This window comes from Equus asinus, chromosome 7 (genome assembly GCF_041296235.1).
Source record: "Equus asinus isolate D_3611 breed Donkey chromosome 7, EquAss-T2T_v2, whole genome shotgun sequence".
NCBI classification, from domain to species: domain Eukaryota; kingdom Metazoa; phylum Chordata; class Mammalia; order Perissodactyla; family Equidae; genus Equus; species Equus asinus.
In genome coordinates this window covers 85,132,492-85,272,731 of record NC_091796.1, presented here as the reverse complement: position 1 = coordinate 85,272,731, position 140,240 = coordinate 85,132,492, and the positions used below count along the sequence as shown (strand labels likewise).

The following is a 140,240-nucleotide window of genomic DNA, read 5'->3' as shown; positions in this document are numbered from 1 at the left end:
CAAGATAGGTGCTGATTTCTGAACTTTCAGAAAAGGGCTGAAATGAACTATATTGGTTAGAAAAAGGGTGTGGGGGACCCTTGACCATAGTTCATGAATTAAAAACAGCTCCTCTTTATTGAGTCCAAAGAGTTCGCGTAGCACCTCGCAAGTTGTCCTGAGAGGGAAGCACGTTATCACATCCTCCATGTGGGCTGTGGGGGCCCCAGCTGAGGAGCCGGACACTGAATTCGCTGCTGTGTCACTCGTGTTTGTGTGTGTGAACACTGCTCCTCTCTCTACACACCTTAGGGACTAATAAAAACTACTCGAGAAAAATATTTATACAAATCAAAACGGCTAATTTCTCACCTAACTCGCCCCACCTGGCCTACCCTCAGGTACATCCCAAAGCTGATCCCTTCTCCCCAACTTTCCCATCGCCCTGCTCCCAGCCTCCACCCCCTTGCCTGCATCTCTCCCATAGCCTGGTCCTCCTGCTCTCCCATCCGCACCCCCAGCAGAATGATCCTGCTCAAATGCAGGACAGAGGCTGTCACTTGTCTGCTCAGTGCCCTGCAATGGCTTCCATCTCATTCAGAGGAAACACCAATATCCTTCCAATGGCCCTGAGAGCCCGCCACTACCTGCCCACCGGTTCCCTCTCTGACGGCACGTCCTATTCCTTTTCCTTGTTCTCTCCAGCACAGCCTCTCTGTCATCAGGCATGGTCCTGCCCCAGGGCCTTGGCATCTGCCATTTCCTCTGCCTGGAACTCTCTTCTACCAAAGAACTGCATGACTCACTCTCTCACCTCATTTAGGTCTTTATTTAAATGCCACCTTCTTAATAAGACCTTCCCTGACTGCTTCATTTAAAATTGTCCCCTATCCTGGGGTGCTGAAACCCCCTTTCTGCTTTGGCTTTCTCCATAGCACATATGACCATCAAACATCATGTTTAGGCCACTTGCTTATTTATTTTCTATCTCGTGTCCACACACACACACACACACACACACACACACAGAGTGTGAGATGATACTACAGACATCCTCAAAAAATAAACTAGACCCAACTTGGGTTGTGCTTTGATACGGGTGTTAAAGCATTCCTCCAGCATAGGGGTCTCCAACCCTCACCTCTGCTTTGTGTACACATGCACGCGTACGCCTGCGCAGTAAAGGCCCCTGGGAGGGGACACTTGTTGATTGTGGTAGTGACGGTGGATGTTAATAAAAATGCATTGAGAACATATCGCCCTATCCTCCTCAAGGCCTCAAAGCCACACCGAGTGAGACAGGATTCGCACAGGGGTCCGGGAGAACAGGTAGCCGACAAGACAAACAGCCCCCCAGGCTCACACCGTGAGAGGGAGCAGTCCAGTGAATTCAAGGAGAACTATGCAGGTGTGGCCTGGAACAGGCAGCGTGGGGACCCGCAGCGAGGACTGTCCTGGCACCACCCAAGGAGCTCTTCCTTTCTGCAGGATCCTCTCACATCCACTCTGATGGCCTCTCCCTAGAAGTTAGGGCTCCATCACTACCCTGGAGCAGAAGGGCCCAGGGCCAGAGGCTGCCAGGGTACCTGGTGGGTAGGAGGACCTGGGGAGCCTGGCCTGGCACCAACGAACCAAACGAGTGACAGCCCAGGTTCAATGGGCTGAGGTCACCCATGGGAAGACATGACTGCATGATGACTTTCAACTCCCCCCAAATGACAGAGTCCTTGAGCTCCACACCTAGGGTCTCTACCCTCTGGTCTGGGGGGGGAGGGGTAGAGAAGACTTCTGGGTGACAGATGAGGAAACTGAAGCTGCAAGGGATTATGTGCCCTGTGCAAGGTCACTGCACACATTACAAGTCCAAGATGCCCGGAACTCTGCTCGCTGCTGGATCCAACACAGACAGTCTCTGGGGTGGGCTCTGAGCTGGAACCAATGCCTGGTTGACTCCAAAACTAATTGGCACCAAAAACCTAGCTTACCCGTCACTCATTTTGCATCCCTCTCAAAGCCTGGCGCTTTGCCAGGTGAGTGACGCCTGGAGGGTGCTCTGTGAGTATTGGTTCCATTTACTCCGTCCAGCAGGTCGTGCTAACCTGGATCCCCCTGCACCACCTGCTGCGCCTCTGAGCCGGCAGACCTGCATCTTTGCTCCCCACCATCAGGGGGCGCAGACACATTGTTTCTAGCCGGCTTCTCCCCCACATCCCCAGGCGCCCGGCACAGGTGACCCCTCCTGTGATCGAGCGTGGGTTAGACACGTAGGGGCCCCGCGTGCACCAGCCTGTCCCGCCTGGCAGCCCTCTGGCAATGCACAGCATCTAATCTTTGCTGAGTGGTTCCTGCGCCACGCTCCGAGCTCGGCACTGGACAAGCATTATCTCATTTCATCACCCGAGGTACTGCCATGATAATGTTACAAATGAGAATACTAAAGTACTATTTTTACCTCATTTTAAAAATGAGAATACTGATGGGCTGCCCGGTGGCGCAGCGGTTAAGCTTGCCCGCTCTGCTTTGGCGGCCTGGGTTCGCTGGTTCGGATCCCAGATGTGGACCTATGCACCATTCATCAAGCCATGCTGTGGCAGGCATCCCACATATAAAGTAGAGGAAGATGGGCACGGATGTTAGCTCAGGGCCAGTCTTCCTCAGCAAAAAGAGGAGAATTGGCGGTGGATGTTAGCTCAGGGCTAATCTTCCTCAAAAAAAAAAAAAAGGAATACTGAGGTTTGGGGCTAAGTGGCTTGTCACCCCTACCCTCAACCTCCCCTTTCTGCTCCCAGGGGTGGGCAAGGCGGGAGTGGGGGGCTGATGCAGCCCGGGCCTCCAGAGATGGCTGGATTGGAAAGAACACTCTTCAGGAGAGGAATGGTTCCTGCCCCAGTTCTGACCAGGTTCCTGCCTCCTTGTGGTTTGTCACTGTTCCCCAAAGCTCTGGGCGGCCCCTGGAGCAGGCAGCCAGCTCCGTGCTGCTCTCACGGGGCACCCAGGGACACTTCCTCCTGGTGTCAATTCCAGCCACCTGGCACACACTGGGGACTGTCCTGGGTGGTGACGTTGTGGTGGTGGTGGGGAGATGAGGGCCAGCCCCATGGGAGGAGAGAAGGCTCTGCAGCCTGTCACAGTGGCACCCGCTAGCCCACCCCTCTGTCATTTTATTTACATGCAAGGAAACAAACCCAGACAGGGAAGGCAACTAGCCCAGGGTCACTTAGCTGGTAGTGGCAGAGCCAGGGCTGGAACCCAGGACTCTGAGCTGCCAGTCTTTCTTCAGGCTTTGGCTGATCATGTTCTCTGGGGCCTGGAATTGCCTCCTTCACACCACCAACTCCCCCCAACACCCGGCCGTGTGCCATGTCAAATCCTGCCCAGTCTGTTCTAGACCCCGCCTCCCGCCCGTCTTCTGCGGAGGCTTTCTCTCCTGAGTTAGAACCATTTGCTCTCTTTAACAAGCCTGTAGCACATGCATTCAATTCGGGGTTAACTTGCCTCATCTCCCCAGCTGATCTTTGAAACAAGTGCCCAAGGGTAGGGCAGTACAATGGATAGCGCACTGGGCTCAGACGCCTGAATTTGAACCTGGCTGCGCCACTAACTTGCAGTGTGTCTCAGGGAGGTCACTTCACTGCTCTGGGCCTCAGTTTCCCCTCTGGCCTAGATCCGGGCTTTTCAGACCCTGTCCATGGAGTCTGCCTCTGGCCACGGCAGACAGGGCCCTGTGCCTGCCCCGGATTGGACTTTTTTCTTTCTTAAATACTTGGGCTTTGGGGGAGGGGGCTTCTGAGACTGGGAGAAGTTTGAAAACCATTTTGTTGAGGTTCTTTCTACTCTATCTTGCTTTTCTTCGTATCTTCCTCACCCCCAGTCGCGAGCAGGAGTATGGCGTCTTGCATAGAGTATTCAATAACTATTTGGTGGACAGACTTGAACGTCAGTGCTGGGAGCCGGCGACACTGAACCTGGCTGGGCAGGGGAGGGGCGAGTAGGGAGTAAATGGCCAGAAGGGAAAGGGGGCCTGGACCCGGCTTTGATGCTGAAGAGGGCCTTTGAAAGGGGGCTGAAGCTGCCGCTGCCTTGTGACAGTGGCTTCTGCTCCCCACCTCCTCCGGGTTCCCTCCTGGCTTGCCCCTGAAGTGAGCCACCGCCCTTTCCACAATCCTGCTGCGGGGGCCGCAGTGTCCTTGCACAAACCCTGCCCCATCCCCTGCGGCCAGGGCCGCCCACGCGGCTGGGCGGACATGAGTCTGGCAGAGGCTGGTGTGGCTGAGCTCTCCTGGAACGAGGCTCGGAAGGGCCATGGAGCTGGCATGGAGGAAAACTCTGTGGCCTGGTCAGCAGGCCAAATGCCAGGCAGGCCGCCCAGCCCCAGGGCCTCCAAAGGCAGGCCTTCCGGAGCTGCAGAGGCTGACGGCAGGGCTTCTCTGGGCGCTCCTGGAGGGGATGGACGCTGTGAGCCTCTGTCAGTATCAGGCCCCATTTTACGTGGTGTAGACATGTTAGTTCTGCTTCCAAATCTGGGCTCCTCCTGAGCTACAAATTACACTCTAGCCTTCATCCTGTAGCAGGGCTTCCATGCCCCAGGGTAATCGGGGACCACCCCGGCTGCACAAGTGTGGCCACCCACAATGAGAAAAGCCTGTGTCGTGGGGGGGTTTCACTCTGACGGGGGGAGGAAGAGGCCTGAGAAGAACAAAGGAGAGCCATTGTTCCAGCCCAGAGAAGTTCCATCAGACGCTCACTAACATAATGTTTGAATTTCATTGTCGTTCGTCATCTTCATTGTCACTCCAGTGCCCCCCACCTCTGGACTGCTGTAAACTGTATTACCATCTGCCCCGAGATTTGGGCCATTCATCACAGTCACTCATGCATTCACCTCAGAGCGGCTCCAGCAGGAAAGTCTTTAATCTTTGTTAGGAACCTACTGTGTGCCAGGCACTGGGTTAGGGACTTTGCAAACTTTATTTCATCATCACAATAACCTTGTGAAGTTGATCTGTTAGGATGCTTTTGGCTGCAAGTAAGAGCAACCTCACCTCTATTGGATTAAGCCAGTGGTCCCTCATGGAACAATGAAGGAATTGATGCTCTCAGGAAATAGTCCAGAGGTAGGTGGCTCCAGGGCAGGAGAAACCAGCTGCTGAATTGTGCCGCCAGGACCCAAGTTCTTGCCAAGGTTCCATTCTATTATCTTTAGTGTGTTAGTTTGGTTTTCTGAGTAGCTGCCTTCATCATAGCAAGACGGCTGCTGTGGCCCCAGCCATTGTTCCAGACGTAGCATCCAGCTGCAGAAGGACAACTGTTTCTCTCATGTTTTAAGAGTACGCAAGTATTTGCTAGAACAACGCTCCACACACCCCCCAAAACGATCCTTGCCTACACCTCATTAACCAGAACTGGATCACAGATCCATCTCCAAAATGAATCACCAGCAAGAGGAATGTGATACCAAGATGAGTTTAAGACTAACCAGGCGTTCCCCCTCCTACACTCCAGCCATGTGGAGGAGGGGGTGGACTTCTGGAAAAAAATTTAGGGCTCGAACAAAGAAGGGAGGAGAGACTATTGAAGGGCAACCAGCAATGTCTGCCACACGGGTAATTATTGTCATCTTCATTTTACAGATGGGAAAACTGAGGCTAAGAAAGATGAAGTGATGACTTGCACAGCAAGAGGCCAAGTTAGGATGTGAACCCGGAATTGTTTGACTCTAAAGCCCTGGCTCTTTCTACTATAGGATGCCCCCAGCAGTATTTTGGTGACGTTCAGGATAGAAAGGTAAGCCCTAGCCTTGACCCTCAGCGAGTCCCCTGCGGGGGAGTCGTGTGAACAGATAACCGCGACTCTGTGATACACAGAGACTGCCATGAAAGACGGCCGTGGAAGCACAGATCCAGGAAATGCTGGTGACCAGTTTCCCAGGAAAGAAAAAACCAGAGTTGGGTTTTGAAAGATATATAGAAGTTCGCTCAAGGAAGAAAAGGGGGAAACATTTTTTTCCAGGCAGAGAAAACGGGCTCGAAAGTTCAAGGAACAAAGAAGGATTTAATGTGGTCAGAAAGGAATTGAGGGGCAGGAAGAGGCAGAAAGGGGGCTTGGAGGCGCTTTCCCAGGGGCCTCGCTTTCCAAGCTGAGTTTGTCTTGATTTTGCGAGGCGCCTGGAAGATTTTTAAGCAGGAAAGTAAAGTGATCAGATTTGAGTGCTTCTGAAGCCTTGGGACCCCCAGTGACCCCAAGCGAATGTGAGTGGGCAGCATAGAAGGGAGGAGTGTGCTGAGACACACAGGCCTGCTCCAGATGTGGATGCCGGCACAAGTTAAGAGATGTCAGGGAGAAGGAATGAGAAGTTTCTCCCCCCGCCACCAGCAGCTGGGCCAACAGCGCTTGGGGCCGACGTGTCTGTCCATGAACGTGCGGGACTTTGCAAGGGTTCGAGAAGACCCACAAAGACTATGGAAAACTTGATTTATGTATCTATACTGAGCAAACAGGCAGACTCTGAGATTATTGAAAGCCAACATCATTGGAGTGCTTGCTACATTCTAGACACTGCTAAGGCCTCTATATGCATTATCTTATTTAATGCTTAGAATCTTGTAAGGAAAGTTTAGGCTAACTTATGTGAAAGTGCCAATATTTGATGTGTTTAGTTTATGAAACAGTTGAGGAAGGCTGGAGGTTGGCACAGGTCACACAATCACACATAGCAGGCTCAGGATTCAAACCCAGGTCTGTCTGCTAAGGATTCTAGAGTAAGGCAACCCTGAGTCCTAACTGGGGCCACCACTTATTAACTGTGTGTCCTGGGACAAGTTACTTAACCTCTCTGAGCTTCTGTTTCTTCATCTATACAATGGGATAATAACTGAACCCCCTTTATTAGGTGTGGATTAGAAGAGAATACGCATTAAAACACAGCACAACACCAGACACAGAAGAGATGCCTGATGAATATTAGCTGTGCCTATCATTGTTGCTATTAATATTCCAAAGTCTGGACTGTTCAGCGCCTTCCCAACCTGGGAAGATGCCCCTCCCCAGAGGAGATGGCTTCTGGAGTCAGTGTGTCCCCTGGGTGGAAGGAAAGATTTTACTACAGGAACCATGACAGTGTTACTGGTAAACAGTCTTCAAACTCGCGGGGCGAGGAGAGCTGGAAGCTGCGTCCTCTGCTTTCCAGCACTGCAGGCCCCTGCTGGTCCCTTCCTCTCCTGAGGTCTCTGGGTCCTCTAGACCACAGGGGATTGGCCCGGGAGAAAGCACGGTCGCAACAGAGAGTGGCTGGGGCAGCTCTGCCCTCACTCACGGCGGCCTTCCTCTGGAGCGATTTCTGCCTCTTTTTCCCAGGAACCAGCCTGAATGGCGCCTATTTTCAGGAACCCCCAGCTGCCTTTGCTGTCGAGAACCACGTCTTTCAGTGCGGGGTCCTGCAAGGCCCCATCACCCTCAGGCCTCGTGCATGCGCTTTCTCGTTTTGTGGACAGATGTTTCTGATCCGTGCGTGCACGCAGCTGTGTGTGTGTTCCTGGGTCCAAGGGGAGCTGGGCTGGCATGGGCCGGGGGTTGGCAGCATCGGCCTCAGGACACCTTTTGCCCAGGACATTCCATGCCTGGGCGGGGCCCCTGCCAGCTGGGTGAGGATTGACTCCCTGCAGTTCTTCATCTAAATCTTGACATATTCTTTAGGCAGCAATTACCAGGGTGGCTAATTTGAGAATGAAGTTCAAACCCCGGCCCCCAGCTGTTCTCAGCACATCTCCTGGAGACGGGGTGCTTGGGCGCGCAGACTGACACGGAGGCAGCTGCGATAATAGAAGGCTGAGAGGGATCTACAACAGGCAGGCCAGCTAAACCACACCTTCGCTTCAGCACTTTTAGATGTGCACACATCTTTCCGGCACCGTCTGCCCTTTTGCTTGGCTGGACTCTTGCACAAGACCTGGCTGCCCCAGCTCAGTGTCTCTGAAAAACATGTTCAGCCCCCTCCAGAGAAACTCACAACACAGACACTCCTTATGCATTTTCCTGGAAACATTCTATAGCTCCAGCCTGGGAAGGCATCCAAAAGTTTTCCAAACCAAAGATAATAATAATAATAAAAAAAAGAGAGAGAGGGATGGGGGAGGAGAGAAGCCTGGGCCAACACTGCTGCTGATTAACGTTCAAGGGAACAGACTTGGATTGTAGGGAATGGAAAAAGGAAGAGTTTTCCAGGTCAGTTTAAACATTTGTGCTGTTTTCTTTAAAGGCAGTTTCAAAATAGTTGGCCTCCCCAAAGCAATTTTTTGGAATCTACCCAGAGGGCAAAGCTTACCCTTCCTTCCCCCATCTGGAAAGTTTTCACACCAGAGGCCCCACTCATTCCTGAGCTCTGGCTTTAGAATGAAGGACTTTCCCAACCTTCCAAGATCCCCTGCCCTCGCTCACCCTGCTGACCCAGAAAGAGCTTGCCCCACCCCGCAACAGCTGCATTCCAGCTGTGGAGCTCAGAGGAAACCTTCGGGAATGGGAATTCTCTGGCTGGAAAGGTGAATGCAGAATGTATTCTAATGACACCTGAAGGCTGGCAAAAATCTGCAAGCGGAGAAGCACAAGGAGCAGATTCTTGACTCAGGGCTCCCCTTTCAATTCTGCAATGGGGAAGAGCCAGCTGTTGAGGACAGAGAAAGTTTTCAGTGGTCTTAGAGAGCTGAACCCCTGCGGTGAGATGCAAGAAACGCAATTCAGACATCCTTGCGAAGATTCAGAAATAGTTTTACTTACTCATGAGCTCTCATATTTTTAATTAAAGCACAACATCCTGCTGAAAACAAGCCTTTGGAACAACAAAGTCAACAGAATCTTAATTTGGGAATTTGCTAACTGATCTTGATGACTGTGGGCAGGTTACAGCAGCAGTGGACAGGCAGACGACGGGGCGAAGGTCTCCCAGGCGGTTGCCGGTGCTTCCAAAGACGCGTCTTTGCCTGAGGACTCAGGTGGAGAGGGGGGGCCTCAGAGACCAAGGAGGAGCCTTTAAATACGTAGAAGTTGGCCAGACAGGGTAGGCCTGAGCAAATGGCTTTTTCGGCAGCTGAAGCCCTCAGCAGCTGTCAGAACAACTGCCACCAAGCCCTCCTGGTTGCCGGGAGGGCTGCAGCATGAACTGGGGCCTTTCCCCTCAGTCTCTTCGCCATGAGCTGATCTGCTGGGACTGCCTTGTAGACCCTCAGGTTAATGACAGCCCACCTCACTACCTGGTTTTAGCACAGCTGGCAGCAGCTGCCTAGCTACACACTATCTGATCCAAGCCTCTAAATTTCCTGGCTCTTGAGATTCTGCACCTTGTCACCAGCATCACCAGCCACCCAGCCAGAAGCAACAATTAACCGCCACAGGAATGCTTTGAGAAGCCAGTATCCAAGGTGAGGGACTCCATGACGTCCTCCATTAATTCCTGATGCTGAAAGCAGATTTGGAAATTCAGTAGGAGAACTGGTGGCCTGTGTCCCAGGGGGCCACCCAGTTATTGTGAAAGTGTCCCTCACCCCACTTCTTCCTGCTCCTGCTGTCCCACTTCAAACACTCCCCACCATCCACCTTTTAACGTCTTCAGGGCCACTTCACCACCCCCTCCCCGACATGGGCCTCACCACCCGCTTCTCATCCAGGTCCTTTCAGAGTGCAGCCTACATGATTGTCATAGAGAGCTCCCCCCCCCTGCAAGCCCCTGGTACCTTTGGGGGCTTTGAGACCCTAGAAGGAAAGCACCAGGAAACCCCAAAGCATTCTCCCTCCTGAAAACAATGGCTCCCAGGGTCTGTGCCAGACACACTCATAGCACCCGAAATAGACTCATTGTCCTCTTGTGCAATATCCAGGAATTTGGTGAAACATCATTTTTCAGGTTACCGATAATACAAGTTTGGAAACTGAAACAGGAAGGAATGCAGGCTGAAAAAGCTTTTATCCAGCCCACAGCAGTTCTCTCTCCAGATGCAAGATAGGTTTTTTTTTTGTTGCGTTTTGTTTTTTTCCAGCAGTTCTTCAGTGGGGTTAAAATTAGCTGGCAGCATTCTGGTCACATGCTAGACAGCAAAACAAAAGGGAGTTGTTACCCGCCAGCTCCTGAAGCAGCCCCAGCAGACCTTCCTAATCCACGGGCTTCTGGGAAGCCGGCTCCTCAGGTCCTGGTGCAGAGGGGCCGCACCAGCGACGCCCCTCTGTTGTCGTCCTGGTGTAACAGAGCAGAATGTGGGCAGGGTCTAGGCTGTTTGGAATCTTGGGACTTGTCTCCATCTGGGACGGCATTCAAAGGCCCCAAAATGGCTTTTGCAAATCTTCCCATTTGGCTGAAAAAGGAACTTTTTTTTTTTTAAAGCTGGGCACCTGAGCTAACATCTGTTGCCAATCTTTTATTTCAGTTCTTCTCCCCACCCCGCCCCCCACCCTGCCCCCGGTACATAGTTGTGTATTCTAGTTGCAGGTCCTTCTAGTTGTGCTATGTGGGACGCCGCCACAGCGTGGCCTGATGAGCGGTGCCATGTCTGCGCCCAGGATCAAAACCGGTGAAAGCCTGGGCCATGAAGTGGAGCGCGCGAACTTAACCACTCGGCCACAGGGCCGGCGCCAGGAAGAACTTCTGAAGCTAACAAATAAACAAACAGCACAATGACATCAAGAAAGAGAGAAAGAAAGGGTAGTGTCTGAGATGTGAACGTGGGCATTGCCTTCTGGGGGAATGGCCGCTCTTGGCATGGTTAAAATGTAAAACATCCATCCCAGCTATATGATATATATAGATATATATCTATATCTTCAGATAGATTCTTTATCTCTGGACCCTGATGATAGGGGCTCATCGTGATCTGCTTTGTTCTTCCAGCTTAAAACTGTCACCAGGAGCCCCGGATAAAAAATACAGCCTCTGATTCATGCACATAGTCAGGAAACATCCCTTGTGCTCAGTACAGAAACATGTCGGTCAACCTGGGAAAGGAATCACCACCACGAAATATGCTTTTAGCTTGCCAAAGCTTAGCAGCTGCAAGAGCCAAAAACCCAGCTGCCTGGACTGTCTGGGGAAGATGGGGGCCGGGGTAGAGGGTGGGGGAAGAAAGAGAGGCTTTCTAAATCACCTAATTTCTGCCTCCAACTCCTGTTTAATTCCAAGCCAAAACTCACCTCGAAACGTCTCAAGGGCCAACCGCTCCTAAAAAATCGCGTTCAGCGCCACCCCTTCCAGTGCTGTGCCTGCCGGCCAGGTGAAGCAGATGGCTTTTATTGATTAATTTATTTATTTGGAAGGGGCTACTTGAAGTCAGGAAATTCCAGTGAGACAGAGCGCGTCACCCTGGCCAGAATTGCCGTGACAATCATAAGCAGACACCCAGGGAGAGGCGCATTAAAAGCAATCACAGCGAAGTCCCAGGAAGCTGGGGCATTTTCAGTCTCTCCTGTCTGGGCCTCCATGTCAGCCGTGCACTTAGGAAGAAATACTCATTTGGTTCAACATTCTGCTGTATTAAAGGGTTCGTCTGAGCTATGTTGGGCCTGCATTGTCAAAAGGGCTCCACAAATCAAACGTGCCTTGGACTTGGGCCTCCCCTTGAAGCCCTCCTCATACAGACAGACCCAAACAGACATTCCCACTACCTTAGGGCCCAGCACAGAAAGTCCTCTTTAATAAACATACCCCATTTTTCAGTGGAACAGCCTCAAGGTGTCAAAAGTACATAAAGGTCTGAAAGCTGAAACCCTAGATAAACAGTGCGCCGAAATATATTTAGCAGAAAATATTGAAAGCCACAGGAAAAATATGTTCTCTTCCTGGGATGTTAACGAAGGTTTAGGTTCAGGAAACCTCCAGGAAATAGCAAGTTGGGTTGAGAAGGAATGCTGCTCAATGTAAATAAATCGCTAAACCTCTTTGGCCTCCATAGGCCTTGGCTGGAATGGAGTATTTCATTTCTTCCCCATTAACCAGGCCACCCGGAGAGTTGGCATTATAGACCTGAACACGTACCAAATCTGAATGTGCTGTTTTGTTTCTGTACATTGAATCAGACTGTGTTTCAAATGGCAGCTTGTGCAAAACGGGGGGCCGGCCATCCAGACTGGTGCACCTTCACTCTGGGTAAATGACAGACCTGTTTCACCTCGGATCACCCAGTGTCTTGTCTCCCACAGGAACATCCCCTCTGTGGTTGTTACTCAGGGTGATGTCATGCTCACTCGAAAGCCCACGGTTCTGAGGGACTCGGTTGCCTCTGCTGCAAGAAGACGCCTTTAGAAAGACCCAGATTTCCTGCAGGCTCAGGGTAGGGAGAGAGAGAACAAGAAAGGGCAGGCAACCACTCTCCCTAAGATGGAGCCTGCATGACGTAAGTGGCTGGCTAAAATATCTGGCATCCTTGCAGTTTTAAGTTGCCAGCTAAATATTATTAAAAAGATAAAATTCATGCAAACTGTGCAGAATGTAGGGCTGCTGTGTTTACATCCGGGTTTTGATGACTCAAAGGCTTACACTTGGGCTTGCTGAAAAGCTCTATTAAAACATAGCTTTGTGGAAGCCCCCAGGGAGCAGGAAGCAGGGCTGGGGTGGGGGGGGACTGTGATTGTTGCGGGGGTGGGGTATGGTGACCCGCCCAAGGACGATGCTCAGGCCTGTGGCCCTGGCTGGCGCTAGGGCCCGCGAAGTGCTAGGAGGTTAACCTCCTCTGTGCTGCGGAACCAGAGCAGGGAGGGTTAACCTTTTTCCAGAACATTTATTTCACCATCTCACTGACGAGAGGGAGGAGGGGCGGGAGGGAGAGCGAGAGCCTGCCGCGCTGAGAGGCTGCGGATCACAAGGCCATTCTGATAGCCTCCTGTCCCCATGGCAACTGCCACGGCATTTATCAGTTCCTTCTGCGCACAGGCACAGCAAATCTGCATTGCACATGGCAGGCTTCCAGCATTTCAAATGAAAGAGCACTTTGAACGGCTGCCAAGTTTGGAAGGAGCAGAACTGTCAGGGCTGCTTAAAGCTGGCAGTTTATACTGGGGAGGCTTTCGCTTCCCAGAATCCTCTGGGCCTGGCGAGCTGCCAAGTACTTAGCGGAAGCTAAAAAGTAACTCGCTCCCCTCCCCGCCCCTCCTCCTCACCCTGCTCACGCTCCCCCTGCATGCCATTCACCGCAGCGCTCTCAAAATTTTCCACATGTCCTGTGTCACCAGTGCAGACTGTACAATGAAAACCAGAACGCCGGCTGCCCACGACCGGGTTTTTATTAATAATGGGGGGTGGGGGGGAAGGTCGGGATCAGACACTGACAGCCTGGTCTCCGCTCTACCTGCCATAACCACCGGGTGTGAACCGGGGTGTGTGTGTGTGTGTGTGCGTGCGCGCGCGCGCACCCGCGCGCGCCTTTCGGCCTTAAAAATACATTAATAAAAATAAAAGCAGCTTCAGAACTGTAAACACCCTGAGTCCCGGGGGCGAGTGGGGGGTGGTTTCTTTGGTGCTTTGGGGCTTTATTTGGGGTGGGGAACGGAGGTCACGCAGACAGCGTTGTTCAGATCCAGCCTTTCCAAGAGCCCTGGGGAAGAGGGTTGTTAGTGCGAATCGAGCCTGTTTCTGGAGCTTTCCTTGAATCTCTCGGGTGTCATGGTGAAAACTCTGAGGCCACGGATGGGGAGGGAGTTCAGAGATGGTTTTCAATGGAAAGTTTGCCCGGTAACTTCTGACCGACACACACAGCCCAGAGCACAAGGGCTTCTGCTAGCAGAAAGTGGAAATTGGCATAGTGTTCACTGTGCTGAATTTTTTTTTAAAAAAATTATAATCTACACTGAGATCAAGGGCTTGGGCTTTATTTTCCAGCACAAATAAAACGAAAATTGTCTGCCGCTTAGGCGGTTGGATAGAGTTCAGGAAAACTATGTCTGGCATTAATTCCAAAGTGGAGGTTTTGGTTCAAGTGAGGCCCATTAATTTCAGTAAACTGTTTTCACTAGTCCAGACCCTGCTGTGCAAGGACTATTTATTACCTTTTGCTAACCTGATGTCTGCAGAGTTGTAAAGCAAAGGGGAAAAAAAGCCAGGGTGGAGATATCTATATCTTGGATCAAATGGGTTTTGCACCTTCCCTTTGGGGACCATGTTTTATGGGGCGTTTTCTATCCTTGGTTTTTCTTTATCAGCCCCAGTTTTTTAAAAAATCCATCTTGCAATAAATTAGAGGAAAAAATCCTGATGGAGAGGAATCTGGCGAGAGGATACACCTATCTCTGGCCTCTTTTAGGAGGGCACCTCCCAGCCGGAGGGATCTTCTGTGTGCCGCGTCCCTGGCTGCCAGGCTGCAGGTACGGTGCAAAGCCGTGACATGATTCACCCTGACGATCGGGTCTAAAATACACCAAGACAGTCAATTTTGGCATTTGTTCTCCCTTAGGAATTTTACTAGCTGCCTTAGAAAAGCACATAAATTGCTTCCCCCTCCCTCTCTTTTTTCCATGCCTCCTCTCCACAGCCCCCCCCCCAAGTCCATCTTGATGTCATTTCAAAAAGAAGGATGAAAGGGGGGGATTTGTCAGGGAGGCAGGTTTGTGAATGTGTCTTTCCAGCCCCTAACACACACACACAGACCAGCTGAGAATGTTAATCAGAATTAAAAGGCAGTCAGTACTGTGAAAGCATCAAACATGAAGACAGCGAAGGAGGGGGCAATGGGGGGCTAGGGGGAGAGGGAGTGGCAGTGAAATATAGCTCAGTCCTCCACGCTGACTTACGAAAAGAAAGGAGGGGAAAGGTAGCACCAACTTGATCAGCTTGTGTCAAATGTCAAAATTATTGGTCTTCCCTTTTAACTCGCCCCCCTCCGCCCCGCCCCAACACAGTCAAGTTTTCTGCTTTCCCAAGTGTGATTAATCTCTGGCAGAGGCCAGAAACAGGAGTAGGTTTCTTGGCTGCCCGTTCTAATAAACAATCTGTTCTTGAGTAGGTGAAGGGGATGTAAGGGGTGGGGGGTAATCTGTGGGTGTGGAGGGGGATAGGGGGAGGAGGGGGAGAGGAGGGGGCGCCCGAGGCCAGCCCCGCTAACCTGGCAGAGGCCTGCCCTCCCGGAAAATGCAAGTGCCCTTCCTTGGGAGCGCGTGGTTTTGGGGTGGGTCAGGTTTCCTGCCCTTAAGAATGTGCGCAGACAGTGGATCCATTCTTACTGCGAGTTCACAACGTCCAGGAAACGTCGGCGGGCCACCGAGGGCTCCAGGAGGGGGAGGTGCGGGGAGAGGAGCCGAGGCTTCGGACTCGTTTGGAACGCTCTGGTAGTTGCAGACCACGGGGTCGTGTGCACACACTGCTGGTCCGGGAAACCGAGGCAGCCGCGTCGAAGGGTGGGTGGGGCAGTGGTGGTAGGAAGTATCCTAAAGCTGAAGAGAGAGAGCCAGAAGAGGTTCAAAACAAAAGGAGGGACTATTTCGCGGCGTCGGAGGCCGCTGGTATCCAAACTGTAGGCAAGAGAGCTGGATGTGGCCTTTGCAGTGGGTTTATTGTGTGGGCAACCAGGCAGAAAGCGGCAATATGAAAAAGTGGGGAGGAGAGAGCACGGCTGGAGAGAGCTCCATGCCGAGAAGGCTGCGGGGGGCTGGGAAATGTCACCAAGGAGAGTGCAGTGGCATCGAGTAAAAGATGAATAATCGGCTACCTTTTGGAAAAGGAATGTAAAGATACTAATAAAGGCGAGAACCCCGCTTTTTCTCAGCCTGAAAAGCAAACCCGTTTCTCACCTCCTGCCTCTCCTCCCCACCCCAACACACGCACACACACTCCTCTTGTCTACCCTGCATCCAAGAAGCCTTGGCCTAGCTCGCTTGCCTTTGGATTTAATTACATGAAAATGCAGAACAAAACCCTGTAATTACACCCTAAGTCCCTGCCACTCAGGCCCAGCACACTTCCTGCCTAATTTTGTTTTTTAAAGAAGAGGTCATTGCCTCTTTTCTTTCCAAATTGACCAAAACACAAAACTAAAAGCCCTAATAAATCCAACTGCTGCAAGCTTTTGCATCACCAGGAACTGGGGGTGGGAAATCCTGGGCGGGCTAGGACAGATGAGAAGATAGCCTCACCTTGCTATTGTCTCGCTCTAGCTCCTAGATCCGTGGGCAGTTACTGCCTGTTTGTCCATCAGCCCAGATCAGAGATGCTAGGCTGGCCACCCAAGGAGAAACCCCCTAAGGGTGGGATGAGGAGTGTGGACAGGCCTCACTTTCCAGCTATTTCACCTAGAAGAGCTTAGCGCTGCGAAAAGAGATTTGTGACAATGGCTTGCCTTTCTACAGCCCTGGACATTAACATACAGAATTTCACAGTGAGCCCCTGAAGTAGAACAGGTTTTAATATCAACACTTGACAGGTGAGGAAACTGAGGCCCAGAGAGAATAAATAGAATGCTCTAAGTCAGTCAGGTGGCTGGTGGGAGTGTTATACAAGCACCGTGTCTAATGACTTTAGGGCGATTGAATCAGGAAAGTAGGACACCTAGGAGGAAATGGAAGCTTCTAGATTCTGGGCTGGAGCCCATCTGGCTTGGTTTATCATTAGATCCCCAGGACTAAGACAGAAAGTGCTCTCTAAATAAATAGTGGAATAACTGAATGAATAGCAAATGGAAGGGCACAAGTTAAGGAGCCAGGGAATGGAAACCCACCAGGCCATCTGGCAGCCAAGTTCCAGCTTTGAAACAAAATGTAAGAGATGAGAATAGTTTCACACCCACTAGGGACATATCAGGCTTAGATCCTCTGGGTCTGGCCAGAGAAGGAAGTTCAGGTTAAAGCATGGCGGCCCTCTAGATGGGTCAGGGTTGGGGGGCCACCTTGTTCACTCACTTGCTAGCTCCAGTGATGCTAGGCCAGGTCTGGTTGTCAGGGATTTAGGCCTCCCCTAGGCTGGAAGGCCTTTGAGGGCAGCAGCCTGCTGTAGTCATCAAGTGGCCTCCCGCCCAGGGAGAGGATGGTAGATGTTGGGTACCCTCTCCACTTTCCTCCTTTCCCTTGTCTTTCAACCTGGGGTCCTCCTTGGGTATGGACATTGAAATGCAGCTATCCTTAGTAAGCGTGACTCAGTAAGTTCCTAAAATCTTCAGTGTGTGCTAGAGCTTCAGGTTTCCCCCCACCACCTCTGCCTAGGACCAGGGAATGGAAAACCTAGGATGAGAGAGAAAGGTCTCAGGGGACCATGGCTACATAGCTTTGCTCCAAGCTGAATGGTGATTGATTTTACCTCCAAAATAACTGGTACTAATTTATGCCTCATCTTGCATCTATTGGGACAGTAGTGACATTCTTAATATGCAAAATCCTGTGGGGAGAGGCATTTTACTTTCTTGCAGTTTATTAGAGGCATCTGGGACCACCCCACCCCACCCCACCGCCCAGGAAAAGGCTAGCAACCCATGGCGTTGAAGAAGGAATGCTGGGTTTAGAGCCAGAGAACCTGGTTTCCAGTGATTCTGGACCAGCTCTGGACTGGCTTTCCTCACCTGTACGGGAGGGTAATGAAAGTAACACCTACCTCACAGGGATCGTGTGGGGCTTGGTGAGATAATGTCTGGGAATGCACTTCGGAGCCCTAGACAAATGTTGGTCATTCTATTTTTCATAGTCTTACATTTTATTTAGTACGTTATAATACGGTATCTTCCACACAGACCAATGAGACAGGCAAGGGAGGCAGTACAGTTATTCCCATTTTACAGACTAACAAACCAAGTTCAAGTGATTTGCTCAAGGTCACACAGCTATTGAGGGCCAGCCAAGTCCAAGTTGAACAACATAATGTAAATAGGTATTCAATACGAGGCGCCCTCCCCTCCCCCCTCTCGCCTGCGTTTCGGCTTGAACCGTCCAGCTCAGGCAAGTCAAAATATTTGGAGATCCTGGCCCATCCACCCCAACCGGGGACAGTAGTGATGGCTGCCAGTTTGTACCAGACTTGACCGGGGGACCGCGAGGCCGCAGGGAGGGCTTCCCGCTCTGAGGCCCCGCCTTCCGGCGGCCCCGGCAGGAAAGCGCCGGCGGCGACGGGTCTCCGAAGCCCCGCTGTGGAAATCCCCAGTTCTGGTGCGGGCCGGTGGGAACCCGCTGGCGCTCTCGCTCCCGGCTGAGACCCAGGCGCACGCGGGGTAGGCTGGGAGGGTCCGGGGGTATGCGCACCTGTGGCCTTGATGGCCCCCCCGCCAGGCTCTCCACCCTCTCTCGCCCTCCAAGCCCTCCTTCCCCGCTGCCCCCCTTATTGGGGTGTGGGTGTTTGTTTGAACCCGACCGGGTCAGTGAATAGCACCCTTGTCTGGCGCTTCTTTTTTTCTCTAGGCCTGGCCCCCGGGAGGCTCATTCCAGGGTTCCTTTCTTTTGGGACCTTAAAAAACACTCCAGCTTTTGCTGAGGACAGCGCTAGGCTCCCCGGTGCCCTGGCACGCTGGTAAGGAGAGGAAGCGGGGAGGAGGCAGGAACCAGACGCGACTCCCCCCGCCTTTCTTCCCTTCCCTGCTCCCCGCCCCTTCAGGAAGAAAGCAGTCAGAGATCTGATCTCTGCTGCGGCCGCTGTGCCAGCACCAACCACTAGGTCCTCCTTTTCCTCCCACCCAATTTTGCACGGAGCGCCCGGCTGCCCGCGCGCCCCAGGCTGGGCAGGTCCTAGCGGGCGGCGCAGGCTCCCCTCCCCGGGGGTTCTTAGCGAATCACGTTGTTCCTGGGATTTCACGCTCGAGTGGCTCTTGCGTAACCCTACGCCCTGGCCTAAATTAATACTTTTTTTAAAAAAATACCAGAATTAATCCTTTAGGAAAAGGCAAGCACTTCCGCCTCGGAACCGGCCCAAGAGTAATGCGTAAATCACCGCGCTGACTCGATTCCCCTACCCCCACAGCCCCGGGGGGTTCCTGGCGCGGGGATGGGGGCCCTTGGAGAGGCCAGAGGACGACCCAACCCAGACGTTTGTTTTCATCTTCTCTGAGGCGGCTCTAGCGGGCCGAAAAACCGGGTCTTGCTTACCGCGGGGCTGAGTGTTACCAAAAAAGGCCTTTCTCTTGCCGGAGCGCTTGGCCGCGCGCTTCAGCGGGGTGACGCGAGGTTCAGCCGGGGCCTCCTTGAAGGCTGAGCCAGCTGGCTGCAGGGATGCCAGGCCGAAGAGTCCCCCGCCCTACCCATCTCTGCCATAAACCAGCCGGGAGTGGGGGCGGGGGAAGACAGAAGGGAGACTGCAGGGAGCTTCGAAGTGCATGGGCCCGCTGCGAGCTGCTCACCGCTCATGTTGGGCTGTGGCCTCCAGGAAAAGCCAATTGGAGAGCTGACCTTTTGCTCCAGTTTAGAGCGGGGTTCTCTGAGGATGGCAGCTCAGATGGCAAGCTGGGGGGAAGACAGCCACCGTCGGAAGGAACTTTGGGCAGACCGCAGGCGTCTCCCCTTACTCCTGGTTGAGCCTGGCTCTGCTACTCTCCCAGACCCCACCGCCCGCTCCTTGCCTCTCACCACCTGGTTTTAGGGTGAGCCTCCTCCCCACCCCCCGCCCTCCTGCCCCCGTTCCTTTCCACTGTGGACACAGTATTGTAACATGGGATTCTCCTTCAGGGGAAAATCCATCTCCAAAACATTGGTGTTCTTGCCTCTCACAATCCCTGACACATCCCCAAACAGGGCCATCTCAGAGAAGCAGTTAAGACAAAATTTATCACCATAAATGATGGCGATTCTTTGAGGGGGGAAGGGTATCAAGAGAGCTATGCTTTTTAAAGGATTATGAGACTGTAATGGAAGTTTGTTTAAATGCATGTTTATTTCTAACTCAGTGTGTCTGAAGACAGCCGGCATGTATGTGTGTATATATATCTCCTTTAGTAACAGCGAAGACAGAGACAGACAAGAAGATGGGGACATATGTGTGCGCATACCAAACATAACACTCTGACAACGAACCCAACTTGCTTTCTCTAGCAGCCTGGCTAGAGGGTTGGGGCTAAGTTGCTATTCCTCAGTATTTTCGGTTTAATAAAGGGACGGGCTGAATAAATAGTCATATAAAGAAACGGGTTCACCAGCCAAGCCCAAGCTAACGAGCCCCGAGCCCTGGGTTGGTGGGGATGTCGCTCCACTTCCCAACCCTATGTTTTGACTCACTCCAGGGTAGCTGTGGTGTGGGGAGGGCTGAAGTCTGGAAGGGTGAGGCAATGCTCCGGGAGCAGCTCTCTACAGAGGAATCACTGCCGGGAGCCAGCCCGCCAGGAAAGGTTTATTATTGTTGGGGAGGACACAGGGAGCTCACTGTTTTGCAAAAACAGAAATCTGGCTGCTTTGAGATGAAAGAGGGCTCCCTAGGGCTCTTCCTTTCCCCTTTCTCCCTATCCTTAAAAACTCCCCTTCCTTTGCACCTAGGGCCCCAGAATGAGTGTGGGGGTGGGGAGTGCTGGATGGGGGAACAAGCTCTGAAGGTCAAGTGTCAAAATAAAAATAACTACTTCTGGTTGCTTCAACTGAACTTTATTACAATTAGTAGTACAAGTAGTGAGAAGAATAATGATCGTTATATTTTATGCCATTTACAAAGTACTTTCACAGGGTAACTAGCAATAGTACCAACGCCAAAGTCAATGCTAATAATAACCAGTACTTACTGAGGGCTTCCTGTGAGCCCGACACTGTGCTCTCCATACTGTATGGTGTATTGATGTTCCAGTCTGTGGCCGTGGCAGATCCACAACTTCTGTGTACACAAGAACTCAGTGGCACAATCTGTTTGGAAGGGGAGGATGGGAGTTGGTTATGAAGGTGCATTTGCATAGCACTTTACATGAGATTGTATGTCACAAAGAATGGGGGGGCTGATGGAAACTGGGAACACCCCAAACCACTTCTGAGAACCTAAGCTTGTCAAAGCCACCTCTCAGATCAGATTTACTGAATTCAGCTCACAGCTCCATCTCTAATGGCCACGTGACCTTGGGCAAGTTTTAACTTCTTTACTCTTTTCTAGTCTGTAAAACAGAGTTAATAACAGAATCTACTTTGTAGATAATATGGCGAGTTTAATAATGATGCAAGGAATCCACTTTGAGGTGTCTGGCCCACAGCGAGTCACCTCCTACTATGAGAAGAAACAAAATGAAATCTCAAACAGTGGTAATAAGTTGGGAGCTATGATCCCATTTTACAGATGGAAAATAGAGGTGATGCGAGGATAAGGAACTAGCTCAAGGTCACAAAGCCAGTAAGTGATGAAAAGGACATTCCAACCAGGTTTGCCAGACTCCAGAACCTGAATCCCTTTAGGCATATTGCCCCTCCTCTCGCCTTGCCCAGGATTATCTCAATTTTCATGGGAAAAAAAGCAAGAGCCAATACTTAAAAGAATCCCTTGAAATGCCCCAACTAGAGCTATGACCAACATCTCTCTTCTGCAATAAGCAATAATGATGAGCAGTGATCTCGTAAGGTTAAAGAAATCATGACTTTGCTCCGGGGCACTATGGAATGAAATCCCAGCACGTGAGAAAGAACTTTGAAAACTGCGGCTGTGCTTGGCAAGGAGACATCAATCTTACTAAATGCCGCCCCCACCTTGTTTTATCAAACCCGGAAAAATCACTCACCTGTTTGGCCTCTCCAGCACTACCCCCTCCCCTCCCCCAAGTGCAGCTGTGTGCAGCGAGAAGACTGTTTTCCTTAAAGGCCTCCGGGTGCTCGTAGCTTCTTTAGACATTCAGCCAAAATTTTTAAAGTGCGGCTGGGGGGCGGGGGGTGGCTCACCCTGAATGGATTTAGCTGCGTCGTGGAAGCTCAGGTTCCTAGACCAGGGCACAAAAACAAATCGAAAAGGCAGTTTCCGAAAGATTGGAAAACAGCTAATTTTGCAGGTGCTTCGGCGTCAGTGGTAGCAATGAATGTAACATCCACACCGCGGGGGGAAAAGGTTTGATTGCAGATGAAACGGGTAATACACTATAAGAAATCCACAGCGAAATTCTTGAAACAGGACATTTAAATTCACTGCCCGGGTGGGGTGGGGAGCGGGATCGGAAACGACGCTTGTGGTTTTTAAATGCGTTTTTACTTGGGAAAGCCGGGCGGGGAGAGGAAAGGTCATCGTCTGTTTAATTTCCAGCCCCAGCCCTGGACTTCCAGCGTTAGCTCGCCGGGCCTCAGCTGTCGTACACACACGGCGAGGGGGGAGGGGAGGGCGGAGGCGCGGAGGAGGGGCCGACTGGGAGGAATCTGGGCGTCCTGCCGCGCATGCGCCTTTCCCGAGCAACAAGTGGGCTCCACAGACAGAGGAAGTGTAAAGGGGAGGGGGGAGAACTGGTGCAGAGCATGGCGGTGACGTCAGCGCTCCGCCCGGGCGGCATCCCGCGCGGCCAAGCCGGGGACAGCGCGAGCCGCAGCGCGAGCGGGAGCGCCGAGACGCGCCTCCGGAACGTAGAGTAACAATCACAACCCCACATTCCGGGCGAGTGCGAGCGGGAAGGGATGCGACCCGGGCCGAGGCGCCGCGCGAGCGCCCTGCAGCCAACGTGAGCGCCGCCAGCCGCGGCGGCCCGGGCGCCGGCCAGGCCGGGGGGCGGCGGGAGCCTGCGTGCGTGCGTTCCTCTCCTCTGCTCTCGTGCGTCCTGGAAGCGGTGGCCGCGGCGGCTCCCTCCGGCCGTGCAAACCCAGCCGCCGCCAGCAGAACGGCCGACGCTGCGGAGGGGAGAAGCTCCTCTCTCGGCTACCACCCCCTCCCTCCCCCGGCCCTCCACGGAAGCAACGGCTTGAGCAAGATTGGACCCGGGCACCGGGTAGCACTGAACCCTCTAGCCCTCGGCCCAGGGAGCCTGGCGGGGAGAGGACGCCCCTCGTAGGGGGGCCCCCGGGGGAGAGGAAGAGACAACCCCCCTCGAGCTTCCACGCACCAGCCGCTCCGGGGAGGGGGCCAAGAGCCAACGGCGGCCAGCACCGGGCACCCTCGCCCCCTCCCCCCGGGCCCAGAGCTTCCAGCTCGGGTCCGCGGCACCAGGAAGAAGGCGCCTGAGCTCCCCTCTCGACGAGACAACCGCAGTAGGAGGTGGGGGCGACGAGCGGGCTGAACTCGACTGCCGCCCGGGCGGTGGAGCCCCCGCGGAGAGGCGCTGCGCCGGCGGTGGAGACTCGCGCTCCCTCCAGCCCCTGGGGCAGAACTTTCTCGCCCCCCCTCCCTCCCCCGCAGCCGAACTCCCTCCCCAGCCGGCCAGTCCTCCCGGAGGAGAAGGCGCCGCGGAGACAGCCCGGGCGGGGGCCTACCTTCCCCAGGGCCGGCATCATGTCGGCGGCGCAGGTGTCCTCGTCCCGGAGACAGTCTTGCTACCTGTGCGACCTGCCCCGCATGCCCTGGGCCATGATCTGGGACTTCTCGGAACCCGTATGCCGCGGTTGCGTCAACTACGAGGGTGCCGATCGCATCGAGTTCGTGATCGAGACCGCGCGCCAGCTCAAGCGGGCACACGGCTGCTTCCAGGACGGCCGCTCCCCCGGGCCGCCGCCACCCGTCGGGGTCAAGACGGTGGCCCTGTCGGCTAAGGAGGCGGCGGCGGCAGCAGCGGCGGCAGCGGCGGCCGCACAGCAGCAGCAACAGCAGCAGCAGCAACAGCAGCAGCAGCAACAACAGCTCAACCACGTCGATGGTTCCAGCAAGCCCGCGGTGCTGGCGGCCCCGTCCGGTCTGGAGCGCTATGGCCTGAGCGCAGCCGCCGCTGCCGCCGCCGCCGCCGTGGAGCAGCGCAGCCGCTTCGAGTACCCGCCACCGCCGGTGAGCCTGGGAAGCAGCAGCCACGCCGCGCGGCTGCCCAACGGCTTGGGGGGCCCCAACGGCTTCCCCAAGCCGACACCGGAGGAGGGACCCCCGGAGCTGAACCGCCAGAGCCCCAACTCGTCTTCAGCTGCGGCGTCGGTGGCGTCTCGGCGCGGGACGCACGGTGGGCTCGTGACAGGGCTGCCCAACCCGGGGGGTGGCGGAGGCCCCCAGCTCACCGTGCCCCCCAACCTGCTGCCGCAGACGCTGCTTAACGGCCCGGCCAGCGCCGCCGTGCTGCCCCCACCGCCGCCCCACGGCCTGGGCAGCCGTGGGCCCCCGACTCCGGCACCCCCAGGAGCCCCCGGAGGTCCCGCTTGTCTCGGGGGCGCTCCGGGCGTATCGGCCGCGTCGTCCTCGGCGTCGTCTTCGACCTCGTCGTCGGTGGCCGAGGTGGGCGTGGGTGCTAGTGGCAAAAGGCCCGGCTCAGTGTCGAGCACCGACCAGGAGCGCGAGCTGAAGGAGAAACAGCGGAACGCCGAGGCCCTGGCCGAGCTGAGCGAGAGCCTGCGCAACCGCGCCGAGGAGTGGGCCAACAAGCCCAAGATGGTCCGCGACACGCTGCTCACGCTAGCTGGCTGCACGCCCTACGAGGTGCGTTTCAAGAAGGACCACTCGTTGCTGGGCCGCGTCTTCGCCTTCGACGCAGTCTCCAAGCCCGGCATGGACTACGAATTGAAGCTGTTCATTGAGTACCCCACGGGCTCGGGGAACGTGTACTCTAGTGCATCTGGGGTGGCCAAGCAGATGTACCAGGACTGTATGAAGGACTTCGGCCGGGGTCTCTCCTCGGGCTTCAAGTATCTGGAGTACGAGAAGAAGCACGGCTCCGGGGACTGGCGCCTACTTGGAGACCTGCTGCCCGAGGCCGTGCGCTTCTTCAAGGAGGGCGTGCCCGGCGCCGATATGCTGCCCCAGCCCTACCTGGACGCCAGCTGCCCTATGCTGCCCACGGCGCTGGTGAGTCTAAGCCGCGCCCCCAGCGCACCCCCGGGGACCGGGGCCCTGCCGCCCGCCGCCCCCTCGGGCCGGGGCGCCGCCGCCAGCCTGCGCAAGAGGAAGGCGTCTCCCGAGCCCCCAGACTCGGCCGAGGGCGCGCTGAAGCTGGGCGAGGAGCAGCAGAGGCAGCAGTGGATGGCGAACCAGAGCGAGGCACTGAAGCTCACCATGTCAGCAGGGGGCTTTGCGGCGCCGGGGCATGCGGCCGGCGGTCCGCCCCCGCCGCCGCCTCCACCCCTGGGACCCCATTCCAACCGGACCACCCCGCCCGAGTCAGCCCCTCAGAATGGTCCGTCCCCCATGGCCGCCCTCATGTCGGTGGCAGACACTCTGGGCACAGCGCACTCTCCCAAGGACGGCAGTTCCGTGCACTCCACCACTGCGTCCGCGCGGCGCAACAGCAGCAGCCCAGTGTCGCCGGCCTCCGTGCCCGGGCAGCGCCGTTTGGCATCACGGAACGGGGACCTGAATTTACAGGTGGCGCCCCCGCCGCCTAGCACCCACCCGGGTATGGACCAAGTGCACCCCCAAAACATTCCGGATTCCCCCATGGCTAACAGCGGGCCCCTCTGCTGTACCATTTGCCACGAACGTTTGGAGGACACGCATTTCGTTCAGTGCCCATCCGTCCCCAGCCACAAATTCTGCTTCCCTTGCTCTAGAGAGAGCATCAAGGCCCAGGGGGCCACCGGCGAGGTGTATTGCCCCAGCGGAGAGAAATGCCCCCTCGTGGGGTCAAATGTACCTTGGGCCTTCATGCAGGGCGAAATCGCGACGATCTTAGCTGGGGATGTTAAAGTGAAAAAGGAGAGAGACCCTTGAAACCAGGAGACAGTCGCCTCCTTTGCCCCAGACCAGCTCTTCTCCATCCAGAGGGCCCCTCCCCCACCCACATCGGCCTTCCCTTCCCTGCCCCCAAGATGTAGAATTGTGAATATTACAAACTGCAAAAAGTTAGTCTTATGTATAGACATTATTTTCGTCGTATGTTTCTATATTTTGAAACAAAGGTATGTAACTTCTTCATTTGAAGGATAAGCTGGTTTGTGTTAAGCAGTATAATATTGGTTGGGTCATTTGCATCATATTCGTTAGCATCTCTTTGGTGGCAGAGTGTTTGCCTAGGTACAGAATTAATAGCCCTTAGCAACGACTGCTGCTGGTGTGTATTTTTGTAAATGTTATGCACTCTCTGAAAGGAAAAGGACACACACAAAAGAAAATGACTTTTTTGTTTTTGGCCAAGGCCAGTGTTGCTGCCTAAAAAAAAAAAATGATGCTATGAAATGGTGACAGCTTCTTTCTAAACAGCCCCAAGTGTTGAAGTCTTCACTTTATTTTGTTCTGTTCTGTTTTGTTTTGTTTTTCTGTTTTGTTTGCAAAATGGTAAGGGGAGGTGTTGGGGGGGTGGGGTGTTTTCTGTTGCAAGTTTGTGAGGGAAGATGTTTTGGTTTGTTTCTACTGACCTGAATGTGTTGAATCTTCACGTGTTGTTTTGTTTTTGCTTTATCGATGCACGGATGCTTTTGAACAGTAGAGCGAAATGCTAGACATGGAGAATCTGCTCTGTTTGTCCTTTATACATTTCTGTAGTTAACAGAACACTGTAATGTGCCTTGGAGCTTAGTAACTTGTAATAAATTCAATTGATATTAATTCTGCCCTGAGTCGGCAAGTTTGTTTTTCTAGGGCTAATAAGGCCTGACAACTCCAACATGGGACACCCCCCTCCCTCCCCCCACTTCTAACCTAGAACGCAAATGCTGGTTGCCTTTGAAAGCCCTCAGATGGCATCCGTAGAAGGCCCGTGCTGACAGACCGCCCCTCCCCCTCAGTACCAGCTATTTACATTCACCTCTTGGGGCGGGGACAGTTGCTGACTAAGCGCTTTCTGTTTACTCTTCAGCATCTTTATCCACCCCCCCCCCCCACTATGCATAACCCAGCTGCAAATGGCATTGTCAGGAAAGCTTTCTGGTGTCTCGCCTTGTGGCCATGAGTATACACTGATACCCAATGCAGCTGTGACTTGTGCAAGTAGAGGGGGGAAAAAAAAGCTAGGGTGTTTGCCTCTTAGATGTGGCAGAAATCACTGTTATTGTACATTTAAAGCAAAAATGCCACAGAGCTGGGAGCCGTCGGTGGAGGCAGGAGGGGTGTGGGCAACGGAGAAACAAATGCATGTTCTCGGCCAGGAGAGTTCCCAGGAGCTTGCAGCTGATGAATTGCAAAAGCAGTTACACCTCATTCATTACACGTTTTCTTTCTTTCCTCCCTTTTTCGTAAGCATTTTTAAAGGCAGGACACTTAGCCGGTCAGAAGACGTTTGCAGGGAATGGGGGAGAGAGAACACCCAAACCCAGTTCTTGAGGTCACTTGTGACCCCAGATAGAACTCATGCCATCTGGTTAAGAAATGCAGTTATTCATCTAATCAACTTTTTGGCGGCATTTGTGAGGTACAGAAGGGTGGGGAAGGGGACAGGGCATTGGAATGTCCTTTAGAGCTCTAAGCCCCCTTGGCTGAGACCAGAATAGAGCCCTCCTGGAGCTAGGCGGTGGCAGGCAGACCTGGCTGGAACCTTGTACTTTCTGGGAGGGAAATGGAAGGAGAGTAGAAACAGGAGGGAGGAAGCAAAACAAACCCCCAGGTCCTATCTGAAGTTCATTCCTGGCCACACCCCATTCCTGGTTGGGGGCAGGCTGGGCCAGGACTGTCCACACTGAGGCTGGAGGAATAGGCTGGAGGAATAAGCGAATGAGCAAAGAGACCTGGCACCCCCCGACCTGGCTCCCATCAAAGAAGGATCAGGAGGGTGAGGAGGTGGGTATGAGCGTGGGCACGTTTGGGAAAAAACAAATCACAAGTTAGCCCAGAACACCGGTGTAGAGGTTGGGTTGGTGTTGGGACTTGCTGTTAATAACACCCTTTTAGCTTCTGTTCCTGCTTTGCCGCCACCATCATTGGAATAGTGGAAACCATGACTGTGTGTGTGCGTGCGTGTGTATGTGTGTTTGGGGGTGTGGATAAATGGCAATTGATGGATCTGCTGCAGCCTCTTAATCCTGGTGCAGGAGGTGCCTGTGTCACCTCTTTAAGAGTCTCCCCACATATAAATAGATATGCGTGTCAGCTTCCTGCAAATGTGTCCTTGCATTTTCATCTGCTGCCAAGTGTTGTATTGGTGCTTATGAGTCATGAAACCTATTTTCATGCTCGGGGTAATTAACTTGGGGGTGATAATGCATAGCAGACTGTAGGAAGAGTTAATTCTAAAACCCATTCTCGCCTGGCTACCAATCACACATTTCACTTAAAGGTCTGGGTGGCTTTTCTCATAAGCTCATTAATAAAAACCAAGCATGTTTTGCCTCGAAGATCCTCCAAGGTGCTCCCAACCCCCACTCCCAATGCGCACACTCTTCAAATGGGTAAAGCTCAGCAGCCTGAGAATACAGCGATAGAGTGTCATGGGTGTAATTTAATCATCATTGAATGAAGGAGCACTGGATGCAGCCACAGCACTGAACTGCGTGTGTGAACTTTGATGCGTGGCTTACCTGTCCGGGAATGGACCCTCTGAGAAAGGTGGCTCCACGTGGGAGTCAGCCTTCTTACCTGCCTCTGCACATCCGCTCTTGCCCGCCTGCCACCCTCTCTTCATTGCCATGGTATTACAGTTCAGGCACTTTTAGGATTACAAGACCCTTGATTTAGTGCACATGGGTAGGAAAGGGGCCTGTCATTAAGCGCTGAACAGTGTAGTTTGCTCCCCCCTCTTGTTGCTGGGTGCATTATTAGCAGGAGAAGCAGGAGCTGTAATAATGAGGCATCCAGCAAAGGCGGCCAGTTAGGTTTCACTGAGGAAGCCTGCCTTCGTGAGACCTGGGGGAGAGGAGGGAGGGAGTGGGAGCGAGAGAGCAGGTTGGGGTGCAGCTCAGTCTGGAAGTGAATTATAATGGTGCAGTTAATTAAAGTTTACCATAGCCAGGGGCCATGTGTTAAATGGCGGCCCTCCCGTCTCTCTTTTTGGAACCATGTGACCTTCCTCTTTGCTCTGACCCATTCCGCTGCCGGTCTGTTCGCCTTAACCAGTCCTGCTTTGATCCCTCAGCTAGATTCCCCCTTCCCTGAAGCTTTCCACATTGCACGCCTAGGAAGTGTTTTCCTCTCCTGCGGGTGAGCATTCTTGTAGGTTTCAGAGATTCAGACGGAGGTCTCTGGATGAGCTTTCATCTCCAGTTCACCCTGGACCCCATCTCCTCCATTCCCATCCTTCTCACTCCCTTCCCCCTCAGAGCCAAAGTGACCAACATTTTAAAATTCACATTGTGTTTATTTACATGCATTATTTGTACAGCTCCTGTAAGCTGGATGTTTTCCAAGTGGGCACGGGGGTAGGGCAAGGAGGACTTAATTCAATACCTTTGAGAGAATAGGCTGATGGGGGTCAATTTTTGACCTTGATCTCTGAGGGCGACACCACAGGAGATGCACCCTGTCGAGTCCTGCATTCACACAGGAACCCGCTCAGCCCATGTTATTAAATGTAAGGTTCGAGGGTGTGTTTTCATGTGCATCCAGCCCCGGCTGTTACTGTAATGAGCACTGAAATTCACTTTTGTTTTATACTTTATCAAATCAAGGAAATTGGAACTTAAGGTCATGTAGTGAAATGCTTTCTAAACCTTTCTGAGGTCCGAGACACCTTAGAAAAATCTGATAAAAATGATGGATCCTTCCCCAGAAAGTACAGGTGCCCCCGCCCCAACATGGATTTGCATACCTTTTCTTTTCTTTTTAATATAAATTTTATGTATTTATTTTTGAACAGGTAATACATTCCTTTGGGTCTAAATTGAGAAGATGCAAAGGGGTAATACAGTATACCTGTAAGGTCTCCTTTCTACAACTGGCCCCTCTGCCACCTAGTTCCCTTCTGGGATGCAACCAGTGCTACCCAATTTTTAAAGGGGTTCATGCACATCTAAAGCCCATCCATCCAACTTGAGGTTGGAACCTAGGTCTGGTCCATCCACCTCATAAAGACGAGGACCCCAAGGCACAGAGAGGTGAAGTAACTTGCCTAAGGTCACACAGTGGCAGAGCCCGGGCTAGATCCCTATTAGGGAATAGCTCTAATGGACATTAAAAAAAATTTTTTTTTAAGGACACTTGGTTTAATTAGAGCTTTCTATGAGAAAGAGTGATGATACAGTGGGGAAAAGGAGAGTGAGTACCTGGTGGGGTGGGACTCAGGGTTTTCACTAACTCTTGGAGAAGTGGGTACAGCGTTTGTCCCTTGGTCTCTTTTGCAGCTGTACCTTTTGGGGAAGGGGATGTTCAGAAAGCTAGTGGAGTCTTTTCTTAACCTTTGAGCCGTGGACCCTCACACCACCTCCCCCTTTGCTGACTGGAAACTTGTGAAGGTTTAAGGACGGTCAGAGAAGTAACCGTCTGAGCATAGCTAAATGGTCGGGAGACAGGAAGATCTACCTGGACTCCTCCCATCTTCCCTTAAGTCTGAGGCATCTGTCTTCGCTCCCTGTCACCCATCTCTGCCTAGCTTCCTCTCTCCCACTGCTATGGAGGGGACTGAAGGAGACAAGTGTTATGCCAGGTGCTGTGTGAGGTGCCAGGCGGATGCACATTATGCCATCCAAGCTTCAGGCCAGGCTAGCAGAGGGTGGGAGGGCCCATTTTACAGATGTGCCAGCTGAGCTCAGAGAGGTTAAATACCCAAGGCCATCCTTGGTATGCAATTCAAGCCCAGGGCAGCCTGGCCCCTTCCCAGGACTCAGATGTTGCTCCATGCAGAGGGCCTCCGACTTCTGACCCGCAGGGCTCAAGCCTCGTCCCTCAGCCCTCTCCCCATCTCCCGGAGTCTCACTGTGAGCCTGGCCAATGCCAGTGAGCAAGGCTGTCCACAGGAGGGGCGGACAGGAAGCCCCTCAGAGAGGGCATTTCCTAAGCTTGGGGATCTAGGGACAAACAGTGGGTGCTGTTCAAGCAATATGTCCAATCGGGAATTCTGGAACAAGACTATTCTTCTGAAGTCTCCCTCAGCTACCTCCTACCCCCAAACTTTATTAAAGAATGAGCCCACCCCTGTCTCAGCTTTGACTGAACACAGAGGTGGGCACGAAGCAGACGGGGGCTCTCATTTCTAAGGTATATTGCTCCAGTGGGGAACATCAGCCCTACAAGCCAGTGTGTCCCCTGGCAGTCTTGCTTGTTTTAGGGGAAAAGAAGTGGCAATTAGCTCTTGGGCCTGGCTTGGTCACCCTGTCTCTTTTAGGGTCACAGATGGGCATCTACCAGGTACAAGAGTCTGTATGCATGTCTTGGGGTTTGACCCAGGAAAGCTCACCTCTCTGTGGGTACCACATTGCGGGCCCACAAGTGGGAGATCCCTGGCTCAGGCTAGCCTCAAAAGAAGTGTCCCAACCTTCCAACTGGTCTGTGGTCTCCGCCCGCTCCAGGCCATGACTCTGTAGCAGAGTAAGTTCTTTCACGTACCTGAGCAGGTCACATCCTGGCGTAGAAACCTCCCTTGGCTCCCTGTTGCCTGCAGGATAAAGTCCAAATTCCTTAGCACAGCAAGCAAAGCCCTCCACCATTTCTCCATCCCAGTGGTAGGGCATTTTAATTTTTAAAAAGGTATTACACGTACATGGTAAAAAAGAAAAATCTGACAGCGTGAAAAGATACTCAGGGCAAAGGTGGTCAGTCTCCATGTTCCACGTCTTCCTGCCCCTCCGCCGAGGGAGGCACTGTTGGTAGTTATTTTTTGTATTCTTTCCCGTATTAGATGCACAGAGAAGCTTAGATTTCTAATATATATCTCCTGGGGGTAGATCTTGGGAGAAGCCAAAGACAAGAAGGAAGGGCAAGGGCAAGGAATTGGACTTGGGTCCGAGCCCCAGTCTGGGTCTTAGGCGTCCTTTATCCTCACAGCCAGAGATTAGCTATTATTTTTCATAGACTCACGGGCAAGGAGTATGTGTGTGTGTGTCCTTGGCCCACGCCCGCTGCACCTGCATCGCTGTGGTGCATTGGGCTCCCTAAGCAAGCCCCTGTGTGGCTTGCAAGATTCTCTGGAAGGAATGGCGGGGGAGGTGGGACCATGGCCGCAGAGGCCAAATTTCCTGTGCAGTATCCAGCGCCTTCCTCCCCTGGAGCCGCAGTCCTCTCCCTCGCCCACCACCCATGACAGCTTGGTGAAGCTGGCAGAATCGCTTCCCTGGGTGACAGACAGGAAAGAGTGGCTAAAAGAGCAAAGGAGAAACATTATTCACTGTAACCTTCCGACCTGACAATGGGTTAGGCATTGTCATATACTATTTCTCCTTTATTATGGCAAACCTTTGAGGCCGGTTGCTGCTATTATTCTCCTTTGACAGGAAAATAGTCATAGTACGTATTATTATTACTCCATTTTACAGACAAGGCAACCAAGGTACAGAGCAGTCAGTAACTGGCCCCGACAGGCCTCCTTTTCTCGCATCTGAAGGTCCTTCAACCCTCCCCCGACCCCCTCCCCCATACTGCACTCTCCTCCAGCGCAAACCCTTCCCGGGAGGCCTGGGTTTTTGTTGCAAGGAGGAGTGAGCATTTGAAACTGGGAGCCGCCACGGGCAGTGGCTCAGGAGCCGCAGCTCCAGGAGGTCGGGCTGCCTCTGAGAACAGGTTTGGGTCGCTGGGGGCGCCCGGGCGACGCTGCCGGCCAACACCCCGGGAGAGGCAGCTCTGGAATGCCGGGCCACGTGAACACGTAGGAATTAACTCTGCGCCCCTGGGTCTCGGCCCAGACGCTCACGTGACCGCCTCCTACGAGCTCCCCCTTCCCTGCTCCTCTGCCTGGAGCTGTAGGCCCGCGATGCTTTGGCTGGCTGGGACCAGGCCACCGAATCCGGACTCGAGAGTTACCAACAGGCCCCCGCTGGTGGGGGCAAGGGGGCCCAGTGGTCTGGAGAGGGAGCCCTCTGGGCTTAGGGTAGTTTGGGGGGAGGGGGGAAGAGGGCAGCTGGGAGCTTCCCAGGGTAGGACAGAAAGAGGGAGAGCTGAGGGGCCCAGAACAGGAGCTGCTGTGGGGTCCTCCACCTGAGCCGGGGTTAAACTACCTGGCCAGGCCATCTGCCAGGAAGTGGCTTCTCATGCTCCAGGCTCATCCCGCCCCAGAAGGGCCTCCATGCCACCTCCGTGAGTGGGGTAATCCGACTGGGGCTGGGGGAGGCAGGGCCAGCCCTAGTATAGGGAGATGGTACCTATAGCATCTCATGAGCCCCAGGGACACCCCCCTTCCTTGTAACTGACTCCTACCTGTCCTCAGCCTACCCCTCCCCAACGGAGGCAGAAGGGATCAGCAGGTGTCTGCCAGCCTTGCCACTGTTTCAGCACCCCGGGACCAGGAGGGCCTCGGACAGCCTGCACCTCTGTTTCTGAAATCCTGCACGGTTGGGGTCAAGCCCTGTTCCCTGGGAACCCGCTGAGTCAGAGCCTGCGGCCTCCTTATCTCTGCATCTCCTGTCCCACCTGCCAGTGGCATCTACCCAGGGCTCCCTCTCCCCCTGGAGGCCTCGTTCCCGCAGGCTGGTTGCCGGAGAAGCCTAGGGCCAGGGCTATTGCTTCTGTCTGCAGTGTTGCCCCTCCTTCTGTCCTCCTGTCACCCTCTGCTTCCCCTCAAGGTTTGTCAAAGGTCCGTGCTTCTGGGGTTGGCCCGTGGTGTAATGGTTAAGTCTGGCGTGCTCCACTTTGGCGGCCTGGAGTTTGCTGGCTCAGATCCTGGGCACCAACCTACACCACCCATCAAGCCACACTGTGGCAGCGACCCACATACAAAATAGAGGAAGACTGGCACAGATGTTAGCTCAGAGCAAATCTTCCTCAGCAAAAAGAAAAAAACAGAAAGGTCATGCTTCAGTGAAAACTGGTACTCACCCAGCCGACATTGACTGGTTGATGTCTGGGTTCAAATCCTGGCCCTGCTGTTAACTTTGGGCAAGTTGCTTGACCTCTCAGGGCCTCTTTGTCCTCCCTGTGAAATGGGAACACCTTTCAGGAGGTTGTTAGAAGAGTTAAAACAGATAGTGCACGTCACTGTCAGCATCATCCCGGTTTGGCTGTTGGCTCTCAGTGAATGTTGGCTGTTGTTCCCCTTATTCTTGCTTGGCTCAGGTGTCCCCCACCTCCACAACTCTCAGTGCGGGGAGGGGAGGGTGTGGGTAAGTGCTATGACCTTGGGGCCACAGGAGCACAGATTCCCTGTCCTATCTGGGGCACTAGGGAAGACCCCTTTCAGGAGGTGGGCCTGCAGAGGAAGGAGAGAGGGAGGAAATGGGGCTAGGAGGCAGGAGCTCAAGGTTCTGGAGAAGGGAGAAGGGTTAGCTTGGTTTGGCTGCTGTGTGGGGAGAGGCGAGGCAGAACCAGCAAGCAAGACCTCCTGAGCTACACTGAGAGGCTTGGAATCAATCACGAAGGGCCACTGAAGGGTGTTGTGAGCAGAGGGACCACCTGATCTGACATTTGAAAAGCTCTTTCTGGCAGCAGCATGAGGATCAGACTGTCAGGGAAGCAGAAGCAGGGTTGGGAAAAGGAGGCGACTCAGTGATCCAGGCAAGAGGTGATGAAGCCGAATTAAGGAGGGGCTGCGGTGTGGGGAGGGTCTGAGAGCTGTGAGGGGGAGAGATGGCAGACTCCGGTGCCCCGATGCAGGAGGGAGAGGCAGAGGAAGGAAGGAGGCGGGGCTAGCCCTCAGCTGGGTGCCCAGGGGATGCAGCACAGGATGCAGTTTTAGGGGAAGAGGTCCAGTCAGTTTTGGACGCAGGGGTGCCAGGGACCAGCCAGGGGCGGCGAGGGTGGGGAGGGAATGCCCGGCGAGCGGGTGGACAGGCTGGTCTGCGCCCTGCAGACAGGCCTGGGAAGGAGCTGAGAGGTGTAGCCGTCTTTGTGGGTGGTAGTCAGAGGTGTGGGTTTGGCTGCTGTCCTCCAGGGAAAGTGGGCAGAATGAGAAGACAATGGAATACTGGAGCGCTCATCTTCCAGGGCTGTGGGAGGAGGAGCCTGGAGGAGAATAGCGGGAGAGATGGCCGAACAATCACAGGAAGTTGTGTCCAAGATGGGGTCATCCAGACGGTCGGGGGGGCTGGGCTGAGATGGAGGCCGACAAGGCCCGAAAGGTGTCCGTTGAATTTGGCAGCAGGGAGGTCCCTGGAGACCGTGGCCAGAGAAGTCTGTGCAGAATGGAGGAGACAGAGCTAGGACGCAGTGTGGTGAGGGGACAGCAGGTGAAGCGTGGGGACAGCAGAAGGCCCACTTGTCCCAGGGTCATGGCTCTGAAGGGGAGGAGAGAACCTGGCAGCCAGGGGGCAGGTGGGAGGAGTTTCTCTGGTGCAAGTTGATAGAGACATAAGCATGTCTATAGGGAAAGAGCTAGTCGAGGAAGAGAGGTTGAATATACCAGAAAGGGGGTGGTAATTACTGAGTGTGACAGCCTGGAAGCAGGAGGAGGCATTCAGGGGAGGCGGCGTAGGGTACTGAAAAGTCATGTTAATAATAGCTGCCATTTATGTAGCGCTTACCATGTGCCAGGCAGCGTCCCCAGCACTTTACGGATGCTAACCCATCTAGTCCACACAACCACCCTGCGAAGTAGGTGGCGGTGTTATCCACATTTTACAGATGAAGGCCCCAGGCACAGAGAGGTTAAGTAGCTTGCCGAAGGTCCCACAGCTAACACGTGGTGCTGCTGGTGTGTCAGGACTTGAACTCAGGCAGCGTGCCTCTAGAGGAGTGTAGTGGGCAGGAGCATGGATGCTGGGGCCAGACTGCTAGGGTTGAGTCCCAGCTCCTCCACTTATTTGCTTCACCTCTCTGTGCGTTAGTTTCTGCCCCCCGCCCCGCCCAGGAAAATGGGCATGAGAATTGTATCTATTTCATAGGGCTATTGGGTGGATCAAGTGTGTAAATGCCCATAAGACACTCGGAGCAGGGCTGGGTCCATAGAAAGCACAGGCAGAGAGACTCACCTGGGACAGAAGTGGGTGCCTCTTACACTGGGAGCAGAGGGAGGAAGGCAGCACGGGGGCGATGGAGGGCCTTTTGTGTAGCATTTTTCTACTTGTGGGCCCTCTCCTGAGTCAGTCAGGGATCCCTCAGGCAGGTTTAGGAGCAGCTTGTGCTAGAGTTGAAGACGCCCTTGGGACAGACCCCGGGCTCTTCGCCCTACTCAGTGGCTCTGGGACCTTGTGCACCTTACTCTCAGAACCTCAGCCTCATCCCGGGCCCAAAGGGGCAGCGATCCCCACCTGCTGGGCTGCGGGGAGGATTCAATGAGATCATGTGTGTGAGGAGGTGAGCCCAGGGCAATGCTGGCGCCCAGGTGACCCTCATTAGACGGAAGCTGCTTCCAGCACTTCTACAAACATTGACGGAGCAGGGACCAGGCACTGTTGGAGGATGAAATTATTCGTATTATTCTTAGAGCCTCAGCAGAGTGCCTAGATGGTCACTAAATGTTGATCAGATGAGGAAAGAGGGTGTCTCCAGCAAGGATGAAGGAGCAGAGCAAGGAGGAGGCGCCAGGATTAATTAGAGAAGGAAAGTGAGCAGAGCCCCTCTCCACTTTGCTCCATAACCTGCACCAGCAGGTGTCCTGGGGCCACTTGCCTCACCCCAGCTAAGACAGCACTCTGTGGGCTGTTGATTGGTAGACCCCTAGTTACATACAGCTGTGAGGTGGAAGATGTGAGTCAAGGGTCGTGAGCACCTGAGGACAGGTGGCGGTGGGCGGGGGGTGGGGGGGGTGGGGGGGGGGGGGAGTGGGCCCTGGCCAGTGGAGGATTTGCTTCTGGAGGCCTGTGCTCTTGGGGCCCTTGAAATCTGCCCCAGCTGACTTGGCTGTGACTTCCCAGGTGAGGGAGGAGTTTGTTTTGGGGAGAGGGTGGGCTCTGGGCAGGACTGGCTTCATGGGCGTGGATGCCTCCAGTCACACCAGGCCTCACGATCAAAAGGAATAGTGTCATGCTTTGGTGTCAGCATCTTGAAATTCTTAATTTAGAACAAGGAGCCCTACAATTTCATTTGCCTTGGGCCCTGCTAATTGTGTAGCCTGTCCTGGTTCTAGGACCGCGGTGCTTGTCTGTCTTCTTGAGCATAATGAGTATGGGAGGGCCCACCGCTGCACCTGGCCCCACAGAAGTTGAGAGGTACATGGCCGGGCCAGAGAGGGGTGAGGGAGGCAGCTGTGGTTCGATCCCTCCAGAAGCCTGGAGCAGAGCTGAGACCTGTGGTATTGAGTAAAGCCTGCTGGACAGTCAGACAACTGGGTTTGTGTCCTCACCCTGCTTCGAGCGAGCTGTGTGCTCTTCAGCAGGTACTGGACATCTCTGAGTCTGTTTCCCCATGTGTAGAATGGGGATAGAGTGACCACCTGACAGGGCAGTGTGAGGGTTAAATGAGGTAATGGATGGAAAGTGCTTAACAAATGTTTGAGTGTTCGCTGTTGGGTGCTTGGTTGGCCCAGGAAGACAGCTGGGTTGGGTTACCCGCTCCTATGTCGGAGACCATGGGAGAAGAGGCATCGAGTCCTCGCGCTGCCCTGCAGGGGACTCAGGATTGAGTGCCATCCTTGGAACCGCCTTCCAGGAAATGGGCTGCCAGCTCCCCCTCCAAAGTGGCCGCCATCTTTGGCAACTTTTGGCCAAGAGCCTCGCCATTTCCAGAGCGAACAGAGGGAGGACAAATCCCAGCTGTGGTGCAGGGTGGGAATTTCAGGCCGGTGGGCCTGGCTCTGGGGACCTCGCTCCCCTCGCTGTCTCACACTTTAGTGTCCCCAGGTCCTCTCCCCTTGGACGCAGGCCTCACACCGCATGGTGGCGGGCCTCCACCCCCTTGCCTGTGTAATAGTGTAATGCCAGCTTCTCTCTGGAGGCTCCCCTCCAGGGGATGGAGCTGTGGGCCGAGGCCACCTGCTCCCTCTTCCCCAGCACCCTGTTGATCTTTCTGATCCTTGACAGCACCTTTCTGATCCTTGACTTTCCCTGAGCTGGATTAAGACCTTCAGCAGCCCTGAGAACTGAGAGGTTAAAGTACACCTCCCCCCACCATACAAATTCAAAATAAAATCAGTGTGAGGAATCCAGCAAACTTCTGGTTTTTCCCAGGATGACTGCATCCTTGCTATTTTTTAAATCTAGGAATTAGCCCTTTAAAAACCCAAACCAAAACACTTCGTCAAGGCCCTTTAACTGCCAGTGTCCTAAGCACATGCTTAATCTGCCTGTTGGGTAAACCAGCCCCTCCTGCCAGAGCAGGACAGAGCCCTGGCCTGCAAGACACAGATTGGGACACTCTGCCCAGAGGCTCCCCCAGGAGAGGGAAGCCCTGAGCCAATCAGCCTCTGCTGGGGGGGTGACGTCAGGAAAGCCCAGAAGCTTCCACTTCCGCCCCTGCCACGGGTGCATGCTCTCCTCCCCAGCAGAGCTGCCAGGGCCAGCCCGGGCCCCCTTCCAGTCCTCCAGCTGGCTAAGGACAGGCTGCATTAGTCCCCAGGCCTGCCACCCTTCACTCCTCACCTGCCCCGGAGCCACCCCCCTCCTGCTGTGGGGAAGGGAGCGAGCAAGTGCTGGAACTTCTTCTGCAGACTGGCTTTTCCAGATCCTGCTCGTGAACTCTGGTTAAAAATAAACCCTGTGTGTCTGAGAAGGAGAGGGTAGGAGGGTGCGGTGGTGGGAGACGAGGAGGCTATGGACAGACGGGAAGAGCAGGCCTCCTTAGCACAACCAGGGAGTGTCCCCGAGAAAGAAGCTGGTGCTGAACGTCCACAGGGTCACCAGCAAACAAGTGGCCGGTGGAATGGAGTGCTCCTGGCCTTGACTGCCTCCTCCCGTTTCCCTGTGTGAGGCAGGAGGACAGCTCTCCGCTCCTCCCTGAGTGCTCCCTGTGAGGTCAGAAGGCCCCTCGGCATCCCCTAGCCACCGCCCCTGCCCGCGCTCTCACCCAGCTCCCCAGCCCAGCCCGCCCAGCTTGTCTCCTTTCACCTCTCCAAGAGGACGGGCCTTTACTGAGTGCTGGGTATGATGCATACCAAGCTATTTACTCCTCTTGATAATAAACCAAAGCCGGAGGTCGGATGCTTCCTGAAGGTAATTTCACGATCCAGGTCCAGGCGAGAGAGGGAGAGGAATTAGCAGATTCAGAGCACTCACAAGTGCGGGGCATCTCCCCTGCTTGACTTCCAGGCCTGAGAACAGGCTGCAGGGCACAGGGAGCACTTCCATCCTGGAGAGGAGCCCTGGAGCGGGAGAGCTCTCGTGTGTGCCGGCTGGAGGTCTCATTGCAGCCACGCAGGGTGGACCGTCTCCCCGCCCGCTGCTCCGCTCCTGCAGCATCGCAGCCTCACCACCCAGCTCTGAGGACGCAGCGGCCGGCCTGCAGTGAGCCCTCTGCGCGTGAGCTCACTTCATCCTCACAGCACCCATGAGAGAGCCGCTCCTGTCCCTGCTTTTTACAGAAGGAGAACTGAGGCACGGGGTCGTGACCCGCAACTAGGGAGAGGTGGATTGGAACCTGTGCACCTCATCTGGCGTGATCCGAGCCCTCCCCCTCTTCCAGCCCCTCATCCCTCGGCCTGCAGTCTTCGGCACTGGGTCTCCCTGCGGGGGCCGGGACTGTGTGTTCCGGTTCTGAAGCTGACGTCCATCGACAGCCATTCTGGTTAAAGGCTTGGGGAAGGAGGGACTGAGGCCGTGGCCTGAGAGTGGAGTTGAGATCTGTGTCTGTCACTCTCTTGGCCATTTTGGGGTCTTAGCTTTGTGCCCGTTTCTCTGGGGGATCAGGTTGTGTGTCTCCTTCCTCAGCAAGTCCCCCCCCCATGGAAAGGCCATCAAATACAGAGGTGGGGTGTCTGGAGAGAGTTCCTTCAGGCTTTAGCGACTGGACAGAGGGGGTTCAAATTTCTGCACAAGTGATCTCAGAGAAGTCACTCTGAGCCTTGAATTTCTTTTCTGTCAAGTGGAAAGAAGAGCGTCTCCTTTGGAGCGTTATAAAGGGGATCGAGTGAGATAATAGGTCATTGTAAACTGTGAAGTCATCTGTAGTTGTTGATGATGATACCTGGATGCTATTATTTTCCTAAAGGAAAAAGTCAGTTTGAGGTTTAGGGAAGGTAGCTGGGGGGAAGGGGGCGGGGTGTGACAAGCGGGAGGCAGAGAGGCTGTTCGTAAAGTGAATTTTGTCCCAGAGCCCTGAGCCCTCTGATCTTCAGGAGTGGGGCTACAGATGGTCAGGGCTTTGCTGTCTCTGTGCTGTCCCCTGTGCCCTGGGCGGTATCAAGAAACTGGCGCGGGCTGGGCTGCTGGGGTGAGGGAACGGCAGGCCCTCACACTGCCTCCGGGGTGGAATGCACCAGTCGCCCTTCCAGGGTGCAGGGCCCCCAGGGCCTACTGCCAGGCAGGGGCGGTGACAGTCCCTTCCCAGCTGATTCCACCCCAGGGGCCCCCGAAGAGGAGGGTCTCTCTCTGACCTGTCTGCAAAGCCAACAGGCCCACCTGTCAGGGGGTTCTTGTTTCTAATCAGCCCAGGGAGATTGGGGGGGTGGGGGACGACAAGAGGAAGCTTCCCTTAAATGGAGCCAGGGGTCGGTGGCTGGAGGAGGAGGTGTGGCTACAGCCTGACACAGTCTCCCCAGCTTACGTAACCACCCCCCACCCCCCGCAGGGGACGCACAGATAACAATCTGGTTGAGGCAGGTCATCAAAACCTGGAACTGTGCCTGCCTAACAGGAACGTCCTGTCCCCTCAGCTGAGCAGATGCCTGGGTTTGGGGAGGAATGGGAGATGTAATCAGATTCTCAGAGTCAGGAAACCTGGATTGTCCTTGCTTTCTTTGTTGGGTCATCTGGTCAGTTATTTATTCAGCCTTCGGGATGTGGTCATAAATAAGCCCAAGACCTTGTTCTTGATATGCTCACAATCTAGTGCCAAACAGTTCTAGAAACATACAACTTGGTAATGAAGGGGCAACTGCTTTAGCTTGGACAAATTGGCTTGGGTTTTGAGGAGTGAATAGGAGTTCACTGAGCAGGGACGGGAAAATCCTAGGTTTTACTTATCCACTGGTTTAAGAAACTACTCCTGCACAGAATCCATGGGTGCTGGGAGGTGCTCTAAGGTCGCAGGAAAGCATGACTCAGGAATGAAGCCATTCTGGGTCTGATGGTAAATCTCTCTGATAATGTAATTTTGGCCTCTGCCCCACTGGTCAGGCCTCCAGCTCTTCCCTGGGCTCAGCTGGAAGAAAACTTGGCCCAGACCAAATTTCTATCTCTGAGTGAGCCTTCCAGTGCCTCGATAGCTGGGAGCACAGAGGTCAAGGCAGGGCATTTTAGTGGCGCTGCAGAGAGTCAATACACAGACGGGAGGCCCTCCCCCGCTCCCTGCCCCTGCCCCCCGCCCTGCCTGCTCTGACCACACCCACCAGGCACCTTGATCTCTCTTAACCTGCTCTCACCTGGTCCTGAAACAGCCAGCTGAGGCCCAGGCCTGCCATTTTTGAGACCTCTCACTTGGCACTGTGGTTCAGGACGTAGACTCCTACATGGCTATTGCCAGTCATTCCCTAGGTCCTGACCTTGCACAAACTACCTGATTGATTCTGCAGCCCCCTTGGGACTCACAGGTGGGTCCTCCTGCAAAATCCCAGCATCCCAGGCCAGCTGCATGCCCACAGGCAGTCACCCACTCCAACACTGTGAAGCCCGAGTTCACCATCTCCAGGACCAGATGGACCACCAGCAGGGCAGAGCCCGTGGGGCGGGCACCTGGGCTGTTTGTGACCACTGCCCCTCGCTGCTGCCGCAGCCGGGGAGGCAAAGCCGTGCACGGATTTGGTCTCCACGGAACTCACTTGCATCTGTCTTTGGATGAGTCAAAAGCATGTCTGATTTTCATGGATTCTCTCTTTTCAAGTTAGAGTTTCCCCGTGTGGCAAGTGAGAGTGGGGCTTCGTCACCTATTTCACCACAGTCAAGACACTGAAGAGCGATTTGTCCCCAGTTTCTTTATTTAACAGACACTTATGGACCACTCGCTACCTGCCCACCAGGGCTGCAAGGACAGGGGCCTCAGAGGAGGGAAAGAAAAGTCCTGCCCTCAGGCAGCGGACGCTCTGCTGGGGCGGACCAGCCCGGTACGGACGTCACAATGCTAGGGAAGACCAGCCCTGGTACAGACGTTAGAATGCATCAGGTGGTGGTAAGTGCTAAGAAGATGGATAAGGAGGTAGAGGGAGAGTGACTGACAGGAGAGAAGAGTGTTATTATCTCATACAGATGGTTCTAGAAGCCCCTGCAGGTGAGATGACATCAGAGAAGAGACCTGGTATATATATCAGACAAGAGGGATCCGGGCCACTGGACAATATCATCATAATCACACTGCCCCGCACTCACCTCTTGAACCTGTCTGCCTCTGGCTCCCTGCAGCTGGGCCGTGACTCTTTGGAAGAAGAAATGACATTTACTCATCTTGGCGTCTTCCGTTCTGGATATGGTCCATATGCCGTTTCCATGTTTCTGCCTCCCTCTCAAGAAGGTCCTTCATGGCACTGAATGCCCATTTCAGGAATAGTGCCTGGAAGAGAGGAGAACGTTTGTTGACTGACTGCTTTGCAGATAGAATGCAGGATCAGAGGCTTGCAGCTGGAGATGGGGCACAGGCCAGGGGCAGAAGCACATCCTAGGGGGGAGGCAGGAATAAGCTCTAGTTTCAGTTCCTGTGGTGGATTCGGTGGCTTTGTGCTGGTCTTCCACGGAAAAATAATTGCAAACATCTATATTGTGTCAGTCACTGTTCTAAGCACTGTATATACATGAATGCATTTAATCCTCATAAAAGCCCTATGTGACAGGTGCTGTTATCATACCTATCTTACAGGTCAAGGTTCTGAAGCACAGAGAGGTTATGTAATTTAGCTGAGGTCACACAGTTAATAATTGGCAGAGCCAAGATGTAAACCCAAGAGTCCGTGTTCTTATCCTCACCCCATAGATTCATACCCCATAGACCGGTCCCCTAGATCTTTCACTGGGGTGTTTGTGCCCTCAGAATCTCTGGGATGAGCCAGAGGGTTTTTGAGACTCAACTTCCAGGCAGGTCAATGTTAAGCAGAGATTTCAGATAAAATTAAATATTTAATTATAAGTAATTTAAGACATTTTTATACTGTGATGATGACAGATATGTTATAGTGAATAACACCAAAAGCCAGGTGCATTTTTAAGATAAAAAAGGAGAGAGAGATTCAAGAAATGTTACTGTGATAGTGGGTTGCAGGGTTTCTGTCCCCAGGCCCCCTCCCCTGGCCCCCAGCTCAGGGTGAACTGTCATAGTGTAACTTCCCCTCCTCGCAGCACAAGAAGCGTGTGCCTGTGCACACACACACACAGACACACACACAGTCCGCAATCACCAAGACTGTCTGGATGGAAGTGAGTCATGGTCCACGTCAGGCTGGGCTGCAGAAGGAAGTGCCACTTTCTGATTATTCTTCTGTGGGCCCCGGGCAGGCTGGCGGAGGGCCAGCAGGGAGGGGGCTGGGCCGTGGCTCTCTGTGGGAGCTTGCAGGAGGCTCCGGGTTTCTGACTTGTGCCTGGGCGATGGTGTAACACAGGCTGATCCTACCTAACGCCACTGAGACAGTAACACAGGACGCAGAGGCAGGGCCTTCTCATCCTCTGCACCGTTACAATCCCCTGCCGGGGCCTGGCATCCCATTTGCAGAGCGCATCCTTCGATGTCCCCTCCTGTGGGGTGAGAGGCGTGTTCTGTGGCCTGTGATTTCTGTGTGTCCGGGAACCAGTGTCCTCACTGCCACGTGCTGCAGAATGGGTGCCCCTGGGGCGGCAATGCCCACGGGAGTTTTAAAGGCAGAGCAAGATGAAAGTAAGCTGACACTTCCACCCACTATTGACAAGGCGCTGACGTGCCTCGCAGAGGACAGACCTGGTAATTAATGTGCCAGAGTCTTCATTGACAAAGCAAAAAAGCAAACAGGAGCGAAGGGGGTGAGTCAGGCAGGGAGTCAGTGGCGGTGGAAGGGAGAGGGCAGGTATGTTGGAGCATGACTGGGGGCTAGGAAGGGCTCAGGCATGGGGAGCTGAGAGGGAGAGAGAGCAGGATTGTCTGTGCATCTGGGAGGAAATGTATGTGTGAGCGAGAAAGAAAACGTGAGAGAATGTGTCTGAGAGGATGCAGGGTGAGGAGGATGTGCGTGTGACTGACAGGAGGAGGGGGAGACAGGCCGGGTAGGGGCGGCAGCCCCTGCAGCCTCTCACTCCTCCTTCAGCCACAAGGGTTTCTGGAAAGCCCTGCAGTTTGGAGTAAGGGACGTGCAGGAGAGGTGGGATTTCATTACCTTTCCCTTTGTGTGATATTTTCGTGTTAGAAATGTAAGACTGGAGCTATAAATAATCCAGTCACAGCTGCAGCATCCTGGAGATTTATGGTACATGCCAATGCCAGCCCGCTTCAGGCTTGGGGTGGGGGCTGGCTTTACAAAGCCGAGATGAAAGGCTGACTCTCCTGCACTTCGTCCCCCCAGCCCCAGCTGGCCATCCCTCCCTTCTGACCCACGGAGACCAGGGGAGAGGGACGCTCACAGGTGCTCAGACCCCGCCCCCTTGTCCTGGGCAGCCTGCAGCCGGTGAAGGCTGGCAGAGCAGGAGCTGAGTTCTGAATGGGCAGCTTGGGAAGGCTGGGGAGACCAGTGGGGCAGGGGGAGTGGCCTGGGCAGAGGTGCATGCCCTGCCATAGGGGGTCCCACTTTGCTCAGCTGCCTCAGACAAGGGGCAGGCTGGTCATGCCTGGCCCAGACACAGACAGGGCTCGGGCTTCCTGAGGTTCCTGGAGCACGAGGCAACGGCCCCTTGTTCCTTTTCTCCTCTATGGGCAGGGGCCTTGTTCTGTGCATCATCAGCAAAGACCGCCAAGGTGTGCTTGGTGCAAGACTCAATGAGGGGGCGGGGGTTACCCCCATCCTGGGAGGGGTGCATACCCTGTTGGTCTGGGAAGGGACCACTCCCCGGCAACTTGGGGGCTGCTGGCTGGGATGGTGATACCCCAGGGCAGAGACAGCCAGTGTCTCTGGGGCAGTGAAAGGGCAGGAAGGAGGCGTCCCAGTCTCCTCAAATCACCTCCCAGCATCCGTCTCTAGCCCTGTTGCGAGAGCAGACGGAGGAGGCGAGGGGAGACTTTGGGAGCCCAGCATAGGACTGTCCTTGGGACCCACGGGATTCTGGACAAAGAGAGAGTCAGGGGTCTCTGCGAGAGGAGCAGGTTCAAGGTGCCCTGTGACATGCCTGTGCCTCCCTGAGTTTCCCACCGGGACACTTACCGGCTGTGTCCCCCACAAGCCCTAGGCTTCCTGAGGGCAGGGAACACGCGCGGTTGCTCTCACTGCAGCCTGGTGACCCCAGGAGCCCTGGCCCCTGGTTGCAGAGCATCAGTTTGCAGAACCATCTGACTGGGCTGGAGCCCTGGAAGGGCGTGTGTGGAGAGGGAGGGGCCAGAGCCCCCCCACCCCCCACCCCGGGGCCTCAGGCTGCCCCAGGGCCTCAGGCTGTCCTGGCCTCCAGGCCCTCTGCCCCTCCTGCCCTCTCTGGAAACCCCGGGGCTAGTGTGGCCCAGTTACCTCAGGCACCAGCCTGTCACCTCAGTGGTTTCCGCTTTGCTTTGCTTCTAATTCCCTGAGCAAATATTGAACATCCAGAGAGACATCGAATCCTGGGCTCGGGGTCGGCATGGAGTTAGTAACACAGCTGGCTGCTTCTTGGAGCAGCTCAGTCACGGTAAACACACCTCGGCTGCAGGCTTCTGGCGGAGGGAGGCTGCTGAGGGGGTGGGGGTGTCAGCCTAGTGGGCAGGGGGGCCCTCCTCTCAGAGGCTTCCTCCAGGGAGGGGTGTCTGTCGCATGACTGTGGACTTCCAGAACAGCCACACACGGGTTGTGGCAGGGTCTTTCCTTGGGGCTGGGGCAGTCTGTCCTTCTTCAGCCTCCACAAAAAAACCATATCTGGGAGTGGGAAACACACACAGTAGGACTCACTTCCCTGGGGCGTTCCAGAGGCAGCTAAACAGAAGACACAAATGACCTCAGCAGAAGCTTGCCTCATCTCGTGAATGGCAGGGCCATGACATTCAGAAGGGGAACCAGGAGGCTCCGAGGACCTCCCTGACGTGTAGCATAGAGGCAACCTGCCCTGACACAGTCGTCTGCTCCCGTCAGGGGCCACCCACCACTATATGTGTCATCAATCCGGCCTGGGTGGTTGTGCCGGTCAGGGTTCTTCTTGCAAGCAACAGAAACGGACTCTGACACTCTTAAGCAGAGAACAGATCTGTTGGCAGGGTTTGGGGATGCTCGCAGCAGCAGCAGGAAAGCTGGAGACCCAGCTCAGAAAGTGGGCAGGAGGATCCAAGGGATGCTAGGCAGTCAGCATCATTGCCAGGGTCACGCCATAGGGCAGTCTGCTGTCATCAGCCCTCAGCCATCTGGGGTTAGACGATGATTAATTTTATGTGTTGACTCGACTGGGCCACGAGATGCCCAGATATTTGGTCAAACATTATTCTGGGTGTTTCTAGATGAGATTAGCATTTGAATCTACAGACTGAGTAAAGCAGATTGCCCTCCCCAATGTGGGTGGGCCTCATCCAATCAGTTGAGGGCACGAATAGAACAAAAAGGTGGAGGAAGGAAGAATTTTCTTTCTCTCTGCCTGACTGCTTGAGTAGGGACGTCAGTCTTCTCCTTCACTTGGACTGGACTTACATGATCGGCTTTCCTGGTCCTTAGGCCTTTGGATTCAGACTGAAACTTACACCATTGGCCCTTAAATACTCCTCAGGAAAGGAAATTGCCGCCCCCTTCCCCCAGACAGGAAAGGAGCATTCTGGATGGTCTTCTCAGCTTGCTCCTCCAGAGCTCCATCCTTCTGTCCTTCCCCCCAACTCTGAAGTGCAGAGGGCTGACCTGTGTGGGCTGCATCAGCTGAACTGCCGTGCCTTCTGGCTTCCAGCTGGGTTTGTCCAATGGGAGGCAGCCCCGGAGGAGACTGGACTGGGAGAGAGAGGCTGGGCTATTTGTTTCCCTGGCTGCCTTCGTTTTCGGCTATGGCGCTTTTCAGCTTCCACTCATCCCCTCCCTCTCCCATCAGGGTCTTCCCCATTCCTTTTGGTTTCCCTTAGCACTGCCCACCCTTGGTGAGTAGTCCCTTTTTGAAAGGCTCCTCCATTGCCCTGTTTGAGGGTAACACCTGTTTCCTGCTGAGACCTCAGATGATCTAGGGAGTTTGGAAATGGAGAGGCAGCAGGGCCCAACACGTACCCTCACCATGGTGCTACAGGTGCCCAGTGGAGGCAGGCAGCAGGGACTTAGGAGATGGACCTACAGGGTCTCAATTCTCAGCCCAGCTCTTACTACCCGTGTGGACTTGCTCAAGTTCCTTAACCACGCTGACCCTTCTGCGTTCTTCATCTGGGAAATAAAAGTTAATCTTTGTCTCATGGATTTGTTGTGAGAACTGAATGAGATAGATTTATTAAGCACTTGGCACTCAGGAGACCAGTGATGGCAGAAAGAATCCACCTTATGTGCCAGCTCCAATTGATCAGTGATGGCTCCTTGGAGCCCTGCTTTGAGAAGAATTCTGACGACTCATCCTGGCATGGAGGTGATCGGTGTGCTTGTGATTGATTAGTGATGTCTGCCATGGTGAGGGTGGGTAGGGGAGAGTGGCCCTGGGATGTGCTTGCCTCCTCTGTAATAGACGCTCACTAAATGATAGCTATCAGTTTTCATATTTCGTTGCTCCTTGGGAAGGGAAGTCGGGTTCTGCTGGGAACAGAAAGGTCAGGCTCCTGTTTGAGGGGCGTCCGTTCCCACCAGCATTGCCCAGGTCCTGACTCGTGGAGCCACCGCTGGTGGCACAGCACAGACGTCTCAGCAGCTCGGATGCTCTGGCCAGCCCTTTGCTTTCAGCAGCAAGTTGCTTCAGCCCTATCCAGGCTGTGAACGTCTTTCCTCTGGGGACCTTCTCTTGCTCTTTCCAATCCCCAAATGCCGGGCCTGATCCTCCCTGCCAGCGGATACAACACATGCGCACACACTCCCATGTTTATCACCTTCTCCCCATAGTAAGTTCTAGGGAATTATATATATTAACTTGGGTTTTTCCATCTCTTGTCACCCCACTTTCCGAATCTCCCCCATTATCTCCTGCCTCAACTCAGGGGCTGGACATTCTTCCAGCAACACACACCAGAGCTGGCTGAAGGTAGAAGAGAACCATGACCACAGGTATCCTAGGATGTGAGCTGGAGCCTTAGGGATTCTTAGGTAACAAAAAAGGTAGAGGGAGAAAAATATCCTTTCCTCCAAAATTCTCCCTTCTAGTTTCACTGGCACAGAGGAGCAGCCTTCATTTATTCATTTACTCAAGAAATAGTTATCGAGCACCAACTGTGTGCCCGGCAGTGGTGCATAAAGCAGACATGTCCTCTGCCCTGAAGGGGAGACAGACCAGTATAAGCCAGTGGGTGCTGGGCAGTGCGGTAAGTGCTAAAATGGAGCTGAGCACAGGAGGGACCTCTGATTGGAGGGACGTGGTGGGACAATCAGGGAAGACTTTCCTTAGGAGGTGGCTCCGAAGCCGAGTCTGGAAGAATAAGGAAGCTGTTCCAGGGGGCAGCGGGGGCAGCATATGCAAAGATCTGAAGGTGTGTGTTTGAAGAGCTGCTGGTTGCTGGCAGGTCATCGTGTTGGCTGGGGCTCAGAGCTGGAAGGGAGGAAGTGCTGGAGAGGAGCCGGTTAGAGGCTGGGGGAGTTCTGAGGAGTCCAGATTTCCCCAAAGCAGCCCCCACCCCACCCACCTCATCCCCAGCCTGTCCCCTGCCTGCCATGGCACATGAGGTCCTGAAAGGAAACCTCCTCCCCGTTCCTCCCCCTCCCAGGAGGGGAGGGCTTGCCAGACCTTTGGGAGCAGACGCCGGCACTCCCCCTACCCCTGCTCCCCACCACATGCCCTGTCAATCATTAGGAGTGTGGCAGAGCTGATTCATGCTAGGGGTTGGTGGGCAGGTGGGCGGCAGTGGCTGAGTGAGGAGGAACTGCAGAGTTGGGGTGGGGGAGGCCCCAACCTGACAAATGAAGGCTTTAATGCAGTCTTGCTAGTAACTGGCTGACCCAACCATCAGATGCAATTTAGGGTGAAGCCGGCATTCGGGCACTTTCTCTCTCCAATGACTAAGTAGCTTTGCAATGATCGCCTCCTCTCATAAACCCTCTAACACCTTTTCCCCAGCCACCTCCCCTGCTCAGACCTGCTTCTTTGGAAAATGGGAAATGGTGTGTCTGCATAGCTGTGTAGAAATGTGTGTAGCTATATGCGTGTCTGTGCATGAAAGGATCTCACATAGGAGGAAGGAAGTGCATAAATGGGAGTGTGTGCACTTGCGTGTGCATGAAAATCTCTCTGCTGGTGCCCTGTGTGGGAACATATGGGCATGAGACTTGTACGCCTCTATGCATATGGGGAACATGGATGCATGCATGTGCACACATGTCCAGGACAGTCTGTGGGTGTTTCTGAGGGGGGACCAGCAGGTGTGTGTGTGTGTTTGCAGTGAATGTGCTTGGGATTCTATGCAACTGGCCACCGCGACTGTCTGCAGGGGAGAAGTTGTTAGGCTGGGATATTTATATTAACCACAGCAGTAAAATGCCGAACTGGTCTCCCGGCTTCCCCTCTTGCTCCTTTATAATCCATTCTCCACCTAGCAGCCAGTGCAAGCTTTTAAAAATGCAAATCAGATCATGTCCCTTCTAGGCTGAAAACCCTCCCGTGGCTTCCGACTGCATCTGGAATGAATCCAAGCTTCTGGCTATGGCCTGCAGAGTGTGCCTCCACCCCAGCCTTTGAAACTTGTGGCCTCCTCTCCTCCGACTCCTCAGGCACCCCCTGCCTCAGCGAGGGAGGCGTTCTTGCAAACATTTGCTCTTGGCCCGCGTTTGCTCTTGCCCCCTATTCCCTCTCCTGGACCCCGTTGCTGCTGGGTGCTGTCCCAGCTCCAAGTTCCAGCCCAACATGGTGACATTAGCAATGGGGCCTTCCCTGATGGCCCCACTTTAAACTGGTTCCCCCAGTCCCTCCCTGGCCTCTCTCTCCAAACTCCTTCCTTCCCGGCACTCGGTCAGATGGGTCTAACGCGGATACTGAGACGAGTTAGGTGAGCACAGGGGTTAGTGGGAGCAGCCACTAACACAAGAGGAGGGAGCACACTGGATCAGGCAGGATGAGGCCGTCAGACCAAGGTGCAGATCTGACAAGGTCTCTCCCAGCCCCCTGGGGCACCTGGAGCAAAGACTGCCCATTACTGGTCCTAGTCCTGAATTGGGTGGAAACGGCTAGACCTTGTGTCACATCTGGCTCCATCAAGGGCTGGAATCATCAACTCAAAAGCTGAGGTTCAAGAGCATGAGAAGGCAAGCCACAGACTGGGAGAAAATAGTTGCAAAATACAGATGTGACAAAGGACCGTTATCCGAAGTACACAAAGAACTCTTAAAACTCAACGTTAAGAAAATGAACAATTCGATGAAAAAATGGGTCAAAGACCTGAATAGACACCTCACCAGAGAGGATATACAGATGGCAAATAAGCATATGAAGAGATGCTCCATGTCACACGTCATCAGGGAATTGCAAATTAACACAACAGTGAAATACTAATACACACTTATTACAAAGACCAAACTGCAGAACACTGACAACACTAAATGCTGGCGAGCATGTGGAGCAACAGGAACTCTTATTCATTGCTGGTGGGAATGCAAAATGGGGCAGCCGCTTTGGAAGACAGTTTGGTGGTTTCTTACAAAACTAAACATACTCTTCCCATATGATCCAGCAATTGCATTTAGCATTTACCCAAAGGAGTTGAAACTTACGTCCACACAAAAACCTGCACACAGATGTTCATAGCAGCTTTATTCCTAACTGTCAAAACGTGGAAGCAACCAAGTAGGTGAATAGATAAACTGTGGTATATCCAGATAATGGAATATTATTCAACCCTCAAAAGAAATGAGCTATCAAGCCATGAAAAGACATGGAGGAATCTTAAATGCATGTTACTAAGTACAAAAGCCAATCTGAAAAGGCTACATACGGTATGATTCTAACTATATGGCATTCTGGAACAGGCAAAACCAGGGAGACAGTAAAAAGATGAGTGGCTGCCAAGGGTTGGGTCGGGGAAAGGATAAAGAGGTGGAGAACAGAGAATGTTCAGCGCAGTGAATCTATTCTGTAGGAATCTGTAATGGTGGATATATGTCATGATACATTTGTCCAAATCCGTAGAATGCATCAACACTAAGAGTGAACCTTATTGTAAACTGTGGACTTTGGGTGATAATGATGTGTCAACATAAGTTCATTGATTGCACAGATGTACCGTTCTGGTGGGGATGTTGCTGGTGGGGGAGGCTGTGTGTGAGTCAGGGCAGAGGGTATGTAGGAACTCTGTGTACTTTCTACTCAGTTTTACTGTGGACCTAAAAATGCTCTAAAAATTAAAGTCCATTAAGAAAGAAACAAAAGAAATCCTCATCTGTCTCCCTGGGCTCTCTTCTCCTCTCTCCCATCTGCATCCTTTCCTTCTGCTGTCCAAGTGTTTTCTGACTTCCTGACAGGGGATGTGTTTGCTCGACATGTCTATCTGCCTGTCCTTTTCTTCTGTGATTTGGCTGGATCCTTCGTTAAAGGTTTCCCAGCTCAGGGGCCGGCCTGGCTGGGAGCTTCTTCATCTCTGCGGTTCCTCTGCCAACCTTGCAGGCCCCACCCCAGCTTCCTCCCAGGCCACTGACCTTCTAGAAGGAATTTCACCAACAAATGACAGCTACGATCTGCTCTGTAAGCTCTGTCCTGGTATAAATGTGTACCCTGACCCCCAGCCGAGGAGAAGGAAATTCAAGATTGGAGAGAGGAGAAGAAAATCCTGGATAACTCATTAGCAGCACCTCCAACCAAGCTTAATGTCACCTTCTTTGGTGTCAGACAGAAGCAGGAGGAAAACATCTTCCCTCTCTGTCCTCCAGGGACAGACTTGAGGGGACCCCACAGACTGTGAGCCCCACTTCCATTTCTCAGGCCTTGATTAAGCTCCAAAAAGATTAGGCCAGCTCCACCCCCATCGACAGGACAAAATAAAATCCAAACTAAGCCACAAAATAAATGTGAGGAAGCCCTTCAACATTTTGCATTTTCCTATGATGACTACTTTGAAGCTTTCTATTTTTTTAAACGCCAAATATGACACTCTTAAAGGTTTTTCTCCTTCTTCGCTGGTTCCCTAAGTGTGGGTTTGGTCTGCATGCTGCTCTTATCTGTAATCAGCCTAGCTGAACTTCCCTGTCCACACCAGGCCTGCCCTGAGCTGAGGCTGCAGAGGGTGGTTCCAGGGCCGGGCTCGAGGACCTCAGAGGTCCTTTCATGAGAACAGGCCTGGTGGGCAGAGGGGAGGGTCGCATCCTCAAGCTCTTGCTTCATACCTTCAGGGCACACCAGCACCGGGCTGCCGGGGGATGAGATATATGATAAATAGGGCGCAGGGAGGGCAGCGTCCTGGATGGGCTTTTGTAGGGGGGCTTTCTCCTTGGCTAGGGGAGCTCGGCTTAGAAAACCAAACTTGAATCGAATCAACTGAGAGCTGCTGAGGTCCGTACTGTAGGCAAAAAACTGGTCAGGCTGGAGTGGGAGGCCAGGTCTGGGGTCTTATCATGCCTAAGGGAAATGGCCGAGGGCTCTTCTGACCTTGGGTGGCTCAGAGGGTGGAAAGGAATGGTCCTGTGCCCGCTGTGGTGCTCCCATCAGCTCAGGGACATCCCCTCCTGTAAGTGTTGGAGGATCGCCCCCCGCATTACAAACGGGCAGACCGAACGAAGCCGAGCCAAGGTCACACATATGGAGATAGAAGAGCAGGTCTCTAATGGGGTCAGTATTGAGATTTTGCCTCCCGGTGCCCCCAGAGTCCAGAGCCTGGGGCTCCTCATTTGCAAATTTGATCATCACCTGACTCCTTCTGAGGCTGGAGAGGAAGGTGAGCGGCCTACAGGCGTTTGTGTCATAACTGCAGATTTAGCCCTACTATGTGCTGGGTACCCAGGTAAATGCTTCAAATATATCATCTCTTCCACACAGCATCCCTGCAATGTGGGCAATATGGGCCCCATTTTTCAGATGAACTCAGAAAGGGAAAGGGACTTGCCCAAGGTGACACAGAAAGCATGTGGAGGGGCCCTCCGGCCCACTGGAAGGGTAGCTCCATGAGTGCAGAGCCCGTCTGGCTTCCAGGTACAAGCCCAGGTCACGGGAGCTAGTATCGTGGGCAAGCAATAAATGTCTGGTAAAAGAAGGAATAAATCAATGATCAGTTAACTCCTTCTGGCCCCAAATCTGTGTTTTTTCCTGGTTTCCACCTAGTCCAGGGAGCTGGGAGCTGGGACCTAGAAGCAGAAGCCCTGGGTCTTCCTGATGGGAACGACTCTCAGGCCAGTGCTGATGAAGCATCCTGGGTGAGGGGCAGCCCCAGAGCCAGGGCCTCCTGACTTTGCCTACTCAGGGGCCCCTGCCTTCACCCTCACCCTGCACAGCTGCTCCTGGTGGCCACGTGCAGTCCCAGAGGACACTGAAAGGAGTTCACCACAGAATAAACATATGAGCTGTGCATCCAGTGATTCAGAAGATCCTGCTGTGCTGGCCTGCCTCTCCCCACAGCCACGCTGTTGCCACAGCAACTGGCCTCACCAAACCCAGCTAGCCGAGGGCATCGGAATTAACCCCTTCCTGGCGCAGTGGGGCCCTCAGTGACACCCAGCTACCCTGCCACGTGACCCGGATGCCCATAATGCGGATGCCCAGGAGCCCCCAGAAGAGGCAGGGAGGTGCTATGGGCACAAGTGCAGGCTTCAGGGGTCAGAGGGCCTGGGTTGAATCTTTGGGTCATCTGTGTGAATTTGAACACTCCAGTAAACCTTTTAGCCTCAGCTGGCTCTCCTGCAAAATGGATGTAATGGTGTGTGCGCTCACTGCGCTGCTGTAAGGGTCCGATGAGGAAGGCACGGTACAGCCTGGCAGGATTCTTGGCACAGGGTGTGCTACAGTTAATGCCGGTCACAGAGAGAGCTGCTCCGTGCACAGATCCAGTCCGCTCCTGTTTCTGCAGGGCCCTAGGGCATGTCAGGGGGAGGGCACAGCCGCAGACACACAGAGCAGTGATTCATCTGGAAAAAAGGAAGCCCAGAGCCACTCAAACTGTACCAAGCCTGGAGGTTGCCCTGGGAGATCCCATCAAACAGCCCATTCATTCCACCTTGAACTCAAACCTCTCCAGGACTCCCAGACTAGAAACCAAGACAGACAGAAGGAAACTGATGGAGAAGGGGCCCGGTCTGTGTGCACAGAGAGTGATCCGTGTGGGGCGAGGGGAGAAGGCGGGGCTGGGCCTGGATGCTCTGGAAGTCAACTTGGCAGCCTGTAGGTATGGGGCCGCCTGCTGTCAACTCCAATTGAGCAAAAAGGCCCCTAGGGGAAGTGACAGCAGAGAGTGGAGCAGACGAGGCAGTATTAATGGCCAACGTTTATTGAGGGTCAGCCCAGGGCCAGAGTGATAAACGCAAATAAAGCCATATTCCCCCCACCCACTGCTTAAAGCATTTTGATGGCTCCTCCCTGCTGTTATCACCAGGGCCAAACCCTCAATATGACCTACAGCGCCGCCCCCCCCCACCAAGTCCTGGCCACCTCTTAGTTCACTTTGCCTTTGGCCGCTGTCCCCCAACGCTCAGGCATTCTGTGGTTTTTGTTTTTATTTTCAAATGAATTGTGCAAAAGCCTCAGGGTTTTTACACATGCGGGTGCCTCTACCTGCAATACTCATTTGCTATCTTTCCCCAGGCCATTTTCTGTATTTTATCCCTTGTGAAATGTACACTTTAAAAAACCCAACTTTTTACTCTGAAATAATCAGACTACATAAAAGTTGCAAAAAGAAAAAAGGTGCAAATAATTCCCATACTCCAAATAATCCCAAATGTTAGCGTTTGACCATGTTTCTTTTGTGCTGGTGTGCTGGATACTAGAGCCATTTGTGTGTCTCTCTTCTCAACTCCCTATTCAGGGACTTTATGCTCTAGCTTGAACGTGGCCATGCAGGCACAGTGTTTACACCACAGAAATTGGTAATCAGGGCTTTTTTTCCCCTAGAAAATGCTGTTAAACATTTATCACTGTGCCGCCATTTTATCAATCCCTTTTCTCTTTCTTTATGTACATATGTGTGTGCGCACTTTTTTTTTTTCCTGGACTGTTTGAAAGTAGGTGACCGACATGTCCCTTTATCCCTAAATACTTCCGTGTGTATTTCTTAAAACGGACACTCTCTTATAATAACCACAGTACACTTATCAAAATCAGAAAATTAGTATGGCTACAGCTCTATTGTGTGATCTACACACATTATTCCAACATCCCCCGTTGTCCTACTAATGTCCTTTGTTGCACAAGAAGATAAATTTTCTGCTGTCTGTACTATTTAAATATCTTGCTCCTTATCACCCACTAGTTGTAGCATCCATTTATGATTTTTGCCTTAAAACAATTAATATTAGGGTGATTGACAAACGATTTTTTAATTCCATCCTTTTTCCTACATTTGTTCCTTAGCATTCTTTGTTAAGAAAGAGCATTCATGGGCCAGCCCCGTGGCTGAGTGGTTAAGTTCATGCGCTCTGCTTCGGTGACCCAGGGTTTCGCTGGTTCGGATCCTGGGCGCAGACATGACACCGCTCATCAGGCCATGCTGAGGTGGTGTCCCACATGCCACAACTAGAAGGACCCACAACTGAAAATATGCAACTATGTACTGGGGGGATTTGGGAAAGAAAAAGCAGGAAAAAAAAAAAAGAGCATTCCTTTCTTCCCCATTCATTTCTTTATTCAGTTATTTATTTATATCAGGATGGACTCGTGGATTCTTATTTTATTCTTTGGGTTATAATCTATCTCATTATTTATTTCAGTGCTCAATTTTTGCCAGGTTTGTCCAGTAGAAATCTCTTTAAGCTGGCTCCCATTCCTACTGACACATCCCCATTATTATTTTTTTTTCAGCACATCACTTTCTGGCACAACAAGATGTTCCAGGGTCTTGCACTTTCTCCGAGCCAGCCCTGGAATTGGCTGTTTCCCAAAGTGCCCTGGTTCCTTTTAGTGGAGAATGGTATTTAGAAACCAAGATCTGGGAACTGGGGTACTCTGTGCTTCTGGGGAAGATGCATCTTTTAAATCTCTGACAACAGGATGCATTTTATAGACTGTGGTGTCAACAGTCCCCTGATGTGGCATCTGGCTCTTTTCCTTCTAGCCACTTTTTCACTCAACTCAAAGCTGAGTCCAGCAGCCAGCTCTCCGCCAGGACCCCTCCCACCCCTCCTGTCCCTTCCTCTGCCGGGTCCACTCGTCCTCTTGTCCTGTGTCCCCTTTCCACTGAATCGGAGCCTGGGACCCTATCTGCTGCCGACTCAGGGTTTTCCACGAGGCACGCTTGCTGCAGGGCAAGGTGGCTTTCCCTTGGATTTTACCGCATCCTGATCTCTGCCATTACAGACCCTTCTTTGTTTTAAACTGAGTGGGAGATAGGAAACTCCTCTGGGGCTGAATAAAGTCTAAAAGAGTTCTTTCAGGAAGCACAAAATAACATTTCTAAGGGAGAGAAGGCTCTGTGTCACAGTTAATGGGCAGAGTTTTTCTTTCTGAGTGTTATCTAAAATAATAGTGTCAACAATCGTGTTTTAGATTCAATGAAATAGATCACACCTAGTTATCCTTCAAAACGGAGCCCACACGACTTCCTCACAAGTACTTTCCTCTGTAACACTCAACGCAGTTGGTCGCATAGATATTGGGGTCACTATTGGTTGATATCACTCTGAAGGCCCCATGAGCACATGCTGCTGTCTCTCTCTCGTGTATTCATTGCTGTGTCATCGATGTCTGGCACATAGTAGGTGCTCAGGAAAAATGTGTTGAATGAGTGGCTGAATTAATTTAATTTAATAAATAAAATAAATTTAATAAAATAAATTAAGTTAATTTAATCTTCTCAGCAAGACTGCAAAGCAGAGATGACTCTCCCTACTTTACAGATGGGGAAACTGAGGCTCTAAGAGTCAAGGTTTGTTCCATGTTGTTTTTAACAATAAGTAGTGGAATGGGGATTCAAACCTGAATTTCCTGGAATCCAACATCTGTATAAAGCGTTTCAAAAGAAGAAATGGTTTTAGTGGAGAACTGAATTGAGTTTTTATTCTTGGGATGAGTTTGGTCCCTGAAGGAGTTTCTGAATTCTTAGAAATTGGGGCAGCACAAATACGTTCCAAAAGAGGGCACAGAACAGGGGCGGATGCTGCAGAACTGGCCTCCAGGGGCCCTCACAGCCACTCTTCATCATATTCCCTCGGGGTCAGCCTAGGTTGGCCTGCCCCGTTAAGGAAGGGCCAGGCAGAGGTTATGGGTCAGGGCTTGACCCCAGGCATGGGCCCTGCCCCCCAGCTCTGTCTGACTAGCCCTGGGCCCCACCATGGTGCCTTCTACGGCATAAAGGGCTTCACCATCCCACCTTCACTGCCCCTACACATGTCCCGCAGCTGCACGGAACCTCCTAGGGCACCGATTCTCAGTGGATGTGCATCCTCACCAGAGGGTGACACCCTCAATTTCTCCATCTGTACAATGGGGGGCTTGGACTTGGTGATGTCACAGGTTTCTCCAACTCTCCTAGTAGAGGTTTGATGACAAGCGGCCACCTGCCCCGCTGACCCTCCCCCCAACCTCAGGGCTTTCCTGCCCGCTTCCCAGGGGAAACACTGCTTCCTAATGCTTCCCTTTGAACTGGCAGTGTCAAAACACAACCCTCATTGACATTTCAAAGGCCCTGATGGTCTAATCCAGATCAGACATAGGGTCCACCTAGTCTCTGAAAGTCCACGTTGCGGCCAGGCAGCTGAGCTGGCCTTTCATGAGACGAGGAAAGCACCTTTGAGATGATTTCAGAGGGACTAAAAGACATTTCCACCTCTAAACAGATTTCTGTCCTAGAAATAGCACAGATTATAATAACCGTTCACACTTACATACATTAGCTGCCAGGTACTCACTTAATCATCACGGCAACTCTGCAAGGTGGATGCTATTACTTCCCCATTCCACAGATGACACTGAGGCTCAAGCAGGTTAAGGACTTGCCCAAGGTCAAGATCAGTAATTTGAACTTCTTGAGCGCAAGTTCATAACCACTGCACTTACTGCCTAAAATTCCACTCTTGGCCATCCATCCTTGCTTCTGGAATGCAGACACCTCGGGGGATAGCCTTGGAACCCCAGCACCTCAGCGTGCAGGTGGGTGGGGCCAGCCGGGCTGCAGACCCACTTGGACGCTTTTAGGGACTCAGGCCCTACCCAAACCTGCTGAGTCTGAATCTTGGGCAAAAGGTGGGGAGGAGTGGAGGAGCCGGAGGGGTGTCCAAAGGGCTATTCTCCAACGGCGATGGTTCCCTGGCAGGCCCTGTGCAGGGAACTGGGACACCATGGTGATCCGACAGGCAGGGACAGCCCCCTGTGGGAGGGGTGGGTGAGGTGGGATGGGATGGGGGCTTCCAGCAATGAAGCAATGACCATGGCCACTTGTAAGTGTGTCTCAGCCAGGGCCCAGCTTGTCCTCTGGGGCGTATCTGCGGTCTGTGATTAGAGGGTATCTCACTGGTAAGCAGACGGTTAGAAGAGTCAGCAAGAAGAGATCCTGCGAAGTAAAGCTTTCATTAGTCCCCACGCCTGGGGGAGGAGAGATGGGGCGGGGGTGTCCATGGTGGGCAGAATCCGGCCCTGGGCAGGGAGGGGTTAACTCCAGCTTGGCCAGTGGCCAGCTGGATGGCTCCAGGGGCAGTCCTGGGCAACCTCTGGCCAGCACCACCTCTGGCCTGCACCCTCCCCTCTTCTCTGCCCCAGCCTTGAGCTCACGGACAGACCAGACACACAGCTACCAGATCCTCACAGGTGAGAGGGGCGGCAGGTGACAAGAAAACACCTCCCAGTGCTCAGACAGGCCTGGGGTCCCAGGTGGGATGAAATGGCAAGGGCAGTGCTCCAGCCTGCTCTTCCTGGGGGGTCAAGGCCCTTGTTTCCGGTGTGGGGGGGAGTGGGCTCAAGTGCCAGGAATGGCAAGGCTCATGTGCTCATTAAAGACGGCTTTGGGGGGCCGGCCCGGTGGCGCAGCGGTTAAGTTCGCACATTCTGCTTCTCGGTGGCCCGGGGTTCGCTGGTTCGGATTCCGGGTGCGGACATGGCACTGCTTGGCAGCCATGCTGTGGTAGGCGTCCCACGTATAAACTAGAGGAAGATGGGCACGGATGTTAGCTCAGAGCCAGGCTTCCTCAGCAAAAAGAGGAGGACTGGCAGTAGTTAGCTGAGGGCTAATCTTCCTCCAAAACAAACAAACAAACAAAATAAATAAATAAAGACGGCTTTGGGGCTAGCCCCAGTGGCCTAGTGGTTAAGTTCAGTGCACTCTGCTTCAGCGACCTGGGTTCGGTTCCTGGGCGCGGACCTACTCCGCTCTGTTAGCGGCCCTGCTGTGCTGGTGGCCCACATACTAAAAAATAGAGGAAGACTGGCACGGATGTTAGCTCAGGACGAATCTTCCTGAGCAAAAGAAAAAAGAAAAAAAAAGATGACTTTAAAATGAACTCCTGGCCAGAGGGCCTGGTACACCACGCACCCTGCTTAGGACACACAAATACGGCTTAAATAGAGCTTAAATATACTGCCACCTGATGAAGCTGCCTCCAGGCCTGTGCCCACAGGCCCCGCATTCTGGAGGCTGTACCTTCCGTGCCTGTGAGCACACCCAAGCCATGCTCGCATTTGTATTTGTATGCACACGCGTGTGCACGCACACACACACACACACATAACTGAGCCACTAAGCCCACCCAGCTTTCCGCAGCAGGCACCCACAGGCGATAGAATGCGGTCATCTCTTATTGGGGTAGAGACACCAATTGTGGGAAGAGAAATGCCTGCAGAGAGGTGCTTTCCTTTCCCCCCACTGCCTCTCCACACACCCCTCACCCCACTCTGAAGTCACTCCTATAGGGAGTGTGGCAGCTGGAGAGGTGAGTGTGTGCTGGGAGGCAGGGCTGGCTCTGAGCAGGAAAAGATTAACCCGACTGGGTCTGGGTCTCCAGTATCAGAGCCACGTGTCCCCCCCACGCCCACCCCCACACAGACTTACACACAGTTCTCCTCCCTGGAAGGAGGGCCGGGGCACCCAAGGCCAAAGCAGAGTGATGACAACACAATCATAGGTTTGCCTTTGAAATCTCCATCCCTTGCATGGCTGCATCCTAAGGAAATAGATGGGGGAGGGGAGGGGAGGAGGAGGAGGAGGAGAGGGTAGAGGGAGACAGGGTCGGGTGGCTGGATTGGACGCAGCGACTGTGGGAGTCCAGGCCTCGGCTCAGTCTTCAGGCAGGACGGGGGTGTCAGGACTGGGTAAGGGGGAGGTTCAAACCCAGGCCTCCAGCCACATCTGACCCAAAGGGACACCCCCTCTGGGCTCCCTCCTCTCCATATATCACTCTAGGACCAATACTCCTTGTTCCTATCCTATTTGGGGTCAGGGACCTGTCTGAGGAATAGGTAAAAGCTACGGACCCCATCCCAGGAAGATCGTCCTCTACAGTCTTTAGCTGCTGTCACCCAGGCTCAGGTGTGGACCCCTCCAAGGATCCTTCATTAGGAACCTCACCCCGAATGGTGAAGCAGTGTCTCCCAAGAGTCGGTGAGGATGCTTGGGGGGGAAATTCAGATTCCCAGGCCCCACCTCCGCCATCCTGGAGCAGACTCTCTGGAGGATGGGTGTGGACCTGCACAGCAGCCACATTTGGGGAACTCCTGGAGGGTAGTTGTGGAGGGGGTGGAGCTGAAGGGCACTAGATAAAAAAGCAGACTTCCAGGCTCTACCCCCAGACATTCTGATTTGGCAAAGTCGGAATGGGGCTCAGGAATCTGCATTTTAGTCAAGCAGCCCACTGGTTTTGATGCAGAGACCTTGGGGAGAGGAGAGAGGGCTGTGAGAGTTATCAGTCTGGGTGGGGGCACAGGAGGCCTGTTGATGGATTCACATGTTGCTCCAGAAAACTGTTCCAGCAACACACGTGCCAGGCCTGTACCTGGCCCTCCCTCCCCAGGGCTCCAGGTGAAAAGCCCTGAGCAGGGCTGCTACAGGAGCCCTTCTCCAGAAGGCGGGCAGCCAGGTCTGAGCCCCGGTGCTGTACTCACCGACTGCGGGGCCACAGCATCTCTGCCTGTGAAATGAGGGGCCTTTCCAACTCCAACAGTCTGTGACCATGCAGTGGTGGCCCTGGACACAGGTCAGGGTGGCACACAGCCTGGCATGCAGCCAGGTCTCCTCAGCAGCAGGCTGCCCTGACCAGAAAAGGCTCTGGGGCCGAAAGGCTGTCCATGCCAGCGCCTCCTCCACACCAGCAACCCCGTGGATCTTGAGGTGTGCGGCTGGCAGAGCCACCCCTAACGTTGAGTTGTCCTCGTCACCTGAGGTAGCCAGGACCCTCTAGGCAGGATGGGAGTTTGGCTGGGATGTTTGCTGGTGAGTGTGTGTGTGTGTTAGGGATGGTTGGAGGCTGAGGTGTGAATGTAACCGAACTCAATGGGTTCACCTCTCTAAGCACAGCCAAGGCAGAAGTGGGTGGAGAAAAGCTTTATTGCCTGCACAGGCAATGGAGAACACCTGGGATGTTTCCCCAACGCAGTGTCTCTCGGGCTCAGTGCCCACAGAGACTTCATCCACAACAGAGCAGAGGATAACAGGTCTATTGGTAACAGCTGTGTAACAACTGTGCTCGCTCAGGGCGTGTGGGTAGCAGGTAAATATGCCACTTCGTACACCCCCTGATCTGAAAATGGGGGCTGGGACCCTCCCAGAGGAGAAGAATTTAAGATGCTAATGAGCTTAAGGTAACTTTAGGACGCTTGGCGCTGGAACATTTTGCAGGGGTCTCGCTGCAAGCGAGTGTGTTAATTTCTCTGCAAGATAGCAACATCTGCAAAACGGGGACATCGGTTTCTGCAAAACAGCACATATAGTTTCTTCTTGTTCTGGAAAACATTTGACAGGCCGTGTTAGTCCTGGATAAAATCCTCAGTAACCCTTTCTTTGCCTGGTTCCCTGGTCACATGAAAGTCAGGACGTGTGGGAATGTCAGACCCCCTGCAGCTTAGACCAGGCTGACCCTGTGCTCCTGCCACCCGAGGGGTAAGTGTTGCCAGGGCCGAGTGGATGTGCCTGGGGTGGGTCCTGCATGGGTGTGGCACGCAGAGCAGTGGGGCCTTGGGGCCTCTCCACCAAGGCTCTGGAGTAAGATGCCTGAGAGCTCGGGGACCACATGGGGACCTTCCCCAGCCTCGCCTCTTTTTCTCTGGACAGATCAAGCCCTAAAGGGCTGCCAGCAGCCACTGCATGCTCCTAGCACATTCTTCTCTGCTTGCTCCTCTCTCCACTCCCCTCCCTCCTCCAATCTTCTGATTTGGAAGGACAGTTGTAGGCAGTCAACTGCACCCCCTTCCCTTGCATCCAGCTTCCAAAATCCTGAGGAAGCCCAGCTGGTGGAAGGATGGAGAGGGAACCCAACCAAACATCTTTCTTCCTCCATCTTCCCAAAGCTCTCCTCAGCACCACTATTGAACCCCTGTTCTGTACAAGAAACCCACAATGACAGTCCTGGCAGAGGGAAGGGCTGGCATTTAAAGTTCATTCAGTCATTTCATTAACAGATATTTATTGAGCACCTGCTATGTACCAGGCGCTGGGGAGACAGTGAACAAATGAGATCACGTCTTTGCTCTCATGGAGGCACTGACTACAGAAAACAGGAGGCCCTCCTTGGGGGCCTCTGTGTCTTTCTGCCTCGGTTGGTTGGTGGTGAACAGTTGTCCCTGGTCCCACCGCTCGAGACTGAGGAACAGAGGGAGGATTCAGCGCCGCTCACTGAACGTGTGTTTCCTATGGAGCCCGTTCTTGGCTGGGCCTCGTCCTCCACCTGTCCCAGAGCCTCTGGGCTTTTCTCCTGGGCAGCTGTCCCTCCCGGCCCCCTCCCTTCCATGGTGCCTTCCTTCCTCTCTTCCCTACCTTTGGGCACTGGCCACGGTTCTCAGTCCTGGAGGCCATCAGCAGCCCTGGAAAACCCTTCACAAGGCACCGGCCCCATCGGGATGGTCAGAGTCTGCAGGTGTGGGGGTGGGCTCCTGGCCTCTGGATATTTCTGAGCTCTCCAGGTCTTTCTGAGGCAATTCCAGGTTGAGATCTTGGCTCCAAGGGCTTACAGGGAAGGCCCAGCTTTGACCTGGAGCTCTGACCATAGCGGGTGGGCCTTGGGGCTTCGGCAGAAGACTTGCACCTCAGTCTTCTGAGCCCAGCAGATCCAGAGGTGGACACTCAGTTGTGGGGCTGATATTCACTGAGAGGGAGGGCGGTGAGAGGTGGGGACCTTCTGCCTCCTTCCCAGGCTACTCTCAGGTCCTCTGTCCCCTGAAGTCTACAGAGGGTGCCTGAGGCGGAGCCAAATTCTCTGAGGTCAAGGAGGAGAAGATGGAGGAGAAAAGGAATGGGGCAGCTCCATCTTCTTTCTCTTTCTCTCTCAAATCCTGCTCATCTTTTAAAGAACAGTTCAAATTTCACCTCCCCCCGGAAGCCTTCCCTGATTGCTCACATGAAAACCAACCAAACCTCATAGGACTTCCTTTGGATTTACTCTGTACACTTGACTCATCAAACTTAGATTTGGAAATGACCTTGAAGTTGGCCCACTCTCCTCTACTTCAGGCAGGCCCACGTGTATATCTCATACATGTGCACACCTTGCCCTGAGGCTGGAGCCCCAAATACCTGGGGCCACCGCTGGTATCGGAGTGCAGTTCCTTTGGTCACATCATTCCTATGGGAGTGGGGCAGGGCCTGGAGCTCCTGGAGGCCTGGGAACATGGCTCTCTCGGGGCCCCTCTGACCCCAGCCCAGTGCCAGGGCTCTGGCTGCTAAAGACTTGTACCTGGGCAGCCCAGTGAAGCATTGCCCCATCCGTCCCTCAGAGGGACTGGCCGTTTCAACCAGGAAACCGGCTGCACGATTCTGGGCCAACAGCCTTCTTGCAGGGCCCAGACTGCAAAGGCTTGTGGGGATTTTTCCCCCTACATGTCATACAAGAAAAACCACATCAAAAAACAGGTAAAGCTTCTGATTTTCCCCTTTTCATTTTTTAAATATCACATTCTAAAATGTTTTTTCTCTCCCTTTTTTTTTGGGCATCCTGCTTTGTGGGTGACCTCAGCAGCGGTTGTGATTCTGGGTATCGGGAAAGCCAGCTTTGCATGTCCATGCGTGTGTGTATAGGTTTCCATGCATGGGTTATATATGTATGTAGCAAGCATATGTGAGCACGTGTGCACGCACACACCCACATCGTATCAGCTAGCGGTTCTCAGCCATGGCTGCACGCTGGGAACACATAGGGAGTACCAAACTCCCAGCACTCAGGCTGCTCCCCAGTTACGATAAATCAGAGCCACTGGGGTGGGACCCAGGTTTCAGTAGTTTGCATATCTCCCCAGGTGATCCCAATGTGCCCTCATGGCTGAGCAGCACTGACACAGATGGCAGCTGGCCTGATGGAGTTCCTCTGTTGAGCAGTTATCGTGAGTGGGCGTGCAGACTCTGACATTGCTAAGGGACTGCACCTGGAGAGACGCAGGCGGCGAAGGCTTGCCCTGGATGCGGCGTTCTCACCTGCAGCGTGAGACCGTTGGACGAGACCATCCCTGGAGTGCCACCCAATTCTTAGCAAGTGCTTTGACTGCGAGGGGTGTGTCCAGGAAGGAGAGGAAGACATACGTTCTCCAGGGAGAGGCCGGGCCCCCTCTCTAGAGGCTGACGTGTCCTGCAGTCCTGGGCATCCATAGCACCACAGCCGCTTCTCCTTCTGTGGCGGGCATGAGCCACGGGGACTCCTGCCTACCTCCCGCAGGAGCGGACAGCAGCCGGGTGGAGATGCTGGGGAGCTGCGGTTAGGGAGGGCGGAGGGAGTGTGGTTCGGAGGGGGTCTGCAGTCTTGCAGCCAGCTCAGGAGTCTGAGGTCCAAAGATAGCAAGTGGTAGAAGGAGTAGCCTAGACTGGGTGCGGGAGGCACGGGGAGATGAGAGAGAAGGGCCAGCTGGCAAGCTGACGCTTGGGCCGTGAAAAGTTCACTTGTTAATTACCGACATTTTCTAAACTTTAATTACAAAACTAAGATATTCTTATCATAAAAATTTGGGCAATATTGAAGCATACAGATAAAAACAATGGAATGTCTTCCTCTCCTCCCATTTCCTCCTTAATTCTACTTCCCACTATCATCATTTTGCTGTACAGTCCTGTACCACATAACAACGTTCTGGCCAACAGCGGACTGCATGCAGGGTGGGGGTCCTATAAGATTAGCACCATGCAGCCTAGGTGTGTGGTAGGCTGTACCACCTAGGTTTGTGGAAATGATGCGGGGTCGGTGAGCCAAGGAGTCGATGGAAAGATTTCTTGGACTCTCAAGGTCTGGCGGTAGTGCTCTTTTATTCAGAGAATAGTGTGGAATAGCGTGGGGACAGGACCCATGGGCAGTCAGGCTGCTGTGTGGGGACAGGGCCCACGGGCAGGAGGAGCTGCTGCTGCCACGGCTTCTGCTGCCAACATGGGTGGAGAGTAAGGCTAATTTTAAGGCATAGGTATGTGAGCCATCTCTTTACAAGACAAAGGAAAGAACATGTAAAAAAGTTAAAATGGTATCAGTGCAGGTGGGGTCTGGCCATAGGGTGGTCCCACAACTTTTAGATAAGAATCAAATCGGATTAAGTAAAGGCCAGAAGCCACCACCCTAAATCAGTTACATGAGGTTGCCAGACAGTAACCAACTTAAGTTCTTGCCTTTGGCATTGATTAAGAGTTTCTAGAGACAAGGTCATCTCCCTTCCTCCTGGCACAGAGAGGGAGGCATCCCCACAGATGGGGGTTTCCCCCGCAAATGTAAATGCCTCCCAACAAAGGGCAAGCAAACTCTGCTCCTCGGAGCCTGCTTCTCAGCTGCAGTTTTAAAAGTAACCAGCCTAAAAATCCTCGTCATAAGTACACTCTGACGTTTGCACAATGACGAAATCGCCTGACGCTTTTCTCAGAACATATCCCCATGTTAAGTGACACACAACTTTCAGATCATTTTCTATACATGTTTTCTATACACATTGTTTTCTTTTTTTAAAAAAGGGTTATAGTCTACATATTATTTTGCAACTTGTTTTTTAAACAGTATGCCACGAACAACCTCTGTTCTCCTTTAGTCCTTTTGACAGCTGCGTGGTATTCCACAGCCTATCCCAGCCATGTGCATGCTGCAGTCAGCACACTTGCTCAAGCATTTCTGCAGGACACTGTCCTAAAAGTGGGATGGGTAGCTCTAAGAGTATGTGCCTTCCTAAATGGGAGGGATTTTATCCAATTGCCCCACCACCCCCAAGCGCTGCAGTCCCACCAGAGCACACTCTTGCTCGTAACCTCATCGGCACTTGGTATTATTGACCCTTTACGCATTTCCCAATGTAAATGGGGCCTGTGAACAGAGCTTGAACAAAATGCAGTCTGTGGGGCCCCCAGGAGCCTCCACTTTCCTGTTTTCCAGATGAGAGAAAGTGGGGAGGCAGAGAGGAGTGGTCTCTGTCAGCAACGTGCAAGGAGAAAGACAGAGACACAGGCTGGGGCTTCCGCCCTTGCAGTGGTCGTGGGAAGGGGCTCAGTGACAAGAAGGGCAGGAAGGGGCTTTCCCATGCCAGTGCAGTGCCTGGGACCCAGCAGCCCCACCTAGGAAGCCAGAAGGGCTGGATAATGCCGTGGGTAAGGCCTTAAACTGCCTCAGCTCAAATCCCAGCCCCAACGCTCACTAGCTGCTGATTTCCGAGCTGGTGACGGGGCCCCTCTCAGCCTCCATTTCCTTGTCTGTTAAATCGAGGTGATGGAGCTGATCTTCCTCAGCTCCTTGGGGAAGGATGAAATGCACGGGTACTTGTAAAGTTGAGAACAGCGCCTTGCAATAAATGTTAGTGGAGTGAGTTTCCAGTTGGTAAACCATCCCCCGCTGTGCACCCCCCCCAACCCCAGTTCCTTTCCCTTGGGGTAACTGCTATTAACAGTCATTCCAGACCTTCTGTGTGCATGTGACAGTTAGAAATATTCCCGGGTACATACTCTATCATTTAGGAGTCATCTTCTTTTCAAATTTTTTCAGCCAACATGTTTTGAACCGATATCACATACACATAGCTTAAAACTCAAAAAGGAAAAAAGGGATGCAGTGAAAAATAAGTCTCCTTCTCGCCTCAGTTTCCTTGCTAGTCAGGGCCCCACTGTTATCAATTTCTTGAGTATCTTTCAAGAGATATTTCAAGCATCGTTAGAAACATGTAAGTTTATACAGTATTTTGTCCTCACACAAACAGAAGCATACTTTCCCTAATCCTCTGCGTTTCTTATTTTCACTTAACGATATGTCTTGGCCAGATCTTTTCATATCACTACATCTAGTGTATTTTTAAAAAAATTTTGGCTACATTGTATTTCATGGTTAGAAGTACCATCATCGCTTCCTTAACTAATCTTTTTTTAAGGAAACTTAGATTTTGTAATATTTTGCTTATAAATAAAGCTATGATAAAGACCCTTTTAAGGAATCTTCTTTTTAAAGCGAAAGAAAACCTAGCTAAAACGGACTTAAACCAACAAACAACATGGAGTTTGAAGCTCAGTAACAGCACAAGTCTAGATACAATGCCGACTTCAGTTAAGACTTGTTCCAGCTACTCAGTGTCCCCTCAGACCTGGCTCTCTCTCTTTTCTGTCTTTTTGGTTTTTTTAGAGAAAGATTAGCCCTGAGCTAACATCTGCCACAAATCCTCCTCTTTTTGCTGAGGAAGACTGGCCCTGCACTAACATCCGTGCCCATCTTCCTCTACATTATATGTGGGACGCCTGCCACAGCATGGCTTGACAAGTGGTGAAAAGGTCCGCATCTGGGATCTGAATGGGTGAACCTCGGGCCACTGAAGCGGAAAGTGCGAACTTAACCACTGTGCCACCAGGCTGGCCCCTCTTTTCTGTCTTTTGATGTCTATTGCCTTTCTCGATAGACTCCCTTCAGTGTTTGCTCCCCTCCCCCCCTCGGCAGCTCTGGAGTCGTCTCTCCTGGAAAAAGGCTACCACAGTTCCGGACCTCCATCCACAGACCACACCGTCCAAGGTAAGGGCAAATGCGTCACTGGCAGCTTCTCCAGGAGAGGGAGGAAGTGACTTGTTCCTGGAAACCCAGCAAACCCCAGTGTCTTCTACACTCTCCTGCCGCTTGCCTTTTTCATGTTAATGTTGTCTCAGGACGTCGTTCCAGGTCAGTGTCCATACATCTATTTCGTTCTTCTTTTAATGACTTCACGTCCTTAGTTGTACAGAGTTAGTGTGGCTCACTCTCTCTTTGATGGACATTTAGGTGTTTCCATTAAAAGAAACAACCTATGAATAATGTTGAAATGAACATCTGTATTAGTTAGGACACAGTTCAGTTGCTTCAACAAAGACCCACAATAACAGGCGCTTCAATCAGATGGAGGTTATCGCTCAGGTTGCGGTAGGTGTGTAAGCTGTTTGAGGTTGACAGGGAAGCTCTGCTTTGTCAGGAATGCAGATTCCTTTTATCTTGTTGCCCTTGTCTACATGGTTGAAGATGACTCAACCCCATATCCTCTGGGTCCACATTCCAGCCATTGGAACGGGGAGAGGGAACAGAGAATGCTCCTTACCTCGAAGCGCGTGACCCAGGAGTTGCGCATCAGTTTTGCTCACACCCACTGGCCAGAACTTGGTCACGTGGCCACACCTACCTACGAGAGAGGCTAGAAAAGGTAATCTTGATACTGAGCAGAAGGTGCCCCACTAAAAGTTGGGGGTTCTGTTGCCAAAAGAAGAAGGGGAGAAAATATATTACGGGATAATTAGCTATCTCTGATGCAGCATCCTTAAACATTTATCTGTAAACAGCCCTATGTTTTTGTAGGATAGAATTCTTTTGGATACTTTCCAAAACATTCCTAGTGATACACGATCCCACTGACAGCTCTTGGATTGTTGCTTTCCCACACTCTGTCACCACCGCCGCTGTCATCGCAACCACAACTACGTGCTTACCCTGGACCATTGCTGGCCATGCCCGTTGCATTGAATCGTTCATCTGCCAGTCATTAGCTCCGTGGCCTTGGCTGTCCTCAGTTTGTTTATCTGTAAAATGAGCACCTTGAACTCTACTCTAGGTCTTAAAGAATCTCAGGTTCTCTTCCAGTCTTAGAGTTAGTTCTATGATTGTGGGTAGGGTAGCCATGGGAGAGGCAGCCTGAGCAGAAAATGGCATCTAGAAAGAGGGAGGTGATAGTCTCAAGTTGCATGCTGGCTGAACACACCAGGTGGGCAGTGTTCAGATCTGGGCACGTCCCTAAGGGCCGACAAACTGGGCCGCGGTCAGAGGAGAGTCACGGAGGCAGAAATGGGCCTGAGAGTGGAGGAAGAAGGATGGAAAGAAATGGGAGGGTTTAATGTGGGAAGAGGAGACTGAGCGAGGCAGGAGGGAGGCACGAGTGCTCTTGTAAGCCCCTCCTGGTCTGGCTCTTGAGTGGGAGGGGGAGGGACAGTCATGTTCCATGTGGTCTCCAGAAATAGCCCCAGAACAGTGAGTGGAATCTACAGGGTCACAGGTTTGGGCGCAAAATAAGAAATAATCTCTTAAGAAATGTAAATAACACTTTACTGAGAGGTGAAGAGGAGGTTTGGGGCCCACGAGACCCTGTGAGCTGGCCTGGCCTCAGGCCGCTCCTCTCTCGCCCGCTACTCCCCAGGCTCAAAACCAGACTGCTTTTTGTCACTCTCCCTCAGCCACCACCACCGAAACTGCTCTCACTATCACTCTCAAACATCCTCAGTCTTCTAGAAGCTTCTCTGGCCTCATCTTACCTGCCCTCCCAGCAGCACGCCACAGTCACACCGTTGACCACATCCTCCTCCTTGAAGCATCGGTTTCCTCCAACCCACCCTCTGAGTGGTCCTCCCCCCTCTCCTGCTGCCCCTTCTCTGGTCCTTTGCTGGTGTCATCCTCTGCCAGTGGCTTCTCTACTGCAGGCCGTCACATGCTCACATCTTCTCACTCTGCACCTCACCCTGCCTTCTGTTACCTCTGCGTGCAGGTGGTGACTAGTCTAGAAATCTGCCCCAAGCCCCGGTTCAGGGGCCCAGAGCACCGTAACCAAAGGCCTGGTGTCCTGCAGGCACCTAGAATTCCCCCTTGTCATCCCTGCTCCCCACTCTGCACCTCCAACCTCTTCCTCCTGCACAGAGAAGAACAGAGAGGACCACCATTCGTGCAGAAACTGTGGGTCATCCTTCCAGCCTGCTTCCTTTCCCTAACCTCCACATCTCATCGACGCTGCATCTTAAATATGGCACATGTCCATCCACTTCTCATTGCCACTAGCACCTCCTGCCTGATCTCCCACGTCCGGCCTTGCCCTCCAGCTCCATTCTCTGTGCTTGTCACTCTGAGTTAAGACCCATCAATGGCACCCCATCACCCTCAGGACAGAATCCAAATGGCTTAGCAGGCTTTCAAGGTCCTTTTGGATCTGGCCTCTTCCTGCCTTTGGGGACCCCTGCTCCTTGCACCACCCCCTACTCTGTGGGCTCCAGTCAGCCTCGCCAAAAATGGCACCACTCACAGGCTGTTCCCTTGGCCTAAAAAGACTATTTCCTTTCTTATCCTAGCTAATGGCCAACTCCCAGTCATCCCTCAGGCCTCCGTGGAGTCTCTTCTCCCTGCAGAGCGCTCTCCCCGGCTGCCCGGGGCTGGCTTAGCTGCCCCTCTCCATGTGCCTCTCCAGCACCATGCATCAAGCTGTGAAGACTTTGTCCACCGTTTTTAATCGCTTGACTGCCTCTCTGTGTATCACCCAGGCTTCTAGAAGCTGCAATGTGTCAGAACCTTGCTTCCCTTGCTATCACTGCATGCTTGAAACCTGGAACAGAATGTGTTGCATAAATATGTTGACTGTCACTGGATCAAGACCTGACTAATTGGGTGCGGCCCAGGGCTTCAGCAATGCCCGCACCTTGAGGAAGGGCAAGGGCTCTGAGCTTCAGGGTAAGAAGCTGACAGAAGTGAGAGCAACTAGAAAGTGAAAGTAAAGCTGGGGGCGGGGGGGGGGGGGGGGGGCAGGAAAGAACCCCAGAGGGTGCAGTCTGGGGAGGAGAGGCCGGGCCAAGAGTTCATTCAACCCGGTCTAGCAAGGGAGCCGGTGGCTGGTGCAGGACGTTAGGGTAGGCGGGGAGCTGTGGGCAGGGAGAGCGAATGAAAAAGAGAGAAAATGTGTTTTGTAATTAGTCATTGCCCCCTGGGGTGAGGCTGGGAGTTTTCACCGGAGGTGGGTAGACCAGATTTGCAAAATGACAAACAGGGGCTAACCACCGGCTGGGGCCACAGTGGGGCTTCCGGCCCTGGTGGTAGAAGCTGAGCTTTCTAGTTTTTTCTCTGTCCCGCCCCACTGCATTCAAGATTCTGCCAAATAGTGGAAATGGGAGGGGAAGGCCTCTGAGGAAGGCCTTCCCCAGGGGCCAAAGCTGCTTTTCCTGACTTCTCAGCTGGCTTCTGCCTCTCCCTGTGTTCTTAGCATGGGGAATGGGGACACGGTGGCGCTTGCCCCTTGGAAGGCTCAGCAAATGATCTTCTCTCCAAAATTTTGACGGATTTGCCCCGTGGAGGTTTTTGGGAAACATGAAAACATTGCAGAGATGGGGATCTGGACAGAAGTCACCATCCCTGCCCTCCTGCTAAAGAAAGTCGCAAAGGGATTGGAGACATTTCCGTGTCAAGGGGATGCCTCATTCCGCACTCAGGAAAGTGGACATCAACTGTTTCCCCACAGACACTCCTGGAGATACTGGAATCATGTTAGTACAACGAGACCCCTGCCCCACATATACACTTTGGGCTCCACTCCTTTGTTTTCTAGAGCAGTGGCTTTCAAACTTTTAAAACCATGACCCATCTCAACCCATTACTCAGACGAGCGTTTACATACATACACTGAAACAAAAGCTTTACAAAACTCTATGTTCTTTTTTACCGTATATAACCTATGCTTATATTTTCATTCCATTTCTTTTTTTAAAAAAATTCTGGGCACATCCACTAAATTGATTTCATGACCCACTAATGGGTCTCACCCACAATTGGAAAGAACACTGCCCTGGGGGAGTTGATTCTTCACTGCTGGGTCTTCAACTCCTGACAGCTGGAATTTGGCCCCAATTTTCCTGATAATTTCCTCCCTCTACGTTGTCCCTACTAATGTGCCATACACCAGACCTATAGTCCTAAACGTCACCATCATCATCAGGTTAACACATCTGTTCCGATCCGACTTCCTCTGATCCCCCTGGACCCTCGGGGATCTCCGGGACAGGTACAAGGACCCTCTTACCGGCAGACTGTCTGAGAGAAAGACAACATCCCAGGAGGCCCACCAGCTTCATATCCGGTGGCTGCTTTGGACTTTGGGAATACCACAAGAATCAAATACTTAACTGAAGCAACTTAAACAATAAGGGGTTAATAAAATCACACAGCAGGAAGCCCAGAGCTAGGCGGTTCCGGAGTTGGTTAATTAAATGGTCACATGGCCTTCTGTTTATTTCCCGGTTGCCATCCGCCAACCTTTGGAAATGTCTTTCTCTACCTTAGTCTCAGTGTGACAAGAGCGCTATGTGGAGGGGCTCTGTGGGTAGCAGGAGAAGGGAAGGGTGGGGCCCACGTTTCAGCTGGCTGGGTAAGTGAGTGAGTCACTGGGTGGCTGGGCCCCTTCAGCCCCATGTAAGGACAGGCTGCAGCCGCCCACTGCCCGCCCGTATTGCGTCTGGACAGAAATGGGCATGTCTGCTTTGCAGTGGGCCCCACCTCATGCTCGGATAACCCTGTGAATCAGGAAGGCCAGAGATGCTTATCATCCCTTCTCTCCCCAAGAGTCACAGGCCCCAAAACGGGAAATGACTTCTGGCCTCACCTACAGATCCAGGCCCCGGCTGAGCAGAGAAGCCAGCGTCCTGTCTCCAGCTTGGTCCTGGATTCCCTGGAGCTGGAAGGGCCAATCAGGAGTGAAAGAAGCTCTCCAGTTCCGCCTTGTACTTTGGGCTTTTTCTGGGTCCCATCTCCAGACACCCAGACCCCTCCTGCTGGTTCCTTCTGCCCACACTGCCCCGTTGTCTGCTGTTTTCCCAGGGAGAGCTGGGAGGCAGGGCTGGGGCAGGTGCAGCAGTGGTGGAGTTACCCGCCGCCCCCCCCCCGGCGGTGTCTAGGTCTTTGGTAGCATCTGATACCCTAGACCTGGCCATGATGGACGTCTTGTAGCATCTGGGACTGTGTGTGAGCTGGAAGGAACCTGGAAGCAACCTCTGTTTCATGGATGTGGACACTCAGGCCCAGAGACGGGTAGTGACTTGCCCAAGTCCACATAGCTAGTTAGCAGCAGAGGGGTCTCCTGCCCTCCAAGCCCACTCTGGCTGGTTCCACCCCCTACCCTGTGAACCCCGGCCCAGGCCTAGGCAGCAATGCTGCAGTGTGGCACTGTCGGCCCCAGGCTCCCTGCCAGTGGGGGAAGTGCCCTGTGTCCCCACCCCAAGCTGGTCTGCCTGTCTCCTGCTAGACATAGCAAAAGGATGGAGTGGGTATCCACACCGCGGGCCCTAAGATGATAAATACTAACCCTTCGGAAGGAAGTCTTCCCTTCAGCAAAGGGGAGCAGGGCTTGGCTGGCCCTGGGAAGAATTTGCTACAGGAGCTGGTGCTAGGGAGGGTGTCTTGCTGGTGTGTATGGGAGCTCTGCCTGTGACAGGGAGGGAGGGCCCCCTGGGGATGTGCTGGTGCACGTGTGCAGGAAGAGGACGGGTGGTGTAGACATCCAGGGAGTACTGGACTGAGAGTTGGAATACAGGGTTCTCTCTGCCTGTGTCAGCCCTGTGACCTTGGAACTTAACCTCCCAGAGCCTCAGTTTTCCCAGTTACAAAATGGGGATGCTAAGAATCTCCTTCACAGGGTTGTTTAGGAAATCCAAACTAATATGTGTGAGTGTCTCCCAGGATAAAGCAGGAGGGCTGCTCTGGGGTGGGGGAGGGAGGAGGTGTGCTGTCACTGGGAGTGTCAGCAGCGAGGGGTCTGGCAAAGGGCAGGGCTGGCAGAGCCGCTCTGAGCCCCTTACCTGCGACTTCCTTCCTTGTTTCCTTGGTTGCCCAAGGCGGCACTGAATCAGGTCACCACTTGTGTTCCCTTGCAGTAGCTGTCATGCAAACAGCTCCTGCCCGGCTCCCAATCCAGGTCACTGGCTCCCACACCCCCTCCCCCGCCGCCAAGGAGAAGGCCTTGCAGTGCTTTTGCCTTGAGTGCTGTTCCTTAGCCCCTGGCCGCATGCCTGACACTGCGCCGACCGCTTTAAGGAGAAATAACAGGCCGCCTTCGCAGCGTGCAACAGGCAGCCTGCCTCACGAGGTTCTCTCTGTCAGGGAGACACGGTCACTCCCACTTTATAAGTGAGGAAACTGAGGCTCGGAAGAGGCAGGTGTCCTCAATCAAGGTCACTCAGCTGTAGTGCAGAGCCAAGGTGGTGAGCTAGATCTGTCTGATTCCAGAGCCCGTGCTCTCATCCCCGAGGCCCTGGGTTTAGAGGACAGAGGGCGTGGGCGGGAGCTGGGGCTACCAGGGGAGGGAAGGTGAGGGGGAGGGGAGGGGAGGGGCTGCGACTGTGGGAGAGAGGAGGGGAAAGGCCTGCAGTGTGATGGGGAAGCACACGCATACACACAACACATACACAGATAGACACACACCTAGATACACACCTAGGCACACACACACAGATAGAACACAGACACATACAACACACACACAGCACGCACAGAGATATACAACACAAACACAGACAACACACAGATACGCAACACACACAGGGAAAGACAACACACACAGATGTACAACACACACACATAGATAACATTCACACATATATCCAATACCTAGACAAACACACACACAGATAGACAACACCCAGACACACACAGATATACAACACACATGACACAGGCTGACACTGACAGACATATACAGACCCACAGGACAGGTAGACACATAAAAGACACACACACACAAACTCAGCCACACACGAAAGACATACACAGACCCAGTGACACTCAGACTCATATGCACAGACACTCACACGACAGCACTCACTCAGGCACGAACACACACTCAGACACAGAGACACAGATAGATCCCCTTGCCCGCAGACACCCACACAAACATCCTGGAGGGAAGGCAAGGGGAAGCCACGGCTGCCTCATTTCCCGGCCTCCTCCTCTGAGGCGGAGGGAAAAGCCTTCCCCAGAAGTGCTGAGTCAGCAGTGGGTGACAAATGAGCCTCCGGGGCGGCCAGCTCAGGCACGAGCACTTAGCATGCAGAGGGCGTCCCTGCCAGCGCCAGCCCGGCCGCCGGCGAGGGGGCGGGGAGCTGCCAAAGCTGCCCGCTCAGGGGGAGGCCCCGGGGAGGAAGTGACTCACTTTGACTTTGCAAACGCTGGACTTTGTGGCCCAAGGTCACGCAGCAGCCACTGCCAGCCAGCTTCCTGCAGGGAGGAGGGTGGGCTCGGCCATGCTGGGCTAGCGGGCCAGGCCTGGGAGGGGCTGAATGCAGGTGGGACAGAGGCAGGGGGCTGGCCCATCCCACTGTGTCTGGGCTCTGAAAACAGACAGTGGGAACATGAGCTCTGAGGGTCGTCTCAGAAATGCCCGGGCTGGCTGAGTCCAGGTGGGCGGGTGGGGTGATCCTTGAGGTCCTTCATAAACCCTCTCCTCCACTCTTTAACTCCTCCACTGGAATCTAGGGAAAGGGGACATCACAGCACGCCTGGGTGGCCGCAGCCCCCTGGCTTGGCTCTGCTGCCCTCCTGTCCCTCTCAGTTATTCTTCAGGAAGCAGCCAGCGAGATCCTTTCAAGACATCAATCACCATTTCCTCTAATGGCTTCCCGCAGCACTTAGAATAAATTCAGTGCCTTATTGTGTGTCATATCTTCCAAATGGGCCGCTCTTGACCGTGAAAGGAGGAACTATACAAGAATGACACCAGGACAACATGCGTGAGCTGGGGCTGTCCCGGGCACACGGCCCTACTTTGGGCTTGTCCCCACCCCCATCTTTGCATGGCTGCCCTAATATCAGTGTAAATGTCACCTCCTCCGAGAGGGCGTCCCTGAGACCATTCTGCTGCCAGCCATTCTCCATGCAGTTGCTGTGCTTTCATTCCTTCTTGGCATTTACCGCTATCTGGGTTTATCTTTTATATCTGTTTAATTCTTTTTTGTCTGTCCACCCCCTTCCCTCCTTCTTGACAGCAAAGATGTCCTCTGTTGTGTGTGACCCTGCTGTGTCCCCAGTACCTAGGATAGCATCTGAGACCTAGAGGTGCTCAGTTAATGTGTGGGTGCACGGACCAGGGGCAGGCCTGGGGGGGAACACACGGCTTCAAAAACACCTCTCCTCGGGGAGACAGGGGCAAGGAGAGGGACACGCGTGCGTGGCAGTGTTTGTGTGCAGGCCCTTGGACAGCAGCTACAGAAGTGGCCACCGCCCCTGAAACCAGGCGGAAGGCTTTGGAGGAATCCAGACCTGGCCGAGAATTCCCGATCCCTTGGTCGCTAGTTCTGCATCTTTAGGCCAGTGATTTACTGTCTAGAAAATGGGAAGGAACCCAACCTCTCTCCCAGGGTCACTGACAGCTCTGGGTCCCCTCCCAGATGTCTCTTCCTTTCTAGACCAGCTCCTAAGGCACCCTTGCCTCTGCCGGGGAGTCCAGAGGTGCAGAATCCTTTCTCTAGGAGAATCTCGGAGGTGCCAGCCATGTTTCCACTCCAGTCCTGCTAGACCCCGTGCCTCAGTTTCCTGCCAGGTAGAGAGGGATTGAGCCGGGCTTCCCTAGTCCAAAGGTGACCTCTGGGAACATCTGGCAAAATAGAAATACTATAAAGTGTTTGTCTCCTGGCCCTGTGGCTTAGGTGGCCTCTGAGCCTGGAGGACATTTTTTGCTTTTGTTTTTCACTCCTGTGCTGCCCCAGAGTGAGGCCAGCGAGATAACCATCATGATGGTGCTTCGGAAAGTCGCCCTGCCAGAGGAATAAGGGTTTACTTATGGGGCTGTGGGGCACAGAAAGCTGCCCAGTCCCCTTTCTCCCAACGCCCAGAAGCCCCCAGGGGCCAGTCTTTCTGACCACCCAACCCCGCTCCATCTCTGTGAGCTGGTGCTGCAGCCCCTGGCCCGGCTGTTCCTGCTTTGGTGGAGAAAACAGAAAGCGAAAGTGGCCCCATGGAGGAGGCAGCCCTGGGGAGCACGCGGCCTGCTGGCTGCCTGCAGAGGGACCCCGGTAAGGAAGGGCGGCCTCTCACCCGCCAGGCCTCCTGCCCTGAGCTGCCCTGTGCCTGGGGCTCCTTCCTGCCGCAGCCCTGGGCAGAGCCGGCTGACCAGGGAGCGAGAGGGTGACCTGAGGCCACTGTTCCCCAGTCTTCTGTCCTGACTCAACCTCCCGTGTGGGCGAGCGGAGGGGAGGGATGGCCTGGCAGCTAGGGGTTGTCCCTGTGGGCTGGGTCAGAAGCCAGAGTAGCTGGCTCCCAGGTCAAGATGCTCCCTCAGCCAAGGCTTCCCTCTGCGGGCTCTCAGCGGGGCTTCCCAAGGGCGTCACTGGGAGGCCCAAGGTAGGGGTGTGGGCGGAGAAAAGTGAAAGGAACAAGACAATAGCATCATCAACCTCAAGTGCTAACCACGGGCCCGGCCCCATGCCAGGTGCCTCAGCCACTTGGTAGAACTCCGGGTGCCTCAGAATCACAGCCTGTGAAAAATACCCATGTCACTGGCCCGTCCCTATCCATCCATTTATTCAACAAATATTTTCTGAGTGCCCTCTGTGCACCAGGCATTGTTCTACACACAGGGGACGCAGCCACGGAAACAGATCTAAAAACATCCCAGTCCTCGTGGGGCTTGTATTCTAGAGGAGGAAAAGCAGTCAACAACCCAAAGAAATGAGTGAAATAGTTTGTAAAATGGTGTTTTGTGCTATGGGGAAAAATAAAGAAGGCAAGGAGAATGGGGGTGCTGGGGTGGGGATGGGTTTGTAATTTTAAGTAGAGAGGGTGGGGAAAGCCTTGCTAAGAAGGTGGCACTGATTCTGATTAGTAAATGTCTTTAATCCGCACCAAGTCAGCGATGCAGGTACAATTCTTATCATTCCTGTGAAGGACAAGGAAGTCAAGCTCCAAGGACAAGTCCAAGGTCAGACGGCTGGGAGTGCAAGAACTGAAACTTGAGCTCAGGCTCTGTCTGTGCTTGTCACCACCACATGATCTCGGGCAGGGAGAGAAAGAGACGGTAGACTGGAAGGGGAAAAGGAAATAAGGGCGTACGGGGGCCTCACAATGGTGGCCATCTGTTTTCCAAACTGAAAATCAGGACACGATCTGAAAAGATTTTCCTGTTGCTCGTAATGAGAGTGGCTGTCTGGGAGAAGCGGGTTGGACGCTGGCCTGAAGGGTGGGATTTCTGAGACATTCCAGTGGCTTGTGGGGCCCATGAGGCAGTCCAGGGGTAGGGCATTACCATGGCAACCCCAGCCTGGCCTCAGGGCCAAGAGCCTGGTGCAGGGCCACATGGCAGAGAAGCTGTGCTGGACATGGACCCGAGACTCTGCGGGCCAAGGAGGCAGAGGAGACGGTGGAAAGGCAGAGGGGTGTGGCCTGCAGCCCTTGTTCTGGGCCAACTGGGAGGGTGGGCTGGTGGGTCCCAGGAAGCCCCCTGGCAGGAGTCTGAGAGGCGTGTGTGGGTAAGCACCCAGGCTTTCCTGTTAGACAAGTCTGGGTTTGAATCCTCCTGCTCTCTGGCCCTGGGCAAGTCATACGACTGTGAGGAGCTCGTTTCTCCACGTGTGGAACGGGGATAACTCATCTCATAGGACAGTAGCAAAGATGGTCACATACTGACATAACGCATGAATTGGGCTCGGCAGACTGCAGACTCAGTACATCATGACTGCTGTTTCCCTCCACCCAGTAGGGCCTTGGGGGCGTGCCAGGGTGGTGAGCCGGGTGGAATGGGAAGAAGTGGGAAGCCTGGGAAACGGATGACCCAGTCAGCCAGGGCAGTTGCAGGTTCCCAGCCAAGCCCTGCACGTGGGCTGGGGCTTGGTCAGCAACAATAGAACAATACCTTCCCAGACAGCCCAGCCCATGGCGCGAGCCCTTCCCGCGGCTCCCACCGCTCTGCAGCAGCCGGGCCTTTCCACTCACGCACCCCTGCCCTGGCATCCTGGGGGCTCCGGGACCCACAGCACCCTCTGCTTAGATGGGCAGCAAGGTGCCCCCAAGGTGGAACAGAGGTACTCCTATTGCTACCGTCGGGAGACACAGGTCTTTCTGCCTAGCTGCCTGAGCCTTTGAGTCAACTCATCGCTGCCCCCATTGTTGCTTCTGGAAGATTGAACTTAAAGAACGGAAAGAACCAGAAGGAAATTCAAAGGTTTTTGCATCTCCTACTCCCCTCCTTTCATGGGCTGAGCTGCACCCCACTGGCCATGGCCATGGCAGAGTCAAGGACGGCTGGAGTCCACCCAGCTTTTACCCATAGTTCACTGTGTGACCTTAGGCATCCTCTCTGGGCCTCCTTTCCTTCATTTGCACAATGAGGGGTTTCGACTAGATCATCTCTAAAGTCTAGCCATGACGTCTGAATGACTGCCCTCATCGATTCTTTCATCCATGAGTTCATTCATTCTCAGCACCTCTCACTTCCAAACACGGTGCATTTTCTGTCGGGTTGCTCATTGTCCGTCTCCCTCCGCGCCAGCCCCAAGAGGGCAGGGATTTTGTCTGCTTAGTTCACTTCTGTCTCCCTGCCACCTACAAGAGGGCAGGAACTTGCATCTGACTGTGTCGTGGAAGGGAGCAGAAGACTGCACGCTCAGACAGGGCGACGGGGGAGCCCCATGAGAGCACTGTTTCTAAAGATGTAACAAGGTGAGGAGAACTAACCAGGGATGGCGAAGCAGCCCAGGGCTCATGACAGGGGAGGGGTGGGCCTGAGAGAGTGTGGCCGAGCTGAGCTGTAGGAGAGGACGGTAGGACGGGGGCTGTGGCCTTTGGTAGAGGGAAGCAGCCACTGCCAACCCATGGTCCAGCAGGGAAGGGAGTGGAGGATAAAGACCCGCATCAATTTCTCCTCCCACCTCTACCTCTTGCTGCATCATCCGCTTGGCTGCATCCAACCAGAAGCCAGAGAGCAAGAGAGCTCTGTGACACAGTCCTTAGAGGTCAGGCTCCGGGGCACAGAAAGGGTGGAAAAGGGTGGACCGTGCATCTGGCGGGGGAGATGTGGCACATTCGGCACATCATGCAGTAGGCATCTGCTGAGCACTGGCTGTGCGTCAGAGTGTGTACACTGGAGACAAACACGTGACATGAAAGTCTGTAGAGCAAAGTCTCTGCCCTCCAGGCAGCACCAACAACCTCGGCTGGACCTTGAAGGGCTCTATCTGGGGGTCTCCCATCTATAGCTCATCTGGGGGCAGCAAGTGGATAAATCAGTCTGATTTGCAAAATTACACTGAAAAATGGAAATAAAGGAGAGCTATTGAGAGGAGGCTGGGGTGAGGCGAGGGGCCGTGTCGGCGGAGGGTCTGGAGGGTCTGGAGGGTCTGGAGGGTCTGGCTGATGGGAACTGGTTGCAGAACCATCAACCAGCCCTCAGGAAGGTGACCTTGAACTTGTGGTCCAGGCTTCAGAGTTTATGGGTTCACATTCCGCTCCTTCACTCATTTGCTGTGTAATCTTGGGCCTGTTCCTTGATACCCCGATTCTGTCTCATCTCTAAATATGGAGGGGTAAATAGGACATAGGAATTTTGTGAGGATTAAACAAGAATCTGTGCGAAGGGTTTGGCACGGTGTCTGGGCACATGGCGAACACTATTATTATAATCAGAGACCAGGCCCCCCCATTCCATTTCTCACCAAGGAGGGATCTCCACCCCCTCTCCGGCTCCATTTAGTTCCGAATGTTTTAGTCATTCTATGCCTGGCGTTCTGCCAAGGCTCTGACAAAGACAGGGTTTCTGCTCATTCATCCTAATGCAAGTTCCTGCGTTTATGATAATAGGGAAAAAATGTATGAAAGGGCTCGCTGCCTGTGGAGGGGAAATCTGCTTAGAATTGAAAATCTGAGTCCTTCCTTGGCCCAGCTCTCCCTCCCGGCGCTTTGGCAAAGGCTGCAGGAGGGAGGGCGGCTGGGAGGAAGAGGAGGGGGAGGAAGGGGTGGGGGAGGAAGAGCTGGCCAAAGAGGACAGAAGGGCGGTGGGGGGCAGGGGCGAGGCCCTGGCTCGCCTGGGTGAACCGGCTTCGGGGTGGCTGGGCAAGCCTGCCAAAAAGGCAGAGTGAAAAGGCCAGGCCCCGTGTGGCGCTGCCCGCGGTTGCCATGGCGACACCAGCTGCTGCCTGCGCCCGGCGGCGCTTGCTGGCTCTTTCCGCGGGGCCTCGTCTGCCACCACATGGTTACCCAGCTTGCTGAGGAGGAAAAATCTGACGGGTCGCCTTGGCCCAGCGTGTCACCAGCCAGGGCCACCGTGTTCTAGGCACCGTGCTGTGCTCTGCAGGGGCACAGGGTCCAGGGAGGCGCGCTGGAACCTCTGGAACCACACGCTACATCCAGTCCAGCGTGGAGGGAGGGGCTGCCAGGAGGCCAGACAGGCCTGGCCTCGGATGGGACAGGTTGTCGGAGGCCTGTGGGCCTTTGGGGGGTATTGGCGAGACGAGATTGCTTTGTTAAAGATGGCTGTGCCTACAGAGGGCCAGTGGAGGGTGGATGAGGTGGTGGGACCGAGGGGCTAGGGGGAGGGTTAGGCAGCAGGCCAGGAGAGGGACAATGGGCTGACCCAGGGCACCGGTAGGAGGTGGGGAGGAGATCAACGCTATTAAAGAGGTAGAAGTGACTGCATCTGGTGCTTTGTTGGAAGAAGCTGGCGCACTGGAGGCGTCTAAGACGCCTCCCAGGGCAGCAGGTAGGTGGCGCTGTGCTCCCCAAGGCAGAAAATAGCGACTTGACCGTCTGAGAAGAGGACTCCCCTGTACCATTCTTGTCCAGCTTCTCCCCAGCCCAGAGCCTACCACGGACTTGGATCATGGTGGGGATGCCCAAGTTTGATGAATGAATAAGTGAAAAGGGGAGAGATAAGAAAGCGTGTGAAACAAATAAGAGAGAGAGCTGTGCTCTACCCAAATACATACCATCCCCTAGAAGAACCCCACCGAGGAGGCCCTTGCCAGACAAAGCCACTCGCAGACATGCCTCTTACTGAACTTTGCCACCTAGAAGCATGATTGTTTTGTTTTTTCGGTCATCTTAGCATCTAAATCGGGTATCACAAATTTACCGCAGTTCTATTTTGCTTTTACTCACTGCAGAGTTCCTTTGACAAACCTGTTAACTGCACCATAAAACACATGTACCCGTGAGGGTGTGGGTTTGCAGGCGCCCCCTCCTTTGAAGTCAGTGGATCCACCGGATGGGTATTTAATGCGGAGAATGCGGAAGTGCTGACCTCATGCAGGAATCTGCAGCTCTCCTCTATGGGGCTGACTGCCCGGGGCTTCTCAAGGGCTCAGTGGACCCAGAGCTTCACAGGGACTCAGCTGCCTGTGTCATTTCTCTGGGGAACTAGTCGGCCAAGGGTACCCTTCACTGGCTCCTTCCACCTTCCTTCCAGAACATCTTGATACCTGGTGATAAGATGGAGGTGGGGGTGAGGGGAGCTGGTGCAGGTGGAGGCCTGCCCTGTGCTCACGATCCACAGACCGCCCCCCACCTCCTTCTCTAAAGACCACCTCACTCGAACTCTGCTCCCAAGACCCAGCTTTAGTTTTGGCCGCACCCTTTCCACCAGCTGTAGCTGTTTTGTTGTTTCCTTGTTTATGATCCAATGTTAGTTGTGCGCGTGTAAGGTCCTTGAAGTGGGGAATTCGGCCGTATTGTTCACTACTAAAGTTTCAGTCCCTGGGAGAGTTTCTGGCTATCGAGAAGCACTGGGTTTTTGCTAAAGGAATTAATAGGTGAATGAGCGAGCAGATAAACCTTGAGAACTGGTCAGTTTTTCTTAAATGCATCCCTCCTCTGATGGGGTTCAGGAGGCCTGGGGGTGGTTCTCATGTCCATCTCTCTCTCCAGCCCCGAGGAGGGCTGGATTCCATATACCCGTGTAGATGGGACAAGGGCAAGAGTGTTATTTATCATCCGACAAATATTCCCTGTGGTGCCAGGCCCAGTGTGGGACGCAACAGGTACAGCAGCGGGCAAGACAAACTGGGTCCCCATTGTCATGGAGCTTACCTGTTAGTGTAGTAGACGACAGTAACATAAATGAATAGAATGAGTGAGTAAATACACGATAAGTGATATACATGAAATGAAAACAAAGGCCTATAACAGACAGTAAAAAAAGGAATCTAATTTCGATAGGGCAGTCAGGGGAGGCCTTTCTGAGAAAGTGACATTCTAGCTGAAGCCTGAAGGTTGAGAAGGAGCCAGGCATGTAAAGAGCTCATGGAATGATGCTCCAGGGAGAAGGACCAGCAAGTGCAAAGGCCCTGAGGCAGAGAAAAGCTTGGCATGCTCCTGGGAGGTCAGTGATCAGGGAGGTGGGGCAGAACCCTGTGTTGAAGGGCCTTGTAGCCCATGGTGAGAAGTTTGTTTTTGATTCGAAGTGCTTTGACAACCATCGTAAGATCTCCATGGGTGAATGACAGGATCTGACCCATGACCTCGCTTTTGGGTGGAGAGTGAATTGGAGGTGGGGTGGAAAGCAGGATCCGGAAGTAGAGGGCACAGTTAGGAGGTGGGAGGTAAGGGGCACTTACGCAGGTTAGGGTGGTGGCCATAAGGATGGAGAACTGTGGGTGGAAATGAGGCCTGGCTGGGGGTGGGGCTGAGAGACCTGAGCACGGGTTGGGGTGGGGAGGCAGTGGGGCGAGTCTCTGGGCCGCCCAGGTTTCTGGCCTGAGGAATCCAATAAACCTGGTAAACAATGCGATGTCCAGCCGCTGTCCAAGACAGACCTGGTATTTATTGGCCAAGTGAGGACCTTTCCTCCAGAGCCTGCAGGGCTGGCCCGTAAAGGGTTCCTCTCCTGCTCATTAAATGAAGAGCCCTGTGTGAATGGCGCCCCTCCTGCAGGGGTCTTTGGGACGTGATGTCCCAGGAGCAGAGCTTGGGAGGCATTACTGTCCACCAGGGCAGCATGGTTTTCAATCATCTGGTTCCTTCCGTGGCTGTCCTCCAATTCTCGTATTGGAAAGTGCACCTGGACCCAGTCGTCCACAAGACAGGGCTCTGCCTTTGAAAGGCCTTCCTGCAGAAAGGGCCCACGAGGGCAGAACCAGGTGATGACAGGCACAGGTATGGAGGGCCCAGCTCAACACAAGGAAGAGCTTGCTAATCATCAGAGCTTTCTCACAGAGATGAGCCTCCCATCACTAGATGTATTCAAGCAGAGGCTGGCAGGAGGCTGGGGCATCCCCGACCTGGGAGCCAGTGGACATAGAGACTGAACTCCTGTGGTTGTGAAGACCCCATCCTCGGCTTCCCTGCCTCTCAGGAGGACAGCAGCGGCCTCCCATGGCCTGCACAAAAACCCCTCTGCTGGCCGGCTGAAGACAGCGGCTCAGTCACAGCTAAGCCTGCCCTGCTTGCTCTGGGTTTAACAGCCTGTTTCCTCCCACCCATGGCCAGGGGAAGAGCAAACCCCGGCGTGGGCGGGGCAGCGAGGCGGATGCTGCGCAGGCCTGTCCAAGGGCTCTCGGCTTTTCAGGAAAGGGCGTCCTCCAGTCTGTGGGGCTGCTGGAGCCGGCTGAGCTCCCCGACACTCCTCCACTCGCAGGCTGGCCTCTTGTAGGGACTCCTCGAGGGCGTCCTGGGTGTGAGGAAGGGCTCTCCTGACCAAGCCATCCGGGCAGCCCCAGCTCCTGCCCCTCCTCCCCGCAGCCTCAGCAGAAGAGCAGCAGTGCCCCTAGATGGAGAGAAATCGCCACCTGGGAGTCTTCGGGGACAGGGGCCCACAGAGGCCAAGACACAGGCTGCTTGGCCCCGGCTGTGGCTGCTTCCAGAAGGCATTGAACTCTGGCAGGCAAGATTGCTTTGCTCCAGAGCTGGTCTCAGCTGCTGCAGTGACCCCCCCAACCCCACCCCAACCCAGGTGCTGGCCGGGGGAGAGCTGGCCTCTAGTGCAACTCTGGGACCGGAGAACCCAGCCCCTAGGGGAGGCAGCCCCGGGTGATGGGGCCGCCACTCCTATCTGGGGGACCTCTGATGACTTTAGTTCTTACTTTGCAGCTCTGGAAAATAGGGATATAAGAATACCTACTTCCTGTGAGGATGGAATGGAATGAGATGATGGACAGGACAGGCCTAGCACAGTCCTAACACATAGTAGGTGCTTGATACTGAGTTTTCTCCTGGAATTGTCTTTTTCCTCCGTGCTCCCACTCCCTTATCATCTGTAGGAGTAGAACTGCTCCCCAGTGAGGGAGGTGTGCCTGTCGGGAGAACAAGATCCTTCTTGGTGTGAAGGAGCCCTGCCTTTGCTGATAAGACTGCAAAATTCTATTTTGTCCAAAAAAATAATAATAGAGAAGGCAGGAGGGAGGGTCAGCGGTTGAGCTGTGGGCCCACTGGAGCTGCCCAGAGGGTGCCATGGAGCGGGAGGGCCTGGGGGGGGTGGGCTCCCTACCTCCCTTGGCTGTGGCCCCACCCCTGGACACAGGGTCTGGGAAGGGGACCCTGGGTGTGGATTCGCATTCCAGACTTCCCGGATTAGAGGCCCAGTTGAGAGCTGGGGGTGGGGAGGGGGGCTGGGATGGGGGGGGTCACCCTTGGGTGTGGGGTGGGGTGAGGAGGGGCTGGAGGCTGGCTTGCTCTTCCAGCCAGCTGACCCTGTTATTTTTAGCTCTGGAATGCTCCTCCCAAGCCCCCTTCAGTTCTGTTTATCCTGCTTTTGTGTCCCCATTCCTCTCCAGGAAACTCTGCTTCTGGAGAGGATAAGTGAGGGGAGGGAGAGGAGATTAGGGGTGCCAGGAAGAAGGGGAGAAATTGGCTGGGAGCTGCTGCCTTCCCCACCCCCACTCTAGCTGGGCGGAGGTTGCATTTCCTGGGTTTGGGGCCACTGATGAGACCTCCACTGTGCTTGTCAGCACTCCTGCCCCAGCCCAGGCCTTGGGTAGCCCCATCCTCTTGCCTTCCCTTTACTGACCTCAGGTGAGGTCGCACCTAGGATGAGGTGGGCAGGAATGGTCAGTTTCAGGGCTGACTCTTGTTTCAGGGGTGTATCACTCACTGGCTCGTCTCTCTTCCCCCCGCCCCTAAAATGCAGGGTTGCTGGTCTGCACTGATGCTGGGGAGTGGGGACACCTTTAGTGCCAGGCCAGCCTGCTGGCTGCCTGAGGAGGGGAGCTTCCAGACTACGCACCTCCTGCCAGCCTCCTAGTCGCAGACCCCAGACGTCAGGGCAGGTAGAGGGGAGGGGTAGCAGCTGGAGGTGGGGAGGAGGGAGAGAAGAGGGGAGTGGAATCCTGAAGCTTATGGTGATGGCTTCCTATCTAAGGTGGGCGTGCTGTCTCTTCTGGTCCTTTCCTTTAAGCCTTCCAGTAGGAAAAGCCCATGAGCCCCCGTGGAGGTCCTGGGCATCGCCTGGAGGTGGCACTCAGGGAGAGAGGCCTCAGTGGTCAGCAGTGAGCCTTCGTAGTCCTGGTGCTGAGGAGTGTCAGGAACATTCTGGCCACTGGCTACGGTCAGTGAGTCAGTCAACAAATGGCTACGCTCTGGGCCTAGCAGCAGCCTTGGAGAAGCATCTGTAGAAGTAGGGGTGAGCATGTCCCGGCCAGTCCTGGGCAAAGGCGGTTGGGGGGGGGGGCGGCCATCTAGGGCAACCACTGTCCCCTGGGCATGGGACTAATACCACTTAGGGGCGGAGAAGAGGCAGCTGCCTTATCCCAGGAAAGGCACTGACCTTTAGAGCAGGAGACAGAAATAGCCCAGGAAAGGACAGAACCCATGAGGGAGAGGTGTCCAGGCTGGGCAGGGGCAGGCCCAGACAGGAGGAGCGAGAAGGGTCCTGCCAGCACCAACAGCACCAGACACTATGTCGGGCAGTTTTCAGGCTTTCTCTCACTTATTTCCCACCTGCAGCCTGTGGGGTATGTATTAACATCCCCATTTCACGGATGAAGAAACTGAGGCTCAAACAGGCATGGCCAAGCTTGTAATCTGCTGAGCTGGGTCTGAGCAGGTCTAGCTGGTCTGACAGCCCACTCCCCACCGTGCCTGCATCCCCCCTCCTCAGCTGCCATCATGGGGCGGGGCTGGGGGCTTTCAGCTGAACCTGTTGGCATGGCTGGCCCAATGTAGGAGAAGAGGAAAACCTCTCAGTGAGGCCTGGAGACCCCGAAAGGTGAACCTCAACTACTTCTGTTTATTAAATGACCCCAGGGCCCCAGCACCTTGCAGCCTGTGACCAACTTCCCCTCCTTGCTCACAGAAAGAGGGAGGGTCATCAGCTGTTTTCCAGCTACTTCCCCCAAACTGTGCCGGGCTCAGGGCGGGGGAGAGCCCCAGGAAACCCCTCCCCTGCGGCAGTGGCAAGGACAAGCTTGGGGGAAAAGCCCTAACTCAAGCCGAGGTCTGGGAAGACGAGAATAACAGGCTCAAAATACCACCGACTGGCTGGCTGGCTCCCCCAGTCTCCCTCCCCACTGACAGCTTCCCGGCCTAGGCAGCTCCCAGCTGTTCCTGCTTATCTGAAGCCAGGGAGGCTGGTTGCCTGGATACCAGTGCTTCTGATTTGCAGTTGGGTCCTTCTGGGGCAGGCGAGCTACCAGTCCCCAGCCAGCTGGGCGTGGCATCCCCACGCCTTCCTAGACCAGATCTTGGAAAGGTGGCAAGGGAGGACCGGGGGCAGCCTGGGGCACGCCTATGAAAAGACCCCCTTGCCAGGAGTTGGCTCAAAGGGGTGCTTTGGAGCCCCAGAATCTGGGCCCTGGTATCTGCTGGCTGGGTAACTTCGGTTACATTAACTTCTCTGAGCCTGTTTCTTTATCTATGAAGAGGGATATATGTGCCCTGCCTCAGAGAGTTGCTTAAGGGTAAATGTGATAATTACTCAAGTGTTTGGAGCACAGTTACTTGATGATACTGACCCTCTGCCCCACCTACCATGACTGGGCCCCTCTGGACCCTGCTGTCTGTGCCTGTGTCCTCCAGGGAAGCCACGTGGAGCAGACAGCTGGGACCCTCGGAGGAGGTGGCACTTCTCCTGCCTCCTTGCTCCAGGAGGGCCTGCCACACCTGCCTGGTGCCCCAGTGCTGCGCTGGGGCTGGGGAGGCGGGTCCAGGGATGGATTAGGGAAGACTGGACAAGAACAGGTACAGGGAGTGAGGCAAACCCAGCCCAGCAGAGTGAGCAGCCCATCCCGGGGTGGCCTTTCCCTAGCCCTGGGGGTAGGGGCAGGAACAGGACCAAGAGGACCTGTTCTTCTGGTCTCCTCAGGCCCAGTGGTCCCCAAGGGACCTTCTTCATTTGGAAGGCAGCCCCCAGGGCTGTGGGCGGGAGGGGACACCTGAGTCCACTCTGCAGAAAGGGCTTCTCAAGCTCATCTCTCAGCCCTCCCCAACCCTCTGCAGGGCCAGGGCCACGGAGCAGGCAGCTGGTCTGGATGAGACGCAGCAGATGCCTAAAGGGTCCCAGTGACCCCACAGGGCATGTGTGGCCATCACAGAACCTCTTCTTGACCCTCTTGACTTAAGAGACGGGCAGAGAAGAAAAGGGATGGTGGCAGGGACAGGGAGGGGGCAGCATGTCATCAGGGCCTTACTTTTTAGCCTCTGAATGGAGCATGAGATCAGCCTGTGCCTGTCGGTAGCAGAGTCGAGCTCATGAATAATGCAGAGAGGAGGAGCACGGGGCAGCTAGAAAATGGTTACTGTTTCATCAAAGCAGTGAATGGGCCTTGAAAACAAAGCGGAGGGGAGACTGGGGGCAGAAGCGTGAAGGGAGAATTGGGTGCCGACCAGGGGGTGCAGGCTGGGGGACTCGCTGTCCCTCCGTTGGGCCCAGGTCCCGACATGGGCCTCCCCGTGGCGTCTGCAGCAGCCCTGGGCTTGCAGACCAGGCCCGATTGCTGGGCCTACCTCCAGACCCTTGTTTCCAGTCGGTCAGGGCAACAGGAGGCAGTGGCCACTGTCACTACCTTCCCAGAGGGGCCGGCGCTGCTGAGCAGGTGGGAGGAAGGTTGGAGAGGAATTTTCTCAGGGAAACTGGGCGAGATCCAGGGATGTCCCAGGTGGGAGGCACTTCCAGCTGCTTGGGAATCTGGGGACTTCTAAAGGAGGGGTGTTGCCGAAGAGTCAAAAGAAGAAAGTAAACCCCAGCAGGAGGGATCTCGAGCAGGTCTGGCTGGGAAGTCCCCCACCTTTCTTCATGCGCAGAGAGCCATCTTGCCCCGGAGGCCTCAAAGGTGCACCTCTGGACTTTTCTTTCTGAGTTCAGGGGGAGCCTTGGGAGGACTGTAACAGGACAGAGATGAGATCAGATTTGAGTGTGAGCGAATTCACTCAGGCTGCTAGGGAGAGACTGCAGCGAGGCCAGGAAATCTGGAAAGATCGATATCATTGCTGTATCCTGTCTTGTCATGTGAGAGCAACAGACCTTTATTCTGTACTCGCCTCTGCTTCCAGACGCGGTGGCCACCCTGTGATCTGGGAAAGAGGGAATGCAGGGGCGCATTAAGGGACTGTCACAGCAGTCCAGTGCCAGAGGCTGTGCGGCAGAGGGCCTGGGAGGCAGCTGAGGGTGGGAACCGTGTTCCGAAGGTAGAGATGACCACTCTTGGTGACTAGCTCGATGTGGGTGGGTGAGAACGGCATCAAAGGAGACTCCCTGGTTTCTGGCTCAGGTAACTGGGTGCTGGGTGGATGGGGGTGCCTTTTATCTAGAAGAGAACACTGAAGCTTTGGAGCTGGCAGGTGGAAGGAAGATGCTGAGTTTGAGATCCCTGTGGGATGACCAGCTGGCAATTGGAAATCAGGTCCGGAGCTTGAGGCTGCACCTTCCTGCGGCGCTGGGCCCTGTGAGGGCAGACAGGTGGCTCTGCTCCTGCCTCCCCCAGCCCACAAGGAAAAGGGGCCAGGCAGGGCTCTGCTGAAGCCCTTCCCGCAGGGCCTGGGGCTGTGGGCAATGCTGTCACCCAGCGCCCCTCTCTGCCAGGAGGGGACCCTCTGTCACCTTTGCTCCTCGACCTCTGACGCCCAGGGCACGAGAGGCCTTTCTTCTCTCTGTCTGCAGTGGGCCGTGGAGCAGCCTCAGGAGGCTCTGTCCCACGGGCAACACCACAGGAGAATGGCTGCCTCCTCCCACACCCCCTTCTCTGCCAGCAAAAAGCCCCAAGGGTCTCGGGTGCCCTGCCAGCACCGAGGGGAACCCTGGGGTGTTACCCTGGGGTGATGGGGGCTGAGCACAAGCCGTTCTCTCAGGGCGAGTGTTTATTGCTCTCTGTTGCCTCCCAGCCCCCAGGGGCTTTCTGGCCGCGCACCCTCTGGCACCCAACTCCACACAACTGCACCACGGAACGGGTTTCCCACAAACGCATCCCCAAAAGGCATGTGCATGAATGCAATTACAGGAGCAACAGCAGCCTGGAGAGAGGGACAGCCCTGTGGTGACCCCAGCGAGGGAAGAAAGGAAACAAGTTCAGTGGAGATTAGCAGGGTGAGGAGAAAGCAGGCTGTTTGGAGAGGCCCAGAAGGCAGGAGAAGGCCGCAGGGCAGCAGGGACTTGGAAGGGAGGTGGCTCTGGGGCTGGCAGGAGACAGAGGGTCCCAGGGACCTGGTGAAGACAGGTAGGTGTTAAGTTGAATGGGAAATAGAGAAATACGGATCACAGGAATCTCTGCAGGGTGTAGACAATAAAGTGTCATTTATTCAGCCATGCTTCATTCGTGTCCACACCTGCTGGGCTCCAAGGAATGTTCTGAAGATGCAGAGAGAGGACACAGTCCTGGTCCTGGAGTAGCTCACAGCTGTGAGGGACGGAGACAGGGCAGGGCCCCAGAAGACAGAGCCCTGACCCAGGCTGGGAGGTTGTGGGGGTGGGGGGCCAGTGTCCTGGAGGTGGTGGACCCAGCTGACTCTGTCTTGAGGAAGAGAGAGCCGTTGTCCTGGGAGAGGAGGAGCAGGGAGTTCCGGGAGAGGAGTGCTGTGCAAAGGCCGAGGGGCGGGGAGAGCTACGGTTGGGTCACGGGGAGACTGGAGAACGGTTTGCATGTTTGTGTGTGTGTACACGTGTGTATGTGTGTGTACCTGCACGCAGAGGAGAGCAAGAAATGAGATAAGGCTGCGCAAGTAGGTAAGAGCCACCTTGCCAGAGGTCCTGTGTTCTCTGCTGCAAATTTTTGGACCTTAACTTGAACGCAGTGGGACACGTTTAGACGACACGGAGTGATATGGTAAGATCTGAGGACAGACTGGGATGCTGGAGACGGAGCTGGGAAGCGGCTGGTTAGGAAGCCGTTGCAGTAATCCGTGCTTGAAACCGTGAAGGCTTGAAATGCTACTTGACACGTCTAGGGCTTTGTCCCAGCCAGATATTGTTCTTCTCTTGACAAAGAGTGACTCACTTCATCATCACAACAATCCATAAGGAGGTACCACAGTTATCCCCACTTTGCAGGCCAGGCAACTGAGGCCCAGAGGAGCGAAGGGACATTCTTGAGTCCCCACATCTAAGCAGGGAAGCCAGGACCCGGTCTGGCCCCAGAGTCTGTGCTGAACTGAAAGCCCTGGCTGTCAGGATGGCAGAGACAGGACAGACTGGCAGGATGTCAAGGAGGAAGAAGCAGGCTAATGTGAAAGGGGGTATGGGAGAGAAAGAAATCGAAGATGAGGGTGACGGAGTATACTGGGTCAAATAATGTCCCCCCGAAATTCATGTTTACCAGGAACCTGTCAATGTGACCTTATTTGGAAATAGGGTCTTTGCAGATGTAATCAAGTCAAGATGAGGTCATACTGGAGTAGGGTGGGCCCTAAGTCCAAAGACTCGTATCCTTATAAGAAGAAGGAAATGTGGGCACAGGCCAAAGACTCGTATCCTTATAAGAAGAAGGAAATGTGGGCACAGGCACAGAGAGGCACACAGGGGGATGGCCGTGGGACGATGGAGGCAGAGATTGGGGTAATCAGCCTACAAGACAAGGGGCGCCAAGGGTTGCTGGCAGACGTCAGGAGCTGGCAGAGGCAAGGAAGCCTTCTTTCCTAGAACCTGCAGAGGGAGTGGGGCCCTCTGATGCCTTGATATCAGGCTGCTCACCTCCAGAACTGCGAGAGAATGAACGTCTGTTGTTTTCAACCACCCCCACTTTGTAGTAATTTGTTAAGGCAGCTTAAGGACGCTCATACACTCTCCCCACTTCAAAGCAAGCCAGCCTCAGAGAGAAGGACAGTAGCGTTTCTAACTTGGTCAGGGAACGTTCAAAACACAGCAGGAAAAGGCAGGCACGATCCTATAGGTGGGCCTGAAAAGAAGAATGTTGAGCTGGTCCGGGAGGCCCTCAAAAAGGACATTCTGGCCGTGTAATCGTGAAAGGGCTTGATGAGAAGGAGAAGGGGAGGAGCCTAAGAGATGAAGTGCCTCATCGCAGAGCTGGCAGCTGATTTCAGACTGGAGAAGGACACATTCAAAGCTGGAGGAAGGGCACAGAACCAAGGGCAAGAAGAAAGGAACCATGGAGACGGCAAGAATAGAACCCGGCCCGCTGGGTCCCACGGGGAGCTGCGGCTCGCAGAAAGGGCCAAGAGCAAAACAAGTTTTTGGAAGGTGGGGGAAGGGAAAGTAGGAAGTTTTTAAAGTTTTGCTAGAATCAAGGAGACCTGCTTGGGGCGAGGGCTAATTTATTGTTCATGGATGATAGATGTACCCAGATACTATTTGTCATTGATCTTCTCTGTAAAGATAATGGAATGAGAAGCAAAATAATTCTTCTTCTTCTTCTTCTTTTTTTGATGGGAAGGGTAGCACAAATATTAGCAAGTGAGAATTAAAACCCAGGATTGGAGGGATGAGGTCCCTGGAAGGGGATGAGATCCTTGTCTCAGGATGCATTCAAGGCACAGAGGATGGAGGAACCTCTCATCAGGGGTGTTGGAGAGGTGGTCCCTCTAAGACGTCATAGTGGACACTACCCATTACTCATTGCCAGGCCCTCTGACCCTTGATTCCCCTCCACCATAGGGAAGAGACGAAGCCAGATGGTACCCTGGAGGCACTCGTGCTTTGCTTTGGTGAGGAGGCAGTAGAAACACAGCATCACTTCAGGGCGTCCGCTCAGACTGGGTGGTACCGGGCAAATGAGAACCTTGTGATGTGGTGGTTTTCTTGCTGTGAGGGTTTTGTGACCTTAAAAGTACAAACCTAACTTTTCAACTTTTTTTGTTATCAAGCACTGAATGCAGCACCCCGTCACCAAATCTCCTGACCCCGCCCTACCTCCCTTTTCATGCCCACCTACCCATCTTTGGCCTCCCCCTCATCCCTGACCTTCAGCGCCTCCCTGTCTCTTCGCGGTGCCCGGCGGCCTCACTGAGCTAGGCAAGTCCCTCTCCAGGCCGGGTGGCAGTGGCAGTGGTGGTAGGGAGAGTGGTTTCCCTCTTCCTCCTCCTTTCCGCCCCTCCTCTGCCTCTCCTCTTTGTTCTCCTCCCGTCCCTCTCTCTGCTTCACTGGCTGGCAGGATTAGCTGGTTGAGGATGAGCCAGGGCGAGCCCTCTCCCCCTGTCGTCTGTCTGCCCATCAAACGGGGGGATGGGGATGGTGGGAACATTAGCATGATCCCTCAGGCCTCTGCACCCCCGAAATCCGGGATGCTCGGGTTTCCGAGGTGCCTGGGTCCACGCCCCGGTGTGTTGACTGCAGGTAAGCGGAAGGAAACAGAGAAATGCGCCCTTGGCTGAGGACGAGAATGTGCTGGCTTTTTCTTTGACCTTGAGAATGGCTTCTGCCGCCCGCCCTGCCTCTCGGGAGACGGGAAGCTGGAACTCGCCCCTTTGGCACTGTCAGCCGCAGGCAGCTTTCATGTGTTCTCCTGCAGATTGAGCCAAATTCCCAGTCTGAGGCCCGAGAGACGGGATGGAGTGGGGGAGTGGGGAAGGCGACACCTTCGGGGGGGATTGGGCTGAAGTACAAGGAAGGGAGAGGCCTGCCCGGCTGGCTGCCGGTGTGTGTCCCCTCGGCACCGTGGCTGTCACCTCAGTATGCGGCAGATGCCAGAGTCTCGCTCTTGGCCTGCCTTACCTGGACTGACAGGCTTTCTCTCCTGTCCTCCTGATTTAAGATCCCTGGCGCCTCTGTCACGCCACAGTCACCTCACCTCTCTGGGCCCCAGCGTGTGACAAGAGAGGCTGGTCAGATTGTCACGCCTGCTCCAGCGTTTGGGGAGAAACTGGCTCCACTCTCGGGCCTCTTTCAAGTTCTCTTCCCCTTTTTCTCTAAGATCAAACAAATAAACATGTCGTTTCTTCTTTTTTATACGTTTAGTACGTGTTCGCTGAGGACAGGAGCAAAAGGCTGTAATAAGAATCACCACCTAAAAAGCCATCACTGTCAACATCCGGGTGTCTATTATTTCCCATCCCCCCCCATACACTGCGGATCCATCAGGGACGAGACAGGCAGGGTTCCTACCCTTGAGGTGCTAATACGTCAGTGGGAAAAATGATCCGTAATCTGAATACCAGCCTCTGACAATCAAGATGTACTCTGCACGTATGTTCCCTCTGCCCTCTGTCCCCATCTCTGTTGCCATGGATTCCCCCACCCAAGATCCTTCCTTTCATTTCGCACATCTACAGTGTGGCACAGAAAAGCATGTGCAATATAAGGTGCCCGGGCACACGTCTGGGTCGGCTTTGTGCTGGTGGCAGCAAAGACAGCCCCCACCCCTGTCAGAGGTAGGATTCCCTTGTCTAGAGCGCTCAAGGCTGCTTGTGCCCCATGTCTTGTATCAGAAAAGCTGCATCCCAGTGTTTGGAAGGAAGGGCCGCTGCAGAAGTGCACCCGGGCAGGGAGAGAGGACCAGTCACACGGGTTGGCCCACGTGGAGACGGCTCAGCCAGGGGCGAGGACCTAATTTGCTGGGGGTGCCTCTTGTTGCCCTTTCTTGCATCCCAAGTGGTGTGAAGGAGGAGGGGTAGTGAGGAGGTGAGGTGATGAGGAAGGAAGGGAAAGTGAGAGGGGAGGGGAGGGAGAGGAAGAGAACCAGCCTCGTTTCCATAGCAACCACACATGTGAGCCAGCTGCTGTCTCCATGGAAACAAGGAGAGCCTGCTCAGAGGCTGCACTGTCTCAGGGGAGACACAATTTTTGACAAAAAATACCCTTTGATAAAAATAAAGAAAGAATAATGAAAGCCACCCTCTCTGGGATTCAGGGGCACTGCTGAGTGAGGTGACAACGGAGAGGAGGGGCTGGGCTGTGAGCGAGGAGGCTGTGTGGCCAGCTCTTCTGTCTGCTGCAGAGAATTGCTGAGTCAGTGTTTTAGAGCCATGAGGGGGCCTGGAGATCACCCCCACTCGATGGATGAGGGAGGGAGGCCCAGGGAAGGAGGCGGGAGGCTCGCACTGGCTCCCCGGGCAGGAGGGAGCAGCTCAGGGAGACCCAGGGGCTCTCGGGAGAAGGGGAGTGACGGGCTGGTTCTCTGGGGTAGCTGAGCGCAGTCCGGGGGGTTCTTCATGAGCCAGCGTGTGGAGGTGGAGAAGGAAGAGAGACACAAATGGCCAAGTTCAAGCCCCTTTAGCTGGGTAGCTGGGTAGGTGGGGTAAAAGGAGAGGAGCTCCCTTTACCCCGTCCCTTTACCCCACCCCTCTGTTAAGCTGGCTTCCCAGGGTTTTGGCTGTTTCTCAGGGGACCAAGCACAGAGGAGATGCCAATCAGCTGGAGAGAAACTGTCTGCTGGAGACCTCCAGGGAGCCTCCCAGTCTACAGACAGGAGAGGGGGAAAGGGTGACGGATGCGCGGAGAAGCTGTGCTGTCTTCTCCAGGGATGCCTCACCACCTAAAAGATGAGCGTGGTGCGGGCGGGATAGCAAGGCACATGCACGTCGTCGTCCCCCGCCCCCCCCCCCCCCCCCCCCCCGGGCACCTGGTTCTAGGCTAGAGATTTGGCCAGAAGGAGACACTCTTGGTAGGCGTCAAGTCTAGGGGAGAGCAATCAAGACAAAGATGGTACAAGAAGGTAGGGGCTTAAAAAAAAGTCAGGGTTTTAATCCAAGGGTTTCTGAATGGCAGGGTTGCATGTAGTCTGGCTGGGCCCCTGGCCAGAGACAGGAGGCCCTTGGTGGGCTGTGTCCTCCCATTTCGCCAGGAGCGTCTCTGCTTTTATCTCTTTTCTGTTTTTCCTTTCCCAAAGCACTTTCCCAAATTCCATCCCGTTTGCTCCCCTCTGACAACACGTAGAAGCAGATGTGCCCATCGCCATTGTAAAGATGAAGGCACAGTCTCAGAGAGGTTCAGCTCCTTGCCCCAGATCACACAGCTCACAGCAGCTAAGCAAGAATTCAAACCCTGGCTCCAGAACAGAATGCCAACCCCCTTTCAAAAGAAGGGAAGATGAGGCATAATCAAAGCCCTCTTTCCTGCTCAGGATCTCCCTTGGCCTCTCCTTGAAGAGCCCAGAAGCATGACAAGATGCTGCCCCAGAGCCCACGGCAGTGGCATAGAATGGCGCAAGTCAAGGGCACATTTTAGGGGAGGTGATCTTGCTGCCTCTCTGTCCTGGAGCTCCATCTCCTTTTTCCTTGGGGGCGCTGTGCGACCTCAGCCGGGGGTCTGGAGGTGAAGGTGAACAACAGGGGGCTGGGAGGGCGGGACTCTGCCCTCACCTTCCACGAGGCCTCCTGCCTCCCCTCAGCTGCCCTTCACCGCTCCCTGCTTCAGCTTCCAAGGCAGAGACCACGTGGGTGAGTTGCCATGGAAACTGCGGAGCTCTATTTGAAAGCAGCCAGGAGTAATTGGAGCTGGCGGGGGAAGGGCGCTGCGGCTGGGACGCAGAGGTGGAGCGGCTACACCTGTTCAGGTCCGCCCGGCTCACCTCTTCCCAGCAGAAACCACCGCTTTTAAGGCCTCATCACTCTTGTTCCCATGACACACCGCCTCCCACAGCCCCACTGCCCTCTTCCCTGATGCCCGTTTGTCATCTCAGGCAGCCGGCCTGTCCCCGCAGGCCCTGTCCTGATTCTCCAGAGAAGGAGCGATTCTCTCTGTTATATAACACAGGGTGGCAAAAAACCAAGAGAGATCATTTTTGCCATTCATGGGGCGGGACGGAACCTCGGGGATTATCTGGATTACAGGGTGTGTGTGTGGGAAGGAAGGGGGAGTGTCGGGGACGAGGTGCTCCAGAGATGGGAGCCTGGACCCCGCCCTTTTTCTCCCCACCGTGGTTCCACAGCAAGAATGTGGGCAGGCTGGCCAGGGGCTGAGCACTGACACAGGAGACAGGCAGGCTCTGGGTCTGACCGAGGGTGACGGAGGGGTTTGCATTGGCCTCCATCAGAATTTCCCCATTGCTACACCCTGACCCTCACTGAGCCCTGCTCACACCTGGTTTAGGGGCTGCTCTTGGTCTTGCCTGCTGTCACTCTTGCTGTGTCCGATACCCGCATCCCAGCTGATTGCTGAGGAATTAAGAATTTTGCTTCTCCACGTTGCTGTGTGACTTGGGGCAAATTGCTTAGCCTTGCTGAGCTGCAACTGCTTCTTCTATGAAACAGGGATAAGAAAATAACTGCCTCTTATGTTGCTGGGGATTCAAGGAGACAATGCATTCACAGTGCTTAGCATAGCACTTGCTGTCAACAAAAACAGAAGTGTGATGACTATTATTATCCATCCCGCAACACCCAGAACAAGCCCCATCTCCTCCGCGAAGGCTTCCTTTCTCTCAAGAGGGAGGAACTGGTGCTGAGGAGCAGCCACCACAGGCCAGTGCCATGTGCTTCTCCTGCACAAAAGCCCTGGGAGGGCGGTGCTCTTCATATCATCCCCGTTCCACAGAGGTGGACACTGAGGTGCCGCCAGTCTCTTGCTCAAGGTCATTGGCTAATAGGAAGCAGGGTCAAGATTCAAGGTCAGCCTGTCTGCCTTGCATTTTTTCTCCCACAGCGTGCACTTCATATATGGTGCAACCCTCCCCTAGCCATTGTCCTTCCAGTTCAAAGCAGGTTATTATCATTTTGATCTCTTTCTTGCCTTCTTCTCGCGTGGACTCCATGCACCAGGGCAGAGAGTGAGGGGGTAAGCGGAACAAGGGAGGTCAGGACTCAGATGGTCCCGGCTCCACCCGAGCTGGTGCAGCAGGCAGCTGGAAGCCTGGCAGGGTGTTTGTAGGAAGGAGGGGACCTGGCAGAGCAGGTGGCCAGGTAAGGAGAGGGTTCCAGGTGCCGGTACGAATTGTCTGGACTCCAAGACAAACTCTCCCCAACCCACTCTGATTTTCTGCTCAGCTCTGACCTTGGTCTCTGGACCCCAATCTCCCAGACAAGGGCTGGTGAGGGCTTGATGGATGACCTTGACCTTGCTTTGTCTGTCTAGGGACTCGAAGTGTCTCCTTGAGGTGAAGGGGAGACAGAGAGGTGGGGCAAAGGTGGAAAAGAGAAGGGAGAAACAGAAGGGAAAGAGCAGGAGGGAGGAAATGAGGGGGGCAGGGAAAGAGACCGCTGGAGGAGAGGGTGGAGGGAAGGACTCAGAGCAGGGAGCCGGGAGGAGGCTGCCAAGTGTGATTCTGAGCTCTGAGGAAGAAGAAAGGATGAGAAAGCAAGAAATCAGCTTCAAGGGAAGGATGAAAGGGGGAGGGTACTGAGGTTGGTGGGAGAATGAGAGAAAGAGGAGGATGTGAGAAAGTGAACGAGGGAGAGTGCAAGCTGGGGAGAGGAAATGAAAGGATGGGGAGAGGCCCAGCGGGGAGAGAAAGAGGAACAAAGAGGAAGACTGAGCAGCTGCCCCGGCCTCCCTCCCGCCAAGCGAAGGCCTCGGAGGGCAGCAAGTGCTGAATGAACTGGGAGCCAGCCATGACTCAGTCTCGGCGCTCCTGCCCGCTGCCAAATCCCTTCTGGCTCAGCAGTTTGCATGGGGGAGGGGTCACCATCCTCCACCGTCCACCCCTTGTCTGGTGCAGCATCTTCTCTGAGGCCTTTGTGGCTGGTGCCTGCCCTCAGAGTTCTCTCAGGTGCGCTGTCCTGGACAACCCTTCTAGAACCTTCCAAAGAGGCAGAAAGCAGTGCTGGGGGACTGGGGAGCAGGTGTGCACGCAGCCCAAGGAAGTCCCCCTCCTCTCGCTGCTGAAGCCTGGCCCCTTTCTAAGGAGGAAGTGCCCAGGAACTGGCTCCACCTTAATAAAAGAACTAAAATGTATCGAGAGCTTAGCAGGAGCTCTGCAGGTTGTATGTTTTATCTCATTCAGTCCTCCCAGCATCCTGAGAGGTCTGTACTATTATTGTTTCCATTTTCCAGAAGCAGAATCAGAACTAAGGAGGTCTGGTTATTTGCCCAGTTCGCATGGCTAGTTAGAGGGGGGACCTGGGCTTCCAGCTGGTGAGGACAGAGGTCGTGGTCCTCCTGAGGTTTAAACTCAGGGCAGGGGCTGAGGCTGGAGGGGACAGGTAGGGGATTGGCAGTTCTGAGGAAGCCATGGGGAAGCTAATGGTCTGTGACGGTTTGGGCAGTTCTCGGAAGTCTCTGTGCCTCAGTTTCCCCATCTGACGTGTCTTGCTGTAGGAATGTGCCAGAGGAGGAGATGGCCAGAGGAGTCAGGACAAAAATCAGTGAGGCACTCTTTGAGGATGGTGTCCATTGGCAGGGAGGAATACCTGGGTGTGAGGAAAGACAGCTGTAAGTAGTGTCCCCTCCCACCAGCCTCACCGGCATCTCCAGGGAAGGCCAGATGGGTGGTAATAAGGCCCTGCTTTCATGGGGCTCCCATGAACCTTTCTCTGAAATGCTTTCATATATGGCTGCACACACACACACACACACACACACACACACTATTCTTAGCTTCACAGCCACCTTCCATGGCACGTAAAGTTTGCCTGGCTTCATTTTATAAGGCTGGAGGAAGCCAAGGTCACACAGCTGGCCCCAGGGAGAGGGGATGCCACCTGGATTCGTGGGCAGTGACATAAAGTTTCTGCCCTCAAGGCGCCTTGTGGGCTCTCAGGGAAACTGCAGGCCCTCAGCACCCACTCTGTACCCAGGCCCCCCCACCCCCACCCCATACCTGGGGTCTCCTGTAGACCCTGTGATGCCATTGCTCCCTTTGCATCACCTGGCGGCCTCTCCACGCCCCTCTCCAGCCTGAATGAGGAGCTGTGCCTGCTCCACGCCCACCCCGGGACCCTGGTGGATTCCACTGTCACCTTCAGTGAGGGTCCCCGGTAGAGTGTGGGTTTGGAAAAGGGCTTCCCCACCACCCCCATGGCAGCTCCCCTTCCCCAGGGACCAGGGATGCAGCCGCTCTGGTAGCCTGCAGTTGCCATGGCAACGGCCCTGCTTGGGTTTCCGTGGGGGCGGTGGGGGATGTCGGGGAGGCTGTGTGTTCATTTTCGGCCCCAGGTGAGGGAGGCTCAAGGAGGGGGATGCCATCCTCCTAGGGTGGAGTCAGCCCATCTTCCCAGCTCCCTCTCAGCCCGCTCAGCTGCATCCTAGTGGCAGGGAAGATTGCAAGACAGACAGAGGGACGCTGGCCTGAAGAAAGATGCCCCAGAAGGAAAACTGGAGAGAGAGTGGTGGAGATGGGCATTGGCACAGTTGTCAAAGGAAGAAGGCCCGGATGTGGGGTGGGAGCTGCAGGAAGGAGGGAGCGGAGCCAGGGCAGCAGAGCGGGCACATCGAAGGATCCAGAGCCGCCTAGGGGGAGACCCGGGAAGAGATGGGTCCCTTATTTCTGCCATCCCACCCCCCCGCCGAGGCGGGGGTTCTCCTGCTGTGCTTCCCCAGCCAAGAGAAGGCCCCTCTGCTCCTCCGACATGATCTGTAATTTCCGGCAGACATTTGAGGTCCCTGACATCTGCATAATGTGGGCCAGTCTCTTAGCAACGGGGAACAGCTGTCTGGCATCTCCAAGATTAAACTGTAACTATACACGGTCCTTGCCAGGGGGAGGGGGTGGGGGAAGGGGCTAAACACTGCCTCCTGGCATTTTCAAACTCATTTAGCTTTTATTCATTTCCTGCCTCCAGTAAAGAGGCCAGGGATTCGGGCTGGGCCAGGCTGTTACTGCCCCTGCCACTACCACCACTGCCGCTGTTGCTGCTGCTGAGGCTGCAGATGGCTCTTCACCCAGATCTGTTTGCTTGCGGGAGGGGAGACGGATAGGGACCACACTAGCCTTTTTCGGTTTTATTTTCTTTATTTTTTGTAGGCGCAGGGATCCTGGCACACACAGTGTAGGTGTTGCCCAGGAAGAAAGGCCGGGTGGCCCAGTGGTTAAAGCCCCACCCCCATGGCGGCTCCAGCCTGGTTTAATTCCTTACAGCTCGCTCCGTTGCTAATAGCTGTGTGACCTTGGGCTAAATCCCTTTACCTGTCTACACCTCCATCACCTCATCTGTAAAAGGAGATAATTCTACCGACCCCGAGGGTTGCTGTGAAGATGAAATGAGCATGCACTCAGGCCGTGGAGCCCGATTGATAACTGTGCTTCTCTGTTCCTCTGGTCACCCTCCCACCCCTTCCTCTGTGTTAGCGACCTCAGGCTCTGCCCCTGGAGCAGAGGCAGACACATCTGTTTTCCTGGGAGCCTACACCTTGCCCTCCTGTTCCCTGTAGGACTTCAGCAGAGCTCCGCAGTGCCCAGCGGGGCCCTCTCAGTGTCCTCGTCCCTCGTCCCCTGGCCTGCTTGGGCCTAGGCAGCTCCTGTGTCCTAACCCCTCCGCCACTGGCTCCTGCCATTTGGCTGCAGCTCCTGAACTCGTGAATGCGGTGTTTTGGTTTTGCAGCAAGAAGGAAAAATAAAAGGGCGGGTGTGGGGCGGGACAAGAGGGAAGAGGCAGAGGGAGGAGGAGGGAAAAACCCTTTAGCCGCCTGTGCTGGCCAGTTCCAGGAATGTGTTCTCGGTCATCAGTGCCAAAGCGGTGACCCAGGCGCGGCGGCCAGGCCGGGAGAAGGGAGAGGCCGGCTCCAGGGTGAGAGCTCTCCTCCTCCCACGGCCCCTCTGCTGACTCATCGCCGCTCCAGCTGGCAGAAGCCTTTTCTGGGGATGGCTGTTGCTAAGATTCCTCGGAGATGACTGATTGCTTCTCCTTGAGCTTGGTGAAAACATGTTTGTAGACGGCATGCAAATACACGCATACCCTCCTGTGGGCTCGCACGCCTAGCCCGGACACCTGCACATGCGTGTTTGTGTGCCCAAATGTGTGCATGCACAGTGTGCACAGAGCACCAAAACGTGCTTACTGTTCCCATTGCCTTCGTGACACTCAGGTACTAATCCGTGTACACGGGTGTGGGCCAGCATCAGCTCCCCCAAGAGGGGCGGCGGCCTGCCAGGTTTCCTCAGGCCCTGTAACTCAGGCGGAGGGGAAGCCGCCCATGTCTGGGCCTGCTTTAATCAGACGGAGTTTTCAGGTTGCCTTGAAACATTCTTGGCCTCTGTCCCTCCTGCCCTCCCTCGGTGTCTTGGTTTCTTTCCTTCTGGTGCAATGATCTCATCTTCCCTTCTCCCTCAGCCTGCCATGGTTTTGATGTTTGCTGTTCCAGGCACTCAGCTGGGAGCTGGAATCCTCTAGAGCCGGATTCCTGGCCTGGACCTGACACCCCGAGGAGGCTCCTGGGGAGCCTCAGTTTCTCCTGGAGAGAGGGGACCACTGTGAGGACTTGCGGATGGAAAGCACTGGGCCTTTCTCGGGGCTCTGCTGCTGACGCGAATCCGGGATATGTTTGCTCCTCCTCTGTGCCGGTCCAGAGCCTTGGCTGGGTGGCCTGGTGCTCAGGGCTTAGCATGCAGCCCTGGACGCCCGGCCCCTGGCTGCCAGCGCTGTGTGTGACCTCGGTCACATTGGGCTCTTGCTGCCTTGGTTTCCCCACCCGCTGGGCTGAAATTGGACTCCTTGCCGAGTCTGCCAGGGTTTTCCTGTGACAGGGCTTGGCAGGCGCTTGGTCACCAGGCAAGGTTGTTTGTCACGGGTTCTTGAAGGGGCGGAGGGGTGGGGAGCCGGTGCCAGCACGGAGCCCACGCTCCTTCTCTCGCCAGCTCTGCCGCCGGGCTCAGGCTCGAGTGTGGCTTCTTTACATGGACCCACCCCGGGGGCCAGATCCCGCGAGCGTTCTCCGCTGTGATTCAGCGGCGGTTGCTAAGGAAGGCCTGGTCCCCGGCCTCTAGGGACGAGCTGTGGCCAGCCCGGATTCAGCAGGCTCGGCAAGGCTCACGCTAGCCACAAGAAAAACATTCGTCTGTGCTCAGGGTCCTCAGTCCTAAAATGAAGACAAGGCCGGCTCCACGGTTCCTGCTGGTTTTGACATGCAATGATGTGGGGCGGGGGTGGAAATGCAGAGAGTAAAACAAATGACAAAAATCAAAGTGAGCTGTGTAAAGAGACAACTCTGAGCAGATGTCAACAGCCTAATGTAAGCTCTGGATGCATGAACTCTACTGATGCCTAATTTGTATAGCGCCACGGGAGTCCAGGAAAGAGTAAACAGTCCCAGAGGCCACCAGCCTCCCCACCTGGGAAGCATCAGTCTGTTGCCCAACCCTCCCCACCCAGCCATGCCCCCAACTCCAGCCACAGGACAAAGCCCGCCCTGAGCACCTTGCCTGCCATCCTTACGTTCACCAGGAGGTGGCTGGAGCTTCTGTGAGTTGCCTGCCGCTCAGGTTTGGGAATTACAAGGTAACTCAGTAAAAAAAAGGAAGCCTGTGAGCTGGGCAGTCCAGAGGGGTGAGCTCTGGATCCCAGCAGCGGTCTCGGGGCTGAGGTGGGCTTGCTGGAATCCTGCTGGCCAGCGTGCAAGCAGAGAATAATCATAAGCATGCATTCCCATCCAGCTTTTCCTGCATGCCAGGCACGTTGCTAAACTTGTTGTGTTTATCCATCCATCTCATCTTCACAACAGTCCCATGAGGGAGATGGCGTCATTGTCCCTATTTTCCGGATGGGGAAACTGAGGCGCAGAGATGCTAAGAAGCATGTACTAAGTAGGAGGGCCAGGGTTCCAGCCTTAGTTCTCCGGAGCCCAGCCCTTAACCACTTCCTGTCGTTGTCTTCCACTGATTGTCATGCTCCAGGTTGGCACAGCTGACACCAGGTGCCACCACCTTCCCCACTGTTGTCATAGACAGAAGAGAAAACATGGGTTCCAATATTCCATTTCCAATGCTGCTTCCAGCTCTGACCTCCAGGGAGCTCCCGTATCAGCGAAAAAGCCTGGTGGCCACTTGTATTAACTTGTTCAGTGCTGAGTGACCCCAGGCTTATGATTCAACCCCTTGGACCTTTCCTTCTCCCCTTCTGCACAGTGACAGCCCTGTGGGACCCCTTGGTCCCTCTACTGCTCAACAGGCAACAATTCTCAGAAACTCCTTTCTTCCAGGGCTCCCAAGCACAAAGTTGCAGATGCTACCGACATGCCTGGTCATGCACACACTTGTGCACACACATGTGGTGCAAAATCTTGAACAGAGTCGCAGACACTATGGAAATTGGGCAGAGCTTCGGGAGTCTTGCATGGTGGTTGTATTTTTTATGTTAGGAATGCTCAGGGAGCAGCCGGGGCAAACATTTAACACTTGGGGTCTCACACACTTGCACAGTGGTCAACGGGCTTTCACAGTCAGTGTTGTGTGCAATGCACACGCATGTGTGTTCTTGTTCACACATCTTGTCTTCCTGCCTCGACCTAGGCTGTAACGCCTTGCGGAACGGGATGTTTTCTGGTGTCTCCCTGTATCACCCGGCGTGATGCCGCCTCTAGCAGGTGGTGGGTCTGTATCTGTGCACTGAGGGATAAAGGAAAGACACTGGGGCTGTACGCTAACGGAATTTTTCTGTTAGATGCGTCCACCATCCCCATGATACCTTCAGTAGCCATCATCCAGACCAAACGCCAAAGCAACTTAACTCAGCAGTCTCTCCCCCACCTCCCTGTGAAGGGGGCACCCACATCCCCTGCTTTTCTTGAGTCCTCGTCTGTCCCCCACCGTCCTTTTCCATCTCACACGTGGGGCTTTGCATCTACTCACTGCACTACTGTCTTTCTTCTCCCCTCGGCCCCTGTTGATTTTCCTTGCCCAGGAAGAGCCAGATGGAGTCCTCTGAGCAGCTGTTGGAGAGAGAAGGACTTGGAGCTGGAGGGGCTGGACCCCGGGCCTGGGGAGACCCCCAGCCCCTCGTCATTTGGACCTTCCTTCCTCTGAGGCCCAACTGGGGCACGCGAACTGCCAGATCTGTCCCTGAGCCTCTGGGAGCTGCAGGGGGAGCCCTCTGCAGCTGAGGGGAGTAAAGTGCTCCAGGCCCTTCCCCTGCCATGTCCAGGGTCTCCTGTGTGCGGAGCTGGATGGGACAGAAACCAGTGTTTGGGGCCTTCTGGTTTCTAGGCGATGTGCCTTCAGGACTCAGTTAGGCTGGAAATGCCCAGTCTGAGCCTCCTAGCCCTGCCTGACTTTGAACCAGCTCCTGGTGAGGGGTGGGGCTCTGCTGTCTGGAATTGATGAGATGCCTCTCCCATTACTGTAGGTCTACACGGCCCACTGACGCTCTCTGAGGGGTTGGGGGTGGGGGTAGCCCCAGGCAGGGCCCTGGAAAGCTGAGCTGAACTCCTGGAGAGGGGTGTGATGAGGGTGGAGGGAGCCTCCAGTCCCACCCAGTGGCTTGCTGGGATGAGAAGGCGTGGCCCCGTAGACAGGTCAGGAGTTGTTCTTTCACCTCACCCTCATCGCGTTTCAGCCCTTGGATGGAGACCTCTGCTGTCCCCAGGCTCGTGGCTTCTGCTGGCCTCGAGGCTAAGGGGACAGGGCCACTTCTCTGCTCCACCCAGGCCTCCCGCTGGCTGGCCCTTGCTCCCCAGTCCCTAGGGCCTTGCTGGAGAAAAACCCTCCCGCCAGCACCCATCATCTCGCTGGCTACACAGTGACACCTGGTGGGTCTCGGGCATCATCACAAGGAAATGCCGGAGGCCCCTTGCAGACCAAACCCATGGTTCCCATATCCTAGAGGGCATCTGAGCCCGGAGCCCAGGCTCTGGGGCGACTGTCTCAGTCTGTTCCCCCCGGGGGCTAAAACGCACCATTTGCCCCAGCCCAGAGTCCTGGGTAATGGGGACCACTGGAGACAAGGAGATGAGGCTTGGAAGGACTCAACGTCCCATCACACAAGGACTTGCGTGGGCCTGGCCACGTGGTGATGTAGCACTTGGCCACTGGGATCGGATGACAAAGATCTGGGAGAGACTGGGCTGGGGTGAGCCCTCAGCTCCTGCGCCTGGGGATGTTTGGCGCAAAGCACATTCTGCTGCCGTCCTGGGGGCGAGTTGGAATCCGTGCCAGACCCTGATCTGGGCTTCCACACCCCAATGGGGACACGCTGGGCGAACTGATTACTCACAGTCCCCCTGGCAGCACCACCCACACTGAGGTCCTGTGCCTACGTGTTTTTAGAACCACGGAATGAACAGGAAGGGTTTCGAGCAGGCTTGTCGTCCACTTCTTCTTTCTCATGCCGTGACTTAGGCAAAGTCAGGCAGCGACTGAATGGGAGCCAGCCTTCAGGGGCACCTCCTGAGGGCACACTGTGACAGGTCACTTCCTTTGGACTGTGCGGAGCCAGGGACCCAGTTCATTGCACAGCACGGCGTGGCCAGGTGTCTAAATGCCGGGCTGAAACCCTCGGCCTCCATTCCTGCGGATCTCGCAGGCCGTCGTGAGCAGTCTCGTCTTCATCTCCTGTCTCCGTTTCTTAGTGTTGAGGGGTGCTAGGTTTAGACTGCTGGGATTGGAATCCAGTTTTACAGTATTGCGGTGTGACCTTGGTTCCTTCACCTCTCTGTGCCTCAGTTGCTCATCTGTATAATGGTTATAATGCTGCCTGCCTTCTGGGGTTGTTATGAGGATTCAGGAGCTAAGGCATGGACGTGCTTAGAACAGTGCCCGGCACCTGGGAACTGCTGAGAGCTCTTGGCGGAGAATTATTTCCCCACCCCACAGAAGGGAGCACATGGGGCCTTCCTGTGGGGGTGGCGGGGAGTGCATCTTGCTCCACTTGGGCTGTCATAACAAAACACTGTGGATTGAGGGGCCATGAGTCTGAGATCGGGGTGCCGGCATGGCTGGGTTCTGGTGAGGGCCCTCGTCTGGGTGTGCGGACGGCCGCCTTGTCGGTGCGAGCTCACCTGGTCTTTCATACGATGCATCTACTGGAGAAAGAGACTTCTCTCTTCTCTTATTATAGGGACAACAAGCCTATTGGTTAGGATTCCACCCTGGTGACCTCATTTAACCTTAATTACCTCCTAAAGGCCCTGTCTCCAAATACAGTCACAGTGGGGTTAGGACTTCAACCTCTGAATTTTGGGGGACACAATTCAGTCCGTAGGGGAGTGGAGCACTCCTCCAAGAACCCAGATGCTGCGGGCATACCAACCAGTGACACGAAGACCCAGGCTCTTCTTGGCCCTGTGGCTGGGCTGATTTCCCCAGTCAGAGGCTTGAGGCAGTGGGAAGGATGAGTCTGACCTGCCGGGCATCAACCTGGCCCGGGGGCTATTCTAAGCTCCTGGTCCCTGCAGTGCCAGGGCCGGAGGAGCAGACCTCCCATGACGGGGGCCAGCAGTGAGTGCAGAGCCCATGCTGATGTGTACCACACCCCTAAGAATGCCTGCTCCCCATTTTTCCAGTCTGGGGAAAGCTTGCTGCAGACTGTGCATTACAGATTTCACTTCCCTGTTTCCTGGTTTGCTATGTGGCTGGGGGCAAGGACATCCTTTCTCAAGGCTGCTGTCAAAGTTCAGCTTGAAAAATGTGCCTGGTGGCACTGGGCCATGGGTTAGGTGAGTGGAGCTCCCCTCCATGGGCTGAAGCTAAGAGATGGTCAAAGGTCAAAGCACGTGGCAGGAGAGAGGTGCAGGGGTTTCTGGGGTTCACTGGCTCAGGCTGGAGGTATAAGCCGGCAGATTCTACCCCTCTATGTGCTCAGCATCCCCTCTCACAGCCCTGTTGCTGAAGGGTTGTATTTGTTAGGACTGTTTCAGTTGTAAGTTACAGAAACCCGAGTCAAACAAGCATAAGCAAAAAGGGAGTTTATTAACCCACAACTGGGTATCACTTTCAGGCACAGTTTGATCCAGGGTTTCAAACAGTGTCATCAGGGCTTTCTCTCACTCTTGGGCTCTCAGCTTTGTCTCACTCTTTGTACCGGCTCTCTGCTGCAGATGGGCCTTCTTCCAGGGTCAGGAAGATGACAACTGGAAGCCTTAGATTTGCATCTTTCCAGACTAATATGTCCCTGGAAACATCATTTCTGACTTTCATATCCCAGGGAGGACTCCTAACTGGTTTGCTTGGAAGCATGTCCATTAGTGAACCCATCAACACAGGGAGGGTCCTCTGGGCGGCCTGGGACACTTGCCCACCCCTACATTCTTGGAAGGGGGTAGGGCACCGTAATTGACAGCAGCATCAGTACTACCCAGAGAGGGAGAGAAGCTCTTCCAGAGGAAGGGGGAGGGGAAGTGAGTTGGGTGTGCAAAGCCCGTATGTACGGCCAGACTCCTCTCAGATGAGCTGGCCCCGGAGGACTTTCGGCTTCAAACCAGAACGTCAGTGCAGGAAAGTTAAAATTTGATAAACGAGAGAGCTGAGGCCAAGGTAAGCGCCTTGCTCAAGGTCATCCTGGGTTCTCCTGCAGAGGCATGACATCATTCCTGGCTCCGTCTCTAATTATTCCAGTCGAGGGCCAAGTGCAGTGGCCAAAGGGTTGTCTGAGATCCCCTCTTCGCCCACAGGGGCTCGGCAGAGAGCCAGGAGGGGAGGAGGGCGTTGCAGGAGGCGCCTTACTGCTCGGCCCAAAGGCGTTTGTCTCCCCCGCTCCTCGCCCTTCTCAGGATTAATAGGCAGGAGCCCTGCGCTGCCTGCTGAGGCCAAGGAGACTGCAAGTGGCTGTCAGGCCCCAAGAAGGTGTAGCTGGGAGCCTGGCTAAGAATGAGGGGTGATTGCACAACGGAGGTGGGCCTGCACGTGTGGTCTGTGTGATTCCTGGGAGGGTCTGAAAGTAAGGCTCGCCTCCTCAAGGTGGGGGTGGAGTTGGCTTGGAAAAACCTGGTAAATCCTGATCAACATGCGATCCTCAACCCAAATCATTTTCAGGCTCTATCTTCATCAGGGGTCCTCTTCCAGGGCAGGACATTAAGCCAGGAGAGGAACCAGGAAGGGAGGCAGCTTCTCCCGCCTTCTGTGTCAGGTGACCTCCGCCTTTTCCTTTGTCCCTGTGCGCACAGCCGACCGGCCCCCACTTCCACTTGTCCTCCGTGTGACTGATCACCCACTTCCTGCTGTCCCGTCATTCAAGCCCCCGCCCCCTGGAGCGCTGCCCTGCTTTTCTCTAGCTCCAGAAATCCTACCCGTACCGCCAGACCTGGCTCAGGTTGTGCCTGCGCTGGTATTCCGCGTGGATGCCTCTAACCCAGTGGCTCTCAGCTTCAGTTTTGCCCCCTAGGGGACATCTGACAATGTCTGAAGACGTTTTGGTTGTCACAGATAGAGGGGGTGCTACTGGCCTTTAATGGCTGGAAGGTAAACATCTTGCACGGCACAGGACGGCACCCCCAACAACTAGGAATTGTCCGGCCCATAATGTGAATAGTTTCTGAGAAACACTGCAGGTTCCAGGGGCGGGCAGAGCTCCTCAGCTCTGATCCAGCTCTCTTAGGCTGAGCCTCCTCCCCAGAGAAAGCCAGTTTGCCTTGGTTCAAATCCCAGCACCCCTACTCACTAGCTGGGTGACCTTGGGCAAGCAACTCAACCTCTCTGGGCCTGTGTTTCTCATCTGTAAAACAGGGCTGATAAACTTCACAGGGCTGTGACGAGTAGGTGACTTGACATGTCTATAAAGAGTTTGGCACAGTGCGGCTCAGAGAGGGCACTCACTGGAGGCCAGCTATCGTTCCTCTAATGAGTGGTTCTCAGGATTGAGTCTCCCCGAGGGAGAGTTTTGAAAATTTGTGTGTGCCTTTAGAGGAGGGGATGTTGTCTTCCACGGCAGTCATACCTGAGCTTTTACGTATTGCAATACATGTTATTTTATTATAAACTGTTTTTTTCCTTTATAATACAGTTAGGGCCATTAGATCGATGAAAAATATTATAGCTGGAGGTAGGTTATATTATCAACAACTTTATTTTCAGATTGTTAAGTTATTAGAAAATATTTTAAAATAGGTTTTGAAATGAGCGTTGTTGAGTCTCATGGGGTTGCAAACCAGAGTTCTGGATGACTGAACTCATACTGCCCCCCTCTCTCTCTCTTTTTTTTCTTGAGGAAGACTGGCCCTGAGCTAACATCCGTGCCCATCTTCCTCTACTTTATATGTGAGACACCTGCCACAGCATGGCTTCACAAGTGGTGCGTAGGCTCACACCCGGGATCTGAACTGGCAAACCCTGGGCTGCTGAAGCGGAACGTGCGAACTTAACCACTGCGCCACTGGGCCGGCCCCTGCCCCTCTCTTTTTGAGCTAAGGCACCCTGCCCCCCTCAACTGGACACTTGACACAAAGGCACTCCTTCAAGCCACCCTCTCCAGCTCTTCCTGCCCCTCCATGCACCCCAGGATAAACCTAGACCAACTCCGCCCTCCCCGACCCCTGCCTGTTCCTAGCTGGCTGGAGCCCCAAGCTCTGCCAGGACAGGCTCAAAAGGGTGGAACTCAATGGAGTGTGTGCACAGAGCCAGGCTTGGGGTCCCCACAGCTGGGGCAGGTACCAGCCTCACTTGCCTGCTGCCTGATCCAGAAAAAAGTCCAAGGTGTTGCGAGGAAAGGCATTGCTTCCCAACGCACCGCGCGGCTTTGGGATGCTGCATCTCGAGGTGCCGGTCTTGACTCCAACTCCTCCCCTTCTACCTGAGAAACACAGCCTGGCCTCTTCGTGTCAGATGTGTCCTTGTCACAAAACTATACTGTAAGAAAAAATGGACAAACTCACAGAACAGAAATCACCCCCACTCCTGTGGAGAAAGCCTGTGTGAATATTTTGCCTTTTTTTCTTGGAAATCATACCTCTGTATTTTATTTTATTTTTTAACAATCCATCAGCATGTGCTATTTTGTAACCTTCTTTTTTCCATCCAACTCTATATCTTAAACATCTTTCCAGGTTATTAAATATTCTAACAGGAGATGTCAATGGCTGCTCAGTATTCCATAAATAAACCATTATTTATTTAACCAGTTTATTGATTGCTGGACACTTTATCCCTCATTCTTGACCTTGTTTGCATCCTGGCTCTCTGCTTAAAAGCTATGTGACATCAGGAAAGTCACCTGTTCTTTCTGCGCCTCGGTTTGCTCATCTGTCCATTGAGGCGTCTGATGTGCCCATGCCCTTAGGCATTGCTTTGAAGAGCCCCAAGCTGGTGTATGACAAAGCACGTGGCACAGTGCCTGGGACGCGGCCCCCAAGGAGTTTTCTCAATGTGCATCTTCATCCCTTTCTCTGCTGCCCCTTCTTCTGCTTATTCAAGGGCTCTCCGTGCCTCTCAGCCACCCTGAAAAATTGCCCCAGGTTCTTCCCATGACTGTCATTCTCAGTGTGCGAATCTGTCTCCTGGCTGCAGGAACGAGAGCTTGTCATGGACTCTAGACTGGAAACCAGCACCCAGTGGGGACTGGACTGATGACCAGGCCAACTCCTTCCCTGGCTGCGTTTGGACTTCCAATTGGATCTCTCAGGGCAGGGCCTTTGGGAATTCCCATGAAGTATATTTCCCGGCTCACAGGAATGACCGCCCATCCCCCTCTCCCAAGGTGAGTGCAAAGGTCTGCTGTGTGCTCCCACCTTGACGTCCAGAGAGGGACCCTCCTGGACAGCGGCCGAGGTCCAGGAGCCTGGCAAACCCACCACAGGCCGTTCTTTCAGGGGATGACTGTGCCTGCCCTGGGGCAGCTCGGGGAGCCTTGCTTCTCCAGCCAGGCTTCCCCACTGCCCAGCCACTGGCGTGCCTCCTCAAACACCATTTCTGCTGCAAAAGGGATACCCAGGCCATGTCCCTGAGTACAGCAGAGGACCCCAGTCGAGGGATCTGCTTCCGACAACTGGGATGCAGGCTCTAATGAACCCCAAGTGGGAAAGTCATGCACAGGCCCTGTGTGTGCGTGCACAAACAGTTTACCCCATTCCTCCCACACTCACAGCACTAACACGTTCTCACACACATGTGTGCACGCACAACCGCCCCAGGCAGGTGCCAGACGGCAGTTGACCTAACTCAGCTTAGGTTTTTGGTCGTGATGTCCTGAGGAAAAAGCGAGGAGAATGTGCTCTGAGAGCCCCGGATACCAGACCACAGTCCTTCTTTTCTGATTAGGACTCATAGGTCGGCTCAGTTTTCCGTGCCCTTGAGGCGGGAGGGGAAGGGGGCCTTGGGAAGGAAGTAGGATGGCAGATGGGCCTGGGGCACTGAGAGGACCTCATCAGAAAACAAGTCCAGGGGATGGCCCGGTGGCACAGTGGTTAAGTTCGCACGTTCCGCTTCGGGGGTTCGGATCCCAGGTCAAGCCATGCTGTGGCACGTGTCCCACATATAAGGTAGAGGAAGATGAGCACGGATGTTAGCTCAGGGCCAGTCTTCCTCAGCAAAAAGTGGAGGATTGGTGGCAGATGTTAGCTCAGGGCTTATCTTCCTCAAAAAAAAAAAAAAAAAAGAGAAAAGTCCAAAAACAACACAGAATCACTGTAGAAACCTTTAAAATCGAATTTAACTCAATGAATATTGAGGGAGGGTTTACTGTGTGTCAGCACTGTCAGAGGGTGCTAAAGAGAGGAAAAAAGATCCTGTGTTCCATGTTCCCTGGGGACGCGTGGTCACCCCTTGGGGGTCCATCTCCCACTTTCTTTCTGAGACGGGCCCTTCTTATATGGGCTGGTCAGCACCACTCTGTGGCTCCCTGGGAGCTTCCATCAGGATGGGGGAGGGGGAGAGAGCCGGGCCAGGGAAGCTCGGGGTCAGGGGCAAGACAGTGTGACTGTGGTTCCGGCTCTCTGCATAAAGCACTCACCCTTCATGGCTACACATGAATATTGAGCTCTGCCCGTCAACTAACTGGCCTGGGCTGTTACTAGTCCTGGTTCCTGTGAATGTTTTTTAACTGGTTCTCACTCTCTCTGGAGCACAGTGGTTGTCCACCTGGGGTGATTTTGTCCCCCAGGGACGTGTGGCAGTGAGGGAGATGTGCTTTTTTGTGTTTTTTTTTAAAGATTTTATTTTTTTCCTTTTTCTCCCCAAAGCCCCCCGGTCCATAGTTGTATATTCTTAGTTGTGGGTCCTTCTAGTTGTGGCATGTGGGACGCTGCCTCAGCGTGGCTCGATGAGTGGTGCCATGTCTGCACCCAGGATTCCAACTGACGAAACACTGGGCTGCCTGCAGCAGAGCGTGCGAACTTAACCACTCGGCCACGGGGCCGGCCCCGAGGGAGATGTTTTTGGTTGACACACATGGCGGGGGTGCCCCTGGCACCCGGTGGGCAGAGGGTGCTGTCAGACATCCTGCAGTGCACAGGACAGCTCCCGGCACGAAGAATTTACTGGCCCCAGCGTCATTTGTGCTGAGGTGGAGAAACCCTGCTGCAGCTTGTCAGTTCTGGCTGCTATTAGTGTCATTCCTTTAATGGCATCTCTTCCCATTTCTAATGTGGGATTTCTAGTCCACTGGGGGCTGGGAAACGAATTCATCAAATTGCTAGGGCTGGTTCCTAAGAGGAAAGCAGTGCAGAATCCAGCCCCGTGTACTACTCAGGAGTCAAGTGCAGGAGCTTAGGGAGCCTGACTTAGGCTGGATTTGGGCTCAGAAACTGAACTTGAGACTCAGTGGCTCTAAGAAAGGCAGGGAAGTACCAGTGACAATGGTCCTGGGCCATCAGGAGGGGTGTCCATATGCACAGAACAGACCAGCCCTGGACTTTCATCAGGGCCTCTCTGGTTCCTGAGGGACGGCTCCTTCCTGCCTGGTTGGGCCCTGGGCTCTGCTTTTCTTTGGTTTCTGCCTGCTCTGTTTGGCCAGCGGATCCTGGCATCTTTGGCTTCTGCTCCCCAATGTTCCCATTCATGTCCACCCCCTGGGCTTCACTTTGCTGCATGATTCGGCTCCTCCTGGCCCCCCTCCTGCAGCCAGGCAGACAGAACAATAGGCCCTCTTTCTTCACTCTGGGTTTTCCAGAGTGTTCTGCATAGGCAAGGGGTCCACTAGGTGACCTCTGGGTAAATGGGGCTTTACCGTATTTGGTTTGGGAATGTACCATGTATATGATGTGCCAACACTCTCTTCTTGGCTCGGGCTTGCTCATTCCAGATTTTTTAGGACTTCTTTGGTTGCAAGTGATAGAAATGAAATGTGACTGGGCTAAAGCAAAACAGGAACTCTATTGGAAAGACCCCAGAGGTATCTCAAGAATTTCAAGGCAAGCCTGTCTCTGGGCCTCAAGGATGCACTGAAAGCAGAGACAGGGACACCGTGGGAGCACAGAGTCAGTCCTTCCTCCCCTCTCTGCCCTCTGCTTCCTGCCTCTCCCTCCCCATCGGTAGCCCTGCTTTCTGGCATATACAGAACTCGGGGTAGAAAATGTTCAATGAAAACAACAGCAGCTGTCCTCCATTCAAAGGTCAACCAGCCGGGGCTGGAGCCTTTTGGTCCTGATTCAAAATTCCTGGGGAAGGATTTCGATTGTAGGTATGCAAATGAAACCCTAGGTATCCATGGCGACATTTTATGTAGATGGCCAAGACAGAACGCTGAAAGAGAGCTTGTCAAAGATGCAGAGGGCGAGCTCCCATGGAGGGGGATGAGCTGTGAACGGCTGGGCTGGGTAGAAATGAAAGCAGAGACTGTAGCACAAGTCTGGGATGGAGATGGCCGGGCTTAATTCATTGCAGTCCAACACACTTGCAGGAGAAACTGCTATGGCTCCCCGATCCCCAGGGAGCTCCCCGTCTGATGAGGGAGTCAGACAGACACACAGACAGAAAACTGTTGGGATGTCCAGAGCAATGGTACAGACAGAGTGCCCTGAGCATGCCAGGACGAGGGGACAACTACTGCTGCCAGGTCAGGGAAAACGACATGAGGGAAGTGACATTCGAGCTGAGCCTTGAAGAGCAGAGGAAACATCTGGTTGGCAGACCTAGTGAAGAAGGCTATTCCTGAGCCCGTGGAAAGCCCCGGCGTCCTGGGTGACTTCAAATGCAACATCCTTGGGAGCACTTCTTCTTCCCCTTTCCCACACTGTCCTCTCTTTTCAGCGCCTGTGGGGGTTTCCTCTGGCCGCTGTGACAAACTGCCACCAACTTAGTGGTTTAAAACAACACAAATTTACTCTCTTACAGTTTGGAGGCCGGAAGTCCAAAATGAATCTGATAAGGATAAAATCAAGGAAGAGAACCCGTTTGGCCAAGGGAGAATCCATTTGCTTGCCTTTCCAGCTTTCAGAGGCCGCCTGCATTCCTTGGCTTGTGGCCCCCTTTCTCCATCTTCAAAGTACATCCCTCCAACCTCTGCTCCCATCATCCCATCTCCTTCTGCCTTTGACCTTCTTATCTCCCTTTTGTAAGGACCCTTGTGATTACATAGGGCCCATCTGGATTATCCAGGATAATCTTCTCATCTCAAGAGCCTTAATCACATCAGCAAAGTCCCTTTTGCCACGTAAGGTAACATACTCATAGGTTCTGAGGATGAGGACATAGACATGCTAGGGGACCATTACATGGGGATGCTACCACAGCATCCTTTACCACCCTTCTCACTTTCCTCCCTGCTGGAGGCAAAGCCACGAATCTGGTTGGAGAGCCTGGGGAGGGCATGGCACTCTTGGAATGGGCGTGGCTCCGCTGTGATGGGCGAGCAGCTCGTGCCCCACTTCTGGCTGCCCTGGAGGAAGCAGACTGAGCAGGCCTTCTCCACAGCCAGGTCCAGCCAGACTTGCTCCCTGGGGTCCAGTTTCTCCGGCTGTGATTGGAGGGGCCGTCAGGGCTGTGCAGGGTCTAGAGTTGAGGAGGGAAGCTGGAGGCCCTGCCAATTCTGCCTCAAGCTCTGCGTTAGTAAAGCTGACCCTGTGTGCAGGTCTCTGTTTAGCTCCTTCTGGTCTGTTCTCCATGTGCCAAGAGCTCAAGGGGAGAAACAAGCGTGGAGGTCCCTGTACCTGCCACAATCGTGGACTCACGCGACCCCCAAAGGGGGTTAGGTGGCGTGAGAAGGAGGTGAGGTGCCCAGAGCTGGAGAGGTAAGCGGCCCCATGTGCTCCGTGCTGCGGGACACAGTGGAGGTTTGTGTTCCATCCTGGAGCCACACAGAGCAGATCCTGGGAGCACGTCCAGGAGGAAAGGATTAGAAACGTGTCACATGATGAGCAGTTACAGGAAGTTAAGAGAAAAATTAGCATGTGTTGAGTGTCTAAACGTTAAGGTGCCTTACGTGGAGGTTCTCTAATCACCCCAGAAGCCCTTGAGAACAGCACATCTATCCCCTTAAACAAACGAGCGAACGGGAGCTCAAAGAGCCTAAGATTATGTCCAAAGTCACCCGGGTAAGGAAGTGGTGGGGCTGGACTTGGGGATGGGGCTCCATCTGACCGCCCGCCCGAGTCAAGGCTACAGCGTCGCTCCAATTCTGCTTCTCCATCAAAGAATTTTGTCTGGAGAAAGCTTCTAGAGCAACTGCTAGTTGCCTACCCAACGCCCATTCCCCTGTCTTCTTTACCAACAGCACCATCATTTTATTGGATGCAACAGGGAGTCCAGATTTAAACAAATAAACAAAAGATGTCCTATACTTCTTTGCAACTAGTAGAGGCCACACAACACAATTCTGGCTCATGTGGCAGCAACAGAAGTCTGCTGGGTATTTCTTGGAAAGTTTTGTTTTCTGGTCGCTTTTCTTTTTTTCTTCCTGCTTGGAATGTGGATTGGAGTCTGGAGGTGGAGCAGCCATTTTGCAACTATGAGGCAACCATGAGGGTAAAAGTTACCTATTAAGGGTGGTGAGGCAGAAAGATAGAAAGGAACGGGGACCTTGAGGACCTCTTTGAGTTGTGACACCAGCTCTGGGCTGCCCCGCCCGGCCCTGTTGTAATGTGAAGAAATCTCTCTCTGCCTTTGGTTAAGCTGCTGTAGTCTGGTTTCTGGTTCATGTGGCTGAACTCAATCTTTATTAGTAAAAAGGGACATGACAGCTCTCCTTAAGTGCCCGAGGACTGTCTTTGGAAGTGGGTTTGGACTTTTCCTGTGTTGCTAGGAACTGTGGAAGGTACAGAGAAAACAGAAATGCGCTCAGTCAGATGGAGAAAGAAACTTCAAACTGTCCTCTTGGTTCTTGGCTCAATGGAAAAGCTGACCAGGAGTCAGGGCAGTCCTCACCCACAGGAGAGTTTGAGCAGAAACTGGACAGCCCTAAGTAAGGCCAGATGAGGAGACCATGTTTGGATCAGATCTGGTGCCTGTGGGGCAGCTCCCTCCCACCTGGTTGGACCCTGGCCGCTTCTTTTCTTTGGTTTCTGCCTATTCTGTTTGGCCCATGGATCCTGGCATCTTTGGCTTCTGCTCCCCGCCAATTCACAGCCACCTCCCGGCCTTCAATTTGCTCCATGGTTTGCAGTCATCTTGACTGCAACCTCAAGAGAGACCCTGACCCAGAACCATCCAGACTCTAAGGAACCATGTCAGATAAGGAACGTTCATTGTTTTAAGCTGCTGAGTTTGGGGGTAATATGTTATACAGCCATAAAACGAATATCCGATCAAGTAATTTTCCTTCTAAAATCCTTGTGTGGCTACCCACAGCTTTCCAGGTAAAGTCCTAACCCCTTTTTAGTGCTCAAGGCCGTCCCTGTCACACGCGGTCCTTCTGCCTGGCTCTTAAGCTTCCCGTCCAGCAATGCTGTTCACATTCCTTCATCCAGAGCTCCTGGGCCTTCCTGAACCAGGCCGTGCTCTCTTTGGCTCTTGTCGAAGTTGTTCTCTCTGCCTGGGTTGCCCCAAATTTTCCCTTTCCTTTAACTAACTAGCTAACTAAGAAACCAACCAACCAATTAACTAACAAGCATGGCTTAGGGACTGGTGGATCCTGAGTCCTGCTAGCCCTTGGGGTCTGTGGCAGACAGACTCTAGCTGGCCCCGTTGACCCTTGTCTCCTGAGTCTAGCCAAGAGAATATGGCCAAGGAGGGGGGATGGGTAGTGAGGGTACCTAGAAATGAATTCCTACTCAGAAACCCTTTGTGACTTGTCCCCGAGATGAGCAAGAGACGCTGGTTGGTTTGGGCATGCTGACATGTCGCTCTGTAATTGCTCTCAAGTCAGCTCATGTCTGTGCATCTTATTTCCATAATACAGCTCCATGGTGACGTCTGTTTATTTTTCCCTTCCTCCTCTGCCACGCCCACTCCACCCTCTCCTCCCAGTGGCCAAGGTGTGCTCACCCAATGAGCACAGAGGGAGGGCTGAGTGACGAGGCGGGCTGAGCGGTTTGCTGACTCAGGAAGGAGAGCCACCCTCTCTGTTCCCCCACCTGTCACGCTCGGCCTCGCTCTCCCACTATTTGAGGTCGATTGCTTCAGAGTCTGAGGCAGGGATGCTTGTGCAAGTGAGTTCTCGAGGGCGAGCTTGGGTGCAATTGTCAGGGAGCGTGGGAAGCAGGAGGGGGCAGGGAAGGTGCTTGGCAAACAGGAGGGTTCAGGTGGGGTCTAGCCTCAGCTGGTCCTACAGGGAGCTCTGGAGTTGATGGAGATGGTAACACAAGGTTTGCCCCTTCCTGAGGCAAGGAGACTGGCCTTTTGCACCCCAGTATCATTCAGTCATCACCTCTGTCTGCAGACAACCAGCAGTTCAGGCCAGGCAGCTCCAGGAGGCCAGGGCAATCTCAGAAGGAGTCAGTGTGAGCAGCTTACACTCACAGCACCTGGGGGTGGGAGCCGGCCTGGCACAGGTGGTCTGGGTCCCTGGGCCCAACAATGCAGACGTGCAGCTCCTGGCCTGAAGCTGCCCCTCTGGGTCCGCAGGGTTGAAGGCTGCCAGGAACCTCTGAGGCTGGGAGCCTCAAAACAGGCCTCGAGTCTGCCCATGGGAGCTGTTTATGGAGAAAGGCTCTGCAGTGGGTGGAATAATGCCTCCACCCCTCATGTCCACCTGGAACCTCAGGTGTGAACTTGTTTGGACATAGTGTCTTTGCCAATGTAGTAAGTTAAGGATCTTGACGTAAAATCATCTTCGATTTAGGGCGGGTTCTAAATCCAATGACTGGTGTCCTTATAACAAGAGGAGAGGACACAAGAGACACAGGGAAGAAGGCCAAGTGATGGGGAGGCAGAGATCCGAGGGATGAAATCTACGAGAGACTGGTGGCCACCAGCAGCTGGAAGACGAAAGGAAGGCTTCTCCCCTGGAGGCTTCAGAGGGAACGTGACCTTGGTTTTGGATTCTGGCCTCCTGACCTGCAGGAGAGTAAGTTTCTGTGGTCCTAAGCGCCCCCGTCTGTGGAAATTAGCTCTGGCAGTCCTAGGAAATGAACACAGCCCCTCAGCCGTGCAGCGGCTAAGGTTCCAGGCTGGACCTCTCCCTGCGCTGACTTCCTGTGTGACCCAGGCAATCCTTTCCACCCTGAGCCTCAGCTTCCTCGCTGGTGACTAGATGGGAGTAGATAACCTGCCAGCCCCAAATCTGGCAGGGCATGAGGCTCACCTGAGATTCCCTAGGTGGGACGATTTAAAGAAATACTGCCCCCAGGTGCCCGCCACTAACCCCTGGTTGGGGGTGTGGCCCCCGATCTGTCTCAGGTCACTGACACAGCAGGCAGGCGCCTGCATCTGGGGCCCCATTTGGGCATCATTGGAACAGCAGGTTTCTGAGGAAGCTTCCAGCTCCAGATCTGTGAAAAAGAAGGTTCTGGGAGGAGCGCCAGAGAACAGGCAGCTGGCTGCAAGATCTACCGTGAGAGCAGAACAGGCTACAGGCAGAAGGGGCGTTTGGCGCCTCCTCAGTTCTGTGAAAACAATGGGATAGGTCTGCACGAAAGTGCCGGTAGATGCATAGAACGTCTCCGAAGGGAAGCCAGGAGGTGTCTTCCCTGCAGGGGGCTCCCGGGGCTGGTGGGCTGCACCCTCCCTTTCTGTTGTCTGCTCTCTGTAGCTTTTGAATTCTTTACCTTGTGCATGCATGACTTGAAAAAAAAATCAATATCTTTTAAAACCAAAAGAACAAAGTCCGTGGTACTTGGAAACAAACATGCAAGGAAGAGGAAGGAATGTCTTTCTCTGCTCCTCCCCTTTCCCACCCGCTGCCAGCCCCCTCCGGCGGTTCTGCTGCTGGGTCTAGTCTGTGTCTATTTGTCTGTCTGCCTCCTGCAGTGCCCTGAGCCCGCAGGGTTGGGGAGCCGAGAAGTGTGGGCAGTGGACTTGGCCCCTCGGAGCCTCGAAGGTCGGAGTGCCGGATTCCACACACACAAGCAGTCCTGGGTCGGCAGCAAAGGCTGAATGAACAGTCGCCACAAGAGGCCACACGGCAGAGACCTGCTCGAGGAGTTGCTTGTCTAGCTCCATAGCACAGAGACTTGCACTCAATTATTATTAGTTTTTTATTAGCTAAATTGCCAAATGAGTGGTGGAGACAGGAAGTGGAGGAGAGAGGGCTGTGAGCTGGATGGCAGGCAGGGCTTGGTGGAGGAGGCAGGCTCCCAGCCGGACAGCTGGGGTGGGGGAGGTGACCAGGGTGAGGTGCGTTGCTGAGGTCCGGGGAGTGGGGCGTTTTGCACCTCCTGTGCACGTTTTAATGCAATATGTTGCCATGAAGGTTGCTGAGACCAAGATGGAAAGACACCTGGGGCAGAGCTTCTCCCACTCTCTGTGGTTGAGGGCCAGTTGTTTTCTTTTTAATTCCTAATCAATGACGGGCCATTTCTGTTGTAAAATATAACACAGAAGAACGGCTGGGGAAAAAAATGAAATAAACAAGAGACATCCAAAATACAAACCCCGATTTTTTATTAGATTCAACTGACATACAGTGACCGTCGAATTGCTTTGAAAGTGTCTAAATGCTTGCTGACAGTTTCTGCGCTATCTCGTCCTGGATCTGAGCAAGCCGTTTGCAGAGGGCTCCAGGCCGTGCTCTGAGAAGCCTTGCTCCAGAGAGAGCCTGAGAGAGCAAGACGGGAACATTCAGAGAAGATGGCCAAAGGGTGGGGCCTTGAAAACATTGTCCCCCACTCCCTGCCCCTACCCACTTCGGGGTCCTAAGAGAAGCCCTTGGGGAGGCAGGAGGGCCAGGCTGGGATATGGGGGGGCCCTGGCATGTTCGTAATTCAGAATGCCTTCACATTGTGTTACTTAAGTCCTTGTTCAACATTTGCTTGAAGGAGAGCCCTGCCTGAGGGACACAGGGAAGAAGAGGAGGGCAGGCCGGCAGCTGCCTCCGTGTGTCCTTTACTCTCCTGGGCGATTGGGCCCTGCCCCAAGTTCCTGAGCCCTCTCCCCAGACGCCCCGCCTGTGCCCACACCATCCTCCTTGGAAGGCACTTCAGTAAACGGCTCTTGTACTGCGCATCTTCCTTGGCGAGGGTCTCTCCCCACCCCCAAGCAGCTTGTCCAAGCGGGTCGTCCTGGGGAGCTGTGGAGAACACAGCTTTCTCAGTCCCCTTACAGGACCCGTGATGTTGTAGCCCCCCGCGTTTGAGCCTCCTCCTGGGTTAGCGCCTGGACAGCTTTCCCTGCTGTGAAGGGGACAATGATAATAATAAAAGTAACTACCGGCTCTTGACTCTGAGTCAGGCCCTGTGCTCAGCGCTTCACGCACCTTATCTCATCTAATTCTCACAACCTTAAGAGGAAAGTGTGGGCACTGCTCCCATTTGACAGACAAGCAAACTTCAGCTCAGCTTTAAGCAACCTGTCGAGGTCACCCAGGGGGTCAGTGGCAGAGGCATGTAAAGCCACGTCTGTCTGACTCTAACCTCGTGATCTGGACCAGGGTGCCGGGGGCTCCAGTGCGTGGTGTGGAAGAGTCCAGAGCAGAATCCAGGCGAGTTTCTCTGAAATGAGCTGGGCAGGGACGGTGCAGAAGGCGGGCTGCAGGGCAGCCCTTTCTGGTCACCAGGCAGCGGGTGGAGCTGCGAGACCATCGTCTCTTCATCACCTTGGAAGAGGAAGGAGGCAGCCCTCAGGCTCCCCCTCCACGCGGTCACACTTAGGCTCTGGCCCAAACTCGCTGCGGGGGCCACTGGCAGGTTCCGACTGCTCCGCACTGGCCCCTGCAGGCGGATTTGCGCTCAGCTCTCTTGCTGGGGTTGTGAGCTGGACTCGCTGATGATTTAACCCCAGGACACGGCTCAGCCATCGAGCTGCAAGATGATGAATGAAGATGTCAGACTTGGGGCTTTTACTTTTTTTTTGTAAGGTGAAAGATGCAATGATTTGGGAGATAGGATCAGGCAAGACTAATTCCTCCCTCCTTTGCCCCTTTTATCCAACCCCATAGATAGAAGTCTTCAGTTGAGGGAGGGAGAAGGCTGGGTATAGGGTGCGGAACCATGCCTGGACCTTCTCATCTCCCCAACAGCTGGGCTGAATCATTGAGGGGCAGACACTTGAAGCCCCAGTTATGCTTGGATAACCAAGAGTATGGGGACCAATGTCCTGCTGTCTGGCTGTAGCTCTGGGAGGCAGGCCAGTCCCAGAGATTTAGTGACGGCTGCTTGGGGTCCTGGGCAGCCCCACTGGGAGTCCCCCCGCCCCGACCCAGGGATGCTCTCCAAGGTCTTTCTGCAGGAACAAGGATGACCCTAAGGGAGGCTGAGGGCTGGAGGGTCCTGAGGAAGGAAGCAGGCCAGGGCACGGAGCATGAACCCACACAGGGTTGATCAAGACTGAGCCGTGGGCCCCAACACACCAACCCAGGGGAACCGCCTGGACCACCAAAGTTAGAATCAGCCTCAGAGAGGAGGAGGATAAGGAGGCAAATCCTGATTTTAATGGAGTTAAGCATAAAACAACTTGGAAATCATTGCAGTGACTAAGTTTATCTGGAAGTCATCAGATTCAGTTTGATGTTATCTGAGATAATAGAGACGTAAATGTGGCTTATGATCAAAATTAAGCTTAGTAACGGGAAAAAGAAAAGTTACATGTTTACACGTCAGAGTGTAAGAAATGTAGAACGATGTCCCCGGAAAACTGAGTCCAGACTTTTCCAGGAATTTCTGCCCTGGGGATCCCAGGAGCATGAGCCTTCCTGCCCATCCCAGGGTGACCACGCAGGGACTCCCGTGGGTCTGTTGAAACAAAGGGACCCTATGAGCTGTCAAGCTAAGATTCACCCCCACGGTTCTTCCCTGGAAAGGGTGGGGGGTTCTTTCTGGTTCCTTCTGGGGGAAGGAGAAAGTGACAAGCCCACGGGGGATGCTGCAATAATACATTCCTCAGTAATACATATATAATAATGTATATGTCATATGTATAATCATACACACCATGTGACACCCCAGTGGAGAGAAACCTAGCACGTCCCGAACACCCGCTGTGTTTCAGAGCTTTGTTAATTTGGATCATAAGCCACATCGGCTCCACATGCACAGAGAATCTCTGTCAAGTTTGTGTAAACATTAGGAAGCATAATTGACAAATGATCTCGCATGACCCGCCATCCCGCTTGAGGACCAGACACGCCATTCACTCCTCACCATAACCTGTGAGGTCAGTATCACTGTTCCCATTTTACACATGAAGAAACGGAGACTCAGCGAGGTTAAGGTGAGTGGCTGAATCAGGGTTTGGACCCGGCTGGATGGACGACAAAGCCCGTGCCATCTCTCTTTCCTCAGCTCATTCATTCGGGGTCAAATTCCCTGCCCAGTCCCTCTGTGGGACTCACCCCTCTCTGAGGTGCCTGCACTGGGTGGAATCACAGAGCCTGAGGGACCTTCAGACGCTCGGCTGGTGCCCCCCTCGCCCCAGCCCATGGGCACCCTACAGGCTGGGGTGAGCTGGTGCCCCCCTTGCCCCAGCCCATGGGCACCCTACAGGCTGGGGTGAGCTGGTGCCCCCCGTTGCCCCAGCCCATGGGCACCCTACAGGCTGGGGTGAGCTGGTGCCCCCTCAGCGCAGCCCCCGGGCACCCTACAGACTGGGGAAGCGGAGGAGCCAGCACGGTCTCACTCTGCACCTGCCAGCAGCCAAATGTGACTGCCAAGGGGATGACGACGCCCATTTTATCAGCTGTTTCCAAGCTTAACACGCAAAGCCGCTACCTCTGGCCACAGGGAAAGCAGGCTAGGGCTGTGGATCGCCCATTATTTGGTGATCTGGCCAGGTGTCCAGCGGCTAAAGGCGGACCCTGCTATTTGGTTTTCACTGAGTCCTATGTCCCCTCCCTGACCCTGTGTACACAGGTGCCAACTTTACCCGGCAAGCCAGAGGCTTAGTGTTCACAGAGAGGGAGGCAGGTCCAGTGCTCACCCTCCCAGGAGACCTGTCCTAAAGGGGAGGAGGGCTCTCTGACCCTTGGCTGCCCTGGCGAGGGGATTCCTGACTGACGTTTAACTGGTACAGCATTATTGGGATATTCAAATACTTGTGTTCCAGTGGGTAAATAGTTGTCCCAAATCCCCCAAACACCACCCCCCCACTGTCCCAGCCTGCTCTCCCCAGGACCCCAGGACCTCTCCCAGATCCAGCAACTAAAGGGATTTCTTTGGGGGCCTCCAGGACCCTGAGCCAGCGCCAAGGCCAATGTCCATTCTGATTGCGGAGGCCGTGCTGTTCAGGTTGTTAAAATATTTGAATGTCACCCCTGGCAAGACCCACTGTCTCAGGGCCGAGGAAAGACCATCTAGGGAGAAATTAGGGGCTCTGGGTTCAAGTTCTATCACCAGCAGGCCGTGTGACCTTGGGCACAGCCTTCTCCTCTTCGGGCCTCAGTTCCTTCATCTGCAGAACGAGGGCGCTGGGCTGGGTGAGCTCCACAGGCGTTGACAGAACCCGTGATTCCATCCTCTCTCTCCAAAGCAGGTGTGTGTGCGTGCGTGCGTGTGTGTCGTGTGCACGTGTGCATATTTGTGTTTGTGCATGTGTGGGGTGTGTGTGTGTGTGGCAGATCCTCCGTTTCTTTGCCACTGAGCTGCATCTCCAGGAGTGACAAGACCTGCTGCCTCCCAGGACTTCAGGTTGCACAAGAAGGTGACCTCTGGCCCAGGGCAAATGCCTGATGGTCTCTGAACAGGTGGGGTCTGGAGCCTGTGCCCTGAGCCTCTTCTGTGTCCCCTTCTCACTTCAGCCTAGGCAGTTCACAACAGCAGGACCTCAGACCCTCTGTCAGCCCAGCCGGCTCCTCAGGCGGAGCTGGGCAAGGCTGCTTCGCTCTGAGCCTCTCCCCTTCCTCATTGTCATCTACCTCCTCCTCCCGACCCCAGGCCAGGGCTCAGCCCAGCCAGAGCCCAGCTTGGGAGCCCCCCGTGAGCACCAGAACTGGATGTTCTGAAAGTGCAGGCTTAGACGAGGGTAGGACTGGAGTGGGCATGACCCACGTGTCAGGGCTGGTCTGTCAGAGCTGGAGGGGGAAGAGGCTGCGGGGGTTGCTCAGCTCTGAGGAGTGGGCTGTTCCTGCAGTGTGGGCTGCTCTGGGGGGCCAGCAGAGAAGGAGCTCCTGGCTCCCCCGTTCCCTGAGTGCAGGGCAAGCTGGGCCTCCTGTCCTCACCTTTCCATGCAGAGCCCCACGTCCCACAGGCCTGGCGGTGATGGGCTCTCCCACAGGGAGAGGTGGTGAGATTATGTCTGTGCCACGTCAGGGTAGGGGCTCCGTGATTTGCTCCCAGGGAGAAGGGGAACCCAGACAGATGAAGTCCTCCGGCTGTGGGAGCTTTTCCCCCACTCGACGGCCGTACACGTGTGATCTGCAGATTAGCTGCATCACTTGGGCTGCTGTAAAATGCAGAGTCCTGGGCCCTAGGCTGGGGGGGAAGGGCTTGTTTCTACACTTTTAACAGGGCTCCCTCCCCTGCACTTCTGCCACACTGAAGCTTGAGAACTTTGGATAAAGCTAACAGATGCTCTAATAAGCTTTCCCGCCTTCCCACCAGTGACATCCAGAGAGTGATGTCTTTGTTTGCAGCTACAATCTGGAATTCTCTGGGCTGGCCGAGTCTTTGGGGGCTGTTACCTGCTGCTTCTCTAGCTTGGGGGGACCTCAGATGTGCAGCCACACTGCACCCCAGCTGCGGGCCTTTCCCCCTCAGTGTGAGCCCTGCAGGGCCAGCCCGTTCCAGCTCCTCCAAGGGGAGCTCCCTACTCCTGCTGATGGAGAGTTACTGCTCCGTCCACTGCAATCCCACAGCACTTCGTGGCTTGTTATTGTAGGACTGCCTTCATTTCCACGTTCCTTTGAAATTGCCGATCTGGTGTTTTTCCGTGGATGATTGTATGCTTCCTTGAGGAAGGATTTCTAAGCCTGAGTCCATGGCCCCTTAGGAAGTCCGTGGATGGGCTGCAGAGGGTCAACAAACCCCCCTGAAACTGTGCGCAGAACTGGATGCGTGTGTGTGCGCTGCATTTTCCTGGGGCAAGTTCATGGCTTTCACCAGATTCTGAAGAGTCTTTGACCTGAAACATTAAGAGACGGTTTAAGGACAGGGACTTTATCTTAAACATCTTTGTGTCCCCTGAGTTGACACCCACCATGGGGTTTTGCAGAGGACACGTGTAAATGTGACGTTCAGTAGGTTTGTTCCTATGAGAAGTGACCATCTTCCCCTTTGGCATGTGCCAACATGGGAAGTGCCATCTCCATGGCAAGAAGAGAATAGGACTTTTTCTTTTCAAAACATCTTTAAGTCCTCTGGGGGAGTAAAGCCCCACAGCGGGGCTTGGCAGTAGCGTGCTCCTCTCCCCCATGACAGGAGGGGGAGTGGGGCGGATGGCTGAGAAGAGACCATACCCCGCCCCTGGGCAGGTGGCACGTTTAATTCACCACCAGGAGCAGGAAAGAGACCAGCCGCCACAGGCTTTCTGCACGAGCTTTTCACACTGCACAGGAAGGGATGCTATTCTCACCTTATTTCCAGAAGCTGCGGATGTGGAAGAAAATCATATGGGACGGACAGAAAGATGGGCAGAAAGGGCAAAGGGGAGTGCTGAGAGGTGTGCAGGATCTGTCACGTGGGTTTCCAGATCTGGGTCGTGTGTGAGATGGGCAGGAATCTGCACTGTCTCAGACACTGAAGAATCAAGGCCTGGAGCACTTGTGGGAAGGGACGGATGGAGAGGGCGTGAGGCCCAGGCAGGCGGAGGAGTTCCGTGAGGGGAGGCACAGCCTTGGAGCCAGGCTGAGCTGATGGGGGTGTACTGGGGTCCCAGTCTAAGTCCAAGATGTGTCTGTGCACAGGAAAGGCCCCATACGCTGGGACCTTGAGGCCCCAAGGGGAGGGGTGATTCTGGGTGCCGCCCGGGAAAGGTCAGCAGACTGCACTCCTGGCTCGGCTCCCGGGGCTCACACTGGAGCCTGTGGAAGCGAGGCAGAAACGGAGGGGATGTGGTAAATTGTCATGGGAGGAACTCTCTCAAAGTTGTCTGTGTCACTAGGAGCACAAGTGGCCCTGTGCTGGGGCCTCTAACAGAGTGACACACAGCCAGGGGAGAGAGATGCTCTCCTCCTGCGATGGGTTACACAAACATCAGCAGGACTGCAACAGTGGGGGGGGCAGTGCCCCTAGGAACGAGGATGGAACGAGTGTGACGGTGCCCACACAGTGAGCAGGAGGAGTTAACCCACAGGTGCCCCATGTGATGGACTGGCCCGGTCTGTGAGTGCATACAAGATGGCCTGAGGTTTCCAGAAGTTCTTGATAAGGCTTTGGGAGCACTTTGCAGGGGCCTTGGATCCTGCATCAGTGACTAGAGGTGAGTATCAAGGAGACCAGGTGACAGGTGGGAGTGGTCACCAGGTCCCTGTGTGGTCAGACATGCACAGCTCATGGCTGGAGGTCTGGGGCCAAGGGTCAGGCCTCAGGTAGGAACAGGGGTCAAAACAGGAGAGGAGGACAATTAGGAGGAAGCTCTGCTTTGGGGAGACTGAGTCAGGTGGGGTTTCTCAGAAGCAGGTAGTGGTGGGGGTGGTGGAGGTCAGAGGGCCTGGCCGGGGCCTGTTAGTGGAGGATCATCGTCTGGTCTGTGGGAGCAGCTGGCAGAGGTGCCCTCCAGGGCTGGCAGAGAGGATGGGGCTTTGCTTTCTCATCCTCAAAGGCCCTGCGATGCAGAGGCCCATCCGGGGACACTGTTATTCTTAAAGGAGATGACAAATGAGGATTTGTGTCCTGCAGTTTTTGTAGATTTGTTAGACAAGGAGGTGAGTCAAGGTACTTTGGGATTCTTCCAACAGTGGAAAGCAGTTGGAATCAGGTCCATCAGAGCCAGTTCATCTTTCATCTGTGTCTGTGGTGGCTGGACATGGCATGGAGGAAGGGCAGGGGAGGGGAGACAGACATTGGCTCCACTGTGTTGTTGGCCCAAGCTCCAGCTGGGGCCTGGGGAGCTCTTCCAAGGACCTGTCCAGATTCCTTCTAGCTTGTTAACCCCCTGAGTCTGAGAACTGGGCCTGGAATTGCCACTGGGCAGTAGGACTGTGGGGGATGCAGCTCAAGCTAGGGGTGGGTGAGTGACTGCTGATGGAACGGGGCAGTGTCGGCAGAATGACGGTTCCAGGCGCCTCGGAATCCCGAGTGAAGTCTGCACTCACCGGACCTGGGAGGTGGCTGTTTGGTTCCCCCTTTCAGGTGAGAAAGCTGCAGCTGGGAGCTGGCAAGTGTTTGGTCCAAAGTCCTGCAGCCAGTAAGTGACCAGCTAGGATTGATGGCGGCCCTGATATCAGTTCCCCTACATTAAACCCAGCATATGTGGGGTTAAAACCAAAGCACTCTTTCCCTGCTTACTCTCCAGCTCCCTGGCTCCAGAATCCACTATCCACCATGGATACAAACAGCCAAGGTCCCCCACCTGGGTTCCTTATCATCTCCTCCACCTCCCAAGGTCAAATGCAGGCTGGTGGGAAAGCTCTGAGCAGCAAGGCCACTGACTCCCCCCACCTCTCTACAAGCAGCCACATTCCTCATAAAACCTTTAAAACCCCTCTCCTCCCTTCTTTCCGGGAGAGGAGACAAAATGAGACAAATTTGAGGGCTCACTCTCATCTCCCAGCTGATGTCATGCAAAATAAAAACGCTTTCCTCGCCATAAGCCTGGTGTTCCAGTTTTATTCAGCCCCTCTCGTGTGGGGGGTAGGGAGCCTACACTTGGTAACAGGAGCTGGCTCCAGAACTCTGCTCCGCTCTGTGTCCTTGCCGCTCTGCCCAGGGAGGGCCTCCGTGAAGCTGGCGACGGAAGCCTTGCCTTTGGGTTGTGACTCATCACTTAGCTGTTAACCTCACTTAACGTTTCAGAGCCTCCATTTCCCTGTCTGTGAAAATGGGAGGATACGTGGAAAGACAGCAGCAACGCAGGAGCAGCCCTGGCAAAACTTTGCAAACCATGAGAGGCCTTAGGAGTGTGAGGGCCCTGGAAGCCACAGGCCGCCTGGGCCTGGGCCTGGAGAAGGCGGTGGGGTGGGGGGGTGGAGGCGGAGACTGGCCTGCGGCTGTCACACAGCCGGTGGGGAAGCCTGCCTGGACCCATTCTGAAGCTGGCAAGTTCATCGGCCCCTTTTTGACCCCTTCCTTCCTCCCTTGCAGAAGGAGGTCTTGGCTGTCAGTCCCACTGAATCCTCTCCCTTGCCCTTTTCTCTGGGTTTTACTGGAGGTTGGCTGGCCACAAACTTCCCACAAGTGTGAAGAATGAAAGCCTGACACTCGGCCTGCCCTCTCCCGGCCTCCCGGGAAAATCTGCATTTTAATGGCGAGGGGATTAGCTGCCCCGGAACCTGAGCCACGCAGAGGAGGGAGTCTCCGGTGGCCCAGTTCTCAGCCTCAGGGGCAGGAGGTGGGGGTGTCAAGACGGCCCTGCCGGGGCCTCCTGGCTCCCACCCGGGGTCTCCGTAGGATGGGCAGACTCTGTGGGGCCTGGCTTCTGAGGGCCGGGCCAGGCTCCAGGCTGGGCTCCAGGCAGATCCCCGAGGTCTCTCGCCTCTTCCCCCGCAACACACACAGGGATGGGCCCCCTCTCCAGCCTCTTCTGTGGAGCCTGGATCCTCCCCAGTGCTGGCCCAGGACCCAGGGCCACCTCCCCTCCTGCCAGCTCATTTCCCTGCACCGTCTGACCCTGGACCAGCTACGAGGGAGGAGAAGGCCACAGGAGCAGCTGGCCGGCCTCTGGGAGGTGGAAACAAGGTCCAGGCTGGGGGAGCAGAGCGAGTAGCCCCTGGCAGCATTCTGGAGCAATTTCTGAATTACCTACTGGCTGGAGACCAGAGGCCAGAGCGGGCCTGGGCTGGCCCTGCTGGCTGAGGCCCTCTAGGAGCCTTCCTCTTGGCTCCGAGGCCTCCCTACCTCCTGCCCTCCAGCGTCCGCTCCTCTCTGCAGCCTCCTCCAATGGCAAGTTCCAGCAAAGGGTGTCATCAATGCTCTCCTTTTGTGGAGGAGGCAACCCAGGGCCTCAGGAGGAGGGCATGTCCTCCCCTGACCCCTGCCCTTCCTTTCTTCTGGCCTCACCTGCAACCTGTTGAGCTCAGGGCTGCTCTTTTTCTCTCATCTCTTCCAGAAACACAGATTCCATCTGGCCAAAGTCAAGAGGAGGCCTCTGCAGTTTCTCCACCTTTGTCGGCGGTGCTTCCGGGAGGAGGATGGACTGGCTGCTCCACCACCCTCGCGTTCTGTTTCCCAGATAGGAAGGTCCTTTGTGTATAAACGTGCTCTCCCTCAGGCATGACTGGCTACATAATTTGTGGGGCCATTTGTTAACAAATCGTTAAGAATTTTAATCCGGTGACAACAGAGCATGACACAAGCCCCAGGCCCTTCTAAGTACAGGGCCCCCCGTGTGACTGCACTGCAGAGGTTGCTCCCAGAAAACCCTTGGCCGTCCTCAGCCTCACCCCCGGTGGGGCCTCTCCTGGACCACAGAATGTCTTGGAGACCCTGGCTGAAAGGCAGGGCTGGGCACTCATCTCCCACGTCATACACTGTCCTCAGTGGCATGTCTGATGCCCCACCCTGACCTCCCTCCCAGGGAAACTGAGGCAGCAGGGAGGCCTGAGCCTCACGATCCTATGCAGTACCACCCATCCCGGATGACCAAGGGATGCCTGGTGGTGGTGACTGGGTCCAGGGGCTCCCCTCAGCTGCCCATGGTATGCCAACCCCAGTGGTCTGGGGGGTAGAGGGAAGTGGATTGCGGAGAAGTTGCTGCCCTGGCCTTCTGCTCCCCACTAGTGTCACTCTTCCTGAGGGCAGGGTGTGGGGGAGTTCTGGGTTGCTGTGCTGGCTGCAGGCTGGGCCTCAGTGCAGCCAGGCCTGGTTGTTTTGTTCTTTGTCAGCAATGCACAGCAGCTGGCTCAGCCGCCACCTGGCAGGGTGACCGCCCTTGGGGCTGTTCAGCCTCCTGAGCCAGGGGGACAGTGGGGGCCGGGGTCCAGGAGTGGACTGACTTGGAAACACTGCTTGACCCTGGCTGCGATGGCTGGGCCGAGGTCCAGGAGAGCAGGCGGGCCCTGCCTGGGGACTGGAAACCATCCCTCCAGTCGCAGGGAAGTGCCAGGGCCAGAGGGAAGGTGGGCCCGACAGCAACTGGAAAGCGGCTCCTGCTCTGCCCCGGCAGGCTCCCAGCTCCCAGGCCGCAGCCAGCACACACTCCTTTCTGCAGCCTCGTCCCCAGGCTTCCAGGCCTGCCGCCAGCCTCAGCAGGACAACGCCCACCACCTTCATTAGGGAGCACCCAGGCAGGGCCTGGCCGGGGGCCGAGCGAGTGGCCTATGCGCGGTGTCCTGTTTATTCCCACAAAAGCTACGGGAGGTAGGCCCTACGAGGACAATATGAGATTAACTGAGCAACTGGTTCCAGGCCACACGGCTGCCACGTGAGCCCGCGCTGTGCTCTCCCTTCACGGCGTCGTTACAATGGCCACGTCCGGGTGGCTATTTGTGGAACGTGCCCCTCTGGGATCAGCACTCTAAGCTCTAAGCTCTAAGTGCTCTAGGCTCTGCTCGTCAAGCAGAGCTGCCATTTGCCCTCATGTCTGGCTGATGGCCATGTTCACTCCTAGTGCCCCACACAGAGTAGGTCCTCCATAAATAATAAGGGAAAGAAGGAAGGGAAGGAGGGAGGAAGGAGGGAGGAAGGATGGAGGATGGAAGGAGGTGTTTGAGTCAGGATTGCAACACAGGCCAGCCTGACGCCAAGCCTGTGCCCCTAACCACTGGGATATACTACCTCCCTCTCACCAGATGGCTCCGTTGACACACTTCTGCCAGGCGAGTGCAGGTCCTTGTAGCAAACCCAAATGGAGCTCTGCACCCAGCCCAGGCTGGGAAGGGCGCAGGACTGACCTTGGCATCACGGAAGGAGCTTGGGGAGAGGGGTAGGAGACCCTGTCACCCTCTCCACCCCTAGTCAGGAGTCCTTACCACTGAGGCTTCGGGGAGGCCCCTCCTTCATGGGAGACCCACTGGTGCAGCTGGTTCCTGGCTGGCTGATTGCCTCCCTGGCCCCAGGAGGCAGGAGTCTCTGGGTGGGTTGGGTAGCAGGAAGTGCTTCAACAGGGAGATCTTTACTGGAAGAAACACGTGCGTTTATAGCATCCAGTCTTGCCTCATGGGACAGTTCAGACCTCGGCTTTCCCGGTGCACTTGGACCGTCTGCTTTCATGGTTTTGTTGGAGCCCCAGCCTCTGTCGTCTCAGGCATCCGTGGGTGTAACCCCCAGACATGTTTATCCCGGGCGCTGCCAGGCTGCCGGGCGCTGTGTCTGCTGGAGCAGCGCTCAGGAAACCCCGCAGCTGGGCCGCCGAGGGCAGGGATCTGCTCACTCTCTCTTCCATCCTTTAAGCGTATCCATGAAACATCTCTGAGCCCCCACTCTGTCCCAGGCTTGGTGCTAAGCATGGAGATCCGTGGATGGGAACACAGCCCCAGACCCAAAGGGCTCACAGTCCAGTAGGGCAGGGCCATGTGTCACCAGACAGTGGACACACAGAGTGATGGTGTGTGCAGGGAGCACGGGGAGGTGGCCTGTGTCTCCTAGGTGGCTTTGGGTTGCGAGTAACAGAGAGGGGGGGCCCTGCTGTGAGACTGGATGTTTAGCGTACCCCTCCCCTGTCCCTTTCTTCCTCTCTCACCTTTGCCCTCGGCCCACATGCACCTTCCTTGTCCTGCCACCCACCCACACTGTTCTTGGGAAAGGCTTCGGGTGAGTCTTTTTTGCGTGGCCACTTGCCTCAACTGCCTTCCAGAAGCCCACACTCTGGGGTCTCCTCCTGCCCTTCCTGGCTGGGCTCTCCCTCTCAGCCCCCTTGCTGGTTCTTCTTGCAGCCTCCTTAAGAATTCTGGGGTTCCCAGGGCTCAGGCCTTGGTCCCGTCACTTCTCTGTCCACACTCAGACCCTCAGGAACTCGTCTGGTCTTGTGGCATTACATGCCATCTATAGGTCCAGCACTCCTAAACACACACCCCATCTAGACCCCTCCCCCGAAGCCCATTCATGGATTTCTGACGCCTGCTCGACCCCTCTCTGCAATATCTAATAGACACCCCTAAGTTCGTCCTGAGTTTCTTTCTCTCCACCCCCAACGCCCACATCTGCTCCACCAGAGTGTTTCCCATCTCAGTGATGGAGATTTCATTCTTCTAGTTGCTCGGGGCCCAAACCTTGGGCTCATCCTTGACTCCTCTCTTTTTCGCACAGTCCATGTCCTGTCTGTTGGGGAATCTTGTTGGCATCACCTTTAAATATATTCAGGACCCACCCACACCCATCACCCCACTGCTTCCACATTCAGCTCCAGCCTGGATTCTTGCAATTGCCTCTCAAGGGGTTTCCAGATTCCATCCTTGACTCCCTAAAATCTATGCTCAACACAGCAGCCAGAGTGCCCTTTGAAAAGAGGTCAGAGTATGGCACGCCTCTGCCCCCACCCGTGCAAGGGTGCACAGCACCCAGACCCCCACCTGATCTGGCTTGTTCCCTCTGACCTCCCCTCCCACCACGCTCTCCCTCCTCCAGTGCCCCAGCCCCTCATTGATCCTCGGACACACCAGGCACGTTCCTGTCTGGGGGCCTTTGCTCAGCCTAGAAAACTCTTCCCCCAGATATCCACATGGCTCTTCCTCACCACCTCCAAGTCATTGCTCAAATATCCCTTCCCACCTGTTTCAAATTGCAACCTGTCCCCTTCAAGCCCAGCAATGACCCTCCTGAACCTCCTTTCTCAGCTCTATTTTTTCCCCATAGCACTTACTGTCTTCTGACATACTGTATGATTCACTTATTATAGTTATTAAATTTAACTGAAGTCACTTACGCTTTAGTATAAATATATGTATGTGCTGTCTCCCTGACTTGCATTCTAAATTTCTTTCCCCACTAATTTCAAGAACTTTTTCCTGCATCATAGTGCCCTTGAGAAGGGCATTTTTGGGGGCTGTGAGATTTACAGTCTTGAAGTAAGCCAAGTGGATGGAGGATCCACTGTGGAGCCACGAATCAAGGAAGGAGAAGACCCAAGAACTGACTCCTGCCCTCAGAAAAGGCAGAGGGGGTGGAGGCAGCAGCCCCGGAGCATGAGAGACAGGGAGAGACAGCGCCTCTCACACGTTAGTGGGGCGACTGTGACTGCTGGCGGCTCCAAGGACAGCGGGAGGAGAGAGGCGTGGAGAAATAGACGGGCGGCTGACAAGGGCACAACACTTGGAGTTAAGTCCTTTCAGCCTGTTTCCGTGGCAGGATGAGCTCAGGAAGCAAATGAGGCTCTGCATTCGGAAGGTGTCCGGTCGCTGTTGGAGGAGATGCCGGCGGACGTGAGTCCCGGAGAAGCTGACGACGCTCTGGCTGCGGGGAGCCTGGCTCCCTGAGGCCCCTTCCGAGGCCCTGGGAGGACTTGATGTTTATGCCATTGTCAGCTTTTAAAAAATGTGTCCTTTGTTGTGATTTTTTCCCTCCTTCTAAATGAACATCCACTTTCCATACCTAACGTTGCACTTGTAAATTCGTATTTTTTAAAAGAGGCCCCCAAATTGTACAAGCTCAGCCCTCGCCGAACCAGGCAGGTGGAGAGTTCTGGCTCAGGCTCCGCCGGGGTGACCGTGTCGCTGAAGTCAGCGGCATTGCGTTCAAGCACCTAATAAGAATTCGATTTTCCTGCGTCCTTTTCGGGCGCTCTTTTCATTTTCTGTGCTTCCCCCAACCCTGCCTTGGAGAGCTGAAGACGCTCGGCCGAGTGGGAGGACTTGTGAGATTGGGGCGCTCTCTGCTGGGAGAGCCGAGGTACAGCCAGGAGAGATGTAGAGCCTGGAGGGGCGGCAGCAAAGCCCGGCTGGGCTGTTAGGATGCTGGCAGGAAGGCAGGTGGGGCCGGGCCTGGGCACAGAGGCAAGCCCCTCTCGGTGGGCACAGACACCCTCTTGTTGGGCATGGACATATTCGAGCACACATCATGTCTCTATAATTCAAATGTGAGCGTGCTTTTGTGTACGTGTTCCCTTTCCACCGCACCTGGGCTGACACCACCTGGAGATACTGCAATTCAGTTCTGACACCAACCCCCCCCCCCCCCCCCCGGAGACAGCGTCAGACTCCACAGGTTAAGGGCTCAGTCCTCCCACAGACTTCCCCCACTTCAGATGCCAGCGGTAAGTGGGGTCCCCAGGACACCTGCACTTCTGAAGCCAGCTACAAAGTAGCGGGGTCCCATGACCCCCTCAGGTTTGATGATTCACTGGAATGACTCACAGAACTCACTCAAAGTGTTGTACTTACAATTACAGTTTCACTATAAAGGATACAACCCGGGAGCAGCCGAATGCGCAGACATACAGGGCAAGATCTGGAAGGGAGGGCAGAGCTTCCGCGCCCCCGCCCTGTGGGGTCAGGTGCATCACCCCCCTGGCACATTGATGTGTTCACCTCCCAGGAAGGGCCACTGAGCCCCAGGGTCTGGAGTTTTCATGAGTGATGAGCACTGGCCGTATGATTGAGCTCCGTCTCCAACCCCCTCTCCTTCTGTTGGCTGAAAGTCCCAACCTAGACTCACATGGCTGGTCTTTCTGGTGACCAGCCCCCTCCTGAAGCTCTCTGGGGGCCCAGCCTGAGTCACCCCATTAGCATAACAAAGACACTCCTGTCACTCAGGAAATTCCAAGGGTTTTTGAAGCTGGGTGGCAGGCACTGGGAAAAACACCTGCTTACGTTCTTGATTATTCCACACGGACACATGCACAAGAGGTATGTCTCATTCATCCTGGTCCCCACAGCAGGCAGCAGGGCAGCCCCACTCTAGGTCATCCACAGATGCCCTAAGGTGGTGGCAAATCAACAAACAGCCCTCCAAGGGTCACACCATTGTCCCTCCTTAAAAGACACCACTGAGCCCCAGAGTGCCCCCATCCCACCCCCAGCTGTCCTCGGCTTCCCTTCCTCTCCAGGATGTTTCCTGAAGAAGAACTGTTCCTTTCCTCTAGTTCAAGGCCACTGGTCGGCAGCCAGGGTTTAGGATGCTGACTTGCCTTGCCAATCATTGTATTCTTTTGTTTAAAACAAAACAAAACCAATCTCAAGTGCCCACTTGGCAAGGCAGGTCCTGTCCCCTGAGGACACCGCAGCTGCCACCACGGCCACACAGCAGAGGCTGCAGCTCGCACCACTGACCCGCAGGCTCTCACCCTGAGCAGCCCCACCAGCATCGCCACCATCATTGCCCTGAGGACTCCCTCCAGCTGCAGGGCCTCAGCTGCCAGAGGGAATTCTCCGCGGGCCTTGGTTCTTTGGGGTGCCAGCTCCTGCATCCAGCCCAGGGAGTCAGTGTCTGGTGTGGGCATGATCCTATGTCCCTGCCACAAGTCACAGCTGCCCCTCCCAGGTCCTGTAAGGTGGGGCTGAGGAAGGGAGTTCAGACCTCAGCAGCCAAGAAAAATGCCAGGTGTCCACTGTGGGCCCTGCATTGCCCACACAGGGCGGCTGCTCCCCGGTCCCTCCACCTCCCTCCAATTCTTAAGATTCAGGACAAATTCTTTGGATTTTATGCAAGCCTTAAGCCAAGCCTGAGGTCAGAATGCTTCCCATGGTGTTTCAAAGGCCCAGTACTTGGATATTTCACATGCATGATCTTAGGAAACTTTCACAGCAACCCTGTGGGGGAGGGTTACCGTTATCTTCTCTATTTACAGATGAGGGAATTGAGATTCAGAGAGGTTGAGAGACTTGCTCAAGGTCACAGAGCTGACAATTAATGAAGCCAGGAAGAATTCAAACCTAGAGCTGTCACATGCCAGAATTTGCTTGCTTAACCGCTCTGCGATTCTGGTACACAGCCGTTCCACGCTCCTTCTCCCACCCCACCTCTCCTGGTGCGGTTCAGCAATGCAGGGGGCAGAGAGAGCATATCAACCTGGCCTGGTGAGATCAGCCACAACGGAGCTCACCTTTGCCTCCCTCCCATGGGCCAGTCCAGCCTGGCCTGGCACTCTTGCTATCAATTGAGTCATTGCTTTGTTGCAGAAAGAAAGTAACCAGAGCAGGTGCATTTAAATTCCCCCCTGTTGATACAGAGCTGCCTGGAAGCCACAGAGGGGCAGGGAAGTGCAGTGGTTAAGCCCTCAAGGAGCCAGAGCCACATTGCCAGGGTCTGAATCTCGGCCTTGCCAATTACTAGCAGGAGCCCTTGGGCGAGGTGCTTAACTTCTCTGTGCCTCCATTTCCCCGACTGTGAAGTGGGGGTGATGGCAGACCTCATAGCACAGGGTCACGCTGAGGAGGCTGAGTTAGTGCATTAAGCCAAACTGAGGTGGCATGAAGGAGGGGCATTTGCAGGGGGCTGTTTTCCCGGGGGGCTGCAGCCTGACCCCCTTCAGTGCTGGGCTTGTGGGCTAGCCGCTCTGGGCCATCTTTGCCCTGATGGCCTCTCCTGCTCCTGCAAGGCCATTCCATCTTGGTCTGGCGTTTCCTGACTCGGTGAGCTGACAAAGGGCGAGTCAGCCCACTGTCAGTGGGCAAATTCCTTGCGCAGCCGCCCCCTCCCCCCCTCTCCCCCCCATGGAGCACATCTCTTGTGGCCTTACCCAGCTCCAGGGTGGGCTGACGGTGGGAGGAGACTGAATGTTTATGGTGCTTTTACTGAGCGCCTGATTTTCTTCCTGGCAGCAAGCGTGTAAGGTGGCTGTTACTAACCCTGATTCTCAATGAGGACACAGAGCCTTGGAGAGGTCTGCCCAGGTGTCAGGCTGCTGGACACTTCGGGGCTCAGATGTCATGCCAGGCTCCTCATGGCGGAAGTTTGGGAGATCAGAGAAAATGCACGGCAAAGACTGCCCAGCAATCTGTAAGAGCTCGGGGCTCTCACGACGACTTTTGGAGCTGACCTGACACCTGGTGGCCACAAGTGAGAATTACCCCACCGTGGGGAAGGCGTCGGGGCTGCTGCAGGCAGGGTTTGGGGGAGGCGTCCTTCACTTAACTTGCGGGTGGAGATGTCAAGGGGTAGCCCAAAGGGTCAGAGTGGAAGGGGAGATTTTAGCTTTCCCATATCTCCATCATTCCCCCAAAGCTACCCAAACAAAAAATAACATCTGATACGAAAATTGTTGCGTTTTCATTTTTATGCCAAAGATGAATAAAAGCATCTTGAGAATACTTTGCTGTTTTTGTTGATCCATAACCTATATCCCATGACAAATTTTGGTACTTCGTGGCCTCGTTATCTTCAGGGTTCCATGACACCAGCAGCTATTGAATGCTTAGTTACGGTCAGGGGACGTGATGGTCTTTTGGATCATAATAGACTTAGGAGACAGCGTTCCTGACTTCAAGGGGGTTCGATTCATTCGGAGAGTTGGAGCAAAGACGTCTACCTACCCTGACGTGTATGAGCGATGTGAGTTTCAGCCCACAGACTGCTCACTGCATTTCTTTTTCTTTTCATCATCCTAATTTTGCCTCTGAGCCCCTATTCCACCCAATTAACGAAAATTCAACTCCAGGCTAGAACCCTGAACAAGGAAGGAAGAGGGGAAAATATGGTGCATGGGAGGGGGGAACATAAATTATTTACAATAATGATTCTGCCACCTGCGCAGAGAGGCCTCAGCATCGCCTCCATCCTCAGTGAAGAAGCCGAGTGAAATCCAAGGGCTGGTGCCTTGACGACCAATGCTGTTCCAGCAGTCCTCTGGGGCGCCAAAGTGTTGGTTCCTGGATGCGCCCCCATCCAGCCCCCACTTTCCCACCACTTGCCCCAAACAATTGCCAGGTGATCATGTCTGTTCATTCCACAGGTATTTATTGAGCACCTACTGTGTGCCAGGTGCTGTGCAGGTGCTACAGAGATGCTTGGGACAATTGCTGGCCTTGTTCGTCCACAAAGACACTGGTGAGGTTAATCTAAACCCTTTAAGGTCCCCATTCCCCCACCTGCTCAGTGCCTGGTCCTCTTGGCTGTTCTTGCTTTTTAGCTAAGCTCCTCATATCTCCCCCGTTTCCCAAGGAGTTTTGAAAAGAAACATAGCACGGTAGATCCCTGGGACAGACTGGGCAGCCTTTATTTCAGCTGTCCCACTTTTCAGGTGGAACCATGAGGCTCCAAGTTCAGGTGGCCAGGTAGTGCCAGGCCACAATTAGATGTCGGGTCTC

General features: G+C 54.4%; 1 protein-coding gene and 5 long non-coding RNA genes across 7 annotated transcripts; 3 read left to right on the top strand and 3 right to left on the bottom strand.

Annotated features, from left to right (window-relative positions):
- Positions 1-8,720: 8,720 nt before the first annotated feature.
- LOC106830949 (uncharacterized) lies at positions 8,721-11,253 on the bottom strand. Its single transcript, XR_001398030.3, has 3 exons — positions 11,149-11,253; positions 9,702-10,052; positions 8,721-9,427 (listed from the first exon to the last, which is right to left on the bottom strand). It is a non-coding gene; the product is annotated as an uncharacterized lncRNA (long non-coding RNA).
- Positions 11,254-13,216: 1,963 nt separating this feature from the next.
- LOC139045715 (uncharacterized) lies at positions 13,217-19,219 on the bottom strand. Of its 2 annotated transcripts, none has more exons than XR_011504706.1 (3): positions 19,000-19,219; positions 15,166-15,375; positions 13,217-14,353 (listed from the first exon to the last, which is right to left on the bottom strand). It is a non-coding gene; the product is annotated as an uncharacterized lncRNA (long non-coding RNA). The 2 variants fall into 2 exon arrangements; XR_011504707.1 differs by having other exon boundaries at positions 15,048-15,375; positions 19,000-19,173.
- Positions 19,220-22,319: 3,100 nt separating this feature from the next.
- On the top strand, positions 22,320-26,455 carry IRF2BPL (interferon regulatory factor 2 binding protein like). Its single transcript, XM_014840891.3, has one exon. It carries the CDS (start codon positions 23,273-23,275, stop codon positions 25,619-25,621), a length of 2,349 nt encoding a protein of 782 aa, XP_014696377.2. The 5' UTR covers positions 22,320-23,272; the 3' UTR covers positions 25,622-26,455.
- A 39,119-nt stretch (positions 26,456-65,574) lies between these two features.
- On the bottom strand, positions 65,575-73,354 carry LOC123287182 (uncharacterized). Its single transcript, XR_011504705.1, has 3 exons — positions 73,153-73,354; positions 68,854-68,934; positions 65,575-68,566 (listed from the first exon to the last, which is right to left on the bottom strand). It is a non-coding gene; the product is annotated as an uncharacterized lncRNA (long non-coding RNA).
- A 6,047-nt stretch (positions 73,355-79,401) lies between these two features.
- Positions 79,402-131,343, top strand: LOC123287181 (uncharacterized). Its single transcript, XR_011504704.1, has 3 exons — positions 79,402-80,192; positions 112,076-112,265; positions 131,171-131,343. It is a non-coding gene; the product is annotated as an uncharacterized lncRNA (long non-coding RNA).
- LOC139045714 (uncharacterized) lies at positions 118,926-121,469 on the top strand. The gene is made up of 3 exons (XR_011504703.1): positions 118,926-119,088; positions 119,721-119,945; positions 120,848-121,469. It is a non-coding gene; the product is annotated as an uncharacterized lncRNA (long non-coding RNA).
- Positions 131,344-140,240: the final 8,897 nt, after the last annotated feature.

Excerpts from the sequence above, each read along its gene's own strand:
- IRF2BPL (XM_014840891.3), top strand. The coding sequence starts at position 23,273 with ATGTCGGCGGCGCAGGTGTCCTCGTCCCGGAGACAGTCTTGCTACCTG.